The following is a 144,179-nucleotide window of genomic DNA, read 5'->3' as shown; positions in this document are numbered from 1 at the left end:
ATATCTAGAAAACCCCATTGTCTCAGCCCAAAATCTCCTTAGGCTGATAAGCAACTTCAGCAAAGTCTCAGGATACAAAATCAATGTGCAAAAATCACAAGCATTCTTATACATCAATAACAGACAAACAGAGAGCCAAATCATGAGTGAACTCCCATTCACAATTGCTTCAAAGAGAATAAAATACCTAGGAATCCAACTTACAAGGGATGTGAAAGACCTCTTCAAGGAGAACTACAAACCACTGCTCAAGGAAATAAAAGAGGATACAAACAAATGGAAGAACATTCCATGCTCATGGGTAGGAAGAATCAATATCATGAAAATGGTCATCCTTCCCAAGGTAATTTACAGATTCAATGCCATCCCCATCAAGCTACCAATGACTTTCTTCACAGAATTGGAAAAAACTACTTTAAAGTTCATATGGAACCAAAAAAGAGCCCGCATCGCCAAGTCAATCCTAAGCCAAAAGAACAAAGCTGGAGGCATCACACTACCTGACTTCAAACTATACTACAAGGCTACAGTAACCAAAACAGCATGGTACTGGTACCAAAACAGAGATATAGATCAATGGAACAGGACAGAGCCGTCAGAAATAATGCCACATATCTACAAGTATCTGATCTTTGACAAACCTGACAAAAACAAGAAATGGGGAAAGGATTCCCTATTTAATAAATGGTGCTGGGAAAACTGGCTAGCCATATGTAGAAAGCTGAAACTGGATCCCTTCCTTACACCTTATACAAAAATCAATTCAAGATGGATTAAAGACTTAAATGTTAGACCTAAAACCATAAAAACCCTAGAAGAAAACCTAGGCATTACCATTCAGGACATAGGCATGGGCAAGGACTTCATGTCTAAAACACCAAAAGCAATGGCAACAAAAGCCAAAATTGACAAATGGGATCTAATTAAACTCAAGAGCTTCTGCACAGCAAAGGAAACTACCATCAGAGTGAACAGGCAACCTACAAAATGGGAGAACATTTTCGCAACCTGCTCATCTGACAAAGGGCTAATATCCAGAATCTACAATGAACTCCAACAAATTTACAAGAAAAAAAGAAACAACCCCATCAAAAAGTGGGTGAAGGACATGAACAGACACTTCTCAAAAGAAGACATTTATGCAGCCAAAAAACACATGAAAAAATGCTCACCATCACTGGCCATCAGAGAAATGCAAATCAAAACCACAATGAGATACCATCTCACACCAGTTAGAATGGCAATCATTAAAAAGTCAGGAAACAACAGGTGCTGGAGAGGATGTGGAGAAATAGGAACACTTTTACACTGTTGGTGGGACTGTAAACTAGTTCAACCCTTGTGGAAGTCGGTGTGGCGATTCCTCAGGGATCTAGAACTAGAAATTCCATTCGACCCAGCCATCCCATTACTGGGTATATACCCAAAGGACTATAAATCATGCTGCTATAAAGACACATGCACACGTATGTTTATTGCCGCATTATTCACAATAGCAAAGACTTGGAACCAACCCAAATGTCCAACAATGATAGACTGGATTAAGAAAATGTGGCACATATACACCATGGAATACTATGCAGCCATAAAAAATGATGAGTTCACGTCCTTTGTAGGGACATGGATGAAACTGGAAATCATCATTCTCAGTAAACTATCGCAAGAACAAAAAACCAAACACCGCATATTCTCACTCATAGGTGGGAATTGAACAATGAGAACACATGGACACAGGAAGGGGAACATCACACTTTGGGGACTGTTGTGGGGTGTGGGGAGGGGGGAGGGATAGCATTGGGAGATATACCTAATGCTAGATGACAAGTTGGTGGGTGCAGCGCACCAGCATGGCACATGTATACATATGTAACTTACCTGCACATTGCGCACATGTACCATAAAACCTAAAGTATAATAATGATAATAATAATAATAATAATAAAAAAGAAAAAAAAAGAAAAAAAAAAAGTAGACAGAAGCATTCTCAGAAACATGTTTCTGATGTTTAAATTCAGCTCACAGAGTTGAAAATTTCTTTTGATTGAGCAGTTTGGAAACACAGTTTCTGTAGTATCTGCAAAAGGATACTTGGAGCACTTTGAAGCCCATAGCAGAAACGGAAATATCTTCACATAAATATTAGACAGAAACATTCTGAGAAACTTCTTTGTGAAGTGTGTATTCATCTCACAGAGTTGAACCTTTCTTTTGCTTGAGCAGTTTTGAAACACTCTTTTGGAGAATCTGCAAGTGCTTTGAGGCCGATGGTGGAAAAGAAAATGTCTTCACATAAAAACTAGACAGAAGCATTCTTAGAAACTTCTTTGTGAAGTGTGCATTCAACTCACAGCGTTGAACATTTCTTTCAATTGAGCAGTTTGGAAACACTCTTTTTGTAGTATCTTCAAATGGATTATTTTAGCACCTTTAGGGCTATAGTTGAAAAGGAAATATCTTCACATAAAAAGTAGACAGAAGAATTCTCAGAAACTTCTTTGTGATGTGGACATTCATGTCACAGGGTTGAACCTGTCTTTTGATTAAGCAGTTTTGAAACACTTGTTGAAACTTTATGCAAATGGATATTTGAGCTCTTTGAGGCCTACAGCTGAAAAGGAAATATCTTCACGTAAAAACTAGACAGAAGCATTATCAGAAACTTCTTTGTGATGTGTGCACTGATCTCACAGAGTTGAACCTGTCTTTTGATAGAGCAGTTTTGAAACACTCATTTTGTAGAATCTGCAAGTGGATATTTGGAGCGAATTGAAGAATATGGCGGAAAAGGAAATATCTTCACATAAATACTAGACAGAAGCATTCTCAGAAACGTCTGTGTAATGTGTGCATTCAACTCACCGAGATGAACTTTTCTTTTCATTCGGCAGTTTTAAACACTCTTTTTGTAGAATCTGCAAGTGGATATTTGGAGCGTGTTGAGGTCTATGGTGGAAAAGCAAATATCTTCACATAGAAACTAGATAGAAGCTTTCTCAGAAACTTCTTTGTGATGGGTATATTGAACTCACTGAATTGAACCGTTCTTTTCATTGAGCAGTTTGGAAAGACTCTTTTTGTAGTATCCACAAACTGATATTTGGAACGCTTTGAAACATGTATCTGTAAAGGAAATATCTTCACATAAAAACTAGACAGAAGCATTCTCAGAAACTTCTTTGTGTTGAGTGCATTCACCTCACAGAGTTGAACCTTCCTTTTGATAGAGCAGTTTTGAAACACTCTTTTTGTAGAAACTGCAACTGGATATTTGGGTGCTTTGAGACATAAGGTGGAAAACGAGATATCTTCACATAAAAACTATACAGAAGGATTCTCAGAATCTTCTTTATGTTGTGTGCATTTAAGTCACAGAGTATAACCTTTCTTTTAATTGAGCAGCTTGGAAACTCTTTTTGTGGTATCTACAAATGGATACTTGGAACCCTGTGGGGCCTATAGCTGAAAACCAAATATCTTCACATAAAACCCAGAAAGAAGCATCCTGAGAAAATTCTTTGTGATCTGTGCATTCATCTCACAGAGTTGAATCTTTCTTTATATTGAGCAGTTAGAAACACTCTTTTTGCAGAATCTGCAAGTGGATATTTGCAGCTCTTTAAGGCCTATGGTGGAAAATAAAATATCTTCACAGAAAAACTAGACAGAAGCATTCTCAGAAACTTCTTTGTGATGTGTGCATTCAACTCACGGATTTGCACTTTCCTTTTGATTGAACAGTTTGAAAACACTCTTTTTGTAGTCTCTGCAAATGGATATTTTGAGCGCGTGGAGGCTCATAGCTGAAAAGGAAATATCTTCACTTAAAAATAGGCAGAAGGACTCTGAGAAACTCCTTTGTGATGTGCGCATTCAACTCACAGAGTTTAACCTTTCTTTTCATTGAGCAGTTTGAAAACACTCTACTTCTAGAATTTGCAAGTGGATATATGGAGCCCTTTGAGGCCTGTGGTGGGAAATTAAATATCTTCACATAAAAACTAGACAGAAGCATTCTCAGAAACTTCTTTGTGATTTGTGCATTCAACTAACAAAGTTGAACATTTCTTTTGATTGAGGAGTGTGGAAACACTCTTTTTTTACTATCTGCAAATGGATATTTAGAGCGCTTTGAGGCCTATAGCTGAAAAGGAAATATCTTCACATAAAAACAAGACTGAAGCAATCTGAGAAAGTTCCTTGTGATGCGTGTATTCACATCAAAGAGTTGAAGTTTTCTTTTGATTGAGCAGTTTTGAAAAACTCTTTTTCTAGAATCTGCACGTAGATATTTGGCGCTCTTTGAGGTCTATGGTGGGAAAGGAAATATCTTCACATAAAAACTAGACAGAAATATTCTTAGAAACTTCTTTGTGATGCGTGCATTCAACTCAAAGAGTGGAACCTTTCTTTTGATTGAGCAGTGTGGAAACACTCTTTTGTAGTATCGGCAAAGGAGCGCTTTGAAGCCTACAGCTGAGAAGGAAATATCTTCACTTAAAAAGTAGACAAAAGAATTCTGAGAACCTTCTTTGTGATGTGTGAGTTCATGTCACAGAGTTGAACCATTCTTTTGAATGAGAAGTTTTGAAATACTCTTTTTGTAGAATGTGCAAGTGGATATTTGGACTGCATTGAGGCCTATGCTGAAAAAGGAAATGTCTTAACATAAAAATTAGACAGAAGCATTCTCAGAAACTACTTTGTCATATGTGCATTCAAATCACAGAGTTGAACTTTTCTTTTGATTGAGCAGTTTGGAAACACTCTTTTTGTAGAATCTGCAAGAAGATATTTGAAGCGCTTTGAGTCCTATGGTGGAAAAGAATATATCTTCACATAAAAAATAGACAGAAGCATTCACATAAATTTCTTTTGATGTGTGTATTCAACTAACAGAGTAGAACCTTTCTTTTCATTGAGCAGTTTTGAAACACTGTTTTTGTAGAATCTGCAAGTGGATATTTGGAGCGCTTTAAGGCCTATGGTGGAAAAGACAATAACTTCACAGAAAAAATAGAAAGAAGCATTCTCAGAAACATCTTTGAGATGTGTGCATTCAACTAAAAATGTTGAACCTTTCTTTTGATAGAGCAGTTTGGAAAAAATCTTTTTGTAGTATTTGTAAATGGATATTTGGAGTGATTTGAGGCCTATTGCTGAAAAGGAAATATCTTCACATAAAAACTAGATAGAAGCGTTATGAGAAACTTCTTTGTGATGTGAGCACTGAACTCAGAGATTTGAATCTTTCTTTCATTGAGCAGATTGGAAACACTCTTTTTGTAGTATCTACAAATGGATATTGGAGCATTTTGAGGCCTATAGATAAAAGGGAAATATTTTCACATAAAAACTAGACAGAAACATTCTCAGAAACTTCTTTGTGATGTGTGCATTCAACTCACAGAGTTGAATCTTTCTTTTGATTGATCAGTTTGTAAACAAACTTTTTGTAGTATCTGCAAATGGATATTTGGAGGAATTTGGGGACTATATTTGAAAAGGAAATATCTTCATATAAAAATTAGACATAAGCATTCAGAGAAATATTTTGTGATGTGTGCATTCATATCAAAGAGTTGAACCTTTTTTTTCATTAAGCAGTTTTGAAACACTTTTTGTAGTATCTGCAAGTGGATATTTGGAGCGCTTCGAGGTCTATGGGGGAAAAGGAAATATAATCACAGAAAAACTAGACAGAAGCATTCTCAGAAGCTTCTTTATGATGTGTGCATTCAACTCACCAAGTTGAACCTTTCTTTTGATAGAGAAGTTTGGAAACACTCTTTTTGTGGTATCTGTAAATATATATTTGGAGCGCTTTGAGGCCTATAGCTGAAAAGGAAATATCTTAACATAAAAACTAGACAGAAGCATTCTGAGAAACTTCTTTGTGAGGTGAGCACTGCTGTCACAGAATTAAACCTTTCTTTTGATTGAGCAGTTTGGAAACACTCTTTTTCTAGTATCTGCAAATGGATATTTGGAGCACTTTGGGCCTATAGCTGAAAATGAAATGTCTTCACATAAAAGCTAGACAGAAGCATTCTTAGAAACTACTTTGTGATGTGTGCATTCAACTCACAGAGTTGAACCTTTCTTTTGATTGAACAGTTTGGAAACACACTTTTTGTACTATCTGCAAACGGATATTTGGAGAGATTTGAGGCCTATGTTTGAAAAAGAAATGTCTTCACATAAAAACTAGACAGAAGCATTCTGAAAAAATTCTTTGTGATGTGTGCATTCATTTCACAGAGTTGAAACATTGTTTTGATTGAGGAGTTTGGAAACTCTCTTTTGTAGAATCTGCGAATGTATATTTGGAGCCCTTTGAGGCATATAGCTGAAGAGGAAATAACTTCACATAAAAAGTAGACAGAAGCATTCTGAGAAAATTCTTTCTCATGTGTGCATTCATCTCACGGAGTTGAACCTTATTTTTTTTTTTTAATTTATAAATGACAGACATTTATTTCTCATACTTCTGGAGTCTGGAAAGTCCAAGATCAAGGTGTCAGCAAGTTTGGTGTCTGATGAGTATCGGTCAGTTTTGAAATTCTCTTTTTGTAGATTCTGCAAGTGGATATTTGCAGATGTTTAAGGCCTATGGTGGATAAGGAAATAACTTCACAGAAAAACCAGTCAGAAGCATTCTGAGAAACTTCTTGGTGATGTTTCCGTTAAACTCACTGAATTGAACTTTCTTTTGTTTGAGATGTTTGGAAAGACTCTTTTTGTAGTATCCGCAAACTGATATTTGGAGCGCTTTGAGGCCTGTATCTGTAACGAAAATATCTTCACATAAAAACTAGATAGGAGCATTCCGAGAATCCTCTTTGTGATGGATGCATTCACTTCACAGATTTGAACCTTCCTTTTGATAGAGCAGTTCTGAAACACTCTTTTTGTAGAAACTGCAAGTGGATATTTGGGCGCTTTGAGACCTACGGTGGAAAATGAAATATCTTCACATAAAAACTAGACAGAAGGATTCTCAGAAACTTCTTTATGTTGTGTGCATTAAAGTCACAGAGTTGAACCTTTCTTTCAATTGAGCAGTTTGGAAACACTCTTTTTGTAGTATCTGCAAATGGATATTTGGAGCCCTTTGAGGCCTATAGCTGAAAACCAAATATCTTCACATAAAATCTAGACAGAAGCATTCTGAGAAAATTCTTTGTGGTGTGTGCATTCATCTCACAGAGTTCTACCTTTCTTTTGGTAGAGCAGTTTTGAAACACACTTTTTGTGGAATCTGCAACTGGATATTTGTTGTGCTTTGAGGCCTATGGTGGAAAAGGAAATATCTTCACAAAACTAGACAGAAGCATTCTCAGAAACTACTTTGTGATGTGTGCATTGAACTCACAGAATTGAAACTTTCTTTTGATTGAACAGTTTGGAAACACTGTTTTTGTAGTATCTGCAAATGGATATTTGGAGCGCTTTGAGGCCTGTAGCTGAAAAGGAAATATGTTCACATAAAAACTAGACAGAAGAAATCTGAGAAACTTCGTCGTGTTGCCATTCACCTGACAGAGTTGAATCTTTCTTTATATTGAGCAGTTAGAAACACTCTTTTTGCAGAATCTGCAAGTGGATATTTGGAGCGCTTTGAGGCCTATGGTGGTAAATGAAATATCTCAACATAAAAACTACACATAAGACTTCTCAGCAACGTCTTTGTGATGTGCACATTCATCTCACAGTTTTGAAACTTTCTTTTGATTGAGCAGTTTTGAAACACCCTTTTCTTAAATTCTGCAATTGGATATTTGGAGCGCTTTGAGGCCTATGGTGTAAAAGGAAATATTTTCACCCAAAAACTGCACAGAAGCATTCTGAGAAATTTCTTTGTGATGTGTGCATTCATGTCACAGAGTTGAACATGTCTTTTGATAGAGCGGTTTTGAAACTTTCTTTTTGTAGATTCTGCAAATGGTTATTTGTATCCCGTTGTGGCCTATTGTGGAAAATGAAATATCTTCACGTAAAAACTACACAGAAGCATTCTGAGAAACTTCTTTGCTATGTTTGCATTCATCTCACAGAGTTGAACCTGTCTTTTGAGAAAGCAGATTTGAAACTCTCTTTTTGTAGAATCTGGAAGTGGATATTTGGAGCCTTTTGTGGCCTATGGTGAAAAAGGAACTATCTTCATATAAAAACTAGACAGAATCATTCTGAGAAACTTCTTTGTGATGTGTGCATTCATCTCACAGAGTTGAAACTTTCTTTTGATTGAGCAGTTTTGAAACACTCTTTTTATAGTATCTTCAAGTGGATATTTGGAGTGCTTTGAGGCCTCTGGTGGAAAAGGAAATTACTTCCCTTGAAAACTACCCAGAACCATTCTGAGAAAGTTCTTTGTGATGTGTGTATTCATCTCACAGAGTTGAACCTTTCTTTTGATTGAGTAGTTTTGAAACACTATTTTTGTAGAATCTGCATTTGGTTATTTGGAGCGCTCTGTGGCCTACTGAGGAAAAGGAAATATCTTGCCATAATATCTACACAGAAGCATTCTCAGAAACTTCTTTGTGATATGTGAATTCATCTCACATTTTTGAACCTTTCCTTTGATTGAGCTGTTTGGAAACACTCTTTCAGTAGTATCTGCAAGTGGATATTTGGAGAACTTTGAGACCTATGGTGGGAAAGGAAATATCTTTACATAAAAACTAGACAGAAGCACTCTCAGAAACTTCTTTGTGATGTGTGTATTCAACTCACTGAGTTGAACCTTTCTTTTGATTGATCAGTGTGGAAAAACTCATTTGTAGTATCAGCAAAGGAGTGCTTTGAAGCCTATAGCTGAGAAGGAGATGTCTTCGCAGAAAAACTGGACAAAAGAATTCTGAGAAACATCTTTGTGATGTGTGCATTCATCTCACAGAGTTGAACCATTGTTTATAATGAGCTCTTTTGAAACACTCATTTGTAGAATGTGCAAGTGGATATTTGGACCGCTTTGAGGCCTATGCTGAAAAAGGAAATGTCTTCACATAAAAACGAGACACAATTATTCTCAGAAACTTCTTTGTGATGTGTGCACTCAACCCACAGAGTTGAACCTTTCTTTTGATTGAGCAGTTTGGAAACACTGTTTTTGTAGAATCTTCAAGTGGATATTTGGAGCGTTTTGAGGCCTATGGTGGAAAATAATATATCTTCAAATAAAAGACAGAAGCATTCTCAGAAATTTCTTTTGATGTGTGTATTCAACTACCAGTGTTGAACTTTTCTATTGATTGAGCAGTTTGAAACACTCTTTTGTAGTATCTGCAAATGGATATTTGGAGTGCTTTGAGGCCTATAGCTGAAATGGAAATGTCTTCATATAAAACTAGAAAGAAGCATTCAGAGAAACTGCTTTGTGATATGTGCATTCATTTCACAGAGTTGAACGTTTCATTAGATTTAGCAGTATGGAAAAACTCTTTCTGTAGTATCTGCAAATGGGTATATGGAGCGCTTTGAAACCAATAACTGAAAAGGAAATTTCTTCACATAAAAACTAGACGGAAGAATTCTAGGAAACTTCTTTGTGATGTGTGCATTCACATCACATGCATATCACAGAGTTGAAGCTTTCTTTTGATTGAGTGGTTTTGAAACACACTTTTTGTGGAATCTGAACGTGGATATTTGGAGCACTTTGAGGCCTATGGTGGAAAAGGAACTATCTTCACATAAAAACTAGACAGAAGCATTCTCAGAAACTTCTTTGTGATGTGTGCATTCAAAACACAGAGTTTAACCTTTTCCATTGAGCCGTTTGGAATCATTCTTTTTGTAGTAACTGTAAATGGATATATGGAGCGCTTTTAAGCCTATAGCTGAAAAGGAAATCTCTTCACATAAAAACTAGACGGAAGGATTCTGAGAAACTTCTTTGTTATGGGTGCATTCATCTGACAGAGTTGAATCTGTCTTCTGATAGAGTAGTTTTGAAACACTCTTTTCGTAGAATCCGCAAGTGGATATTTGGAGCTCTTGGAGGCCTCTTGTGGAAAAGGAAATATCTTCACATAAAAACTACACAGAAGGATTCTGAGAAACTTTTTCTGTTGTGTGCATTCATCTCACAGAATTGAACCTTTCTTTTCATTGAGCTGTTTTGAAACCCTCTTTTTGTAGAATCTGCAAATGGATATTTGGAGTGCTTTGAAGACTACGGTGGAAAAGTAAATATCTTTGCATAAAAACTACACAGAATAATTCTGTGAAACTTCTTTGTGATGTGTTCATTCATCTCACACAGTTGAACTTTTCATTTAATTGAGCAGTTTTGAAACACTCTTTTTGTAGAATCTGCATGTGGATATTTGGAGCGCTACGAGACATATAGTGGAATAATAAATACCTTCACAAAAAAGGACACAGAATCATTCTGAGAAACTTCTGTGTGATGTGTGCATTCATCTCACAATGTTGAATCTTTCTTTTGATTGAGCAGTTTGGAAACACTGTTTTTTAGAATCTGCAATTGGATATTTATAGTCCTTGGAGGCCTATGGTGGAAAAGGTACTATCCTAACATAAAAACTACACAGAAGCATTCTGAGAAACTTCATTACGATGTGTGCATTCCTCTCACAATGTTGAAGAGTTCTTTTGATTGAGTGGTTTGGAAACACGCTTTTAGTGGAATCTGCATGTGGATATTTGGAACCCTTGGAAGCGTATTGTGGAAATGGTAATATCTTCACATAAAAACGACACAGAAGCATTCAGAGAAACTTCATTGTGATGTGCTCATTCATCTCACAGAGCTGAATCTTTCTTTTCATTGAGCAGTTTTGAAATACTGTTTTTGTAGAATCTTCAAGTGGGTATTTGGACTACTTTGAGGCCTACAGTGGAAAAGGAAATATCTTCACATAAAAAGTACAGAGAAGGATTCTGAGAAACGTCACTGTGATGTGTGCATTCAACTCACAGAGTTGAACCTGCCTTTTGATAAAGCAGTTTTGAAACTCTTTTTGTAGATTCTGCAAGTGGATATTTGAAGCCCTTTGTGGCCTATGGTGCAAAAGGAAATATTTTCACATACAAACTACACAGAAGCATTCTGAGAAACTTGTTCGTGATGTGTGCATTCATCTCACAGAGTTGGACCTTTCTTTTGATTGAGCAGTATTGAAACACTGTTTTTGTGGTATCTGCAAGTGGATATTTGGAGCGCTTTGATGCATATCGTGGAAAAGGAGATATCTTCACCTAAAAACTACCTAGAAGCATTCTGAGAAACTTCTTTGTGATGTGTGCACTCATCTCACAGAGTTGAAGCTTTCACTTGATTGAGCAGTTTTGAAACACTCTTTTTGTGGAATCTGCATTTGGATATTTGGAGCACTATGAGACATATTGTGGAAAAGGAAATATATTCACATAAAAACTATACAGAAGCATTCTGAGAAACTTCTTTGTGATGCATGTATTCATCTCACAGAGCTGAACTTTTCTACTGATTGAGAAGTTTTGAAACACTCTTTTCGTAGAATCTGCAAGTGGATATTTGGAGCGCTTTGAGGCCTATGGTGGAAAAGGCAATACCTTCACACAAAAACTACACAGAAACATTCTGAGAAACTTCTTTGTGACGTGTGCATTCATCTCACAGGTTGAACTTTTCATTTGATTGAGCTGTTTGGAAAGACTCTTTTTGTAGAATCTGCAAGTGGATATATGGTGCGCTTTGAGAACTGCTGTGGAAAAGGAAATATATTCACATAAAAACAACACAGAAGCATTCTCAGAAACTTCTTTGTGATGGGTGCATTCATCTCACACTGTTGAACCTTTCTTTTGGTTGAAAAGATTTGAAACACTCTTTTCGTAGAATCTGCAAGTGGATATTTGGAAAGCTTTGAGGCCTGTGGTTGAAAGGAAATATCTTCCCATAAAAACTACACAGAAGAATTCGGAGAAACTTCTTTGTGATGTGTGCATTCATCTCACAGAGCTGAACCTATGTTTTGATAGAGCAGCTTTGAAAATCTCTTTTTCTAGAATCTGCAAGTGGATATTTGTAGCCCTTTGCAGCCTATGGTGGAAAAGGGAATATCTTCAAATAAAAACTACACAGAAGCATTTGAGAAACTTCTTTGTGATGTGTGCATTCAACTCAGAGTGTTGAACCTTTCTTTTGATTGAGGAGTTTGGAAACACTCTTTTAGTAGAATCTGCAAGTGGATATTTGGGCTCTTGAAGGCCTATAGTGGAAAAGGAAACATCTTCACATAAAAATTACACAGAAGCATTCTGAGAAACTTCTTTGTGATGGGCGCATTCATTTCACAGGGTTGAACCTTTCTTTTCATTGAGCAGTTTTGAAACACGGCTTTTGTAAAATCTGTAAGTGGATATGTTGAGGGCTTTGAGGACTATGGTAGAAAAGGAAATGTCTTCACATAAAAACTACACAGAAGCATTCTGAGATAGTTCTTTGAGATGGGTACATTCATCCACAGAGTTGAAGTTTTCATTTTATTGAGTCGTTTTGAAACACTATTTTTGTGGGATCTGCAAGTGGATATTTGGAGAGCTTTGAGAACTATTGCGGAAAAGGAAATATCTTCACTTAAAAACTACACAGAAGCATTGTCAGAAACTTCTTTCTGATGTGTGCATTCACCTCTCAATGCTGAAACTTTCTGTTGATTGAGCAGTTTGGAAACACTCCCTTAGTAGAACCTGCAAGTGGATATTAGGAGCCCTTGGAGGCTTATTTTGGAAAAGGAAATATCTTCACATAAAAACTACACAGAATTATTCTGAGAAACTTCTTTGTGATGTGTGCATTCATCTCACAGAGCTGAACCTATCTTTTGATAGAGCAGTTTTGAAATGCTCTTTTGGTAGAATCTGCAACTGGATATTTGGAGCCCTTTGCGGCCTATGAGGAAAAGGAATTTTCTGTACCTAAAAACTTCACGGAATCATTCTGAGAAACTTCTTTGTTATGTTTTAATTCATCTCAGAGAGTTGTACCTTTCACTTGATTAAGCAGTTTTGAAATACTCTTTTGTAGTATCTGCAAATGGATATTTGGAATGCTTTAAGGCCGTTCTTGGAAAAGGAAATATCTTCACAGAAAAACTACACAGAAGCATTCAGAGAAACTTCTTTGTGATGTCTGAATTCATCCCACAGAGTTGAACTTTTCGTTTTATAGAGCAGTTTGGGAAAGATCTTTTTGTAGAATCTGCAATGGGATATTTGGAGGGCTATGAGGCACATCTTGGAAAAGGAAATATCTTCACATACAAACTGCACAGAAGGATTCTCAGAAACTTCTTTGTGATGTGTGCATTCATCTCAAAGATTTGAATGTTTCATTTGATTGAGTAGTTTTGAAACACTCTTTTTGTAGAATCTGCAGCTTGATATTTGGAGCACTTTGAGGCCTTTTGTGGGAAAGGAAATATCTTCACATAAAAACTACACAGAAGCATTCTCAGAAACTACTTTGTTTTGTGTGCATTCATCTCACAGAGTTGAATCTTTCTTTTGATTGAGCAGTTTGGAAACACTCTTTTAGTAAAATCTGCAAGTGGATATTGGGAGCCCTCGGAGGCATCTTGTGGAGTAGAAATATCTTCACATAAAAACTACACAGAAGCCTTCTGAGAAACTGCTTAGTGATGTGTGCATTTACCTCACCGTTTTGAACTTTTCTTCTGATTAAGCAGTTTTGGAACACTTTTTTTGTAGAATCTGCAAGTGGATATTTGGAGAAGTTTGAGGCATACTGTGGAAAAGTAAATATCTTCATATAAAAACTACATAGCAGCATTTTGATATACTTCTTTGTGATGTGTGCATTCATCTAACAGATTTGAACTTTTACTTTTTTTGAGAAATTTTGAAGCACCCGTTTTGTCGAATCTACAAATGAATATTCAGAGCCCTTTGAGGCCTATTGCGGAAAAGGAAATATCTTCACATAAAAACTACACAGAAGCATTCTCAGAAAGTCCTTTGTGATGTGTTCATTCATCTCACAAGGCTGAACTTTAATTTTGATTGAGCAGTTTGGAAACTCTCTTTTTGTAAGATCTGCAAGTGGACATTTGGGGTGCTTTGAGGCCTATGGTCGAAAAGGAAATATCTTCCCATAAAAACTAAAAAGATGCATTTTGAGAAACTACTTTGTGATGAGTTCATTCATCTCAGAGAGTTGAACCTTTCACTTGATTGAGCAGTTTCGAAATACTCTTTTTGTAGAATCTCAAGTGGATATTTGGAGCGCTTTGAGTCCTGTTGTGGAAAAGCAAATATCCTCACTTAAAAACTAAACAGAAGCATTCTCAGAAACTACTTTGTTTTGTGTGCAATCATATCACAGAATTGAAGCTCTCTTTTGATTGAACAGTTTTGAAACACTCTTTTTGTAGAATCTGCAAGTGGATATTTGGAGCCATTGGAGGCCTATTGTGGAAAAGGAAATATCTTCACAGAAAAAATACACAGAAACATTGTGAGGAGCTCCTTTGGACGCGTGCATTCATCTCATGGAGTTGAACCTTTCTTTTCATTGAACGGTTTTGAAACACTATTTTTGTAGAATCTGCAAGTGGATATTTGGAGCGCTTTGAGGCCTACGGTGGAAAAGTAAATATCTTCACATAAAAACTACACAGAAGCATTCTGTGAAACTTCTTTGTGATGTGTGCATTCATCTCACAGAGTTGAAACTTTCATTTGATTGAGCAGTTTTGAAACACTCTTTTTGTAGAATCCACAAGTAGATATTTGGAGCGCTTTGAGGCCTATTGTTGTAAAGGAAATATCTTCACATAAAAACTACACAGAAGCATTCTGAGAAACAACTTTGTGATGTGTGCGTTCATCTCACAGTGTTGAATGTTTTTTTGATTGAGCAGTTTGGAAACACTCTTTTAGTAGAATCTCCAAGTGGATATTTGAAGCCCTTGGTGGCCTATTGTGGAAAAGGAAATATCTTCACATAAAAACTAAACAGAAGCATTCTGAGAAACTTCCTTGTGATGTGTGCATTCATCTCACAGAGTTGTACCTTTCTTTTGGTGGATCAGTTTTGAAACACAGTTTTTGTAGAATCTGCAAGTGCATATTTGCATATCTTTGAGGCTTACGGTGGAAAAGGAAATATCTTCACATAAAAACCAGACAGATTTGTCAGAAACTTCTATGTGATGTGTACTTTCCACTCACAGAATTGAACCATTCTTTTGATTGAGCAGGTTGGAAACACTCTTTCTGTGGTATCTGCAAATGGATATTTGGAATGCTTTGAGGCCTATAGCTGAAAAGGAAATATCTTCTCATAAAAACTACTCAGAAGAATTCTGAGAAACTTCGTTGTGATGTGTGCATTCATCTCACAGAGTTGAATTTTTCACTTGATTGAGCCGTTTTGAAACACTCTTCTTGCAGAACCTGCAAGTGGATATTTGGGGCGCTTTGAGGCCTATTCAAGAAAAGGAAATATCTTCATATAAAAGCTACACAGAAGCATTCTCAGAAACTTCTTTGTGATGTGTGCGTTCATCTCCCAATGCTGAACATTTCTTTTGATTGAGCAGTTTGGAAACACTATTTTAGTAGAATCTGTAAGTGGATATTTGGAGCCCTTGGAGGCCTATTGTGGAAAAGGAAATATCTTCACATAAAAACTACACAGAAGCATTCTGACAAACTTCTTTGTGATGTGTGCATTCATCTCACATAGTTGAACCTATCTTTTGACAGAGAAGTTTTGGAGCTGTCTTTTTTTAGAATCTGCAAGTGGATATTTGGAGCCCCTTGCAGACTATGGTGGAAAAGGAAATATCTTCACATAAAAACTATACAGAAGCATTCTCAGAAACTTCCCTGTGATGTGTGCATTCATCTCACAGAGTTGAACACTTCTTTTGATTGAGCAGTTTTGAAACACTCTCTTAGTAGAATCTGTAAGTGAATATTTGGAGCCTTCAGGGGCCTATTGTGGAAAAGGAAATATCTTCACATAAAAACTACACAAAAGCCTTTTGAGAAACTTCTTTGTGATGTGTGCATTCATCTCACAGAGTTGAAACTTTCTTTTCATTGAGCAGCTTTGAAACATTCTTTTTGTAGAATCTGCAAGTTGATATTTGGAGCGCTTTGAGGCCTACAGTGGAAAAGTAAAATATTCACTTAAAAACCACACAGAAGCATTCTGAGAAACTCCTTTGTGATGTGTGTATTCATCTCACATAGTTGAACTTTCATTTGATTGTGCAGTTTTGAAACACTCTTTTTATAGAATCTGCAAGTGGATATTTTGAGCGCTTTGACGCCTGTTGTGGAAAAGGAAATATCTTCTCATAAAAACAACAAAGAAGCATTCTCAGAAACTTGATTGTGATATGTTCATTCACCACACTATGTGGAACCTTTCTTTTGATTGAGCAGTTTTTAAACAGTCTTTCAGTAGAATCTGCAAGTGGATATTTGGAGCCCTTGGAGGCCTATTGTTGAAAAGGAAATATCTTCACATAGAAACTACACGGAAGCATTCTGAGAAACTTCTTTTTGATGAGTGCATTCATCCTACAGAGTTGAACTTTTCTTTTGATAGAGGGGTTTTGAAACCCTACTTTTGTAGAATCTCCCAATTTGTATTTGTAGCCCTTTGTGGCCTATGGTGGAAAAGGAATTATCTTCGCATGAAAACTACACAGAAGCATTTCTATAAACTTCTTTGTGATGGGTGCATTCATCTCACAGATTTAAACCTTTCTTTTGATAGAGCGTTTTTGAAACACTCATTTTGTAGAATCTGCAGGTGGATATTAGGAGCCCTTTGCTGCCTATGTTATAAAAGGAAATATCTTCACATGAAAACTACACAGAGGCATTCTGAGAAACTTCTTTGTGATCTGTGCACTCAACTCACAGAATTGACTATGTCTTTTGATAGATCGGTTTTGAAACTCTCTTTTTGTAGAATCTGCCAGTGGATATTTGTAGCCCTTTGCACTCTGTGGTGGAAAAGGAAATATCCTCACATAAAAACTACACAGAAGCATTCTGAGAAACTTCTTTGTGATGTGTACATTCATCTCACAGAGTTGAAATTTCTTTTCATTGAGCAGCTTTGAATACTCTTTTTGTAGAATCTGCAAGTGGATATTTTGAAACTTTTGAGGCCTATTGTGGAAAAGGAAATATCTTCAATTAAAAACTACACAGAAGCATTCTCAGAAACCTCTTTGTGGTGTGTGCGTTCGTCTCACAGTGTTGAAACTTGCTTGGATTGAGCAGTTTGGAAACACTCTTTTAGTAGAATCTGTAAGTGGATATTTGGAGCCCTTCGAGGCCCAAAAGGAAATATCTTCACATGAAAACTACACTGAAGAATGCTGAGAAAGTTCCTTGTGATGTGCACATTCATCACAAAGAGTTGAACTTTTCATTTGATTGAGCAGTTTCAAAACACTCTTTTTGTAGAATATACGTTTGGATATTTGGGGCCCTTTGTGGCCTATTGTGTCCAAAGAAATATCTTCACCTAAAAACTACAAGAAGAATTATCAGGAACTAATTTGTGAAGTGTGCATTCATCTCAAAATGTTGAACTTTTCTTTGGATTGAGTAGTTTGGAAAAACTCTTTTAGTAGTATCTGCAAGTGGATATTTGGAACCCTTGGTGGCATATTGTGGAAAAGGAAATATCTTCACATAAAAACTACACAGAAGCATTCAGAGAAACTTCCTTGCGATGTGTTCATTCATCTCACAGGATAGAACTTTCCATTTCATTGAACACTGTTGAAATAATTTTTGTAGAATCTGCAAGTGGATATTTGGAGCGCTTTGAGGCCTATTGTGGAAAATGCAATATCTTCACATAAATACTACATAGAAGCATTCTCAGAAATTCTTTGTGATGTTTGCATTCATCTCACGATGTTGAACTTTTCTTTTGATTGAGCAGTTTGGAAACACTATTTTAGTAGAATCTGCAAGTGGATATATTTGGAGCCCTTGGAGGCCTATTGTGGAAAAGGAAATATCTTCACATAAAAACTACACAGAAGCATTCTGAGAAACTTCTTTGTGTTGTGTGCATTCATCTCACAGAGTTGAAACTTTCTTTTGATTGAGCAGTTTTGATACAGTCTTTTTGTAGAATCTGCAAGTGGAAATTTGGAGCGTTTCGGGGCCTACGGTGGAAAAGGAAATATCTTCACATAAAAACTACACAGAAGAATTCTGAGAGAATACTTGGTGATGCGAGCATTCATCTCACAGGGTTGAACTTATCTTTTGATAGAGCACTTTTTAAACTATCTTTCTGTGGATTCTGCAAGTGGATATTTGGAGCCCTTTGTGGCCTACTGTTGAAAAGGAAATATCTTAACATAAAACCACACAGAAGCATTCGGAGAAACTTATTTGTGATGTGTGTATTCATCTCACAGAGTTGAACATTTCTTTTGATTGAGCAGTTTTGAAACAATCTTTTTGTAGAATCTACAAGTGGAAATTGGGGTTGCTTTGGGGCCTACGGTGGAAAAGGAAGTATCTTCTCATAAAAACTACACAGAAGAATTCTGAGAAACTACTTGGTGATGTGAGCATTCATCTCACAGGGTTGAATCTGTCTTTTGATAGAGCACTTTTTAAACTATCTTTCTGTGGAATCTGCAAGTGGATATTTGGAGCCCTTTGTGGCCTACTGTTGAAAAGGAAATATCTTAACATAAAACTACACAGAAGCATTCTGAGAAACTTCTTTGTGATGTGTGCATTCATCTCACAGAGTTGAACATTTCTTTTGATTGAACAGTTTAGAAACTCTCTTTTCGTAGAATCTGCAATTGGATATTTGGAGCGCTTTGAGGCCTATGGTGGAGAAGGAAATATCCTCACATAAAAACTACACAGAAGCATTCTGAGAAACTTCTTTGTGATGTTTGCATTCATCTGACAGAGTTGAACCTGTCTTTTGAGAGAGCGGTTTTGAAACTCTATTTTGTAGATTCTGCAAGTGGATATTTGGATCACATTGTGACCTTTGGATGAAAAGGGTTATCTTCACATAAAAACTACACAGAATCATTCTGAGAAACTTCTTTGTGATGTGTGCATTCATCTGACAGAGATGAAACTTTGTTTTGATTGAGCGGTTTGGAAACACTGTTTTTGTAGTATCTGCAAGTGGATATTTGGAATGCTTTAACGACTATCTTGGAAAAGGAAATATCTTCACATAAAAACTTCACAGAAGCATTCTGAGAAACTTCTTTGTGATGTGTGCATTTATCTCACAGGGTTGACCATTCATTTCATTGAGCACTATTTTTGTAGAATCTGCAATTGGATATGTGGAGCGCTTTGAGGCCTATGGTGGAAAAGGAAATATCTTCACATAAAACTACACAGAAGAATTCTGAGAAACACCTTCGTGATGTGTGCATTCATCTCACAGAGTTGAAACTTTCTTTTGATTGAGCAGTTTTGAAAAAATCTTTTTGTAGAGTCTGCTAGTGGATATTTGGAATGATTGAGACCTATGTTGGAAAAGGAAATATCTTCCCATATAATCTAGACAGAAGCATTCTGAGAAACTTCTTTGTGATGTCTGCATTCAACTCAGAGAGTTGAACCTTTCTTTTGTTTGAGCAGTTTGTAAAGACTATTTTTGTAGTATCTGCCAATGAATATTTGGAGCACTTTGAAGCCTATAGCAGAAAAGGAAATATCTTCATATAAAAACTAGACAGAAGAAAAGTAGGAAACTACTTTGTGATGTGTGCATTCATCGCACTGAGTTGAAATTTTCTGTTGATTGCGCAGTTTTGAATTACTCTTTTTGCAGTATCTGTAAGTGGATATTTGGAGCTCTTTGAGGCCTATGGTGGAAAAAGAAATATCTTCACATAAAAACTAGACAAGCATTCTCAGAAACTTTTCTGAAATATGTGCACTCAACTCACTGAGTTGAATATTTCTTTTGATTGAGCAGTTTGGAGACACTCTTGTATTTGTAAATTCCTATTTGGAGCGCTCTGAGGCCTATAGCTGAAAAGGAAATACCTTCACCTAGAAACTGGACAGAAGCATTCTCAGAAACTTCGTTGTGATGTGTGCATTCATCTCACAGAGTTGAACCTTTCTTTAGATTGAGCAGTTTTTAAACACTGTTTTTGTAGAATCTGCAATTGGATATTTGGAGGACTTCGAAGCCAATGGTTGTCAAGGAAATGTCTTCACATAAAAACTAGATAGAAACATTCTCAGAAATTTATTTTTAATGTGTGCACTCAACTCACTGAGTTGAACGTTCCTTTTGACTGAGCAGATTGGAAACGCTGTTTTTGTAGTATCTGCAAGTGGATATTTGGAGCTCTGTGAGGCCTATAGCTGAAAAGGTAATATTTTCACATAAAAGCTATACAGAAGAACTATGAGAAACTTCTTTGTGATTTGTTTATTCATCGCACTCAGTTGAATATTTCTTTTGATTCCTCAGTTTTGAAACATTCTTTTTGTAATATCTGCAAGTGTATGTTGGGAGCGCTTTGAGGCCTATGGTGGAAAAGGAAATATCTTCACAGAAAAACTAGACAGAATCATTCTCAGAAACTTCTTTGTGATGTGTGCATTCACCACACAGAGTTGAATCTTTCTTATGATTGAGCAGTTTTGAAATACTCTTTTTGTAGAACCTGCCAGTGGATACTTGGAGCGTTTTGAGGACTATTGAGGGAAAGGAAATATCTTCACATAAAAACTAGACAGAAGCATTCCCAGAAACTTCTTTCTGACGTGTGCATTCATCTCATAATTGAAAGTTTCTTTTGACTGAGCAGTTAGCAAACACTCTTTTTGTAGTATCTGCAAATGGATATTCGGAGGGCTTCGATGCCTGCAGCTGAAAAGGAAATATCTTCACATAAAATCCAGACAAACGAAATCTGAGAAACATCTTTGTGATGTGCGCATTCATCTCACAGATTTGAGCAGATTTGAAACACTTTTTTTGTAGAACCTGCAAGTGGATACTTGGAGACCTTTGAGACCTATTGTGGGAAAGGAAATATCTTCACATAGAAACTAGACAGAAGCATTCTGAGAAACTTCTTTTTGATGTGTGCATTCAACTCACAGAGTTGAACTTTTCTTTTGATTCAGCAGTTTGTAAACACTATTTTTGTAGCATCTACCAATGGATATTTGGAGCGCTTTGAGGCCTAGAGCTGAAAAAGAAATATCTTCACATAAAAACTAGACAGAAGAATTCTGAGAAAATACTCTGTGATGTGTGCATTCATCTCACAGAGTTGAACCTTTCCTTTGAATGAGTAGGTTTGAAACACTCTTTTTGTACAATCTGCAAGTGGATATTTTTAGCGCTTTGAAGCCTATGGAGGACTAGGACATACCCTCACATAAAAACTAGACAGAAGCATTCTCAGAAACTTCTATGTGACCTGTGCATGCAACTCACAGAATTGAACCTTTCTTTTGTTTGAGAAATTTGCAAACACTCTTTCTGTAGCATCTGCAAATGGATATTTGGAGCCCTTTGAGGCCTACAGTGGAAAACGAAATATCTTCACATAAAAACTAGAAAGAAGCATTCTGAGAAAATTCTTTGTGATGTTTGCATTCATGCCACAGAGTCGAACCATTGTTTTGATTGAGCAGTTTTGAAACACTCTTTTTGTAGAATCTGCAAGTAGATATTTGGAGTGCTTTGAGGCCTATATTGGAAAAAGATATGTCTTCACTTAAAAACTAGACAGAAGCATTGTCTGAACCTTCTTTGTGATGTGTGCATTCCACTCACAGAGTTCAACCTTTGTTTTGATTGAGCTGTTTGGGAACACTCTTTTTGCAGTATCTCCAAATGGTTATTTGGAGTGCTTTGAGGCCTATAGCTGTAAAGGAAATATCTTCAGATAAAAACTACTCGGAAGCATTCTGAGAAACTTCTTTGTGATGTGTGCATTCATCTCACAGAGTTGAACCATTCTTTTGATTGCGCAGTTTTGAAACTCTTTTTGTAGAATCTGCAAGAGGATATTTGGAGCACTTTGAGGCCGATGGTGGAAAAGGAAATATCTTCACATAAAAACTTGATGGAAGTATTCTCAGAAACTTCTTAGAGATGTGTGCATTGAACTCACAGAGTTGAACCCTTCTTTTGATTGAGCAGTTTGGAAACACTCTTTTTGTAGTATCTGCAAATGAACATTTGGATATCTTTGAAGCCTATAGCTGAAAAGGATATATCTTCACATAAAAACTACACAGAAGCATTCTGAGAAACTTCTTTCTGATGTGTGCATTCATCTCACAGAGTTGAACCATTCTTTTGATTGAGCAGTTTTGAAGCACTTTTCTTTGTAGAATCTGAAAGTGGATATTTGGAGTGCTTTGAGGACTATGGTGGAATGGGAAATATCTTCACATAAAAACGAGAAAGAAGCAATCTCAGAAACCTCTCTGTGATGTGTGCATTCAACTCACAGTGTTGAAAGTTTGATTGAGCAGTTTGGAAACACTTTTTTTGTAATATCTGCAAATGGATATCTGGAGCGCTTTGAGGCCTATGGCTGAAAAGGAAATATCTTCACATAAAAACTACACAGAAGTATTCTGAGAAGCTTCTTTGTGATGTGTGCATTCGTCCCACAGAGTTGAATCTTTCTTTTGATTGAGCAGTTTGAAACAATCTTTTTGTAGAATCTGCAAGTGGATATTTGGAGTACTTTGAGTCCTATGGTGGAAAAGGATGTATCTTCACATAAAAAGTAGACAGAAGCATTCTCCGAAATCTTCTTTGTAATATGTGCCTTCAACTCACAGACTTCAATCTGTCTTTTGATTGAGGAATTTGGAAACACTCTTTCTGTAGTATCTTCAAAGGGATATTTGGAGCGCTTTGTGGCCGATAGCTGAAAAGGAAATATCTTCATAAAAAAAAATACAGAATCATTCTGAGAAACTTCTTCATGATGTGTCCATTCACCTCACAGAGTTGAATCATTCTTTTGATTTAGCAGTTTTGAAACACTCTTTTTGTAGAATCTGCAAGTGGATATTTGGAGCACTTTGAGTCCTATGTTGGAAAAGGATATTTCTTCACATAAAAACTAGACAGAAGAATTATCGGAGATTTCTTTGTGATGCGTGCATTCAACTCACACAGATGAACGTTTCTTCTTATTGAGCAGTTTGGAAACACTCTTTGTAGTATCTGCATATGGATATTTGGATCGCTTTGAGGCCCATAGCTGAGAAGGAAATATGTTCATATAAAAACTAGACAGAAGCGTTCTGAGAAACTTCTCTGTGATGTGTGCATTCATCTCACAGAGATGAACCTTTCTTTTGATTGAGCAATTGTGAAACACTCTTTTTGTAGAATCTGCAAGTGGATATTTGGAACGCTTTGAGGTCTATAGCTGAAAAGGAAATATCTTCACATAAATACTAAACAGAAAAATTCTCAGAAACTTCTTTATGATGTGGGCATTCAGCTCACAGAGCTGAAACTTTCTTTTGATTGAGCAGTTTGGAAACACTCTTTTTGTAGTATCTGCAAATGCATATTTCGAGCACTTTTGGGCCTATAGCTGAAAAGCAAATGTCTTCACATAAAAACTAGACAGAACAATTCTGAGAAACTCCTTTGTGACGTGTGATTTCATCTCGCAGAGCTGAACCATTCTTTTGATTGAACAGCTTTGAAACACTTTTTTTGTAGAATCTGCAAGTGGATATTTGGAACGCTTTGAGGCCTGCGGTAGAAAAGGAAATATCTTCACATAAAAACTAGACAGAAGCATTCTCAGAAATTTCTTTGTGATGTGTGCTTTGAACTCACAGAGTTGAACTTTTCCTTTGATTTAGCAGTTTGGAAACACTCTTTTTTTAGTATCTCCAAATGGATATTTGGAGCGCTTTGAGGCCTATAGCTGTAAAGGAAACATCTTCAGATAAAAACTCCACAGAAGCATTCTGAGGAACTTCTTTCTGATGTGTGCATTCATCTCACGGAGTTGAAACATTCTTTTGATTGAGCAGTTTTGAAACTCTCTTTTTTGTAGAATCTGCTAGTGCATATTTGGCGTGCTTTGAGGACTATGGTGGAATGGGAAATAATCTTCATATAAAAACTAGACAGATGCATTCTCAGAAACTTCTTTGTTATGTGTGCATTGAACTCACAGTGTTGAACGTCTGTTTGATTAAGTAGTTTGGAAACACTTTTTTTGTAGTGTCTGCAAACGAATATCTGCAGAGCTTTGAGGCCTATGGCTGAAAAGGAAATATCTTCACATAAAAACTACACAGAAGCATTCGGATAATCTTCTTCATGATGTGTGCATTCGTCTCAAAGAGTTGAATGTTTCTTTTGATTGAGCAGTCTGAAACACTCTTTTTGTAGAATATGCAAATGGATATTTGGAGCACTTTGAGGCCTATGACTGAAAAGGAAATCTCTTCACATAAAAACTAGACAGAAGCATTCTCAGAAACTCCTTTGTGTTGTGTGCATTCAACTCACAGAGATCAACCTTTCTTTTGATGGAGCAGTTTGGAAACACACTTTCTGTAGTATCTGCAATTGGATATTTGGAGCGTTTTGAGGCCTATAGCTGAAAACGAAATATCTTCACATAAAAGCTAGACAGAAGCATTGTCAGAAACTTCTTTGTAATGTGTGCATTCAACTCACAGATTTGAACCTTTCTTTTGATGGAGCAGTTTCCAAACACCCTTTATGTAGCATCTGTAAATGGATATTTGGAGCGCATTGTGGCCAATAACTGCGAAGGAAATATCTTCACAAAAAAATTAGACAGACGCATTCTGAGAAATTTGTTTGTGATGTGTGGATTAATCTCACAGAGTTGAACCGTTCTTTTGATTGAGGTGTTTTGAGACACTTTTTTTGTAGAATGTGCAGGTGGATATTTGGAACGCTTTGAGGTCTATGGGGGAAAAGGAAATATCTTCACATAAAAACTAGACAGAAGCATTCTGAGAAACTACTTTGTAATTTGTATATTGAAGTCACAGATTTGAACTTTGATTTAGCTGTTTCAAAACGCTGTTTTTGTAGTATCTGCATATGGACATTTGGAGCTCTTTGAAGCCTATAGCTGAAAACGAAATATTTTCACATTAAAAATAGACAGAAGAATTCTGAACAACTTCTTTGTGATGTCTGCATTCATCTCAGAGTTAAACCTTTCTTTAGATTAAGCATTTTTGAAACTCTTTTTGTAGAATCCGCAAGTGGATATTTGGAGCACTTTGAGGCCTACGGTGAAAAAGGAAATATCTTCACATAAAAACTTGACAGAAGCATTCTCAGAAACTATTTTGTGATGTTTGCATTCAACTAAAAAAGTTGAACCTTTATTTTGATGGAGCAGTTTGGAAACACTCTTTTAGTATTACCTGCAAATGGATATTTGGAGAGCTTTGAGGCCTATTGCTGAGAAGGAAATATGTTCACATAAAAACTAGACAGAAGAATTCTGAGAAACTTCTCTGTGACATGTGCATTCAACTCACAGTGTTGAAGCTTTCTTTTGATTGGGCAGTTTGGAAACTCTCTTTCTGTAGTATCTGCAGGTGGATATATTGAGGGCTTTGAGACCTATAGATGAAAAGGAAATACCTTTACATAAAAACTAGACAGAAGTATTCTGGGAAACTTCCTTGTGAGATGTGCATTCATCTCACAGATATGAACTTTTCTTTTGATAGAGCAGTTCTGAAACACTCTTTTTGTAGAATGTGCAAGTGGATATTTGGGGTGCTTTGAGGCCTATGGGGGAAAAGGATGTATGTTCACATAAAAACTGGAAAGAAGCATTCTCAGAAACTTCTTTGTGATGTGTGCATTCAACTAAGAGAGTTCAACCATCCTTTTGATTGAGCACTTTGGAAACACTCTTTCTGTAGTTTCTGCAAATGTATATTTGGAGTGCTTGGAAGCCTATAGCTGAAAAGGAAATACCTTCACATAAAAACTACACAGAAGCATTCTGAGAAACTTCTCAGTGATGTGTGCACTCATCTCACGGAGTTGAACAATTCTTTTCATTGAGTAGTTTTGAAACACTCTTTTTGTAGTATCTGTAGGTGGATATTTGGAGCACTTTGAGGCCTATATAGAAATAGGATATGTCTTCAGATAAAAACTAGACAGAAGCACTGTGAGAAACTTCTTTGTGATGTGTGCATTCCACTCACAGAGTTGAACCTTTCTTTCCATTGAGCTGTTTGGAAACACTCTTTTTGTAGTATATCCAAATGGATATTTGGAGTGCTTTGAGGTCTACAGCTGTAAAGGAAATATCTTCAGATAAAAACTGCACAGAAGCATTCTGAGAAACTTCTTTGTGATTTGACCCTTCATCTCACAGGGTTGAACATTTCTTTTCATTGAGCAGTTTTGAAACACTCTTTTTGTAGAATCTGGAAGTGGATATTTGGAACGCTTTGTGGCCTATAGCTGAAAAGGAAAGACCTTAACATAAAAACTAGACAGAAGCATTCTCAGAAACTTCTTTGTGATGTGTGCATTCAGCTCACAGAGTTGAAAATTTCTTTTGATTGAGCAGTTTGGAAACACTCTCTTTGTAGTATCTGCAAATGGATATTTTGAGCGATTTAGGGCCTATAGCTGAAAAGAAAATGTCTTCACATAAAAGCTAGAGAGAAGAATTCTGAGAAACTTTTTTGCGATGTGTGCTTTCATCTCACAGAGTTGAACCATTCTTTTGATTGAGCAGTTTTGAAACTATTTTTGTAGAATCTACAAGTGGATATTTGGAGCGCTTTGTGGCCTATGGTGGAATGGGAAATATCTTCACATAAAAACTAGACAGAAGCAATCTCAGAAACTTCTTGGTAATGTTTGCATTCAACTCACAGTGTTGAACGTTTGTTCGATTGTGCAGTTTGGAAACACTTTTTTTTGTAGTATTTGCAAACGGATATCTGGAGAGCTTTGAGTCCTATGGCTGAAAAGGAAATATCTTCACATAAAAACTACACAGAAGCATTCGAATAATCTTCTTCATGATGTGTGCATTCATCTCAAAGAGTTGAATGTTTCTTTTGATTGAGCAGTCTGAAACACTCTTTTTGTGGAATATGCAAATGGATATTTGGAGCACTTTGAGGCCTATGACTGAAAAGGAAATCTCTTCACATAAAAACTAGACAGAAGCATTCTCAGAAACTTCTTTGTGTTGTGTGCATTCAACTCACAGAGATCAAACTTTCTTTTGATTGAGCAGTTTGGAAACACACTTTCTGTAGTATCTGCAATTGGCTATTTGGAGCGCTTTGAGGCCTATAGCTGAAAACGAAATATCTTCAAATAAAAACTAGACAGAAGCATTGTCAGAAACTTCTTTGTAATGTGTGCATTCAACTCACAGATTTGAACCTTTCTTTTGATGGAGCAGTTTCCAAACACGCTTTTTGTAGCATCTGTGAATGGATATTTGGAGCGCATTGTGGCCTATAGCTGAGAAGGAAATATCTTCACAGAAGAATTAGACAGACGCATTCTGAGAAATTTCTTTGTGATGTCTGGATTTATCTCACAGAGTTGAACCTTTCTTTTGATTGAGATGTTTTGAAACACTTTTTTTGTAGAATGTGCAGGTAGATATTTGGAACGCATTGAGGACTATTGGGGAAAAGGAAATATCTTCACATAAAAACTAGACAGAAGCATTCTGAGAAACTTCTTTGTGATTTGTGTATTGAACTCACAGATTTGAGCTATCTTTTCATTTAGCTGTTTCAAAACACTCTTTTTGTAGTATCTGCATATGGACATTTGGAGTTCTTTGAAGCTTATAGCTGAAAATGAAATATTTTCACATTAAAAATGGACAGAAGAATTCTGAACAACTTCTTTGTGATTTCTGCATTTATCTCACAGAGTTAAACCTTTCTTTAGGTTAAGCATTTTTGAAACTCTTCTTGTGGAATCTGCAAGTGGATATTTGGAGCACTTTGAGGCCTGTGGTGAAAAAGGAAATATCTTCACATAAAAACTTGACAGAAGCATTCTCAGAATCTTCTTTGTAATGTGTGCATTGAACTCATAGAGTTGAACTTTTCTTTTGATTGAGCAGTTTGGAAACACTCTTTTTGTAGTATCTGTAAATGGACATTTGGATCTCATCGAAGCCTATAGCTGAAAAGGAAATGTCTTCACATAAAAACTACAGAGAAGCCTTCTGAGAAACTTCTTTCTGATGTGTGCATTCATCTCACAGAGTTGAACCATTCTTTTGATTCAGCAGTTTTGAAACACTCTTTCTTGCGGAATCTGTAAGTGGATATTTGGAGCCCTTTGAGGACTATGGTGGAATGGGAAATAATCTTCATATAAAAACTAGACAGAGGCATTCTCAGAAACTTCTTTGTGATGTGTGCATTGAATTCACAGTGTTGAACGATTGTGTTGAATGATTGTTTGATTAAGTAGTTTGAAAACACTTTTTTTGTAGTGTCTGCAAAAGGATATCTGGAGCGCTTTGTGGCCTATCGCTGAAAAGGAAATATCTTCACATAAAAACTGCACAGAAGCATTCTGAGAATCTTTTTCATGATGTGTGCATTCGTCTCCCAGAGTTGAATCTTTCTTTTGATTGAGCAGTTTTGAAACACTCTTTTTTGTAGAATCTGCAAGTGGATATTTGGAGCGCTTTGAAGACTATGGTGGAATGGGAAATATCTTCACATAAAAACCAGACAGAAGCAATCTCAGAAAACTCTTTGTGATGTGTGCATTCAACTCACAGTGTTGAACGTTTGTTTGATTGAGCAGTTTGGAAACACTTTTTTTGTAGTATCTGCAAACGGATATCTGGAGCGCTTTGAGGCATGTAGCTGAAAAGGAAATATCTTCACATAAAAACTGCACAGAAGCATTCTGAGAATCTTCTTCATGATGTGTGCATTCGTCTCACAGAGTTGAATCATTCTTTTGATTGAGCAGTTTGAAACAATCTTTTTGTAGAATCTGCAAGTGGATATTTGGAGTACTTTGAGTCCTATGGTGGAAAAGGATATATCTTCACATCTTCACATAAAAAGTAGACAGAAGCATTCTCCGAAACTTCTTTGCAATATGTGCATTCAACTCAGCGAGTTCAAACTGTCTTTTGATTGAGGAATTTGGAAACACTCTTTCTGTAGTATCTTCAAATGGATATTTCGATCGCTTTGTGGTCTATAGCTGAAAAGGAATTATCTTTATAAAAAAACAAGACAGAATCATTCTGAAAAACTTCTTCATGATGTGTCCATTTACCTCACAGAGGTGAACCATTCTTTTGATTTAGCAGTTTTGAAACACTCTTTTTGTAGAATCTGCAAGTGGATATTTGGAGCTCTATGAGTCCTATGTTGGAAAAGATTATTTCGTCACATAAAACCTAGACAGAAAATTGTCAGCAACTTCTTTGTGTTGTGCACATTCAACTCACAGAGATGACCGTTTCTTTATATGGAGCAATTTGGAAACACACTTTTTGTAGTATCTGCAAATGGATATTTGGAGCGCTTTGAGGTCTATAGCTGAGAAGGAAATATGTTCATATAAAAACTAGACAGAAGCGTTCTGAGAAACTTCTCTGTGATGTGTGCATTCATCTCACAGAGATGAACCTTTTTTTTGATTGAGCAGTTGTGAAACACTCTTTTTATAGAATCTTCAAGTGGATATTTGGAATTCTTTGAAGTCTATAGCTGAAAAGGAAATATCTTCACATAAATCCTAGATGGAAGAGTTCTCAGAATCTTCTTTATGATGTGCGCATTCAGCTCACAGAGTTGAACCTTTTTTTGATTGAGCAGATTGGAAACACTCTTTTTGTAGTATCTGCAAATGGATATTTGGAGCGCTTTTGGGCCTATAGCTGAAAAGCAAATGTCTTCACATAAAAACTGGACAGAACAATTCTGAGAAACTTCTTTGTGATGTGTGATTTCATCTCACAGAGCTGAACCATTCTTTTGATTGAACAGCTTTGAAACACTTTTTTTGTAGAATCTGCAAGTGGATATTTGGAACGCTTTGAGGCCTGTGGTGGAAAAGGAAATATCTTCACATAAAAACTAGACAGAAGCATTCTCAGAAACTTCTTTGTGATGTGTGCATTGAACTCACAGAGTTGAACTTTTCTTTTGATTCAGGAGTTTGGAAACCCTCTTTTTGTAGTATCTTCAAATGGATATTTGGAGCGCTTTGAGGCCTATAGCTGTAAAGGAAATATCTTCAGATAAAAACTCCACAGAAGCATTCTGAGGAACTTCTTTCTGATGTGTTCATTCGTCTCACAGAGTTGAACCATTCGTTTGATTGAGCAGTTTTGAAAGTCTTTTTTGTAGAATCTGTAAGTGCATATTTGGCATGCTTTGAGGACTATGGTGGAATGGGAAATAATCTTCACATAAAAACTAGACATATGCATTCTCAGAAACTTCTTTGTTATGTGTGCATTGAACTCACAGTGTTGAACGTCTGTTTGATTAAGTAGTTTGGAAACACTTTTTTTGTAGTGTCTGCAAACGGATATCTGGAGCGCTTTGAGGCCTATAGCTGAAAAGGAAATGTCTTCATGTAAAAACTAGAGAGATGAATTCTGAGAAACTTCTTAGTGATGTGTGCTTTCATCTCACAGAGTTGAATCTTTCTTTTGATTGAGCAGTTTTGAAACACTCTTTTTGTAGAATCTGCAAGTGGAAATTTGGAGTGCTTTGAGGCCTATGGTGGAAAAGGATATATCTTCACATCTTCAAAAAAAACTAGACAGAAGCATTCTCTGAAACTTCTTGGTAAAATGTGCATTCAACTCACACAGTTCAACCTGTCTTTTGATTGAGGAATTTGGAAACACTCTTTCTATAGTATCTTCAAATGGATATTGGGAGCACTTTGTGGCCTATAGCTGAAAGGAAATACCTTCAAATAAAAATAAGACAGAATCATTCTGAGAAACTTCTTTGTGATGTGTCTATTCACCTCAAAGAGTTGAACCATTCTTTTGATTGATCAGTTTTGAAAAACTCTTTTTGCAGCATCTGCAAGTGAATATGTGGAGCACTTTGACTCCTATCTTTGAAAAGGATGTGTCTTCACATAAAAGCTAGACAGAAGCATTGTCAGAAACTTCTTTGTGATGTGTTCATTCAACTCACAGAAGTGAAAGTTTCTTTTTATTGAGCAGTTTAGAAACACTCTTTTTGAATTATCTACAAATGGATATTTGGAGTGCTTTGAGGCCTATGGCTGAAAAGGAAACATCTTCACATAAATACTAGACAGAAGCATTCTCAGAAACTTCTTTGTGACGTGTGCATTCAACTCACAGAGTTCAACCTTGCTTTTGATTGAGCAGTTTGGAAACACTCTTTCTGTAGTATCTGCAATTGGCTATTTGGAGCACTTTGAGGCCTCTAGCTGAAAAGGAAATATCTTCACAAAAAAACTACACAGAAGCATTCTCAGCAACTTCTTTTTGATGTGTGCTATTATCTTATGGAGTTGAAAATTTCTTTTGATTGAGCTGTTTGAAACACTCTTTTTGTAGATTCTGCAAGTGGATATTTGGAGCATTTTGAGCCCTACAGGTGAAAACGAAATATCTTCACATAAAAACTAGACAGAAGCATTCTCAGAAACTGTTTGTGATGTGTGCATTCAACTGACATAGTTGAACATTTCTTTTGATTGAGCAGTTTGGAAGCACTCTTTTTGTATTATCTTCAAATGGATATTTGGAGCGATTTGTGATCTATACCTTTAAAGAAAATATCTTCACATAAAAACTAGTCAGAAGCATTCTGAGAAACATCTTTGTTATGTTTGCATTCATCTCAAAGAGTAGAAACTTTCTTTTGATTGAGCTGTTTGAGACCCTGTTTTTGGTAGAATCTGCATGTGCATACTTGGAGCGCTTTGAGGCCTATATTGGAAAAGGAAATAAGTTCACATAAAAACTAGACAGAAGAATTGTGAGAAACATCTTTGTGATGTGTGCATTTGTGTCACACAGTTGAACCTTTCTTTTGATTGAGGAGTTTTGTAACACTGTTTTGTAGAGTCTGCAACTGGATATTTCGAGCGCTTTGAGGCCTATGGTGGAAAAGGATACATCTTCACATAAAAACTAGACCCTAGCATTCCTAGAAACTTTTTTTGTGATTTGTCCATTCAACTGACAGAGTTCAACCTTTCTTTTGATTGAGCAGTTTAAAAACACTCTTTTTGTAGTATTTGCAAATGGATATTTGGAGCTCCTTGATGCCTATAGCTGAAAATGTAATATCTTCACATAAAAACTAGGCAGAAGCACTCTGAGAAACTTCTTGTGATGTTTGCATTCATCTCACACATTTGAACCTTTCTTTTTAATGAGCAGTTTGGAAACACTCTTTTTGTAGAATGTGCAAGTGTATATTGGAGCGCTTTAAGGTCTATGATGGAAAAGGAAATAACTTCACATAAAAAATAGAGAGAAGCATTCTCAGAAACTTCTTTGTAAAGTGTTCATTCACCTCACAGAGTTGAACCTTTCTTTTGATAGAGCAGTTTTGAAACACTCTTTTTGTAGTATCTGCAAATGGATATTTGGAGCCCTTTAAGGCCTACTGCTGAAAAGGATATATGTTCACATAAAAAGTAAACAGAAGAATTCTGAGAAACTTTCTTGTGTTGTGCACTTTTATCTCACATTGTTGAACTGTTCTTTGGATTGAGCAATTTTTGAAATACTCTTTTTGTAGAATCTGCAAGTGGATATTTGAAGCGGCTTGAGGCCTATGGTGGAACAGGAAATGTCTTCACATAAAAACTACAAAGAAGCATTCTCAGAGACTTCTTTCTGATGTTTGCATTCATCTCACAGATTTGAAACTTTCTTTTAGTTAAGCAGTTTTGAAACACTCTTTCTGTCATATCTATAATTAGATATTTGGAGCGCTTTGAGGCCTATGCTGAAAAAGGAAATATTTTCACATAAAAACTAGACAGAAGCATTCGCTGAAACTTCTTTATCATGTGTGCACTCAACTCAGAGAGTTAACTCTTTCTTTTAATTGAGCAGTTGGGAACACTGTTTTTGTAGTATCTGCAAGTGGATATTTGGAGCACTTTGTGGCCTATAGCTGAAAAGGAAATATCTTCACATAAAAAATACACAGAAGCATTCTGAGAAACTTCTTTGTGATGTGTGCCTTCATCTCACAGAGTTGAACCTTTCTTTTGATTGAGCTGTTTTTAAACACTCTTTTTGTAGAATCTGCAAGTGGCTATTTGGAGCGCTTTGAGGCCTATGTTGGAAAAGGAAACACATTCACATATAAACTAGACGGAAGCATTCTCAGAAACTTCCATGTGATGTGTGCATTCAGTTCAAAGAATTGAACTTTTCTTTTGATTGAGCAGTTTGGAGACTCTCTTTTTGTAGTATCTGCAAATGGATATTTGGATGGCTTTGAGGCATATACCTGCAAAGGAAATATCTTCAAATAGAAACTAGATAGAAGCATTCTGAGAAACTTCTTTGTGATGTGTGCTTTCATCTCACAGAGTTGAACTTTTGCTTTGATTCAGCAGTTTTGAAACACTCTTTTTGTAGAATCTGCAAGTGGATATTTGGAGCACTTTGAGAACTATGGTGGAAAAGGAAATATCTTCAAATAAAAACTAGACAGAAGCATTCTCAGAAACTTCTTTGTGTTGTGTGCATTCAACTCATAGAGTTGAACCTTTCTTCTGATTCAGCAGTTTACAAACACTCATTTTGAAGAAACTGGAAGTGGATATTTGGAGCACCTTGGGGCCTATGGTGGAAAGGGAAATATCTTCACATAAAAACTAGACAGAAGCATTCTCAGAAACTTCTTTGTGATGTGTGCATTCAATTCACGGAGTTGAACCATTCCTTTGATTGAGCAGTATGGAAACACTCATTTTGTAGAATCTAAAAGTGGATATTTGGAGCGTTCTGAGGACTATGGTGGAAAGGGAAATATCTTCACATAAAAACTAGACAGAAGCATTCTCAGAAACTTCTTGTTGATGTGTGTATTTATATCACATAGTTGAACATTTGTTTTGATTGGGCAGGTTGGAAACACTCTTTTTGTTGTATCTGCAAATGGATATTTGGAGCTCTTTGATGCCTATAGCTGAAAAGGAAATATCTTCCCATAAAAACTACACAGATGCATTCTGAGAAACTTCATTCTGATGTGACCATTCATCTCACAAAGTTGAACATTTCTTTTGATTGTGCAGTACTGAAAGACACTTTTTGTGCTATCTGCAAGTGGATATTTTGAGCGCTTTGAGGCCTATTTTGGAAAAGGAAATATCTTCATATAAAAACTAGACAGAAGCATTCTCAAAAGCTTCTTTGTGATGTGTGCATTCAGTTCACAGAAGTGAACGTTTCTTTTGATTGAGCAGTTTGGAAACGCTTTTTTTGTAGTACCTGCAAATGGACATTTGGAGTTCTTTGAAGCCTGTAGCTGAAAACGAAATATCTTCACATAAAAACTAGACAAAAGAATTCTGAGAAACTTCTTTGTCATGTGTGCATTCAATGCACAGAGTTGAATGTTTCTTTGGATTGAGCAGTTTGGAAACACTCTTTTTGCTGTATCTGCAAATGGACATTTTGAGAGCTTTGAAGCCAGTAGCTGAACAGGAAATATCTTCACATAAAAACTAGACAGAAGAATTCTGAGAAACTTCTTTGCTCTGTGTGCATTCAACTCACAGAGTTGAACCTTTCTTTTGGTTGAGCAGTTTGGAAACACTCTTTCTGAGTATCTGCAAATGGATATTTGGAGCGCTTTGAGGCATATAGCTGAAAAGGAAATACGTTCACAGAAAAACCAGAGAGAAGCATTCTGAAAAACTTCTTAGTTACATGTGCATTCATCTCACAGAGTTGAAACTTTCTTTTGATTGAGCAGTTTTGAAACAATCTTTTTGTAGAATCCTCAAGTGGATATTTGGAGCGCCTTGAAGCCTATGGTGGAAAAGGTTATATCTTCACATAAAAACTAGACAGATGCATTCTCAGAAACTTCTTTGTGATGTGTGCACTCAACTCACAGAGTTCAACTTTTCTTTTCATTGTGCAGTTTGGAAACACTTTTTTTATAGTATTAGCAAATGGATATCTGGAGCATTTTGAAGCCTATGGCTGAAAAGGAAATATCTTCACATAAAAACTACACAGAAGCATTCTGAGAAATTACTTCATGATGTCTGCATTCATCCCATAGAGTTGAACCATTCTTTTGATCGAGCAGTTTTGAAACTCTCTTTTTGTAGAATCTGCAAGTGGTTATTTGGAGCACTCTGTGGCCAATGGTGGAAAAGGGAATATCTTAACATAAAAACTACACAGAAGCATTCATGGGAAACTTCTTTATGATGTGTGCATTCATCTCCCATAGTTGAACCTCTATTTTGGTTGAGCAGTTTTGAAACACTATTTTTGTAGAATCTGCAAGTGAATATTTTGAATGCTTTGAGGCCTACGGTGGAAAAAAAATATCTTCACATAAAAACTACAGAGAATCATTTTTAGAAACTTCTTCATGATGAATGCCTTCATCTCACAGAGTTGAACCTATCTTTTGATAGAGCAGTTTTGAAACTCTCTTTTTGTAGATCCTGCAAGTGGATATTTGGAGCCCTTTGCGGCCTATGGTGGAAAAAAACAATATCTTCACATAAAAACTAAACAGAAGCATTCTGAGAAACTTCTTTGTGATGTGTGCCTTAATCTCACAGAGTTGAACCATTCTTTTGATTGATCAGCTTTGAATCACTCTTTTTGCAGGATCTGCAATTACATAATTGGAGCACTTTGAGGTCTATGGTGGAAAAGGAAGTATCTTCACATAAAAACTAGACAGAGACAGTCTCAGAAACTTCTTTGTGATGTGTGCATTCAACTCACAGAGTTGAACCTTTCTTTTGATTGAGCAGTTTGGAAACACTCTTTTTCTAGTTTCTGCAAATGGACATTTGGAGCTATTTGAAGCCTATAGCTGAAAAGGAAATATCTGCACGTAAAAACAGGACAGAAGAATTCTGAGAAACTTCTTTGATATGTGTGCAATCATCTCACAGATTTGAACCTTTCTTTTGATTGAGCAGTTTTGAAACACTCTTTTTGTAGAATCTGCAAGAGTATAATTGGTGCGCTTTGAGGCCTATGGTGGAAAAGGAAATATCTTCACATAAAATCTAGACCGGAGGATTCTCAGAAACTTCTTTATGATGTGTGCATTAAACTCATAGAGTTGAACCGTTTTTTTGATTTAGTAGTTTCGAAACATTCTTTTTGTAGAATCTGCAAGTGGATATTTGGAGTCCTTTGAGGCCTATGGGCGAAAATGAAATATCTTCACATAAAAATTCGACAGAAGCATCCTCGGAAAATTCTATGTGATGTGTGCATTCAACTCACAGAATTGAACCATACTTTTGTTAGAGTAGTTTGGAAACACTTTTTCTTTAGTATCTGCAAATGGATATTTTTATCACTTTGAGGCCTACAGCTGAAAAGGAAATATCTTCAAATAAAAACTAGACAGAAGAATTGTGAGAAACGTCTTTGGGATGTGTGCATTCATTTTACAGAGTTGGACCATTCTTCTGATTGAGCAGTTTTGAAACACTATTTTTGTAGAATCTGCAAGTGGATATTTAGAGCGTTTGAGGCCTATGGTGGAAAGGGATATATCTTCATATAAAAACTAGATTGAAGCATTCTCAGAAATGTCTTTGTGACGTGTACATTCTAATCACAGAGTTCAACCTTTCTCTTTATTCAGCAGTTTGGAAACACTCTTTCTGTAGTATGAGACAATAGATATTTGGTGGGCTTTGAGGCCTATAGCTGAAAAGGAAATATCTTCAAATAAAAACTAGACAGAAGCATTCTCAAAAACTTCTTTGACAAGTGGGTATTCATCTCACAGATTTGAACCATTCCTTTGATTCATCAGTTTTGAAAGACTCTTTTTGTAGAATCTGCAAGTGGATATTAGTAGTATTTGAGGCCTATGTTGGAAAAGGATATATCTTCATATAAAAACTAGACAGAAGCATTGTCAGAAACCACTTTGTGATGTGGGCATTTAGCTCACAGAGTTGAACCTTTCTTTTGATTGAGCAGTTTGGAAACACTCTTTTTGTAGTTTCTGCAAATGGACATTTGGAGTTATTTGAAGCCTATAGCTGAAAAGGAAATATCTTCACATAAAAACTAGACAAAAGAATTCTGAGAAACTTTTTGTGATGTGTGCATTCATCTCACAGATTTGAAGAATTCTTTTGTTTGAGCAGTTTTGAAACACTGTTTTTCTAGAATCTGCAAGTTGATATTTGGAGCACTTTGAGGCCTATTGTGGAAAAGGAAATATCTTCACATAAAAACTAGATAGAAGCATTCTCAGAAACTTCTTTGTGATGCGTGTATTCATGTCACAGATATCAACGTTTCTTTTGATTGGGTAGTTTGGAAACACTCTTTTTCTAGTATCTGCAAATGATTATTTGGAGAGCTTTGAGGACTATAACTGAAAAGGAAATATTTTCACATAAAAACTAGACACAAACATTCTGAGAAACTTCTTTGTGATGTGTGAATTCGTCTCTCAGAGTTAAAGCTTTGTTTTGATTGAGCAGTTTTGAAACACTCCTTTTGTAGAATCTGCAAGTGAATACATGGAGTGCTTTGAGGCCTATGGTGGAAAAAGTTATACCTTCACATTAAAACTAGATAGAAGCATTCTCAGAAACTACTTCATGATGTAAGTATTCAACTCACAGAGGTCAACCTTTCTTTTCATTGAGCACTTTGGAAACACTCTTTCAGTGTTATATGCAAATGCATATTTGGAGCGCATTGAGGCCTATAGCTTAAAAGGAAATATCTTCAAATAAAAACTAGACAGAAGCATTCTGAGAAACTTCTTTGTGATGTGTGTATTCATGTCACAGATTTGAACCATTCTTTTGATCGAGCAGTTTTGAAAGACTCTTTTTGTGGAATCTGCAAGTGGATATTTGGAGCACATTGAGGCCTATGTTGGAAAAGGGTATATCTTCATATAGAAACTAGATAGAAGCATTGTCAGCAACTACTTTGTGATGTGTACATTCAGCTCGCAGAGTTGAACCTTTCTTTTGATTGAGCAGTTTGGAAACACTCTTTTTGTAGCTTCTGCAAATGGATATTTGGAATGCTTTGAGGCGTACAGCTGAAAAGAAGATATCTTCACATAAAAATTTCATAGGAGCATTCTGAGAAACTTCTTTGTGATGCACGCATTCATCTCATTGATTAGAACATTTCTTTTGATTGAGGAGTTTTGAAACACTCTTTTTGTAGAATTTGCAAGTGTATAATAGGTGCACTTTGAGGCCTATGGTGGAAAAGGAGATATCATCACATAAAATCTAGACTGTAGCATTCTCAGAAACTTCTTTGTGATGTGTGCATTCAACTCACATAGTTGAAATTTTCTTTTCTTGAGAAGTCTTGAAACACTCTTTTTTGTAGAATCTGCAAGTGTATAATTGGTGCACTTTGAGGCCTATGGTGGAAAAGGAGATATCTTCACATAAAATCTAGACTGAAGCATTATCAGAAATTTCTTTCTGATGTGTGCATTCAACTCACATAGTTGAAACTTTCTTTTGATTGAGCAGTTTTGAAACACTCTTTTTTGTAGAATCTGCAAGTGTATAATTGGTGCACTTTGAGGCCTATGGTGGAAAAGGAGATATCTTCACATAAAATCTAGACTGAAGCATTCTGAGAAACTTCTTTGTGATGTGTGCATTCAACTCACATAGTTGAAACTTTCTTTTGATTGAGCAGTTTTGAAACACTCTTTTTTGTAGAATCTGCAATGGATATTTGGAGCGCTTTGAGGCCTATGGGCAAAAACGAAATATCTTCACATAAAAACTAGACAGAAGCATCCTCAGAAACTTCTATGTGATGTGTGCATTCAACTCACAGAATTGAACCATACTTTTGTTTGAGCACTTTACAAACACTCTTTCTTTAGTATCAGCAAATGGATATTTGGACCACTTTGAGGCCTACAGCTGAAAAGGAAATATCTTCACATAAAAACTAGATAAAAGAATTGTGAGAAACGTCTTTTGGGATGTGTGCATTCTCCTCACAAATTCGCACCATTCTTTTGATTGAGAAGTTTCAAAATACTCTTTTTGTAGAATCTGCAAGTGGATAATTAGAGCGTTTGAGGCCAATGGTGGAAAACGATATAACTTCACATAAAAACTAGACCAAAGCATTATCAGAAACGTCTTTGTGATGTGTGCATTCTACTCACAGAGTTCAACCTTTCTCTTTGTTCAGCAGTTTGGAAACATTCTTTCTATAGTATGTGCAAATAGATATTTGGTGCACGTTGAGGCCTATAGCTGAAAAGGAAATATCTTCAAATAAAAACTAGATAGAAGCATTCTGAGAAACTTTTTGTGATGTGTGTATTCATCTCACAGATTTGAACCATTCTTTTGATTCAGCAGTTTTGAAAGACTCTTTTGTAGAATCTTCAAGTGGATATTAGGAGTGCTTTGAGGCCTGTGCTGGAAAAGGATATATCTTCATATAAAAACTAGACAGAAGCATTGTCAGAAACTACTTTGTGATGTGCACATTCAGCTCACAGAGTTTAAAATTACTTTTGATTGAGCAGTTTGAAAACTTCCTTTTGCAGCATCTGCAAATGGATATTTGGAGCGCTATGAGGCCTATAGCTGAAAAGAAAATATCTTCACATAAAAATTTCGTAGAAGCATTCTGAGAAACTTCTTTGTGATGTGTGCATTCATCTCACAGATTGGAACATTTCTTTTGATTGAGCAGTTTTAAAACATACTTTTTGTAGAATCTGCACGTTTATAATTGGTACGCTTTGAGGCCTATGGTGGAAAAGGAAATATCTTCACATAAAATCTAGACCGAAGTAGTCTCAGAAACTTCTTCGTGAGGTATGCATTCAAAGTGCAGAGCTGAACATTTCCTTTGATTGAGCAGTTTTGAAACATTGTTTTTTTAGAATCCGCCAGTGGATATTTGGAGTACTTTGAGGCCTACGGTGGAAAAGGAAATATCTTCCCATAAAAAGTACACAGAATCATTCTCAGAAACTTCTCTAAGATGAATGCCTTCATCTCACAGAGTTGAACCTATCTTTTGATAGAACAGTTTTGGAACTCTCTTTTTGTAGATTCTGCAAGTGGATATTTGGAGCCCTTTGCAGCCTATGGTGGAAAAAACAATATCTTCACATAAAAACTAAACAGAAGCATTCTGAGAAACTTCTTTATGATGTGTGCCTCAATCTCACAGAATTGAACCTTTCTTTTGATTTATCAGCTTTGAATCACTCTTTTTGTAGGATCTGCAATTAGATAATTGGAGTGCTTTGAGTCCTATGGAGGAAAAGTAAGTATCTTCACATAAAAACTAGACAGATGCATTCTCAGAAATTGTTTTGTGATGTGTGAATTCAACTCACAGAGTTGAACCTTTCCTTTGATTGAGCAGTTTGGAAACGCTCTTTTTGTAGTATCTGCAAATAGACATTTGGAGCTGTTTTTAGCCTTTAGCTGAAAATGAAATATCTTCACTTAAAAACTAGACAGAAGAATTCTGAGAAACTTCTTTGTGATGTGTGCATTCGTCTCACAGATTTGAACCTTTCTTTTGTTTGAGCAGTTTTGAAACACTGTTTTTCTAGGATTTGTAAGTGAATATTTGGAGCACTTTGAGGCCTATAGTAGAAAATGAAATATCTTCACATAAAAACTAGAGAGAAGCATTCTCAGAAACTTATTTGTGATGTGTGCACTCAGATCACAGAGTTGAACGTTTCTTTTGATGGAGCAGTTTGGAAACACTTTTTCTAGTATCTGCAAATGATTATTGGGAGCGCTTTGAGGACTATAACTGAAAAGGAAATACTTTCACATAAAAACTAGACAGAAGGATTCTGAGAAACTTCTTTGAGTTGTGTGCATTCGGCTCTCAGAGTTGAAACTTTGTTTTGATTGAAAAGTTTTGAAACACTTTTTTGTGGCATCTGCAAGTGGATATATGGAGTGCTTTGAGGCCTATGGTGGAAAAAGTTATAACTGCACTTAAAAACTAGACAGAAGCATTCTCAGAATCTACTTTGTGATGTGAGTATTCAATTCACAGAGTTCAACCTTTCTTTTCATTGAGCAGTTGGGAAACACTCTTTCAGTAGTATATGCAAATGCATATTTTGAGCGCTTTGAGGCTTATAGCTTAAAAGGAAATATCTTCAAATAAAAACTAGACAGTAGCATTCTGAGAAATTCCTTTGTGATGTGTGTATTCATCTCACGAATTTTAACCATTTTTTTGATTGAGCAGTTTTGAAAGACTTTTTTTGTAGAATCTGCAATTGGATATTAGGAGCGCTTTGAGGCCTATGTTGGAAAAGGATATATCTTTATATAGAAACTAGACAGAAGCATTGTCAGAAACTGCTTTGTGATATGTACATTCAGCTCACAGAGTTGAACCTTTCTTTTGATTGAGCAGTTTGGAAACACTCTTTTTGTAGCATCTGCAAATGGATATTTGGGGTGCTTTGGGGCCCACAGCTGAAAAGAAAATATCTTCACGTAAAAATTTCATAGAAGCATTCTGAGCAAGTTCTTTGTGATATGAGCATTTATCCCACAGATTTGAACATTTATTTTGATTGAGCAGTTTTGAAACACTCTTTTTGGAGAATGTGCAAGAGTATAATTGGTGCTCTTTGAGGCCTATGGTGGAAAAGGAAATTTCATCACATAAAATCTAGACTGAAGCATTCTCAGAAACTTCTTTGTGTTGTGTGCATTCAACTCACAGAGTTGACCCTTTCTTTTGATTGAGCAGTTTGGAAACACTCTTTTTGTAGTATCTGCCAATGGACATTTGGATCTCATTGAAGCCTATAGCTGAAAAGGAAATGTCTTCACATAAAAACTAGACAGAAACATTCTCAGAAACTACTCTGTGATGTGTGCATTCAACTCACAGAGTTCAACGTTTCTTTTCATTGAGAAGTTTGGAAACATTCTTTCTGTAGTATCTGAAAATGGATATTTGGAGCGCGTTGAGGCCTACAGCTGAAATGGAAATATCTTCACATAAAACTAGACAGAAGGTTTCTGAGACCTTCTTTGTGATGTGTGCATTCATCTCACCAATTTGAACCTTTGTTTTGATTGAGCAGTTTTAAAACACTCTTTTTGAAGTATCTGTAAGTGGATATTTGGAGCACTTTGATGCCTATGGTGGAAAAGGAAATATTTTCACATAAAAACTAGACAGAAGTATTCTCAGAAACGTCTTTGTGATGTGTGTATTCTACTCACAGTTTTCAACCTTTCTCTTTATTCAGCAGTTTGGAAACACTCTTTCTGTAGTATGAGACAATAGATATTTGGTGGGCTTTGAGGCCTGTAGCTGAAAAGGAAATATCTTCAAATAAAAACTAGACAGAAGCATTCTCAGAAACTTCTTTGACGAGTGTGTATTCATCTCACAGATTTGAATCATTCTTTTGATTCATCAGTTTTGAAAGGCTCTTTTTGTAGCATCTGCAAGTGGATATTAGGAGTGCTTTGAGGCCTATGTTGGAAAAGGATATATCTTCATATAAAAACTAGGCAGAAGCATTGTCGCAAACAACTTTGTGATGTGCACATTCAGCTCACAGAGTTGAACCTATCTTTTGATTGAGCACTTTGGAAAAACTCTTTTTGCAGCATCTGCAAATGAATATTTGGAGTGCTATGAGGCCTATAGCTGAAAAGAAAATATCTTCACATAAAAATTTCATAGAAGCATTCTGAGAAACTTCTTTGTGATGTGTTCATTCATCTCACAGATTTGAACATTTCTTTTGATTGAGCAGTTTTGAAACACTGTTTTTGTAGAATCTGCAAGCGTATAATTGGTGCGCTTTGAGGCCTATGGTGGAAAAGGAAATATCGTCACATGAAATCTAGATTGAAGTATTCTCAGAAACTTCTTTGTGATGCGTGCATTCAACTCACAGAGTTGAACCTTTCTTTTCATTGAGCATTTTTGAAACACTCTTTTTGTAGACTCTGCAAGTGCATACTTGGATCGTTTTGAAGCCTATGGTGGAAAAGGATGTATCTTCACATAAAAACTAGACTGAAGCATTCTCAGAAACTTCTTTGTGATGTGTGCATTCAACTCACAGGGTTGAATCTTCCTTTTTATAGAGCAGTTTTTAATCACTCTTTTCGTAGAATCTGCAAGTGGATATTTGGAGGGCTTTGAGGCCTATGCTGGAAAAGGAAATATCCTCAAATATAAACTAGATGGAAGCATTCTCAGAAACTTCATTGTGATGTGTGCATTCAATTCACAGAGTTGAACCTTCCTTTTGATGGAGCGGTTTTGAAACACTCTTTTTGTAGAATCTGCAAGTGGATATTTGGAGCGCTTTGAGGTCTAGCTGGAAAAGGCAATATCTTCACATAAAAACCAGACAGAAGTATTCTCAGAAACGTCTTTGTGTTGTGTGTATTCTACTCACAGAGTTCAACCTTTCTCTGTATTCAGCAGTTTGGAAACACTTTTTCTGTAGTATGAGATAATAGACATTTGGTGGGCTTTGAGGCCTATAGCTGAAAGGGAAATATCTTCAAATAAAAACTAGACAGAAGCATTCTCAGAAACTTCTTTGACAAGTGTGTATTCATCTCACAGATTTGAATCATTCTTTTGATTCATCAGTTTTGAAAGACTCTTTTTGTAGGATCTGCAAGTGGATATTAGGAGTGCTTTGAGGCCTATGTTGGAAAAGGATATATCTTCATATAAAAACTAGGCAGAAGCATTGTCAGAAACAACTTTGTGATGTGTACATTAAGCTCACTGAGTTAAACCTTTCTTTTGATTGAGCACTTTGGAAAAACTCTTTTTGCAGCATCTGCAAATGAATATTTGGAGTGCTAAGAGGCCTATAGCTGAAAAGAAAATATCTTCACATAAAAATCTCATAGGAGCATTCTGAGAAACTTCTTTGTGATGTGTGCATTCATCTCACAGATTTGAACGTTTCTTTTGATTGAGCAGTTTTGAAACACTGTTTTTGTAGAATCTGCAAGTGTATAATTGGTTCGCTTTGAGGCCTATGGTGGAAAAGGAAATATCGTCACATGAAATCTAGACTGAAGCATTCTCAGAAACTTCTTTGTGATGTGTGCATTCAACTCACAGAGTTGAACCTTTCTTTTCATTGAGCATTTTTGAAACACTCTTTTTGTAGACTCTGCAAGTGCATACTTGGATCGTTTTGAAGCCTATGGTGGAAAAGGTTATATCTTCACATAAAAACTAGACTGAAGCATTCTCAGAAACGTCTTTGTGATGTGTGCATTCGACTCACAGAGTTGAATTTTCCTTTTTATATAGAACAGTTTTTAAACTCTCTTTTTGTAGAATCTGCAAGTGGGTATTTGGAGCGCTTTGAGGCCTAGGCTGGAAAAGGAAATATCTTCAAATAAAAACTAGACAGAAGCATTCTCAGAAACTTCATTTTGATGTATGCATTCAACTCACAGAGTTGAACCTTCCTTTTGATAGAGCGGTTTTGAAACACTCTTTTTGTAGAATCTGCAAGTGGATATTTGGAGCGCTTTGAAGTCTAGCTGGAAAAGGAAATATCTTCATATAAAAACTAGACAGAAGCATTGTCAGAAACTACTTCATGATGTGTACATTCAGCTCAAGGAGTTGAACCTTTCTTTTGATTGAGCACTTTGGAAAAACTCTTTTTGCAGCATCTGCAAATGAATATTTGGAGCGCTATGAGGCCTATAGCTGAAAAGAAAATATCTTCACATAAAAATTTCATAGGAGCATTCTGAGAAACTTCTTTGTGATGTGTGCATTCATCTCACAGATTTGAACATTTCTTTTGATTAAGCAGTTTTGTAACGGTCTTTTTGTAGAATCTGCAAGTGTATAATTGGTGCACTTTGAGGCCTATGGTGGAAAAGGAAATATCTTCACATAAAATCTAGATAGAAGCATTCTCAGAAACTCCTTTGTGATGTGTGCATTAAACTCACAGAGTTGAACCTTTCCTTTGATTGAGCAGTTTTGAAACACTGTTTTTGTAGAATCCGCAAGTGGATATTTGGAGTGCTTTGGGGCCTATGAAGGAAAAGGAAATATCTTCACATAAGAACTTGACAGAAGCATTTTGCGAAACTTCTTTGTGATGTGTGCCTTCAACTCACAGAGTTGAACTTTTCTTTTTATTGAGCAATTTGGAAACATTCTTTTTGTAGTATCTGCAAATGGATATTTGGATCGCTCTGAGGCCTGTAGCTGGAAAGGAAGCACATAAAAACTAGACAGAAGCATTCTCAGAAACCTCTTTGTGATGTGTGCATTCTTCTCACAGAGTAGAACCATTCTTTGGATTCAGCAGTTTTGAAGCACTCTTTTTGGAAAATCTGCAGATGGATATTTGGAGCGCTTTAAGGCCTATGGTGGAAAAGGAAATATCTTCACATAAAAACTAGACAGAAGCATTCTCAGAAACTTCTTTGAGATGTGTGCATTCAACTCACATAATTGAACCCTTCTTTTGATTGAGCAGTTTGGAAACAATCTTTTTGTAATATCTGCAAATGGATATTTGGAGCGTTTTGGGATCTATAGCTGAAAAGGGAATATCTTCACATCTAAAGTAGATAGAAGCAGTCTGAGAAACTTCTTTGTACTGTGTGCATTTGTCTCACATAGTGGAACCTTTCTTTTGATCGAGCATTTTTGAAACACTCTTTTTGTAGAATCTGAAAGTGGATACTTGGATCGTTTTGAAGCCTACAGTGGAAAGGTTATATCTTCACAGAAAAACTAGACAGAAGCATTCTCAGAAACTTCTCTGTGATGTGTGCATTCAACTCACAGAGTTCAACATTTCTTTTCATTGAGCAGTTTGGAAACACTCTTTCTGTAGTATCTGAAAATGGATATATGGAGTGCATTGAGGCCTACAGCTGAAATGGGAATATCTTCACATAAAAACTAGACAGAAGGATTCTGAGACCTTCTTTGTGAATTGTGCATTCTTCTCACCAACTTGAACCTTTGCTTTGATGGAGCAGTTTTAAAACACTCTTTTTGAAGTATCTGCAAGTGAATATTTGGAGGGCTTTGATGCCTGTGGTTGAAAAGGAAATATCTTCACATAAAAACTAGACAGAAGCATTCTCAGAAACTTCTCTGTGAATTGTGCATTCAACTAACAGAGTTGAAACTTCCTTTTGATTAAGCAGTTTGGAAATACTTTTTGTGTAGTGTCTGCAAATGAATATATGTTGCTCCTTGAGGCCTATAGCTGAAAGGGAAATATCTTCACATAAAAACCAGAAAGAAGAAATCTGAGAAAAATCATTGTGGTGTGTGCATTCATCACACAGAGTTGAACCTTTCTTTTGGTTGAGCCGTTTTAAAATACACTTTTTGTAGAATCTGCAAGTGCATACTTGGATGATTTTGAAGCCTACAGTGGAAAATGAAATATCATCACATAAAAAGTTGAAAGAAGCAGTCTCAGAAACTTCTTTGTGATGTGTGCATTCAATTCACAGAATTGAACATTGCTTTTGATTGAGCAGTTTGGAAACACTCTTTTTGTAGTATCTGCATATGGACATTTTGAGCTCTTTGAAGCCTATAGCTGAAAAGGAAATATTTTCACGTTAATAATAGAGGAATTCTGAACAACTTCTTTGTGATGTTTGCACTCATCTCACACAGTTGAAACTTCCTTTGATTGAGCAGTTTTGAAACACTCTTTTTGAATAATATGCAAGTATATATTTGTAGCTCTTTGAGGCCTATGGTGGAAAAGGAAATATCTTCACATAAAACTTGACAAAAGCATTCTCAGAAACTTCTTTGTGATGTGTGCATTCAACTCACAAAGTTCCACCTTTCTTTTGATGGAAAAATTTGGAAACACTCTTTTTGTAGTATCTGCAAATGGATATTTGGAGCGCTTTGAGACCTGTAGCTGAAAAGGAAATATGTTCACATAAAAACTAGATGGAAGCATTCTGAGAAACTTCTTTGTGATGTGTGCATTCGTCTCACAGAGTTGAACCTTTCTTTGTACTGAGCAATTTTGAAACCTCTTTTTGTAGAATCTGCAGGCGGATATTTGGAATGCTTTGAGGCCTATGGTGGAAAAGGATATATATTCCCATAAAAATTAAACAGCAGCATTCTCAGAAACTTCTTTGTGATATGTTCATTCAAATCCCAGAGTTCAACCTATCTTTTGATTGAGCAGTTTGGAAACACTCTTTCTGTAGTGTGTGTAATGTAATATTTGGAGCACTTTTAGGCGTACAGCTGAAAAGGAAATATCTTCATATAAAAACAAGACACAAGCATTTTGAGAAACTTCTTTTCAAAGTGTGCATTCATCTCACAGAGTTGAACCTTTCTTTTGATGGAGCAGTTTTAAAAACTCTTTTTATAGAATCTGCAAGTGGAATTTTGGAGCACTTTGAGGCCTATGGTGGAAAAGGGTATATCTTCACATAAAAAGCTGACAGAAGTATTGTGAGACACTTCTTTGTGATGTGTGCATTCAACTCACAGGACTGAATATTTCTTTTGATTGAGCAGTTTGGAAACACTCTTTTTGCAGAATCTGCAAGTGGATATTTTGAGCGCTTTGAGGCCTATAGCTGAGAAGGAAATATCTTCACATGAAAATTAGACAGATAAATTCTGACAGACTTCTTTGTGATGAGTGCGTCCATCTTACAGAGTTGAACCATTCTTTTTTTTTTTTTTGAGCAGTTTTGAAACGCTCTTTTTGTAGAATCTTCAAGTGGATATTTGAAGCACTTTGACACCTATGGTGGAAAAGGAAATATTTCACTTAATAACTACACAGAGGCATTCTGAGAAACATCTTTATGACGTGTGCATTCATCTCACCAAATTGAACCTTGCTTTTGATAGAGCCGTTTTGAAACTATCTTTTGGTAGAATCTCCAAATGGATGTATGGAACCCTTTGTGGCCTATGGTCGAAAAGGAAATATCTTCACATAAAAACTACACAGAATCATTCTGAGGAACATCCTTATGATGTGATCATTCATCTCACAAGGTTGAACCTCTCTTTTTATTGAGCACTTCTGAAACATTCTTTTTGTAGAATCAGCAAGTTGATCTTTGGAGCGCTTTGAGGACTATAGCTGAAAAGGTAATATCTTCACATAAAAATTACACAGAAGCATTCTGAGAAACTTCTTTGTGATGTATGCATTTAACTCAGAGAGTTGAACCTATCTATTCACAGAGCAGTTTTAAAATTCACTTTTTGTAGAATCTGCAAGTGAATATTTGTAGCCCTTAGAGACCTATGGTGGAAAAGGATTTATCTTCACATAAAAACTACACAGAAGCATTCTGAGAAACTTATTTGTGAAGTCTGCACTCATCTCACAGAGTTGAAACCTTTTATTGATAGAGCAATTTTGAAACCCTCTTTTTGTATAATCGGCAAGTGGATATTTGGAGCCCTTTGCGATCTATGGTGGAAAAGTAAATACGTTCACATAAAAACTACACAGAAGCATTTTGAGAAACTTCTTTGTGATGTGTGCATTCATCTCACAGAGTTGAATCTCTCTTTTGATTGAGCAGTTTGGAAACACTCTTTTTGCCGAATTTTCAAGTGGATACTTGGAGCGCTTTGAGGCTTATGGTGGCAAACAAAATATCTTCCCATAAAAATTACACAGAAGTATTCTGAGAAATTTCTTTGTGATGTGTGCCTTCATCTCACAGAGTTGAATATCTCCTTTGATTGAGCAGTTTGGAAACACTTTTTTTGTAGAATCTGCAAGTGAATATTTGGAGCGCTTTGAGGCCTATTGTAGAAAAGGAAATATCTTCACATAAAAACTACACAGAAGCATTCTAAGAAACTTCTTTTTGATGTGTGCATTCAACCGCAGAGTTGAAAGTATCTTTTGATAGAGCAGTTTGTTAACTCTCTTTTTGTAGAAACTGCAAGTGTTTATTTGGAGCCCTCTGTGGCTGATGGTGGAAAAGGAATATCTTCACATAAAAACTAAATAGAAGCATTCTGAGAAACTTCGTTGTGATGTGAGCTTTCATCTCACAGTGTTGAACCTCCCTTCTGATTGAGCAGTTTTGAAACACTCTTTTGTAGAATCTGCAAGTGGATATTTGGTGCGCTTTCAGGCCTACGGTGAAAAAGGAAATATCTTCACAGAAAAACTACAAAGAAGCATTCTGAGAAACTCTTTGTGATGTGTGCATTAATCTCACAGAGGTGAACCTTTCTTTTGATTGAGCAGTTTTGACACACTCTTTTTGTAGAATCTACAAGTGAATATTGGGAGCGCTTGAGGCCTATGGTGGAAAAAGAAATATCTTCACATAAAAACTATACGGAAGCATTCTGAGAAATGTCTTTGTGATGTATACATTCATCTCACAGAGTTGAACTTATCTTTTGATATAGTAGTTTTGAAACTCTCTTTTTGTAGAATCTGCAAGTGTATATTTGGAGCCCTTTGCAGCCTATTGTTTAAAAGGAAATATCTTCACAAAAAACTAGACAGAAGCCTTCTCAGAAACTGCTTTGTGATTTGTGTATTGAAGTCACAGAGTTGAACCTTTCTTTTGATTTAGCAGTTTGGAAACACTCTTTCTGTACTATCTACAAATGGATATTTGGAGCACTTTGAGGCCTACGGTGGAAAAGGTAATATCTTCACATAAAATCTAGACAGAAGCATTCTGTGAAACTTCTTTGTGAGGTATGCATTCATCTCACAGAGTTGAACCTTTCTTTTGATTGAGCAGTTTGGAAAAACTCTTTTAGCCCTTGGAGGCCTTCTGTGGAAAATGAAATATCTTCACATAAAAACTACACGGAAGCATTCTGAGAAACTTCTTGCGGTTTGTGCAATCATCTCACAGAGTTCACCCGTTCTTTTGATTGAGCAGTTTTGAAACACTCTTTCTGTAGAATCTGCAAGTGGATATTTTGAGAGCTTTGGGTCTATGGTGGAAAAGGAAATTTCTTCACATACAAACTAGAAGGAAGCATTCTGAGAAACTTCTTTGTGATGTGTGCATTCATCTCACATAGCTGAATCTATCTTTTGATAAAGCAGCTTGAAACTCTCTTTTTGTAGAATCTGCAAGTGGGTATTTGGAGCCCTTTGTGGCCAACGGTGGAAAAGGAAATGTCTTCACATGAAAAGAACACAGAAGCATTCTGAGAAACTTCTTTATGATGTGTGCATTAATCTCACAGAGTTGAACCTTTCTTTTGATTTAGCAGTTTTGAAACACTCTGTTTGTAGAATCTGCAAGTGAAGATTTGGAGTGCTTTGGGGCCTATGGTTGAAAAGGAAACATCTTAACATAAAAACTGCACAGAAGCATTCTGAGAAACTTGCTTGTGATGTTGGCATTTATCTCACAGAGCTGATCCTTTTTTTTGATAGAGCAGTTTTGAAACTCTCTTTTTGTAGAATGCACAAGTGGATATTTGGAGCCCTTTTTGAGTTATGGTGGAAAAGGAAATATCTTCATATAAAAACTATACAGAAGCATTCTTTGAAACTTCTTTGTGAACGTGTGCATTCATCTCACAGAATTCATCCTCTCTTTTGATTGAGCAGTGTGGAAACACACTTGTTGTAGAATCTGCAAGTGTATATTTGGAGCCCTTGGAGGCCTACTGTGGAAAACGAAATATCTTCACATAAAAGCTACAAAGAAGCATTATGAGAAACTTCTTTGTGATGTGTACATTCATCTCATAGAGTTCAAACTCTCTTTTCATAGAGCAGCTTTGAAACTCTCTTTTTCTAGAATCTGTAAGTGGATGTTTTGAGCCCTTTGTGCCCAATGGTGGAAAAAGAAATATCTTCAGACAAAAACTACAGAGAAGCATTCTGAGAAACTTCTTTGTGATGTGTGCATTCAACTGACAGAATTGAACCCATCTTTAGATACAGCATTTTTGAAACTCTCTTTTTGTAGAATCTGCAAGTGGATATTTGGAGCCTTCTGCGACCCATGGTGGAAAAGGAATTATCTTCCCATAAAAACTACACAGAAGCATTTGCAGAAAATTGTGTGAAGTGTGCATTTATCTCACTGAGTTGAAGCTTTCTTTTGATTCAGCAGTTTTGAAACACTCTTTTTGTAGAATCTGGAAGTGGATATTTGGAGCGTTTTGATGCCTATAGTGGAAGAGGAAATATCTTCACATAAAAACTACACAGAAGCATTCTTTGGAATTTCTTTCTGATGTGTGCATTCATCTCACAGAGTTGAACCTATCTTTTGATAGAACAGTTTTGAAACTCTCATTTTCTAGAATCTTCAAGTGGTTATTTGCAGCCCTTGGGCCTATGCTGGAAAAAGAAATATCTTCACATAAAAAATACACGGAAGCATTCTCAGAAACTATTTGTAATGTGTGCATTCATCTCACAGAGTTGAAACTTTCTTATAATTGAGCAGTTTTGAAACACTCTTTTTGTAGAATCTGCAAGTGGATTTTTGGAGCGCTTTGAGGCCTATTGCAGAAAAGGAAATATCTTCACATAAAAACTTCACAGATGGATTCTGAGAAATTTCTTTGTGATGTGTGCATTCATCTCATAGAGTTGATCCTATCTTTTGATAGAGCAGCTTTGAAACTCTCTTTTTGTAGAATGTGCAAGTGAATATTTGGAGCCATTTGCTGCCTATGGTAGAAAAGGAAATATCTTCACATAAAAACTACGCAGAAGCATTCTGAGAAACTTCTTTGTGATGTGTGCATTCAACTCGCAGTGTTGAACATATCTTTTGACAGAGCAGTTTTGAAATTCTCTGTTTGTAGAATCTGCAAGTGGATATTTGAAGCCCATTGCGGCCTAGGGTGTAAGAGGAAATATCTTCACAAAAAGTACACAGACACATTCTGAGAAACCTTGGTGATGTGTGCATTCATCTCACATATTTGAACCTCACTTTTGATTGAGCAGTTTGGAAACACTGTTTTTGCAGAATCTGCAAGTGGATATTTGGAGAGATTTGAGGCCAATTGTGCGAAAGGAAATATCTTCATATAAAAACTACACAGAACCATTCTGAGAAACTTCTTTGTGATGTGTGCATTCATCTCACAGAGGTGAACCTTTCTTTTGATTGAGCTGTTTGAAAACACTGTTTTTGTAGAATCTCAAAGTGGATATTTGGAGAGTTTGAGGCCTATTGTGGAAAAGGAAATATCTTCACATAAGAACTACAGAGAAGGATTCTGAGAAAATTGTTTGTGATGTGTGAATTCATCTCACACAGTTGATCCTTTCTTTTGATTGAGCAGTTTTGAAACAGTATTTTCGTAGAATCTGCAAGTGGATTTGGAGTGCTTTGAGGCCTATGGTAGAAAAAGGAATATCTTCCCATAAAAACTACACAGAAGCATTCTGAGAAACTTCTTTCTGATGTGTGCATTCAACTCACAGAGCTGAACCCATCTTTTTATCAACCAGTTTTTAAACTCTCTTTTTGTAGAATCCGCAAGAGGATATTTGGAGCCCTTTGTGGCCTAGGGTGGAAAAGTAAATATCTTCACATAAAAACTATACAGATGCATTCTGAGAAACTTGTTTGTTATGTGAGAATTCAACTCACAGAGTTGAACCTATCTTTTCATAGAGCAGTTTTGCAACTCTCTTTTTGAAGAACCTGTGAGTGTATATTTGGAGCCTTTGTGGCCTATGGTGGAAAATGAAATATCTTCACATAAAAAATACACAGAAGCATTCTCAGAAACTTGTTTGTGATGTGTGCATTCATCTCACAGAGTTGAACCTCTCTTTTGATTGAGCAGTTTGGAAACACTCTTTTTATAGTATCTGCGGGTGGATATTTGGAACGCTCTGTGTCCTATTGTGGAGAAGGTAATATCTTCACATAAAAACTACACAGAAGCATTCTGAAAAAATTCTTTGTGATGTGTGCATTCATCTCACTGAGTTGTACCTTTCTTTTGATTGAGCAGTTTTTAAATACTCTGTTCATAGAATCTGCCAGTGGAGATTTGAAGCGCTTTGAAGCCTATGTTGGAAAAGGAAATGTCTTCACATAAAAGCTACATAGAAGCATTCTGAGAATCTTCTTTGTTTTGTGTGCATTCAACTCACACAGTTGAACGTTTCTTTTGATTGAGCAGCTTTGAAACACTCTTTTTGTACAATCTGCAAGTGTGTATTTGTAGCGCTTTGAGGCCTATTGTGGAAAAGGAAATACCTTCATATAAAAACTAGACAGAATCATTCTCAGAAACTTCTTTGTGATGTGTGCATTCAACTCACAGGGTTGAAGCTATCTTTTGGTAGGGCTGTTTTGAAACTCTCTTTTTGTAGAATCTGCAAGTGGTTATTTGGAGCTCTTTGTGGCCGTTGGTGGAAAAGGAAATATTTTCCCATGAAAACTACACGGAAGCATTCTGAGAAACTACTTTGTGATGTGTGCATTCATCTCACAGAGTTGAAGCTTTCATTTAATTGAACAGTTTTGAAACACTCTTTTTCTAGAATCTGAAAGTGGATATTTGTATTGCTTTGAGGCCTATTGTGGAAAAGAAGATATCTTCACATGAAAACTACACAGAAGCATTCTCAGAAACTTCTTTGTGATGTGTGCATTCATCTCACAGTGTTGATCCTGTCTTTGAAGAGCGCAGTTTTGAAACTCCCTTTTTGTGGTGCCTGAAAGTGGATATTTGAACCCCTTTGCGGTTTATGGTGGAAAAAGAAATATCTTCATATAAAATCTACACAGAAACATTATGAGAAACAACTTTGTGATGTTTGCATTCAACTCACAGAGTTGAACCTAATTTTTGATAGCGCAGTTTTGAAACTCTCTTTTCGCAGAATCTGCAAGTTGATATTTGGAGTACTTTTCAGAGTGTGGTTGAAAAGGAAATATCTTCACATAAAAAATACACAGAAGCATTCTGAGAAACTACTTTGTGACGTGTGCATTCATCTCACAGAGTTGAACATTTCTTTTGATGGAGCAGTTTGGAAACACTGTTTCTGTTAATCTGTAAGTGGATATTTGGAGCCATTTTATCCCTACTGTTTAAGAGGAAACATCTTCACCTAAAAAGTACACAAAAGCATTCTGAGAAACTTCTTTGTGATGTGTGCATTCATCTCAGAGATTTGAAACTTTCTTCTGATTGAGCAGTTTTTATACAATCTTTTCATAGAATTTGCAAGTGGACATATGGAGCTCTTTGGGGCCTATGGTGGAAAACGGAATATCTTCAGATAAAAACTACACAGAAGCATTTTGAGAAACTTCTTTGTGATGTGGGCATTCAACTCGCAGAGTTTAACCTATATTTTGACAGAGCGGTTTTGAAACTCTCTTTTTATAGAATCTGCAAGTGGTTATTTAGAGCTCTTCGGGGCCGATGGTGGAAAAGGTAATATATTCCCATAAAAACTACACTGTAGCATTCTGAGAAACTTCTTTTTGATGTATGCATTCATCACACAGAGTTGAACATTTCTTTATTACTATTATTATTATACTTTAAGTTTTAGGGTAAATCTACACAATGTGCAGGATAGTTACATAGGTATACATGTGCCATGCTGGTGCGTTTCACCAACTTGTCATCTAGCATTAGGTATATCTCCTAATGCTCTCCGTCCTCCCTCCCCCCACCCCACGACAGTCCCCAGAGTGTGATGTTACCTTTCCTGTGTCCATGTGTTCTCACTGTTCAGTTCCCACCTACGAGTGAGACTATGCATTGTTTGGTTTTTCTGTCCTTGCAATGGTTTACTGAGAATGATGATTTTCAATTTCATCCATGTACCTACAAAGGACATGAAATCATCAATTTTTATGGCTGCAGAATATTCCATGTTGTATATGTGCCACATTTTCTTAATCCAGTCGATCATTGTTGGACATTTGGATTGGTTCCAAGTCTTTGCTACCGTGAATAGGGCCTCAATAAACATACGTGTGCATGTGTCTTTATAGCAGCATGATTTATAATCCTTTGGGTATATACCCAGTAATGGGATGGCTGGGTCAAATAGTATTTCTAGTTCTAGATCACTTAGGAATCACCACAGTGACTTACACAATGGCTGAACTAGTTTACAGTCCCACCAACAATGTAAAAGTGTTCCTATTTCTCCACATCCTCTCCAGCACCTGTTGTTTCCTGACTTTTTAATGATTGCCATTTTAACTGGTGTGAGATGGTACCTAATTGTGGTTTTGATTTTCATTTCTCTGACGGACAGTGTTGGTGAGCATTTTTTCATGTGTTTTTTGGCTGCATAAATGTCTTCTTTTGTGAAGTGTCTGTTCATGTCCTTCACCCACTTTTTGATGGGGTTGTTTTTTTTTTCTTGTAAATTTGTTTGAGTTCATTGTAGATTCTGGAAATTAGCCCTTTGTCAGATGAGTAGGTTGTGAAAATTTTCTCCCATTTTGTAGGTTGCCTGTTCACTCTGATGGTGGTTTCTTTTGCTGTGCAGAAGCTCTTTAGTTTAATTAGATCCCATTTGTCAATTTTGGCTTTTGTTGCCATTGCTTTTGGTGTTTTAGACATGAAGTCCTTGCCCATGCCTATGTCCTGAATGGTAATGCCTAGGTTTTCTTCTAGGGTTTTTATGGTTTTAGGTCTAACATTTAAGTCTTTAATTCATCTTGAATTGATTTTTGTATAAGGTGTAAGGAAGGGATCCAGTTTCAGCTTTCTACATATGGCTAGCCAGTTTTCCCAGCACCATTTATTAAATAGGTAATCCTTTCCCCATTGCTTGTTTTTGTCAGGTTTGTCAAAGATCTGATAATTGTTGATATGTGGCATTATTTCTGACGGCTCTGTTCTGTTCCATTGATCTATATCTCTGTTTTGGTACCCGTACCATGCTGTTTTGGTTACTGTAGCCTTGTAGTATTGTTTGAAGTCAGGTAGTGTGATACCTCCAGCTTTGTTCTTTTGGCTTAGAATTCACTTGGTGATGTGGGCTCATTTTGGTTCCATATGAACTTTGAAGTAGTTTTTTCCAATTCTGTGAAGAAAGTCATTGGTAGCTTGATGGGGATGGCATTGAATCTGTAAATTACCTTGGGCAGTATGACCATTTTCACAATATTGATTCTTTGTACCCATGAGCATGGAATGTTCTTCCATTTGTTTGTATCCTCTTTTATTTCATTGAGCAGTGGTTTGTAGTTCTTGAAGACACCTTCACGTCCCTTGTAAGTTGGATTTCTAGGTATTTTATTCTCTTTGAGGCAATTGTGAAAGGGAGTTCCCTCATGATTTGGCTCTCTGATTGTCTGTGATTGGTGTATAAGAATGCTTGTGATTTTTGTACATCGATTATGTATCCTGAGACTTTGCTGAAGTTGCTTATCCACTTAAGGAGATATTGGGCTGAGTCAATGGGGTTTTCTAGATATACAATCATGTCATCTGCAAAGAGGGACAATTTTACTTCCTCTTTTCCTAATTGAATACCCTTTATTTCCTTCTCTGGCCTAATTGCCCTGGCCAGAACTTCCAACACTATGTTGAATAGGAGTGCTGAGAGAAGGCATCCCTGTCTTGTGCCAGTTTTCAAAGGGAATGCTTCCAGTTTTTGCTCATTCAGTGTGATATTGTCTGTGGATTTGTCATAGATAGCTTTTATTATTTTGAGATATGTCCCATCAATACCTAATTTATTGAGAGTTTTTAGCATGAAGGGTTGTTGAATTTTGTCAAAGGCCTTTCCTGCATCTATTGAGAAAATCGTGTGGTTTTTGTCTTTGATTCTGTTTATATGCTGGATTACATTTATTGATTTGAGTATATTGAACCAGCCTTGCATCACAGGGATGAAGCCCACTTGATCATGGTGGATAAACTTTTTGATGTGCTGCTGGATTCGGTGTGCCAGTATTTTATTGAGGATTTTTGCATCAATGTTCTTCAAGGATATTGGTCTAAAATTCTCTTTTTTTGTTGTATTTCTGCCAGGCTTTGGTATCAGGATGATGCTGTCCTCATAAAATGAGTTAGGGAGAATTCCCCCTTTTTCTATTGATTGGAGTAATTTCAGAAGGAATAGTACGATTTCCTCTTTGTACCTCAGGTAGAATTCGGCTGTGAATCCATCTTGTCCTGGACTCTTTTTGGTTGTTAAGCTATTGAGTATTGCCACAATTTCAGCTCCTGTTATTGGTCTATTCAGAGATTCAACAGACAAGTAAATGCTGAGAGATTTTGACACCACCAGGTTTGCCCTAAAAGTGCTCCTGAAGGAAGCATTAAATATGGAAAGGAACAACTGGTACCAGCCACTGCAATATCATGCGAAAATATAAAGACAAGTGATGCTAGGAAGAAACTGCATCAACTAACGAGCAAAATAACCAGCTAACATCATAATGACAGGATCAAATTCACAAATAAAAATATTAACTTTAAATGCAAATGGACTAAATGCTCCAATTAAAAGACACAGACTGGCAAATGGGATAAAAAGTCAAGACCCATCAGTGTGCTGTATTCAGGAAACCCATCTCACGTGTAGAGACACACATAGGCTCAAAATAAAAAGATGGAGGAAGATCTGCCAAGCAAATGGAAAATGAAAAAAGGCAGATGTTGCCATCCTAGTCTCTGATAAAACAGACTTTTAACCAACAAATATCAAAAGAGACAAAGAAGGCCATTACATCATGGTAAATGGATCAATTCAATGAGAAGAGCTACCTATCCTAAATATATATGTACCCAATACAGGAGCACCCAGATTCATAAAGCAAGTCCTGAGTGACTTACAAAGAGACTTAGACTCCCAAACATTAATAATGGGAGACTTTAACACCCCCCTGTCAACATTAGACAGATCAACAAGATAGAAAGTCAAAAAGGATACCCAGGAATTGAACTCAGCTCTGCACCAAGAAGACCTAATAGATATCTACAGAAATCTATACCACAAATCAACAGAATATACATTTTTTTCAGCACCACACCACACCTATTCCAAAATTGACCACATAGTAGGAAATAAAGCTCTCCTCAGCAAATGTAAAAGAAGAGAAATTATAACAGACTATCTCTCAGACCACAGTGCAATCAAACTAGAACTCAGGATTAAGAAACTCACTCAAAACCACTCAACTCCATGGAAATTGAACAACCAGTTCCTGAATGACTACTGGGTACATAAAAAAATGAAGGCAGAAATAAAGATCTTCTTTGAAACCAATGAGAACAAAGACACAACATACCAGAATCTCTGGGATACATTCCAAGCAGTGTGTAGAGGGAAATTTAAAGCACTAAATGCCCACAAGAGAAAGGAGGAAAAATCCAAAACTGACACACTAACATCACAATTAAAAGAACTAGAAAAGGAAGAGCAAACACATTCAAAAGCTAGCAGAAGGCAAGAAATAACTAAAATCAGAGCAGAACTGAAGGAAATAGTGGTACAAAAAACCCTTCAAAGAATTAATGTATCCAGGAGATGGTTTTTGAAAGGATTAATAAAATTGATAGACCACTACCAAGACTAATAAAGAAAAAAAGAGAGAAGAATCAAATAGATGCAATAAAAAATGATAAAGGGGATATCATCACCATTCCCACAGAAATACAAACTACCATCAGAGAATACTACAAACACCTCTATGTAAATAAACTAGAAAATCTGGAAGTAATGGATAAATTCCTTGACACATACACTCTCCCAAGACAGAGTTGAACCTTTCTTTTGATGGAGCAGTTTTGAAACACTCTTTTTGTAGAATCGGCATGTGGACATTTGGGGCAATTTGAGACCTATTGTGGAAAAGGAAATATCTTCATATAAAAACAACACAGAAGCATTCTGAGAAACTTCTTTGTGATATATGCATTCATCAAACACAGTTGAACCTTTCTTTTGATAGAGCAGCTTGGAAACACTCTTTTAGTAGAATCTCCAACTGGATATTGGGAGCCCTTGGAGACCTATTGTGGAAAAGGAAATATATTCACATAAAAAATACACAGAAGCATTCTGAGAAACTTCCTTGTGATGTGTGCATTTATCTCACAGAGGTGAAACTTTCTTTTGATTGAGCAGATTTGAAACACTCTTTTTGAAGGATCTGCAAGTGTATATTTGGAGCGATTTGAGGCCTATAGTCGAAAAGGAAATATCTTCACATGAAAACTACACAGAAGCATTCTGAGGAACACCTTTGTGATATGTGCATTCATCTCACAGAGTTGATTCTATCTTTTGATAGAGCAGTTTTCAAACTCTCTTTTTGTAGAATTTGCAAGTGGATATTTGGAGCACCTTGTGGCCAATGTTGGAAAAGGAAATATCTTCACATAAAAACTACACAGAAGCATTATGAGAAACTTCTTTGTGATGTGTGCATTCAACTCACAGAGTTGAACCTATCTTTTCATAGAGCAGTTTTGAAAGTCTCTTTTTGTAGAATCTGCAAGTAGATATTTGGAGCCCTTCGCGGACTGTGGTGGAAAAGGAAATATCTTCATATAAATACTGCACAGAAGCATTTTGAGAAACTTCGTTGTGGTGTGTGCATTCATCTCACAGAATTGAACTTCTCTTTTGATTGAGCAGTTTGGAAACATTCTTTTTGTAAAATCTGAAGGTTGATATTTGGAGCGCATTGAGGCCTATTGTGGAAAAGGAAATATCTTCACATAAAAACTACCCAGAAGCATTCTGAAGAAACTTCTTTGTGATGTGTCCATTCATCTCACAGAGTTGAACCTTTCTCTTGATTTAGCAGTTTTGAAACACTCTTTTCGTAGAATCTGCCAGGGGGATTTGGAGAGCTTGGAGGCGTGTGGTGGAAAAGGAAATATCTTCCCATAAAAACTGCACAGAAGCATTTTCAGAAACTTCTTTGTGATGGGTGCATTCATCTCACAGAGTTGAAAGGTTCTTTTGATTGAGCAGTTCTGAAACACTCTTTTAGTAGAATCTGCAAGTGAAAATTTGGAGCCGTTGGAGTCCTATTGTGGAAATGGAAATATCTTCACATAAAAACTACACAGAAGCATTCTGAGAAAAGTCTTTGTGATGTATGCATTCAACTCTTAGAATTGAACCAATCTTTTGATAGAGCAGTTTTGAAACTCTCTTTTTGTAGAATCTGCAAGTTGATATTTGGAGCAATTTGCGGACTTTGGTGGAAAAGGAAATATCATCACATATTTAATACATAGAAGCATTCTGAGAAACTTCTTCGTGATGAGTGCATTCATCTCACAGAGGTGAACCTCTCTTTTGATTGAGCAGTTTGGAAACAATATTTTGTTGAATCTGCAAGTGGATATTTGGAGCGTTTTGAGGCTTATTGTTGAAAAGGAAATATCTTCACATAAAAAGCACACAGAAGCATACAGAGAAACTTCTGTGCGATGTTTGCATTCATCTCACAGAGTTGAAACTTTCTTGTGATTGAGCAGTTTTGAAACACTCTTTTCGTAGAATCTGCAAGTGGAGGTTTGGAGAGCTTTGAGGCCTACGGTGGGAAAGGAATCATTTTCGCATAAAAACTAAACAGAAGCATTCTGGGAAACTTCTTTGTGAGGTGTGCATTCAACTCGTAGAGTTGAATCTATCTTTTGATACAACAGTTTTGAAACTCTCTTTTTATAGTATCTGCAAGTTGTTATTTGGAGTCCTTTGTGGCCGATGCTGGAAAAGGAAAAATCTTCCCATAAAAAATAAACAGAAGCATTCTGAGAAACTTCTTTGTGATGTGTGCATTCATCTCACAGAGTTGAACATTTCATTTGATTGAGCCGTTTAAAAACTCTTTTTGTAGAATCTGCAAGTGGATATTTGGAGCGCTTTGAGGCCTATTGTGTGAAACGATATATCTTCACATAAAAACTACACAGAAGCATTCTCAGAAACTTGTTTGTTTTGTGTGCACTCGTCTCACAGAGTTGAACTTTTCTTTGAATTGAATAGATTTGAAACACTCTTTTAGTAGAATGTGCAAGTCGATATTTGGAGTGCTTTGAGGCCTGTGGTGGAAAAGGAAATATCTTCACATAAAAACTACACAGAAGCGTTGTGAGAAACTTCTTTGTGATGTTTGCATTCAACTTGTAGAGTTGAACAAATCTTTTCATAGAGCAGTTTTGAAACACTATTTTTGTAAAATCTGCAAGTGCTTATTTGGAGCTTTTTGTGGCCGATGGTGGAAAAGGAAATATCTTCCCATAAAAACTACAAAGAAGCATTCTGAGAAACTTCCTTGTGATGTGTGTCTTCATCTCACAGACTTGAACGTTTCATTTGATTGAGCAGTTTTGAAACACTCCTTTTGTACAATATGCAAGTGGATATTTGGAGCACTTTGAGGCCTTTTGTGGAAAAAGACATATCTTCAAATAAAAACTACACAGAAACATTCTCAGAAACTTCTTCGTTTTGAGTGCATTCATCTCACACAGTTGAACCTTTCTTTTGATTGAGCAGTTTTGATACAATCTTTTTGTAGAATCTGCAAGTGTATATTTGGAGCACCTTGAGGTCAGTGGTGGAAAAGAAATATCTTCTCATAAGTGCTACACAGAAGCATTCTGAGAAACTTGTTTGTGATGTTTGCATTCGTCTGACAGAGTTGAACCTGTCTTTTGAGACAGCGGTTTTGAAACTCTATTTTGTAGATTCTGCAAGTGGATATTTGGAGCACTTTGAGGCCTATGGTCTAAAAGGAAATATCTACACATAAAAAGTACACAGAAGCATTCTGCAAAACTTCTTTGTGATGTGTGCATTCTTCTCGAACAGTTGATCTTATCTTTTGATGGAGCAGTTTTGAAACTCTCTTTTTGTAGGGTTTGCAAGTGGATATTTGGAGGCCGAGGAGGCCTATGGTGGAAAAGGGAATATAATCATATTAAAACTACACAGAACCATTCTGAGAAATGTATTTGTGATGTGTGTATTCAACTCACAGAGTTAAACCTATATTTTCTTAGAGCAGTTTTGAAACTCTCTTTTTGTAGAATTTTCAAGTGGTTATTTGGAGCCCTTTGTAGCCGATTGTGGAAAAGGAAATATCTTCCCATAAAAACTACACAGAAGCATTCTGAGAAACTTCTTTGTGATGTGTGCATTCAGCTCACAGAGTTGTACCTTTCTTTTGATTCAGCAGTTCGGAAATACTCTTTTTGCAGAATCTGCAAGTGGATATTTGGAGCTCTTTGAGGCCTATTGTGGAAAAGAAAATATCTTCGCATAAAAACTACACAGTAGCATTCTCAGGAACTACTTTGTGTTGTGTGCATTCATCTAACAGAGTTCAACCTTTCTTTTGATTGAGCAGTGTGGAAACCATCTTTTTCTAGGAGCTGCAAGTGGATATTTGGAGCGTTTTGAGGCCTATGGTGGAAAAGGAAATATCTTCACATAATAACTACGCAGAAGCATTCTGAGAAACTTCTTTGTGATGTGTGCATTCAACTCGCAGAGTTGAACGTATCTTTTGATAGAGTAGTTTTGAAACTCTATTTTTGTAAAATCTACAAGTGGTTATTTGGAGCTCTTTGTGGCTAATGGTGGAAAAGGAAATATCTTCTCACAAAAACTACACAGAAGCATTCTGAGAAACTTCTTTGTGATGTGTGCCTTTATCTCACGGACTTGAACGTTTCATTTGATTGAGCAGTTTTGAAACCCTCATCCGCAGAAACTACTTCGTTTTGCGTGCATTCATCTCACAGAGTTGAAACTTCCTTTTGATTGAGCAGGTTTGAAATGCTCTTTTTTTATAATCTGCTAGTAGATATTTGGAGCTCTTTGAGGCATATGGTTGAAAAGGAAATCTCTTCACATAAAAAGTACACAGAAGCATTCTGAGAAAATTCCTTGTGATGTGTGCATTCATTTCACAGATTTGAACCTGTCTTTTGATTGAGCAGTTTTGAAACACTCTTTTTGTAGTATCTGCAAGTGGATATTTGGAGCCCTTTGAGGCCTATGGTGGAAAAGGAAATATCTTCACTTAAATGCTACACAGACGCATTCTGAGAAAGTTCTTTGTGATGTGTGCATTCATCAAACAGACTTGAAACTTTGTTTTGATAGAGCAGTTTGGAAACACTCTTTCAGTAGAATCTGCAAGTGGATATTTGGAGCCCTTGGAGGCCTACTATGGAAAAGGAAATATCTTCACATAAAAAGTACAAAGAAGCATTCTGAGAAACTTCCTTGTGATGTGTGCATTCATGTCACAGATATGAACCTGTCTTTTGATTGAGCAGTTTTGATACACTCTTTTTATATAATCTGCTAGTGGATATTTGGAGCGCTTTGAGGCCTATAGTCAAAAAGGAAATATCTTCAAATAAAAAGTACACACAAGCATTTTGAGAAACTTGTTTTTGACGTGTGCATTCATCTCACAGAGTTGATCCTATCTTTTGATAGTGCAGTTTTGAAACTCTCTTTTTGCAGGGTTTGCAAGTGGATATTTGGAGGCCGTGGAGGCCTATGGTGGAAAAGGGACTATAATCACATTAAAACTACAGGGAAGCATTCTGAGATACTTCTTTGTGTTGTGTGTATTCAACTCATAGAGTTGAACCTGTCTTTTCTTAGAGCAGTTGTGAAACTCTCTTTTTGTAGAATCTACAAGTTGTTATTTGGAGCCCTTTGTAGCCAATGGTGGAAAAGGAAACATCTTCCCATAAAAACTGCACAGAAGAATTCTGAGAAACCTCTTCGTGATGTGTGCATTCAGCTCACAGAGTTTTACCATTCCTTTTTTTTTTTTTGCTTTTTATATTCTTTGTTTATTTTATTTTATTTTACTTCTTTATTATTATTATTATTATTATTATACTTTAGGTTTTATGGTACATGTGCGCAATGTGCAGGTAAGTTACATATGTATACATGTACCATGCTGGTGCGCTGCACCCACTCACTCGTCATCTAGCATTACGTATATGTCCCAATGCTATCCCTCACCCCTCCCCTCACCCCAGAACAGTCCCCAAAGTGTGATGTTCCCCTTCCTGTGTCCATGTGTTCTCAGTGTTCAATTCCCACCTATGAGTGAGAATATGCAGTGTTTGGTTTTTTGTTCTTGCGATAGTTTACTGAGAAGGATGATTTCCAATTTCATCCATGTCCCTACAAAGGACGTGAACTCATCATTTTTTATGGCTGCATAGTATTCCATGGTGTATATGTGCCACATTTTCTTAATCCAGTCTACCATTGTTGGACATTTGGGTTGGTTCCAAGTCTTTGCTATTGTGAATAATGCCGCAATAAACATACGTGTGCATGTGTCTTTACAACAGCATGATTTATAGTCCTTTGGGTATACACCCAGTAATGGGATGGCTAGGTCAAATGGAATTTCTAGTTCTAGATCCCTGAGGAATCGCCACACTGACTTCCACAATGGTTGAACTAGTTTACAGTCCCACCAACAGTGTAAAAGTGTTCCTATTTCTCCACATCCTCTCCAGCACCTGTTGTTTCCTGACTTTTTAATGATGGCCATTCTAACTGGTGTGAGATGGTATCTCATTGTGGTTCTGATTTGCATTTCTCTGATGGCCAGTGATGGTTAGCATTTTTTCTGTGTTTTTTGGCTGCATAAATGTCTTCTTTTGAGAAGTGTCTGTTCATGTCCTTTGTCCACTTTTTGATGGGGTTGCTTGCTTTTTCTTGTAAATTTGTTTGAGTTTATTGTAGATTCTGGATATTAGCCCTTTGTCAGGTGAGTAGGTTGTGAAAATCTTCTTCCATTTTGTAGGTTGCCTGTTCACTCTGATAGTAGTTTATTTTGCTGTGCAGAAGCTCTTTAGTTTAATTAGATCCCATTTGTCAATTTTGGCTTTTGTTGCCATTGCTTTTGGTGTTTTAGACATGAAGTCCTTGCCCATGCCTATGTCCTGAATGGTATTGCCTAGGTTTTCTTCTAGGGTTTTTATGGTTTTCAGTCTAACGTTTAAGTCTCTAATCTATCTTGAACTAATTTTTGTATGAGGTGTAAGGAAGGGATCCAGTTTCAGCTTTCGACATATGGCTAGCCAGTTTTCCCAGCACATTTATTAAATAGGGAATCCTTTCCCCATTTCTTGTTTTTCTTAGGTTTGACAAAGATCAGATAGTTGTAGATATGCGGCACTATTTCTGATGGCTCTGTTCTGTTCCATTGATCTATATCTCTGTTTTGGTACCAGTACCATGCTGTTTTGGTTACTGTAGCCTTGTAGTATAGTTTGAAGTCAGGTAGCATGATGCCTCTAACTTTGTTCTTTTGGCATAGGCTTGACTTGGTGATGCGGGCTCTTTTTGGTTCCATATGAACTTTAAAGTAGATTTTTCCAATTCTGTGAAGAAAGTCATTGGTAGCTTGATGGGGATGGCATTGAATCTATAAATTATCTTGGGCAGTATGGCCATTTTCACAATATTGATTCTTCCTACCCATGGGCATGGAATATTCTTCCATTTGTTTGTATCCTCTTTTATTTCCTTGAGCAGTGGCTTGTAGTTCTCTTTGAAGAGGTCCTTCACATCCCTTGTAAGTTGGATTCCTAGGTATTTTATTCTCTTTGAAGCAATTGTGAATGGGAGTTCACTCATGATTTGGCTCTCTGTTTGTCTGTTATTGATGTATAAGAATGCTTGTGATTTTTGTACATTGATTTTGTATCCTGAGACTTTGCTGAAGTTGCTTATCAGCTTAAGGAGATTTTGGGCTGAGACAATGGGGTTTTCTAGATATACAATCATGTCGACTACAAACAGGGACAATTTGACTTCTTCTTTTCCTAACTGAGTTCCCTTTATTTCCTTCTCCTGCCTAATTGCCCTGGCCAGAACTTCCAACACTATGTTGAATAGAAGTGGTGAGAGAGGGCATCCCTGTCTTGTGCCAGTTTTCAAAGGGAATGCTTCCAGTTTTAGCCCATTCAGTATGATATTGGCTGTGGGTTTGTCATAGATAGCTCTTATTATTTTGAGATACGACCCATCAATACCTAATTTATTGAGAGTTTTTAGCATGAAGGGTTGTTGAATTTTGTCAAAGGCCTTTTCTGCATCTATTGAGATAATCCTGTGGTTTTTGTCTTTGTTTCTCTTTATATGCTGGATTACATTTATTGATTTGTGTATATTGAACCAGCCTTGCATCTCAGGGATGAAGCCCACTTGATCATGGTGGATAACCTATTTGATGTGCTGCTGGATTCTGTTTGCCAGTATTTTATTGAGGATTTTTGCATCAATGTTCATCAGGGATATTGGTCTAAAATTCTCTTTTTTTGTTGTGTCTCTACCAGGCTTTGGTATCAGGATGATGCTGGCCTCATAAAATGAGTTAGGGAGGATTCCCTCTTTTTCTATTGATTGGAATAGTTTCAGAAGGAATGGTACCAGTTCCTCCTTGTACCTCTGGTAGAATTCGGCTGTGAACCCATCTGGTCCTGGACTTTTTTTGGTTGGTAAGCTATTGATTATTGCCACAATTTCAGCTCCTGTTATTGGTCTATTCAGAGATTCAACTTCTTCCTGGTTTAGTCTTGGGAGGGTGCATGTGTTGAGGAATTTATCCATTTCTTCTAGATTTTCTAGTTTATTTGCATAGAGGTGTTTGTAGTATTCTCTGATGGTAGTTTGTATTTCTGTGGGATCGGTGGTGATATCCCCTTTATCATTTTTTATTGCATCTATTTGATTCTTCTCTCTTTTTTTCTTTATTAATCTTGCTAGCGGTCTATCAATTTTGATGATCCTTTCAAAAAACCAGCTCCTGGATTCATTAATTTTTTGAAGGGTTTTTTGTGTCTCTATTTCCTTCAGTTCTGCTCTGATTTTAGTTATTTCTTGCCTTCTGCTAGCTTTTGAATGTGTTTGCTCTTGCTTTTCTAGTTCTTTTAATTTTGATGCTAGTGTGTCAATTTTGGTTCTTTCCTGCTTTCTTTTCTGGGCATTTAGTGCTATAAATTTTCCTCTACACACGGCTTTGAATGCATCCCAGAGATTCTGGTGTGTTGTGTCTTGGTTCTCGTTGGTTTCAAAGAACATCTTCATTTCTGCCTTCATTTTGTTATGTACCCAGTAGTCATTCAGGATCAGGTTGTTCAGTTTCCATGTAGTAGAGTGGTTTTGAGTGAGATTCTTAATCCTGAGTTCTAGCTTGATTGCACTGTGATCTGAGAGATAGTTTGTTATAATTTCTGTTCTTTTACGTTTATTGAGGAGAGCTTTACTTCCAAGTAGGTGGTCAATTTTGGAATAAGTGTGGTGTGGTGCAGAAAAAAATGTATATTCTGTTGATTTGGGGTGGAGAGTTCTGTAGATGTCTATTAGGTCCACTTGGTGCAGAGCTGAGTTCAATTCCTGGATATCCTTGTTGACTCTCTGTCTCGTTGATCTGTCTAATGTTGACAGTGGGGTGTTAAAGTCTCCCATTATTAGTGTGAGGGAGTCTAAGTCTCTTTGTAGGTCACTCAGGACTTGCTTTATGAATCTGGGTGCTCCTGTATTGGGTGCATATATATTTAAGAGTTAGCTCTTCTTGTTGAATTAATCCCTTTACCATTATGTAATGACCTTCTTTGTCTCTTTTGATCTTTGTTGGTTTAAAGTCTGTTTTATCAGAGACTAAGATTGCAACCCCTGCCCTTTTTGTTTTCCATTTGCTTGGTAGATCTTCCTCCATCCTTTCATTTTGAGCCTATGTGTGTCTCTGCATGTGAGATGGGTTTCCTGAATATAGCACATTGGTGGGTCTTGAGTCTTTATCCAATTTGCCAGTCTGTGTCTTTTAATTGGAGCATTTAGTCCATTTACATTTAAAGTTAGTATTGTTATGTGTGAATTTGATCCTGTCATTTTGATGTTAGCTGGTTATTTTGCGGTTAGTTGATGCAGTCTCTTCCTAGTCTCGATGGTCTTTACATTTTGGCATGATTTTGCAGTGGCTGGTACCAGTTGTGCCTTTCCATGTTTAGTGCTTCCATCAGGAGCTCTTTTAGGGCATGCCTGGTGGTAACAAAATCTCTCAGCATTTGCTTGTCTGTAAAGTATTTTATTTCTCTTTCACTTATGAAGCTTAGTTTGGCTGGATATGAAATTCTGGGTTGAAAATTCTTTTCTTAAAGAATGTTGAATATTGGCCCCCACTCTCTTCTGGCTTGTAGGGTTTCTGCCGAGAGATCTGCTGTTAGTCTGATGGGCTGCCGTTTGATGGTAAGCCAACCTTTCTCTCTGGCTGCCCTTAACATTTTTTCCTTCATTTCAACTTTGGTGAATCTGACAATTATGTGTCTTGGAGTTGCTTTTCTCGAGGAGTATCTTTGTGGCGTTCTCTGTATTTCCTGAATCTGAATGTTGGCCTGCCTTGCTAGATTGGGGAAGTTCTCCTGGATAATATCCTGCAGAGTGTTTTCCAACTTGGTTCCATTCTCCTTGCCACTTTCAGATACACCAATCAGACGTAGATTTGGTCTTTTCACATTGTCCCACATTTCTTGGAGGCTTTGCTCATTTCTTTTTATTCTTTTTTCTCTAAACTTCCCTTCTTGCTTCGTTCCATTCATTTCATCTTCCAGGGCTGATACCCGTTCTTCCATTTGATCACATTGGCTCCTTAGGCTTCTGCATTCTTCAAGTAGTTCTCGAGCCTTGGTTTTCAGCTCCATCAGCTCCTTTAAGCACTTCTCTGTGTTGGTTATTCTAGTTATACATTCTTCTAAATTTTTTCAAAGTTTTCAAATTCTTTGCCTTTGGTTTGAATATCCTCCCGTAGCTCGGAGTAATTTGATCGTCTGAAGCCTTCTTCTCTCAGCTCGTCAAAGTCTTTCTCCGTCCAGCTTTGTTCCGTTGCTGGTGAGGAACTGCGTTCCTTTGGAGGAGGAGAGGTACTCTGCTTTTTAGAGTTTCCAGTTTTTCTGCTCTGTTTTTTCCCCATCTTTGTGGTTTTATCTACTTTTGGTCTTTGATGATGGTGATGTACAGATGGGTTTTTGGTGTGGATGTCCTTTCTGTTAGTTTTCCTTCTAACAGACAGGACCCTCAGCTGCAGGTCTGTTGGAGTACCTGGCCGGCCGTGTGAGGTGTCAGTCTGCCCCTGCTGGTGGGTGCCTCCCAGTTAGGCTGCTCAGGGGTCAGGGGTCAGGGACCCACTTGAGGAGGCAGTCAGCCCGTTCTCAGATCTCCAGTTGCGTGCTGGAGAACCACTGCTCTCCTCAATGCTGTCAGACAGGGACATTTAAGTCTGCAGAGGTTACTGCTGTCTTTTTGTTTGTCTGTGCCCTGCCCCGAGAAGTGGAGCCTACAGAGGCAGGCAGGCCTCCTTGAGTTGTGGTGGGCTCCACCCAGTTCAAGCTTCCCAGCACTTTGTTTACATTAGCGAGCCTGGGCAATGGCGGCTCCCCCTCCCCCAGTCTCACTGCGGACTTGCTGTTTGATCTCAGACTGCTGTGCTAGCAATCAGTGAGACTCCGTGGGCGTAGGACCCTCTGAGCCAGGTGTGGGCTATAATCTCCTGGGGAACCGTTTCCTAAGCCCATCGGAAAAGCACAGTATTCATGTCGGAGTGGCCCGATTTTCCAGGTGCCGTCTGTCACCCCTGGAATGGGAACTTCCTGACCCCTTTCACTTCCCAAGTGAGGCAATACCTTGCCCCTTCTTCAGCTGGTGCACGGTTCACTCACCCACTGACCTGCGCCCACTGTCTGGCACTCCCTTGTGAGATGAACAGGGTACCTCAGACGGAAATGCAGAAATCACTCGTTTTCTGCGTCACTCATTCTGGGAGCTGTAGACCTGAGCTCTTCCTATTTGGCCATCTTGGCTCCTCCTCCTGAAACTTTCTTTTGATTGAGCAGTTCTGAAACACTCTTTTGTAGAATCTGCAAGTGGATATTTGGAGAAATTTGAGGCCTATGGTGGAAAAGGAATAATCTTCACGTAAAAAGTACAGAGAAGCATTCTCAGAAACTTCCTTGTGATGTGTGCATTCATCTCACACAGTTGAAACTCTCTTTTGATTAAGCAGTTTGGAAACAATCTTTTTATAGAATCTGGAAGTGGATATTTGGAGCTCTTTGAGGCTAATAGTGGAATGGGAAACACCTTCACATAAAAACTACGCAGAAGCATTCTGAGAAACTTCTTTGTGATGTGTGCATGCATCTCACAGAGTTGAACCTATCTTTTGATACAGCAGTTCTGAAATTCTCCTTTCGTAGAATCTCCAAGTGGATATTTGGAAACATTTGCGGCCTAACCTGGAAAAGGAAATATCTTCATATAAAAGCTACAAAGAAGCATTCTGAGAAAATTCTTTGTGATGTGTGCATTCATCTCACAGTGTTGAACCTTTCATTTGATTTAGCAGTTTGGAAACACTCTTTTTGTAGAATCTGCAAATGGGTATTTGCAGTGCTTTGAGTCCTATGGTTGAAAAGGAAATATCTTCACATAAAAACTACACAGAAACATTCTCAGAAACTTCTGTGTGATGTGTTCATTCATCTCACGGAGTTGAACCTATCTTTTGATAGAGCAGTTTTGGAAATCTCTTTCAGTAGGATCTGCATGTGGATATTTTGAGCCCTTTTCGACCTATGGTGGAAAAGGGAATATCTTCCGATAAAAACTACACAGAATCATTCTGAGAAACTTCTTTGTGAGGTGTGCATTCATCTCACAGAGTTGAACATTTCAGTTGATTGAGCAGTTTTGAAACATTCTTTTTGTGGTATCTGTAAGTGGATATTTGTAGCATCTTGAGGCCTATTTTGGAAAGGGAAATATCTTCACATATAAATTACACAGAAGGATTTTGAGAAACTTCTTTGTGATATGTGCATTCACCTCGCAGATTTGAACCTATTTTTTGATAGAGCAGTTTGGAGACTCTCTGTTTCAAGAATTTGCATGTGGTTATTTGGAACCCTTTGTGGCGGATTGTGGAAAAGGAAATATCTTTACGTAAAAAGTACCGAGAGGCATTCTCAGAAACTTCATTGTGATATGTGCATTCATCTCACTGTTTTCAACGTTTCTTTTGATTGAGCAGTTTGGAAACACTATTTTGGTAGAATCTGGAAGTGGATATTTGGAGCCCTTGGAGGCCTATTTTGGAAAAGGAAATATCTTCACATAAAAACTCACCAGACGCATTCTGAGAAATTACGTTGTGATGTGTGCATTCATCTCACAGTGTTGAAACTTTCTTTTGATTGAGCAGTTTTGAAACATTCTTGTTGTAGAATCTGCAAGTGAATATTTGGAGCCTTTTGCACCCTATGGTGGAAAAAGAAATATCTTCAGATAAAAACTACACAGCAGCATTATGAGACAATTCTTTGTGATCTGTGCAATCAACTCACAGAGTTGAACCTATCTTTTGAGAGAGGAATTTTGAAACTCTCTTTTTGTAGAATCTGCAAGTGGATATTTGGAGCTCTTTGAGGCCTATGGTGGAAAAGGAAATATATTCACATAAAAACTACACAGCGGCATTCTCAGAAACTTCTTTGTGATGTGTGCATTCATCTCACAGAATTGAACATTACATTTGATTGAGGAGTTTTGAAACACTCTTTTTCTATAACCTGCAAGTGGATGTTTGGATCCCTTTGCATGCTAAGGTAGAAAAGGATATATCTTGAGAGAAAAACTACCCTGAATCATTCTTAGTATTATCTCTATGAGGTGTACATTCATCTCACAGTGTTGAACCTATCTTTTGATAGAGCAGTTTTGAAACTCTCTTTTTATACAATCTTCAAGTGGATATTTTGAGCTCTTTGCACCTATGGTGGAAAAGGAAATATCTTCACATAAAAACTACACATCAGCCTTCTCAGAAACTACTTTGTGATGTGTGCATTCATCTCACGGAATTTAACCTCTCTTTTGATTGAGCAGTTTGGAAAGAATATTTTTGTAGAATCTGCAAGTGAATATTTTTGGTGCTTTGAGACCTATTGTGGGAAAGGAAATATCTTCACATGAAAACTTCACAGAAGCTTTCTCAGAAACTACTTCATTTTGTGTGCGTTCATCTCATAGTGTTCAAACTTTCCTTTTATTGAACAGTTTTGAAAGAGTGTTTTTGTAGGATCTGCAAGCAGATATTTGGAGCACATTGAGATCTATTGTGGAAAAGGAAATATCTTCACAGAAAAATTAGACAGAAGCATTCTCAGAAACTTCTTTGTGATGTGTGCATTCAATGCAGAGTTGAACCTCTCTTTTGGAAAAACAGTTTTGAAACTCTCTTTTTGTAGAATCTGCAATTGGTTATTTGGGGCCTTTTGTGGCTGATGGCGGAATAGGAAATATCTTCACGTAAAAACCACAGAGAAAAATTCTGAGAAACTCCTTTGTGATGTGTGCATTCTTCTCACAGATTTGAATGTTTCATTTGATTGAGCAGTTTGAAACATTCTTTTCGTAGAATATGCATGTGGATATTTGTAGCGCTTAGAGGCCTATTGTGGAAAAGGAAACATCGTCACATAAAAACTACACAGAAGGATTCTGGAAACTTCTTTTTGATGTGTGCATTAATCTCACAGTGTGGAACATTTCATTTGATAGAGCAGTTTTGCAACTGTCTTTCTGTAGAATCTGAAAGTGGATATTTGGAACGCTTTGAGTCCTATGGTAGAAAAAGAAATATCTTCAAATAAAAAGTACACAGAAGCATTCTGAGAAACTTCTTTGTGATGTGTACATTCATCTCACAGAGTTGAAACTATCTTTTGATAGAGCAGTTTTGAAACTCTCTTTTTGTAGAATCTGCACGTGGATATTTGGAGCCCTTCGTGCTTTATGGTGGAAAAGGAAATATTTTCAGATGAAAACTACACGGAAGCATTCTGAAGAACTACTTTGTGATGTGTGCAATCAACTCACAGAGTTCAACCTATCTTTTGAAAGAGCAGTTGTGAAAGTCTCTTTTTGTAGAATCTGCAAGTGGATATTTGGAGCCCTTTGTGCCATATGGTTGAAAACAAAAAATCTTCAGATAAAAACTACACAGAAGAATTCTGAGAAACTTCTTTGGGATGCGTGCAATCAACTCACAGAGTTGAGTCAATCTTCTGATAGAGAATTTTGAAACTCTCTTTTTGAAGAAACTGCAAGTGGATATTTGGAGCCGTTTGCGGCCTATGGTGAAAAAGGAAATGTCTTCACATAAAAACTACACAGAAGCATTCTGAGAAACTTCTTTGTGATGTGTGCATTCATCTCACAGAGGTGAATATTTCATTTGATTGAGCAGTCTTGAAACACTCTTTTTGTAGAATCTTCAATTGGATATTTGGAGCGCTTTGAGTCCTATTGTGCAAAAGGAAATATCTTCACATAAAAACTACACAGCAGCATTCTCAGAAACTTCTTTGTGATTTGTGCATTCATCTCACGGAGTTGAACCTTTCTTTTGATTGAGCAGTATGGAAAAACTCTTTTACTAGGATCTACAAGTGGTTATTTGGAGCCCTTGGACGCCTATTGTTGAAAAGGAAATATCTTCACATGAAAACTACACAGAAGCATTCCGAGAAACTTCTTTGTGATGTGTGCATTCATCTCACAGAGTTTAACATATCTTTGGATAGAGCTGTTTTGAAACACTCTTTTTGTAGAATCTGCGAGTGGATATATGGAGTACTTTGCAGCCTATGTTGGTAAAGGAAATATGTTCACATAGAAACTACACAGAAGCATTCTGAGAACTTCTTTGTGATGTGTGCATTCATCTCACAGAGTTAAACTTTTACTTTCGCTGAGCAGTTTGGAAACATAATTTTAGTGGAACCTGCAAGTGGATATTTGGATCCCTTGGAGGTCTGTTGTGGAAAAGGAAATATCTTCACATAGAAACTACACAGAAGTATTCTGAGAAACTTCTTTATGATGTGTGCATTCATCTGTCAGTGTTGAACCTATCTTTTGAATGAGCAGTTTGGAAAGAGTCGTTTTGTAGAACCTGCAAGAGGATATTTGGAGGGCTTTGAAGCCTATGGTGGAAAAGGATGTATCTTCAAAGAAAAACTACACAGAAGCATACTGAGAAACTTCTTTGTGATGTGTGCATTCATCTCACAGAGTTGAACGTTTCATTTGATTGAGCAGTTTTGAAACTCACTTTTTGTAGAAATTGTAAGTGGATATTTGGAGCACTTTGAGGACTATTGTTGAAAAGGGAATATCTTCCAATAAAAACTACACAGAAGCATTCTGAGAAACTTCTTTGTGTTGTGTGCATTCATCTCAAAGAGTTGAACAGTTCCTTTGATTAAGCAGTTTTGAAACCCGCTTTTTGTAGTATCTGTAAGTGGGTATTTGGAGCGCTTTCAGGCCTATGGTGGAAATGGAAATATCTTCCCATAAAAACTGCACAGAGGCATTCTGAGAAACTTCTTTGTGATATCGGCATTCATCTCACAGAGTTGAAACTTTCTTTTAATTGAGAAGTTTTGAAACACTCTTTTTGTAGGATCTGCAAGTGGATATTTGGAGTGCTTTGTAGCCTATGGTGGAAAAGGAAATATCTTCACATAAAAACTACACAGAACCATTCTGAGAAACCTCTTTGGGATGTGAGCATTCATCTCACAGAGTAGAACTTATCTTTTGATAGAGCAGTTTTGAAACTCTCCTTTTGTAGAATCTGCAAGTGGATATTTGGAGCCCTTTGGAGCCTATGGTGTAAAAGGAAATATCTTCACATAAAACAACACAGAAGCATTCTGAGAAACTTCTTTGTGATGTTGCATTCATCTCATAGAGTTGAAAGTTTCTTTTCATTGACCAGTTTTGAAACACTGTTTTTGTCGTATTTGCAAGCAGATATTTGGAGCACTTTGATGCCTGTTGTGGAAAAGGAAATATGTTCACAGAAAAACTGCGGAGAAGCATTCTCAGGAACTTCCTTGTGAAGTGTGCATTCACCTCACCGAGTTGAAATTTTCTTTTGATTGAACAATTTTGAAACACCATTTCAGTAGAATCTGCAAGTGGATATTTGGAGCCCTTGCCGGCCTGTTATGGAAAAGGAATTATCTTCACGTAAAAACTACACAGAAGCATTCTGAGAAACTGTTTTGTGATGTTTGCATTCATCTCACAGGGTTGAAACTGTCTTTTGATAGAGCAGTTTTTAAACTCCTTTTTAGTAGAATCTGAAAGTGGATATTTGGAGAACTTTGCAGCCTACGGTGGAAAAGGAAATATCTTCCCACAAAAGCTACAGGGAAGAATTGTGAGAAACTTCTTTGTGATGTGTGCATTCATCTCACAGAGTTGAACATTTCATTTGACTAAACAGATTTGAAACACTCTTTTTGTAGAATCTGCAAGTGGATACTTGGAGGGCATTGAGGTCCATTGTGGAAAAGGAAATATCTTGAAATAAAAACTACACAGAATGATTCTGAGGAACTTCTTTGTGATGAGTGCATTCAACTTGCAAAGTTGTACCTATCTTTTGATACAGCAGTTTTTAAACTCTCTTTTTGTAGAATGTGCAAGTGGTTATTTTGAGCACTTTGTGGCCGATGGTGGAAAAGCAAATATCTTCACATAAAAACTACACAGAAGAATTCTGAGAAACTTTTTATGATTTGTGCATTCATCTCCCAGAGGTTAACAATTCATTTGACTGAGCAGTTTTGAAGCACTCTTTTTGTAGAAACTGCAAGTTGATATTTGTAGCGCTTTAAGGTCTGTGGTGGAAAAGGAAATATCTTCACATTAAAACTACCCAGAACCATTCTAAGAAAATTATTTGTGATGTGTGCATTCATCTTTCAGAGTTGAACCTTTCTTTTGATTAAGCAGTTTGGAAGCAGTCTTTTTGTAGAATCTGCAAGTCGATATTTGGAAAGCTTTGAGTCCAATAGTGGAAAAGGAAATATCTTAAAAAAAAAAAAAATACACAGAAGCATTCTGAGAAACTTCTTTGTGACGTGTGCATTCATCTGAAAGAGTTGAACATATCTTTTGATAGAGCAGTTTCGAAACTCTCTTTTTATAGAATCTGCAAGTGAATATTTGGAGCCACTTGCAGACTATTGTGGAAAAGGAAATATCTTCCCATAAAAACTATACAGCAGCATTCTCAGAAACTTCTTTGTGATGCTTGCATTCATCTCACAGAGTTGAAACATTCCTTTCATTGAGCAGTTTGGAAACACTCTTTTTGTAGAATCTGCAAGTGGATATTTGGAGCGCTTTGAAACCTATGGTGGAAAAGGAGATATCTTCAGATTAAAACTACACAGAAGCATTCTGAGAAACTTCTCTGTGATGTGGGCATTCATCTCACAGAGTTGAACCTATCTTTTGATAGAGCAGTTTTGAAACTCTTTGTAGAATCTGCATTGGATATTTGGAGCCCTTGGCGGCCTATGGTGGAAAAGCAAACATCTTCAAATAAAAACTACACAGCAGCATTGTCATAAACATCTTTGTGGAGTTGAACCTCTCTTTTGACTGAGCAGTTTGGAAACATTCTTTTTGTAGAATCTGCAAGTTAATATTTGGAGCTCTTTGGGGCCTCTTGTGGAAAATGAAGTATCTTCACACAAAAAATACACAGAAGCATCCTAGGAAACTTCTCTGTGATGTGTGCATTCATCTCAGAGGGATGAACTTTTCTTTTTCACTGAGTAGTTTTGAAACACTCTTTTTGTAGAATCTGCAAGTGGATATTTGGAGTGCTTTGTGGCCTATAGTGGAAAAGGAAAAATCTTCAGATGAAAACTACACAGAAGCATTCTGAAGAAATTCTCTGTGATGTGTGCAATAATCTCACAGAATTGAAGCTATCTTTTATAAATCAGTTTTGAAACTCTCTTTTAGTAGAATCTGCAAGTAGATATTTGGAGCCCTTTGCAGCCTATGGTGGAAAAGGAAATATCTTCCCATAAAAACTACATGGAAGCATTATGAGAAACTTAATTGTGATGTGAGAATTAATTTCACAGGGTTCAACCTTTCTTTTCATTGAGGAGATTGGATACACACTTTTCATAGAATCTGCAAGTGGATATTTGGAGCGCTGTGAGGCCGGTGGTGGAAAAGGAAATATCTTCACATAAAAACTAAACAGAAGCATTCTCAGAAACTTCCTTGTGATGTGTGCATTCATATCACATAGTTGAACCTTTCTTTTGATTGAGCAGTTTGGAAACACTTTTGTAGTAGTATCTGCAAGTGGATATTTGGAGCCCTAGGAGACCTATTCTGGAAAGGGAAATATCTTCACATAAAAACTACACAGAAGCATTCTGAGAAAATACTTTGTGATGTGTGCATTCACCTCACAGAGTTGAAATTTCTTTTGATTGGGAAGTTTTGAAAAACTCTTTTTGAAGGATCTGCAAGTGGATATTTGGAGCGCTTTGAGGCCTATGGTGGTAAAGGAATTATCTTCAAATAAAAACTACCCAGATCCATTCTGAGAAACATCTTGGTGATGTGTGCATTCATCTCCCAGAGGTGAAACTTTCTTTTGTTTGAGCAGTTTGCAAACAGTCTTTTTGTAGTATCTGCAAGTGGATATTTGGAGCGCTTTGAGGCCTATTGTGGAAAAGGATATATCTGCATATAAAAACTACACAGAAGCTTTCTGAAAAACTTTTTTGTGATGTTTGCAATCATCTCACAAAGTTGAAAGAATCTTTTGATTGAGCAATTTGGAATCATTCTTATTGTAGAATCGGCAAATGAATATTAGTAGTGCTTTGCGGCCTATTGTGGAAAAGGAAATATCTTCACATAAAAACCACACAGAAGCATTCTGAGAAACTTCTTTGTGATGTGTGCATTTATCTAACAGCGTTGAACGTATCTTTTGAGAGAGCACTTTTGAAACTCTCCTTTTGTAGAATCTGCAAGTGGATATTTGGAGCCCTTTGTGGCCTATGGAGGAAAAGGAAATATAGGAAATATCCTCACATAAAAACTACAAAGAAGCATTCTGAGAAACTTCTTTGTGATGTGTGTATTCATCTCATAGACTTGAACCCTTCTTTTGTTTGAGCAGTTTGGAAACACTCTTTTTGTAGAATCTGCAAGTGGATATTTGGAGTGCTTTGAGGGCTATGGTGGAAAAGGAAATATCTTCACATAAAAACTACACAGAAGCATTCTCAAAAATTTCTCTGTGATGTGTGCATTCATCTAACAGAGTTGAACCTATCTTTTGATAAAGCAGTTTTGAAACTCTCTTTTAGTAGATTCCGCAAGTGGATATTTGCAGCCCTTTGTGGCCTATGGTGGAAAAGGATATATCTTCCCATAAAAACTACACAGAAGCATTCTGAGAAACTCCTTTGAGATGTGTGCATTCGTCTCAGAGAGTTGAACATTTCATTTGATTGAGCAGTTTTGATACACACTTTTGGAACAATCTGCAATTGGATATTTGGAGCACTTTGAGGCCTATTGAGGAAAAGGAAATATCTTCAAATAAAAACTACACAGAAGCATTCTCAGAAACTCCTTTGTTTTGTGTGCATTCATCTCACAGAGTTGAACCTTTCCTCTGATTGACCAGTTTTGAAACACTCTTTTTGTGGAATCTGCAAGTGGATATTTGGAGCATTTTGAGGCCTATGGTGGAAAAGGAAGTATCTTCCCATAAAATTACCAGGAAGAATTCTGAGAAACTTCTTTGTGATCTGTGCATTCATCTCACAGAGTTAAACCTATTTTTTGATACAGCAGTTTTGAAATTCTCTTTTTGTAGAATCTGCAATTGGATATTTGGAGTCCTTTGCTCCCAATGGTAGAAAAAGAAACATCATCAGAGAAAAACTACACAGATGCTTTCTGAGAAACTTCTTTGTGATGTGTGCAATCAACTAACAAAGTTGAATCAATCTTTTGATTGAGCAGTTTGGAATCACTCTTTTTTTAGAATCGGGAAGTGAATATTTGTATCACTTTGAGGTCTATTGTGGAAAAGGAAATATCTTCACATAAAAACTACAAAGAAGCATTCTGAGAAACTTCTTTGTCATGTGTGCATTCATCTAACAGAGTTGAACATATCTTTTGAGAGAGCACTTTTGAAACTCTCCTTTTGTAGAATCTGAAAGTGGATATTAGGAGCACTTTGTGGCCTATGCTGGAAAAGGGAATATCTTCACATAAAAACTACACAGAAGCATTCTCAGAAACTTCTTTGTGATGTGTGTATTCATTTCACAGAGTTGAACCTTCCTTTTGATGGAGCAGTTTTGAACCACTCTTTTTGTAGTATCTGTAAGTGGATATTTGGAGGGATTTGAGGCCTACGGTGGAAAAGAAAATTTCTTCACATAAAAACTAGACTGAAGCATTCTCAGAAACTTCTTTGTGATAGGTGCATTAAACTCACAGATTTGAAGTATTCTTTTGATAGAGAAGTTTTGAAACATTCTTTTTGTAGAATCTGCAAGTGGATATTTGGAGGGATTTGATGCCTAGTTTAGAAAAGGAAATATCTTCACATAAAAACTAGAGAGAAGCATTCTCAGAAACTTCTTTCAACCCACAGAATTGAAAATTTCTTTTGATAGAGCAGCTTTGAAACACTCTTTTTGTAGAATCTGCGATTGGACATTTGGAGCACTTCGAGGCCTATGTTGGAAAAGGAAATATCTTTACATAAAAACTAAACAGAGGCATTCTCGAAAATTCTTTGTTATGTGTGCATTCAACTCACAGAGTTGAACCTTTCTTTTGATGCAGCAGTTTTGAATCACTCTTTTTGTAGAATCTGCAACTGAATATTTGGAACACTTTGAGGGCTATGGTGGAAAAGGAATTATCTTCACTTAAAAACTAGACAGAAGTATTCTCAGAAACTTCTTTGTGATATCCACATTTAACTAACGGATTTGAACCTTCCTTTTGATAGTGCAGTTGTGAAGCACTCTTTTGTAGAATCTGCAAGGGGCTATTTGTGTGCTTTGAGGCCTATGGATGAAATGAAATATCTTCACATAAAAATTACACAGAAGCATTCTCAAAAACTTTTTGTGATATGTGCATTCAATTCACTGATTTGGACCTTTTTTTTAATAGACCAGTTTTGAAGCACTCATTTTGTAGGATCTGCAAGTGCATATTTGGAGCGCTTTGAGGCCTGCAGTGGAAAGGGAAGTATCTTCAAATAAAAACTAGACAGAGTCATTCTCAGAAACGTCTCTGTGATGTGTGCATTCAAACCTCAGATTTTAAGCTTTCTTTTGATACAGCAGTTTTGAAAAACTCTTTTTGTAGAATATGTAAACGGATATTTAGTGCGGTTTGAAGCTTATAGTAGAAAAGGCAATATCTTCACATAAAAATTAGACAGAAGCATTCTCAGAAACTTCTTTGAGATGTGTGCATTCAACTCACAGAGGTGAACCTTTCTTTTGAAAGAGCAGTTTTGAAACCCTCTTTTTGTAGAATCTGAAAGTGGATATTTGAACCGCTATGAGGTATATGGTTAAATAGAAAGTATCTTCATCTAAAACATAGACACAAGCATTCTCAGAAACTTCTTTGTGATGTGTGCATTCAACTCTCAAAGTTGAACCCTCCTTTTCATAGAGCAGTTTTGAAAATTTCTTTTGTGGAAGGGGAAACATCACACTATGGGGACTGTTGAGTGCTGGGGGGAGGGGTGAGGAATAGCACTGGGAGATATAACTAATGCTAGATGAAGGGTTAGTGGGTGCAGCACACCAACATGGCACATGTATACATATGTAACTAACCTGCACATTGCGCACATGTACCATAAAACCTAAAGTATAATAATAACAAATGAATAAATAAAGAAAAATAAAGTCACTTTCCTTCTAGCAAAAACAAACTAACAAAAAAAAAGAAACACTCTTTTTGTAGAATCTGCAAGTGGATATTTGGAGCGCTTTGAGGCCTATGGTAGAATAGGAAATATCTTCACATAAAAACCAGACAGAAGCATTGTCATAAACTTCTTTGTGATGTGTGCATTCAACTCGCAGAGTTGAACTTCTCTTTTGATAGAGAAGTTTTCAAACACTCTTTTTGTAGAATCTGCAAGTGGATATTTGGAGCGATTTGAGGTCTACTTTAGAAAAGGAAATATCTTCACATGAAAACTAGACAGAAGTATTCTCAGAAACTTCTTTGTGATGTATGTATTCAACTCACAGAGTTAAACCTTTCTTTTGATAGAGCAGTTTTGAAACACTCTTTTTGTAGAATCTGTAAGTGGATATTTGGAGGGCTTTGAGGCCTATGGAGGAAAAGGAAATATCTTCACATAAAAATTAGACAGAAGCATTCTAAGAAACTTCTTTGAGATATGTGCATTCAAATCACAGATTTGAACCATTCTTTTGATAGAACATTTTTGAAAAAGTCTTTTGGTAAAATCTGCTAGTGGATATTTGGAGTTCTTCATGGGAGATGGTGGAAAAGGAAATATCTTCACATAAAAACTAGACAGAAGCATTCTCAGAAACTTCTGTGTGATGTGTGCATTCAACTCACAGAGTTGAACTTTTCTTTTGATAGAGCACTTTTGAAACACTCTTTTAGTAGAGTCTGTAAGTGGATATTTGGAGCACTTTGAGGCCTACTTTAGAAAAGGAAACATCTTCACATAAATACTAGACAGAAGCATTCTCTGAAACTTCCCTGTGATGTGTACATTCAACTCACAGAGTTGAAACTGTCATTTGATAGAGCAGTTTTGAAACACTCTTTTTGTAGAATCTGCAAGTGGCTATTTGGAGGAATTTGAGGCCTTCTGTGGAAAAGGAAATACACTCACATAAAAACTTGACAGAAGCTTTCTCTGAAACTTCTTTGTGACATGTGCATTCAACAAACAGATTTGAACTTTTCTTTTCATAGACCAGTTTTGAAACACATTTTTCGTAGAATCTGCAAGTGGATATTTGGAGTGCTTTAATGCCTACGTTGGAAAAGCAAATATCTTTACATAAAAAGTAGGCAGAAACATTCCCAGAAACTTCTTTGTGATGTGTGCATTCAATTCACATACCTGAACATCCTTTTGGTAGAGCAGTTTTGCAACACTCTTTTTGTAGAATCTGCAAGTGGATATTTGGAGTGCCTTGAGGCCTATGGTGGAAAAGGAAATATTCTCACATGAAAACTAGACAGAAGGATTCTCAGAAACTTCTTTGTGATGTGTGCATTCCACTGAGTTGAACCTTTCTTTTGATAGAGCAGTTATATATATACATATATATATTTAAATTATTATTTTACTTTAAGTTTTAGGGTACATGTGCACAATGTGCAGGTTAGTTACATATGTATATATGTGCCATGCTGGTGTGCTGCACCCATTAACTGATCATTTAGCATTAGGTATATCTGCTAATGCTATCCCTCCCCTCTCTCCCTACCCCACAACAATCCCCAGAGTGTGATGTTCCCCTTCCTATGTCCATGTGTTCTTATTGTTCAATTCCCATCTATGAGTGACAACATGCTGTGTTTGGTCTTTTGTCTTTGTGATAGTTTACTGAGAATGATGTTTTCCCATTTCATCCATATCCCTACAAAAGACATGAACTCATGAGTTTTTATGGCTGCTTAGTATTCCATGGTGTATATTGTGCCACATTTTCTTAATCCAGTCTATCATTGTTGGACATTTGTGTTGGTTACAAGTCTTTGCTATTGTGAATAGTGCTGCAATAAACATATGCTTGCATGTTTCTTCATAGCACCATGATTTATAGCCCTTTGAGTATATACTCAGTGATGGGATGCCTTGGTCAAATGGTATTTCTGGTTCTAGATCCCTGAGGAATCACCACACTGACTTCCACAATGGTTGAACTAGTTTACAGTCCAACCAACAGTGTAAAAGTGTTCCTATTTCTCCACATCCTCTGCAGCACCTGTTCTTTTCTGACTTTTTAATGATTGCCATTCTAACTGGTGTGAGACAGTATCTCATTGTGGTTTTGATTTGCATTTCTCTGATGGCCAGTGGTGATGAGCATTTTTTCATGTGTCTTTTGGTTGCATAAATGTCTTCTTTTGAGAAGTTTCTGTTCATATCCTTCGCCCACTTTTTGATGGGGTTCTTTTTTTTTTCTTCTAAATTTGTTGCTGTTCATTGTAGATTCTGGATATTAGCCCTTTGTCAGATGAGTAGGTTGTGAAAATTTTCTCCCACTTTGTAGGTTGCCTATTCACTCTGATGGTAGTTTCTTTTGCTGTGCAGAAACTCTTGAGTTTAATTAGATCCCATTTGTCAATTTTGGCATTTGCTGCCATTGCTTTTGGTGTTTTAGACATGAAGTCGTTGCCCATGCCTATGTCCTGAATGGTAATGCCTAGGTTTACTTGTAGGGTATTTATGGTTTTAGGTCTAACTGTTAAGTTTTGAAATGCTCTTTTTGGTGAATCTGCAAGTGGATACTTGGAGGGATTTAAGGCCTATGGTGGAAAAGGAAATATTCTCACATAAAAATTAGACAAAAGCATTCTCAGAAACTTCTTTGTGATGACAGCATTCAACTCATAGAGTTGAACATTCCTTTTGAAAGAGCCTTTTTGAAAGACTCTTCTTGTAGAAACTACAAGTGTGTATTTGGAGCGCTGTAAGTCCTATGGTGGAAAAGAAAATATCTTCAGATAAAAATTAGACAGAATCTTTCTCAGAAACTTCTTTGTGATGTACGCTTTCAACTCACAGAGTTGAAACTTTCCTTAGACAGAGCAGCTTTGAAAGCCCCTTTTCGTAGACTCTGCAGGTGGATATTGGGAGGACTTTAAACCTATGGTGGAAAAGGAAATATCTTCACATAAAAACTAGACAGAAGCTTTCTCAGAAAGTTTATTGTGATGTGTGCATTCAATTCACAGTGTTGAACCTCTCTTTTGATAGAGCAGTTTTGAAAACTATTTTGTAGAATCTGCAAGTGGATATTTGGAGTGCTTTGAGGACTATGATGGAAAATTAAATATCTTCACATAAAAACTAGCCAGAAGCATTCTCAGAAACTTTATGGGATGTGTGCATTCAACTCAAAGAATTGAAACTTTCTTTTGATAGGGCAGTTTTCAAACACAATTTTTGTAGAATCTGCAAGTGGATATTTGTACTGCTTTGAGGCCTATGCTGGAAAAGGAAATATCTTCACATAAAAACTAGACAGAAGCATTCTCAGAAACTGCTTTGTGCTATGTGCATTCAACTCACAGTGTTGAACCTTTCTTTTGATATTGCAGTTTTGAAATACAGTGTAGAATCTGAAAGTGGGTATTTAGAACGCTTTGAGGCCTATGGTGGAAAACTCAATATCTTCACATAAAAACTAGACAGCAGTATTCACAGAAATTTCTTTGTGATGTGTGCATTCAACTCACAGATTTGAACGTAGCTTTCGATAGAGCAGTTTTGAACTGCTCTTTTTGTAGAATCTGCAAGTGGATATTTGGAGCGCTTTAGGTCCCATGGTGGAAAAGGAAATATCTTCAGATAAAAACTAGATAGAAACATTCTCAGAAACTTCTTTGTCATGTGTGAATTCAACTCACAGAGCTGAACCATTCTTTTGATACAGCAGCTTTGAAATTCTCTTTTTGTTGAATCTGCCAGTGCATATTTGGAGTGCTTTGGGGCCTATGGTGGAAAATATCTGCACATAAAAACTAGTCAGAAGCATTCTCAGAAACGTCTTGGTGATGTGTGCATTCAACTCACAGAGTTGAACCTGCTTTTGATAGAGCACTTTTAAACCACGCTTCTTGTAGAATCTGCAAGTGGATATTTGGAGTGGTTTGAGGCCTATGGTGGAAAAGTAAATGTCTTAACATAAAAACTAGACACAAGCATTCTCCGAAAATTCTTTGTCATGTGTGCATTCAACTCACAGAGCTAAAGCTTTCTTTTGATAGAGCAACTTTGAAACTGTCTTTTTGTTGAATCTGCCAGTGGATATTTGTTGCACTTTGTGTCCTACGGTGGAAAATATCTTCACATAAAAACTAGAAAGAAGCATTCTCTGAGACGTTTCTGTGATGTATGCATTCAACTCACAGAATTGAACTTTTCTTTTGATAGAACAGTGTTGAAACACTCTTTTGTAGAATCTGCAAGTGGATATTTGGAGCACTTTGAGGCCTACGGTGGAAAAGGAAATAGCTTCAAATACAAAATATACAGAAGCATTCTCAGAAACTTCTTTGTGATGTGTGCATTCAACTCACAGAGTTGAAGCTTCCTTTTTATAGAGCAGTTTTGACTCACACTTTTTGTAGAATGTGCAAGTGGATATTTGAAGCGCTTTGAGGCCTACGGTGGAAAAGGAAATATATTCACATAAAAACTAGACAGAAGCATTCTCAGAAACTTCTTTGTGATGTGTGCATTCAACTCACAGTGAAGAATCTTCCTTTTGAGAGAGCAGTTTTGAAACACTCTTTTGTATAATCTGCAATAGGATATATGGAGCACTTTGAGGCCTATGGTGGTAAAGAAAATATCTTCCAATAAAAAGTACACTGAAGCATTTTGGGAAACGACTTTGTGATGTGTGCATTGGATTCACAGAGCTGAAACTTTCTTTCGATTGAGCACTTTTGGAACACTCTTTATGTAGTATCTGCAAGTGGATATTTGGAGCGGTTTGAGGCCTATGGTTGAAAAGTAAATACCTTAACATAAAAACTAGAAACAGGGATTCTCAAAAACTTCTTTGTCATGTGTGCATTTAACTCACAGAGCTGAAGCTTTCTTCTGATAGAGCAACTTTGAAACTCTTTTTGTTGAATCTGCCATTGAATATTTGGGGCACTTTGTGTCCTACGGTGGAAATATCTTCACATAAAAACTAGACAGAAGCATTCTCCGAAACGTTTTTGTGATGTATGCATTCAACACACAGAGTTGAACCTTTCTTTTGATAGAACAGTGTTGAAACACTCTTTTGTAGAATCTGCGAGTGGATATTTGGAGTACTTTGAGGACTACGGTGGAAAAGGAAATAGCTTCTAATAAACAATATACAGTAGCATTCTCAGAAACTTCTTTGTGAGGTGTGCATTCAACTCACAGAGTTGAACCTTCCTTTTTATAGAGCAGTTTTATATCACTCTTTTTGTAGAATGTGCAAGTGGATATTTGAAGTGCTTTGAGGACTATGGTGGAAAGGAAATATATTCACATAAAAACAAGACAAAGTATTCTCAGAAACTTCTTTGTGATGTGTGCATTCAACTCACAGAGATGAATCTTCCCTTTGAGAGCAGTTTGGAAACACTCTTTTTTACCATCTGCAGGTGGATATATAGAGCACTTTGAGGCCTATGGTGGAAAAGAAAATATCTTCACGTAAAAACTAGACAGAAGCATTTTGAGAAACTACTTCGTGAGGTGTGCATTCAATTTACAGAGCTGAAACTTTCTTTTGATTGAGCACTTTTGAAACACTCTTTATGTAGTATCTGCAAGTGGATATTTGGAGTGTTTTGAGGCCTATTGTGGAAAATATCCTCACATAAAAACTAGACAGAAGCATTCTCAGAAACGTTTTTGTGATGAATGCATTCAACTCACAGTGTTGAACTTTTCTTTTGATAGAACAGTGTTGAAACACACTTTTTGTAGTATCTGCAATTAGATATTTGGAGTGCTTTGAGGCCTATTGTAGGAAAGGATGTATCTTCATATAAAAACTAGACTGAAGCTTTTTCAGAAACTTCTTTGGATGTGTGCATACATCTCACAGTGTTGAACCTATATTTTGACAGAGGGGTTTTGCAACATTATTTTTGTAGAATCTGCAAGTGAATATTTGGTGCGTTTAGAGTTCTACAGTGGAAAAGGAAATATCTTCAAAGAAAAACTAGATAAAAATATTTTCAGAAAGATCTTTGGATATTTGCATTCAACTCACAGAGTTGAACTTTCCTTTTGATAGAATAGTTTTGAAACACTCTTCTTGTGGAATCTGCAAGTGGATATTTGGAGAGCTTTGAGGCCTACTTTGGAAAAGGAAATAGCTTCACGTAAAAACTAAACTGAAGCATTCTCAGAAACTATTTTGTGATGTGTGCGTTCAACTCAAAGAGTTGAACCTTCCTTTTGATAGAGCAGTTTTGCAACACTCATTTTGTACAATCTGCAAGTGAATATTTGGAGCGCTTTGAGGCCTATGGTGGAAAAAGAAATATCTTCACATAAAAACTAGACAGAAATATTCTCAGAATCTTCTTGTGATGTGTGCATTCAACTCACAGTTGATAGAGAAGTTTTGAAACACTCTTTCTATTATCTGCAAGTGGATATATGGAGCGCTTTGAGGTCTATGGTGGAAAAGGAAATATCTTCCCATAAAAACTAGACAGAAGCATTCTCAGAAACTTCTTTATGATGTGTGCATTCAACTCAAAGAGAGGAACATTTCTTTTGATAGAGCAGTTTTGAAACACTCTTTTTGTAGAATCTGCTAGTGGATATTTACAGCACTTTGAGTCCTACGGTGGAAAAGGAAATATCTTAACATAAAAACTAGACAGAAGCATTCTCAGGAACTTCTTTGTGATATGTACATTCAACTTTCAGATTTGAGCCTTTCTTTTGATAGAGCAGTGGTGAAACTCTCTTTTTTTAGAATCTGCAAGTGGATATTTGGAGCACTTTGAGGCCTACAATGGAAAAGGAAATAATTTCACATAAAACCTAGACTGAAGCATTCTCAGAATCATTTTTGCAATGTGTGCATTCAACTGTCAGTGCTGAGCCTTTCTTTTGATAGAGCAGTTTTGAAACACTCTGTCTGTAGAATCTGTAAGTGGATATTTGGAGAGGTTTGAAGCCTATGGTGGAACAGGAAATATATTCACATAAAAACTAGACAGAGCACTGTCAGAAAATTCTTTGTGATGTGTGCATTCAACTCGCAGAGTTTAATCTTCCTTTTGATAGAGCAGTTTTGAAACATTATTTTTGTAGAATGTACAAGTGGATTTTTGGAACGATTTGAGGTGTACAGTGGAAAAGGAAATATCTTCACATAAAAACTAGACAGAAACATTCTCAGAAACTTCTTTAAATGTGTGCATTCATCTCACGCATTTGAGCCTTTCTTTTGATAGTGCAGTTTTGAAACACTGTTTTTGTAGAATCTGCAAGTGCATATTTAGAGCGCTTTGAGGCCCATGGTGGAAAAGGAAATTCCTTCACATAAAAACCAGACAGAAGCATTCTCAGAAACTTATTTGTGATGTGTGTATTCAACTCACAGAGTAGAACCTTCCTTTTGATTGAGCAGTTTTTAACACTCTTCGTAGAATCTGTAAGTGGATATTTGCAGCGCTTTGAGACCTACAGTGGAAAAGGAAATATCTTCACATAGAAACTAGACAGAAGCGTTCTTAGAAACTTCCTTGTGATGTGTACGTTCTACTCAAAGAGTTAAAACTTTTTTTTTTTGATAGAGCAGTTTTGAAACAGTCTCTTTGCAGAATCTGCAATAGAATATTTCTAACACTTTGAGGCCTATGGTGGAAAAGGAAATATCTTCACATTAAAACCAGACAGAAGCATTCTCAGAGACTTCTTTGTGATGTGTGCATTCAACTCACAGAGTTGTACTTTCCTTTTCATAGAGCAGTTTTGAAACACATTTTTTGTAGAATCTGCAAGTGGATAATTGGAGTGTTTTTTGGCCTATGGTGGAAAAGGAAATATCTTCACATAAAAAATAGACAGAGACATTCTCAGAAACTTCTTTATAATCTGTACATTCAACTCACAGGTTTGAAATTTTCTTTTGATAGATTAGATTTGACACACTATTTATGTAGAATCTGCAATTGGATATTTGGAGCACTTTGAGGCCTAGGGTGGAAAAGGAAATATCTTCACGTAAAAACTAGATAGAAGCATCTTCAGAAACTTCTTTGTGATGTGTGCGATCAACTCACAGATTTGAACCTTCCTTTTGATAGAGCAGTTTTGAAACACTCTTTTTGTAGAATCTGCAAGTGGATATTTGCAGCGCTTTGTGGACTATGGTGGAAAAGGAAACATCACATAAAAACTAAACAGAAGCATTCTCAGAAACATGTTTGTGATGTGTGCATTCAACTTAGAGATTTGAACCTTTCTTTTGATAGAGCTGTTTTGAAACACTTCTTTTGTAGAATCTGCAAGTAGATATTTGCAGTGCTTTGTGGCCTATGGTGGAAAAGGAAATATCTTCACATGAAAACAAGAAAGAAGCATTCTCAGAAACTTCTTTGTGATGTGTGCATTCAACTCACAGAGTTAAATCTTTCTTTTGATATAGCAGTTTTGAAACACTTTGTAGAATCTGAAAGTGGATATTTGGAGTGCTTTGAGGCCTGTGGTGGAAAAGGAAATATTTTCACTCAAAAAATATACAGCAGCATTCGCAGAAACTTCTTTGCGACGTGTGCATTGAACTCATAGATTTGAACATTCCTTTTCATAGAGCTGTTTTGAACCCCTCTTTTTGTAGAATCTGCAAGTGGATATTTGCAGCGCTTTGAGTCCTATGGTGGAAAATGAAATACCATCACATAAAAACTAGACAGAAGCATTCTCAGAAACTTCTTTGTAATGTGTGCATTCAACTCACAGAGTTGAACCTGCTTTTGACAGAGTATTTTTGAACAACTCTTTTTGTAGAATTAGCAAGTGGATATTTGGAGTGGTTTGAGGCCTATTGTGGAAAAGTAAATATCTTAACATAGAAACTAGACACAAGCATTCTCAGAAACTCCTTTGTTATGTGTGCATTCAACTCAGAGATCTGAAGCTTTCTTTTGATATATCAGCTTTGAAACTCTCTTTTTGTTGAATCTGCCAGTGTATATTTGGCGTGCTTTGAGTCCTGCCGTGGAAAATATCTTCACATAAAGCTAGACGGAAGCATTCTCCGAAACGTTTTTGTAATGTATGCATTCAACTCACAGAGTTGAACCTTTCTTTTGATAGAAGAGTGTTGAAACACTCTTTTGCAGAATTTGCAATTGGATATTTGGAGTGCTTTGAAGCTTACGGTGTAAAAGGAAATAGTTTCAAATAAAAAATATACAGAAGCATTCTCAGAAACTTCTTTGTGATGTGTGCATTCAACTAACAGAGTTGAAGCTTCCCTTTTATAGAGCAGTTTTGAATCCCTCTTTTTGTAGAATCTACAAGTGGATATTTGAAGCGGTTTGAGGCCTACGGTGGAAAAGGAAATATATTCACATAAAAACAAGACAGACGCATTCTCAGAAACTTCTTTGTGATGTGTGCATTCAAATCACAGAGATGAAACTTCCTTTTGAGAGAGCAGTTTGGAAACACTCTATATGTAGCATCTACAAGTGGATATTTGGAGTTCTTTGAGACCTATTGTGGAAAAAATCCTCACATGTAAACTAGACAGAAGCATTCTCAGAAAAGTTTTTATGATGTATGCATTCAACTCAGAGAGTTGAACTTTTCTTTTGATAGAAAGGTGTTTAAACACACTTTTTGTAGTATCTGCAAGTAGATATTTGGAGCGCTTTGAGGCCTATGGTAGGAAAGGAAATATTTTCACATAAAAACTGGACTGAAGCTTTTTCAGAAAATTCTTTGGATGTGTGCATTCTTCTCACAGTGTTGAACCTTTAATTTGATAGAGCAGTGTTGCAACACTCTTCGTAGAATCTGCAAGTGAATATCTGGAGCACTTTAAGGTCTATGGTGGAAAAATAAATATCTTCACATAAAAACTTGACAAATCATTTTCAGAAATTTCTTTGGATATGTGCATTCAACTCACAGAGTTGAACCTTCCTTTTGATAGAACAGTTTTGCAACACTCTTTTTGTACAATCTGCAAGTGAATATTTCGAGCACTTTGAGGCCTATGGTGGAAAAGGAAATATCTTCACATAAAGACTAGACAGAAGCATTCCCAGAATCTTCTTGTGATGTGTGCATTCTACTCACAGATTGGAACCTTTCTTTTGATAGGGAAGTTTTGAAACACTCTTTCTAGAATCTGCAAGTGGATATATGGAGCGCTTTGAGGTCTATGGTGGAAAAGGAAATATCTTCCCATGAAAACTAGAAAGAAGCATTCTCAGAAACTTCTTTGTGATGTGTGCATTCAACTCACAGAGTTGAACATTCCTTTTGATAGAGCAGTTTTGAAACACTCTTTTTGCAGAATCTGCAAGTGAATATTTAGAGTGCTTTGAGTCCTACGGTGGAAAAGGAAATATTTTCACATAAAAACTAGACAAAAGCATTCTCACAAACTTCTTTGTGATATGTGCATTCAACTTTCAGATTTGAATCTTTCTTTTGATAGAGTAGTGGTGAAACTCTCTTTTTTTAGAATCTGCAAGTGGATATTTGGAGCGCCTTGAGGCCTACGGTGGAAAAGGAAATATCTTCCATAAAACTTACACAGAAGCATTCTTAGAAACAATTTTCCCATGCGTGCATTCTATTGACAGTGTTGAATCTTTCTTTCGATAGAGCAGTTGTGAAACACTCTGTCTGTAGATTCTGTAAGTGGATATTTGGAGCGGTTTGTAGCCTAAGGCGGAACAGGAAATATCTTCCCATAAAAACTAGACAAAAGCATTCCCAGAAACTTCTTTGTTATGTGTGCATTCAACTCACAGAGTTGAATCTTCCTTTTGATAGAGCAGTTTTGACACACTATTTTTGTAGAAACTACAAGTGGATATATGGAGCGATTTGAGGCCTACGGTGGAAAAGGAAATATCTTCACATAGAAACTAGACAGAAACATTCTCAGAAACTTCTTTGGATGTGTGCATTCAACTTACGGATTTGAACTTTTCTTTTGATAGTGCAGGTTTGAAACACTGTTTTTATAGAATCTGCAAGTGCATATTTAGAGCACTTTGAGACCTTTGGTGCAAAAGGAAATTCCTTCACATAAAAACCAGACAGAAGCATTCTTAGAAACTTATTTGTGATTTGTGCATTCAACTCACAGAGTTCAACCTGTCTTTTGATAGAGCAGTTTTGAAACACTCTTTTTATAATATTTGCAATTGGATATTTGGAAAGCTTTGAGGCATATGCCGGAAAAGAAAATATCTTCACATAAAAACTAGACAGAAGCATTCTCAGAAACTTCTATATGATGTGTGCATTCTACTCACAGAGTTGAACCTTCCTTTTGATAGAGCAGTTTTGAAACAGTCTTTTTGTAGAATCTGCAATAGGATATTTCTAGCACTTTGAGGCCTACGGTGGAAAAGGAAATATCTACACATAAAAACTAGACAGAAGCATTCTCAGAAACTTCTTTGTGATGTGCGCACTCAACTCACGGAGCTGAACCTGCCTTTTGATAGAGCAGTTTTGAAACAATCTTTTTGTAGAATCTGTTAGTGGATATTTGGAGAGCTTTGAGGCGTATGGTGGAAAGGGAAATATCTTCACATAAAAAGTAGACAGAAGCATCCTCAGAAACTTCTTTGTGATTTCTGGATTCAACTTACTGATTTGAACCATTCTTTTGATAGAGCAGTTGTGAATCTCTCTTTTTGTAGCTTCTGCAATTGGATATTTGGAGCGCTTTGAGGCCTACGGTGGAAAAGGAAATATCTTCCCATAAAAACTAGACAGAAGCAATCTCAGAATCTACTTAGTGATGTGTGCATTTGCCTCACAGAGCTGAAACTTTCTTTTGATTGAGCAGTTTTGCAACTATCTTTTTGTAGTATCTGCAAATAGATATTTGGAGTCCTTTGAGGCCATTAGCTGAAACGGAAATGTATTAACAAGAAAACTAGAAAGAAGAATTCTGAGAAACTTCTTTGTGGTATGTGCATTCATCTGACAGAGTTGAACCTTTCCTTTGATTGAGCAGTTTTGAAACACGCTTTTTGTAGAATTTGCAAGTGAATATTTGGAGCGCTTTGAGGCCTACGGTGGAGAAGGTTGTATCTTAAACCTGGACAGAATGTCATGAAACTATCATAAAAACTATCATAAAAGTATCACAAGAAACATCATGAAAACTACACAGAAACATACACAGAAACTTCTTTGTGATGTGTGCATTCAACTCACAGGGTTGAACTTTCTTTTGATTGAGCAGTTTGGAAACACTCTATTTCTAGTATCTACAAATGGATATTTGGAGCACTTTCAGGCCTATAGCTGAAAAGGAAATAGCTTCACATAAAAACTTGACGGAAGCATTCTGTGAAACTATACTTTGTGATGTGTCAATTCATCTCACAGAGTTGAACCTTTGTTTTGATTGAGCAGTTTTGAACACCTCCATTTGTAGAATCTGCAAGGTGATACTTGGGGCGCTTTGGGGCCTGTGGTGGAAAAGGATATATCTTCATATAAAAACTAGACTGAAACATCCTCAGAAACTTCCTTTTGATGTGTGTATTCAACTCACAGAGCTGAATCTTTCTTTTGATTGAGCAGTTTTGAAATACTCTTTTTGTATTATCTGCAAATAAATTTTGAAGCCCTTTGAGAACTATAGCTGAAAAGTAAATATATTAACATAAAAACTAGACAGAAGCATTCTTAGAAACTTCCTTGTGATGTGTGCACTGAACTCACACAGTTGAAGCTGTCTTTTGTTTGATCAGTTTTGAAATATTCTTTTTGTAAAATCTGCAAGTGGATATTTGGAGCGCTTTGTGGCCTATGGTGGAAAAGGAAATATCTTCGTATAAAAACTAGACAGAAGCATTCTCAACAACTTCTTTGTGATGTGTGCATTCAGCTCACAGAGTTGAACCTTTATTTTCATTGAGCAGTTTGGAAAAACTCTTTATAGCATCTGCAAATGGATATTTGGAGGGCTTTGAGGCCTGTAGCTGAAAAGGAAATATCTTCGTATGAAAACTAGACAGAAGCATTCCCAGAAACTTCTTTGTGATGTGTGTATTCAGCTCACAGAGTTGAACCTTTATTTTGATTGGGCAGTTTGGAAAAACTCTTTTTATAGCATCTGCAAATGCTATAAAACCTAAGAAAATGCTAAGAAACCTCTTTTTGATGCTGCATTCATGTCATAGAGTTGAAACTTTCTTTTTGTTGAGCAGTTTAGAAACACACTTTTTGGAGTATCTGCAAGAGGATTTTTGGAGCACTTTGAGGACTGTGGTGGAAAAGGAAATATCTTCACATAAAACATAGACAGAAGAGTTCTCTGAAACTTCTTTGTGATGTGTGCATTCAACTCACAGAGTTAAACCTTTCTTTTGATTGAGTATTTTGGAAACAGTCTTTTTGTGGTATCTGCAAATGGATATTCGGAGCACTTTGAGGCCTATTGTTGAAAAGGAAATATCTTCACATGAAAACTAGACAGAAGAATTCTGAGAAACTCCTTTATGATGTGTGCATTCATCTCACAGAGTTGAACCTTTCTTTTGATTGAGAAGTTTTGAAAGACTATTTTGGAGACTGCATTTGGAGATTTGAAGCACTTTGAGACCTATCGTCTAAAAGGAAATATCTTCAAAGAAAACTAGACAAAGCATTCTCAGAAACTTCTTTGTGATGTGTGCATTCAAAGCACAGACTTCAAACTTGCTTTTGATTAAGCAGTTTGGAAACACTATTTTTGTAGTATCTGCAAGTCTGCAAGTGGATATTTGGAGCGCTTTGAGGCCAGTTGTGGAAAAGGATATATCTTCACGTAAAAAGTAGACAGAAGAAGTCTCAGAAACATATTTGTGATGTGTGCATTCAAATCACAGAGTTGAAGCTTTTTTTGATTGAGCAGTTTGGAAATACTATTTTTGTAGTATCTGCAAATGGATATTTGGAACGTTTTAGACCTATAGCTTAAAAGGAAATATCTTCACTTAAAAACAAGACGGAAGAATTCGAGAAACTTCTTTGTGACGTGTTCTTTCATCTCACAGAATTGAACCATTCTTTTGATTGAGCATTATTGGAACACTCTTTTTGTAGAATCTGCAAGTGGATATTTGGAGTGCTTTCAGGCCTATGGTAGAAAAGGAAATATCTTCACATAAATACTAGACAGAACCATTATAAGAAACTTCCTGTGATGTATGCATTCAATTCACAGAGTTGAACCTTTTGACTGAGCAGTTTGGAAACACTCTTTTTGTAGTATCTGCAAATGAATATTTGGAGCGCTCTGAGGCCTATAGCTGAAAAGGAAATATCTTCACATAAAAACTAGGCAGAAGAAGTATTAGAAACTTCTTTGTGATGTGCGCATTCATCTCACAGACTTGAAACTTTCTTTTGTTGACCAGTTTTGAAACACTCTTTTTGTAGAATCTACAAGTGGATATTTGGAGCACTGTGAGGCCTACGGTGGAAAAAGAAATATCTTCATATAAAAACTAGACAGAAGCGTTCTCAGAAACTTCTTTGTGACCTGGGAATGCAACTCACAGATTTGAACCTTTCTTTTGATTGAGCAGTTTGTAAACTCTCTTTTTGTAATATCTGCAGATGGATACTTGGAGCGCTTTGAGGTCTATAGCTGAAAAGGAAATATCATCACGTAAAACTAGGCAGAAGAATTCTGAGAAACTTCTTTGTGATGTGTGCATTCATCTGACAGAGTAGAACCCTTCTTTTGATTGAGCAGTTTGGAAACAGTCTTTCTGTAGTACGTGCAAATGATATTCAGAGCGCTTTAGGCCTATTTCAAAAAAGGAAATATGTTCACATAAAAACTAGACAGAACCAATCTGAGAAACTACTTTGTGACGTGTGCATTCCTCTCACAGAGTTGAACCTTTCTTTTGATTTAGCAGTTTTGCAAGAAACTTTTTGAAGTATCTGCAAGTGTATATTTGGAGCACTTTGAGGCCTACGGTGGGAAAGGAAATATTTTCACATAAAAAGTAGACAGAAGCATTCACAGAAACTCCCTTTTGAAGTGTGCATTCAACTCATGGAGTTGAACCTTTCTTTTGCTTGAGCAGTTTGGAAACACTCTTTTTGTAGTATCTGAAAATGGATACTTGGAAAGCTGTGAGGCCTATAGCTGAAAAGGAAATATCTTAACAGTAAAACTAGACAGAAGTATTCTAAGAAACTTCTTTGTGATGTGTGCATTCATATCACAGAGTTGATCCTTTCTTTTGATGGAGCAGTTTTGAAACACTCTTTTTGTAGCATCTGAAAGTGGATATTTGGATCTTTTTGAGACCTATGGGCGAAAAGGTTATATCTTCAATTAAAAACTAGACAGATGCTTTCTGAGAAACTTCTTGTGATGTGTGCATTGAACTCACAGAGTTAAATCTTTTGATAGAGCAGTTTGAAAACAGTCTTTTTGTGGTATCTGCAAATGGATATTTGGAGCACTCTGAAGCCTATAGCTGAAAGGGAAATGTATTCTCATAAAAACTAGACAGAAGAATTCTGAGAAAATTCTTTGTGATGTGAGCATTCATTTCACAGAGTTGAACCTTTATTTGATTGAGCAGTTTTGAAGCACCCTTTTTTAAATTTATTTATTTATTTATTTATTTATTATTATTATACTTTAGGTTTTAGGGTATATGGGCGCAATGTGCAGGTTAGCTACATATGTATACATGTGCCATGCTGGTGCACTGCACCCACTAACTCGTCATCTAGGAAACACACTTTTTATATAATCTGCATGTGTACATTTGGAGCCCTTTGACGCCTATGGAGGAAAAAAAATTATCTTCACATAAAAACTAGACAGAAGCATTCTCAGAAACTTTTTTGTGATGTGTGCATTCCACTCACAGAGTTGAACCTTTCTTTTGATTGAGCAGTTTGGAAACACTCTTTTTGTAGTATCTGCAAGTGGATATTTGGAGCGCTTTGTGGCCTATGGTGGAAAAGGAAATATCTTCACATAAAAACTAGACAGAAGCATTCTCAGAAACTTCTTTGTGATCTGTGCATTCACCTCACAGAGTTGAACCTTTCTTTTGATTGAGGAGTTTGGAAACACTCCTTTTGCAGTATCTGTAAATGGATATTTGGAGTGCTTTGAAGCCTATAGTTGAAAATATCTTCACAAAAAACTAGACAGAAGAATTCTGAGAAACATCTTGGTGATGTGTGCTTTCACCTCACAGAATTGAACATTTCTTTTGATTAATCAGTTTGGAAACACTCTTTTTGTAGAATCTGCCGGTGGATATTTGGAGCAATTTTTGGTATATGGTGGAAAAGGAAATATCTTCACATGAAAACTAGACAGAACCATTCTCAGAAACTACTTTGCAATGTGTCCATTCAACTCACACAGTTGAAACTTTCTTTTGATTGACCAGTTTTGAAACAATCTTGTTGTAAAATCTGCAAGTGAATATTTGGAGTGATTTGAGGTATATGGCGGAAAAGGAAATATCTTCACATAAAAACGAGACAGAAGTATTCTCAGAAACTTCTTTGTGATCTGTGCATTCAACGCACATAGTTGAAACTTCATTTTGATTGAGCAGTTTAAAAACAATCATTTTGTAGTATATGCAAACGGATATTTGGAGCTATTTGAGGCCTATAGCTGATTAGGAAATATCTTCACATTAAAAACTAGACAAAAGCATTCTGAGAAACTTCTTTGTGATGTGTGCATTCATCTAACAGGGTTAAAAATTTCTTTTGGTTGAGCAGATTTGAAAAAGTCCTTTTGTAGAATTTGCAATTGGATATTTAGAGGGCTTTGTGGCTTATGCTGGAAAAGGAAATATCTTCAAATAAAAACTAGACAGAAGCATTCTCAGAAAGTTCTTTGTGATGTGTACATTCAACTCAAAGAGTTGAAACTTTGTTTAGATTGAGCCGTTTGGAAACACTCTTTATGGTAGTATCTGCAAATGGATATTTGGAGCCCTTTGAAGCATATAGCTGGAAAGGAAATATCTTCACATGAAAACTAGACAGAAGAATTCTGGGAATCTTTTTGTGATGTGTGCATTCAGCTCACAGAATTAAACCACTCTTTTGATTGGGCAGTTTTAAAGCATTCTTTTTGTAGAATCTGCAAGTGGATATTTGGAGCACTTTAAGGTCTATGGTGGAAAAGGTAACATCGTCACATAAAAACCAGACAGAAGCATTCTCAGGAACTTCTTTGAGATGTATGCATTCAACTCACAGTGATGAACTTTTCTTTTGATTGAACAGTTTGAAAGCACTCATTTTGTAGCATCTGCAAATGGATATTCGATCGCTTTGAACTCTAAAGCTGAAAAGGAAATATCTTCACAAAACACTAGACAGAAGCATTCTGAGGAACTTCTATGTGATGTGTGCATTCATCTCACGGAGTTGAAATTTTGTGTTGATTGAGCAGTTTTCAATCACTCTTTTTGCAGAATCTGTAAGTGGATATCTGGAGGGCTTTGAGGCCTATGGTAAAAAAGGAAATATCTTCACATAAAAACTAGACAGAAGCGTTTTCAGAACCTTCTCTGTGATATGTGCTTTCAACTCTCTGAGTTGAATTTTTCTTTTGATTGAGCAGTTCGGAAACACTCTTGCATCTGTAAATTCATATTTGGAGCGCTTTGAGGCCTATAGCTGAATAGGAAATACCTTCACATAGAAACTAGACAGAAGCATTCTCAGAAACTTCTTTGTGATGTGTGCATTCTGCTCACAGAGTTGAACCTTTCTTTTGATTGAGCAGTTCGGAAACACTCCTTTTGCAGTATCTGCAAATGGATATATGGAGCGTTTTGAAGCCTATAGATGAAAGGGATATATTTTCACATAAAATCTACACAAAAGGAATTCTGAGAAACTTCTTTGTGATACGAGCATTCACCTCACAGAGTTGAACCTTTCTTTTTATGGAGCAGTTTTGAACAATATTTTGTACCATCTGCAAGTGGATATTTGGGGTGTTTTGAGTCCTATGGTGGAGAAGGATATATCTTCACATAAAGCTTGACAAAAGTGTTCTCAGAAACTACTTTGTGATGTGTGCATTCAACTCACAGAGTTGAAAATTTCTTCTGATTGAGCAGTTTGGAAAAACTCTTTTTGGAGCATCTTTAATTGGATATTTGGAGCGCTTTGAAGCCTATAGCTGAAAAGGGTATATCTTCACATAAAAACTAGACCCAAGAATTCTGAGAAACTTCTTTGTGATGTGTGCATTAGTCTCACAGAGTTGAGATTTTCTTTGAAGAGTTTTGAAACACTCCTTTTGTAAAACCTGCAAGTGGATGTTTGGAGTCCTTTGAGGCCTATGGTAGAAAAGGAAATATTTTCACACAAAAACTACACAGAAGCACTCTCAGAAACATCTTTTTGATGTGTGCATTCAACTCACAGAGTTGAACCTTTCTTTTCATTGAGTAGTTTGGAAACACTCTTTTTGTAGTATCAGCAAATGGATATTTGGAGTGCTTTGAGGCCTACAGCTAAAAAGGAAATATCTTCACATAAAAACACGACAGGAGAATTCTGAGAAAGTTCTTTGTGATGTGTGCGTTCATCTCACGGAGTGGAACCTTTCTTTTTATTGAGCAGTTTTGAAATACTATTTTTGTAGAATTTACAAGTGGATATTTGGAGATCTTTGAGACCTATGGTGTAAAAGGAAATATCTTCACATAAAAACTAGACGGAAACATTCTCAGAAACTTCTTTGTGATGTGCGCATTCAACTCACAGAGTTCAATCTTTCTTTTGATTGAGCAATTTTGAAACACTTTTTTTTGCAGTATCTGGAAATGGATATTTGGAGGCCTTTGAGGCCTATAGCTTAAAAGGAAATATCTTCACATAAAAACTAGACAGAAGGAATCTGAGAAACTTCTTTGTGATATGTGCATTCAACTCGCAGAGCTGAGACTTTCTTTTGATTAAGCAGTTTTGAAACACCCATTTTGTAGAATCTGCAAGTGTATATTGGGAACACTTTGAGGCCTACGGTGGAAGGGGGAATATCTTCACATAAAATAGAGGGAAGCATTCTAAGAAACTTATTTTTGATATTTGCATTCAACTCACTGAAATGAACCTGTCTTTTGATTGAGCAGTTTGTAAAAACTCTTTTTGTAGTATCAGCAAATGGATACTTGGAGGGCTTTGAAGCCTATAGCTGAAAAGGCAATATTTTCACATGAAAACTCGACAAAAGAATTCTGACAAACTTCTTTGGGATGTGCGCATTCATCTCACAGGGTTGAACTTTTCTTTTGGTTAAGCAGTTTTAAAACCCTCTTTTTGTAGAATCTGCAAGTGGGTATTTGGAGCGCTGTGAGGCCTATGGTGGAAAACCAAATATCTTCAAATAAAAACTATACAGAAGGATTCTCAGAAACTTCTTTGTGATGGGCGCATTCATCTCACAGAGTTTAACCTTTCTTTTGATAGAGCAGTTTTGAAACACTCTTTTTGTAGATTCTGCAAGTGGATATTTGGAGCGCTTCGAGGCTAATGGTGGAAAAGGAAATATCTTCACGTAAAAAGTACACCGAAGCATTCTCAGAAACTTCTTTGTGATGTGTGCATTCAACTCCAAAAGTTGAACCATTGTTTTGATTGAGCAGTTTTGAAACAGACCTTTTGCAGAATCTGTATATGGATATTTGTATTGCTTTAAGGTCTATGGTGGAAAAGGAAATATCTTCACATAAAAACTAGACAGAAGCATTCTCAGAAACTTCTTTGTGCTGTGTGCATTCAAGTCACAGAATTGAAACTTTCCTTTGATTTAGCAGTTTGGAAAAACTCTTTTTATACTATCTGCAACTGGATATTTGGAGGGCATTGAAGCCTATAGCTGAATTTGAAATATCTTCACATAAAAACTAGACAGAAGCATTCTCAGAAACTTCTTTGTGGTGTGTGCATTCAACTCACAGAGTTGAAACTTTCTTTTGATTTAGTAGTTTAGCAAAACTCTTTTTTTTACTATCTGCAAGTGGATATTTAGAGTACATTGAAGCCTATAGCTGAATTGGAAATATCTTCACATAAAAACTAGACAGAAGCATTTAGAGAAATTTCTTTGTGATGTGTGCATTTATCTCATAGAGTTGAAACTTTCTTTAGATTGAGTAGTTTGAAACACTCTTTTTGTAGAATCTGAAAGTGGATAATTGGAGGACTTTGAGGCCTTTGGTAGAAAAGGAAATATCTTCACAAAAAAACTATACAAAAGCATTCTCAGCAACTTCTTTGTGATGTGTGCATTGAACTCACAGATTAGAACCTAACTTTTGATTGAGCAGTTTGGAAACACTCATTTTGTAGTATCTGCAAATGGATATTTGGATCGCTTTTAACCATATAGCTGAAATGGAAACATCTTCACATAAATACTAGTCAGAAGAGGTTTCTGAGGAAATTCTATGTGATGTGTTCATTCAACTCACAATTTAAACATTTGTTTTCATTGAGCAGTTTGGAAACACTCTTTTTGTAAAATCTGCAACTGGATATTTGGAGCGCTTTGAGGCTTATGGTGGAAAAGGAAATTTCTTCACATAAAAACTAGGCAGAATCATTCTCAGAAACTACTTTGTGATGTATGCATTCAACTCACAGAGTTGAAACTTTCTTTTGTTTGAGCAGTTTGTAAACACTCTTTTTGTAGAATCTGCAAATGGATATTTGGAGTGCTTTGAAGCCTATAGCAGAAAAGGAAATATCTTAACATAAAAACTAGACAGAAGAAGTCTAAGAAACTACTTTGTGATGTGTGCATTCTTCTCACGGAGTTTCTGTTGATTGAGCAGTTTGGAAACACTCTTTTTGTAGTATATGCAAATGGATATTGGATAGCTTTGAGGCCTATAGCTGAGAAGGAAATATCTTCCTATAAAAACAAGACAAAAGAATGCTGAGAAAATTCTTTGTGATGTGTGCATTCATCTGATAGAGTTGAATTTTTTCTTTGGTTGAGCAGTTTTGAAACACCCGTTTTGTAGAATCTGCAAATGGATATTTGGAGTGCTTTGAGACCTATAGCTGAAAAGTAAATATCCTCACATAAAAATTAGACAGAAAAATTCTGAAAAGCTTCTCTGTGATATGTGCATTCATCTCACAGAGTTGAAATTTTCTTTTGACCGAGCAGTTTTGAAACACTCCTTTTGTGGAATATTTAAGTGTGTATTTGGAGGGCCTTGAGGCCTATGGTGGTAAAGGAAATATCTTCACATAAGAAAAAGACAGATGCATTCTCAGAAACTACTTTGTGATCTGGGCATTCACCTCGGAGTTGAAGTTTTCTTTTCATAGAGCAGTTTGAAAACACTCTTTTTGTAGTATCTGAAAATGGATATTTGTAGTGCTTTGAAACCTATAGCTGAAAAGAAATTATCTTCACATAAAAAGTAGAGCGATTAATTCTGAGAAACTTCTTTGTGATGGGTGCATTCATCTCACACAGTTGGACATTTCTTTTCAATGTTCAAGTAGGAAACAAACTTTTTGTAGTATCTGAAAGTGGATATTTTGAGTGCATTGAAGCATATAGCTGAATTTTAAATATCTTCACATAAAAACTAGACAGAAATATTCTCGGAAACTTCTTTGTGATGCGTGCATTCAACTCACAGGGTTGAATCTTTCCTTTGATAAAGCACCTTGAAAACACTCTTTTTGTAGTGTCTGCAAATGGATATTTGGAGCAGTTTGAGGCTTATCTTGGAAAAGGAAATATCTTCTTATAAAAACTAGACAGAAGCATTCTCAGAAACTTCTTTTGAATGTGTGCATTCACCTTACGGAGTTGAACCTTTCTTTTGATTGATCAGTTTGGAAATACTCTTTTTCTAGTATCTGCAAATGGATATTTGGAGTGCTTTGAGGCCTATAGCTGTAAAGGAAATATCTTCATATAAAAACAAGATAGAATCCTTCTGAGAAACTCCTTTGTGTTGTGTCTATTCACCTCACAGAGTTGAACCATTCTTCTAATTGAGCAGTTTTGAAACACTCTTTTTGTATCATCTACAAGTGGATATTTGGAGTGCTTTGAGTCCTATGTTGGAAAAGGAGATGTCTTCACATAAAAACTAGACGGAAGCATTGTCAGAAACTTCTTTCTGATGTGTGCATTCAAATCACAGAAGTGAACGTTTCTCTTGTTTGAGCAGTTTGGAAACACTCCTTTTGTAGTATCTACAAGTGGATATTTGGAGCGCTTTGAGGCCTATGGCTGAAATGGAAATATCGTCACATAAAAACTAGACAGAAGAATTCTGAGAAACATCTTTGTGATGTATACATTCGTGTCGCAGTGTTGAACCTTTCTTTTGATTGAGGAGTTTTGTAACACTCTTTTGTAGAATCTGCAAGTGGAAATTTCGAGCGCTTTGAGGCCTATGGTGGAAAAGCATATATCTTCACATAAAAAAATAGACCGAAGCATTCCTAGAAACTTCTTCGTGATGTGTGCATTCAACTCACAGAGTTCAACCTTCCTTTTGCTAGAGCAGTTTTGAAACACTCTTTCTGTAGTAATTGCAAATGGATATTTGGAGCTCTTTGAGTCCTATACCTGAAAAGGAAATATCTTCGCATAAAAACTAGGCAGCATCATTTGGAGAAACTTCTTGTGATGTTTGCACTCATCTCACAGAGTTGAACCTTTCTTTTTATTGAGCAGTTTGAAAACACTCTTTTTGTGGAATGTGCAACTGGATATTGTAGCGCTTTGAGGTCTATGGCGGAAAAGGAAATATCTTCACGTAAAAACTAGAAAGAAGCATTCTCAGAAACTTCTTTGTGATTTATGCATTCAACTCGCAGAGTTGAACCTTTCTTCTGATAGAGCAGTTTCAAAACACTCTTTTTGTAGTATCTGCAAAAGGATATTTGGAGCATTTTGAGCCCTACTGCTGAAAAGGAAATATGTTCACATAAAAACTAGACAGAAGAATTCTGAGAAACTTTCTTGTGTTGTGCACTTTTATCTCACATTGGTGAAGTTTTCTTTGGATTGAGCAATGTTGAAACACTCTTTTTGTAGAATCTGCAAGGTGATATTTGGAGTGCCTTGAGGACTATGGTGGAAAAGAAATGTCTTCACATAAACACTAGACAGAAACTTTCTCCGAAACTTCTTTCTGGTGTTTGCGTTCACCTCACAGAGTTGAAACTTTCTTTTGGTTGAACAGTTTTGAAAAACTCTTTCTGTAAAATCTGTAATTGGATATTTCGAGCGCTTTGAGGCATATGGTGAAAAAGGAAATATCTTCTCATAAACACTAGACAGAAGCATTTTGAGAAACTTCTTTATGATGTGTGCATTCAACTCACAGAGTTGAAACTTTCTTTGATTGTGCAGTTGGAAAAACTCTTTTTGTAGTATCTGCATGCAGATATGTGGAGCGCTTTGAGGCCTATAACTGAAAACGAAATATCTTCACATAAAAATTAGTCAAAAGAATTCTGAGAAACTTCTTTGTGATGTGTGCCTTCATCTCACAGAGTTGAACCTTTCTTTTGATTGAGCTGTTTTGAAACACTGTTTTTGTAATATCGGCAAGTGGATATTTGGAGTGCTTTGAGGCTTATGGTGGAAAAGGAAATATCTTCACATAAAAACTAGACGGAAGCATTCTCAGAAACTTCTTTGTGATGTGTGCATTCAACTCACAGAGTTGAACCATTCGTCTGATTGAGCAGTATGGAAACACTCATTTTTTAGAATCTACAAGTGGATATTTGGAGCGTTTTGAGGACTGTGGTGGAAAGGGAAATATCTTCCCATAAAAACGAGACAAAAGCATTCTCAGAAACTTCTTTGTGATGTGTGCATTCAACCCACAGAGTTGAACGTTTGTTTTGATTGAGCAGGTTGGAAACATACTTTTTGTTGTATCTGCAAATGGATATTTGGAGCTCTTTGAGGCCTATAGCTGAAAAGGAAATATCTTCCCATAAAAACTACACAGATGCATTCTGAGAAACTTCATTCTGATGTGGCCATTCATCTCACAGAGTTGAGCATTTCTTTTGATTGTACAGTTTTGAAACATACTTTTTGTAGGATCTGCAAGTGGATATTTGGAGTGCTTTGAGGCCTATTTTGGAAAAGGAAATATCTTCATATAAAAACTAGACAGAAGCATTCTCAGAAACTTCTTTATGATGTCTGCATTCAGTTCACAGTGTTGAGTTGAACCTTTCTTTTAAAATGAGCAGTTTGGAAAGAGTCTTTTTGTACTATCTGCAAATGGACATTTGGTGTGCTTTGAAACCTGTAGCTGAAAAGGAAATATCTTCACGTAAAAACGAGACAGAAGAATTCTCAGAAACTTCTTTCTGATGTGTGCATTCATCCCACAGAGTTGAACCTTTCTTTTGATGGAGCAGTTTGGAAACACTCGTCTTGTTCTATCTGCAAATGGACATTTTGAGTACTTAGAAGCCAGTAGCTGAACAGGAAATATCTTCACATAAAAACTAGACAGAAGAATTCTGTTAAATTTCTTTGTGATGTGCACATTCAACTCACAGAGTTGAACATTTCTTTTGATTGAGCAGTTTGGAAACACTCTTTCTGTAGTATGTGCAAATGGATATTTGCAGAGCTTTGATGCATATAGTTGAAAAGGAAATATATTCACAAAAAAAATGACAGAAGCGTTCTGAAAAACTTCTTAGTTACGTGTGCATTCATCTCACAGAGTTGAAACTTTCTTTTGATTGAGAAGTTTTGAAACAATCTTTTTGTAGAATCTGCAAGTGGATATTTGGAGCACCTTGAAGCCTATGGTGGAAAATGATATATCCTCACATAAAAACTGGACACAAGCATTCTCAGAAAGTTATTTGTGATGTGTGCACTCAAATCACAGAGTTCAACCTTTCTTTTTGGTGTGCAGTTTGGAAACACTCTTTTTGTAGTATTAGCAAATGGATATTTGGAGCACTTTGAGGCCTGTTGCTGAAAAGCATGTATCTTCACATAAAAACTACACAGATGCATTCTGAGAAGCTTCTTCATGATGCCCACATTCATCTAACAGAGTTGAACCGTTCTTTTGACTTAGCAATTTTGAAACTCTCTTTTTGTAGAATCTACAAGAAGAATTTTGGAGCACTTTGAGGCCTACGGTTGAAAAGGAAATATCTTCACATAAAAACTAGAGAGAAGCATCAGAGAAAGTTCTTTGCTATGTGTGCATTCATTTCACAGAGGTGAACCTTTTTTTTTGATTGAGCAGTGTTGAAACACTCTTTTTGCAGAATCTACAAATGGATGAATGGAGCGCTTTGAGTCCTATGGTGGAAAAGGATGTATCTTTACATAAAAACTAGACAAAAGCATTCTCAGAAACTTATTTGTGATGCGTGCATTCATCGCACAGAGTTGAACCTTTCTTTTGATTGAGCAGTCTTGAAACACACTTTTTGTAGAATCTGCAAGTGGATATTTGGTGCTCTTTGAGGCCTGTGGTAGAAAGGGAAATATCTTCACATAAAAACCAGACCGAAGCATTCTAAGAAGCTTCCTAGTGATGTGTGCATTCTTCTCACAGAGTTGAACCTTTCTCTTGATAGAGCAGTTTTGAAACACTCTTTTTGTAGAATCTGCAAGTGGATACTTAGATCGCTTTGAGGACTACGGTGGAAAAGAAAATATCTTCATATAAAAACTAGACAGAAGCATTCTCAGAAACTTCTTTGTGATGTGTGTATTCAACTCAGAGGGTTGAACGTTTCTTTTGATTGAGCAGTTTGGAAACACACTTTCGGTAGTATCTGCAAATGGATATGTGGAGCGGTTTGAGGCTTATAGCTGAAAAGGAAATATCTCCACATGAAAGCTAGATAGAAAAATTGTGACAAAATTCCTTGTGATGTGTACATTCATCTCACGGAGTTAAACCATTATTTTGAGGGAGCAGATTTGAAACTCTCTTTTTGTAGAATCCGCAAGTGGATATTTGGAGCGCTTTGAGGCCTATGGTGGAAAAGGAAACACCTTCACATTTAAACTAGATGGAAGCATTCTCAGAAACTTCTATGTGATGTGTGCATTCAACTCACATAATTGAACGTTTCTTTTGATTGGGCAGTTTGGAAATTCTCCTTTTGCAGTGTCTGCAAATGGATATTTGAAGAGCTGTGAGGCTTATACCTGAAAAGGAAATATATTCACATAGAAACTAGAAAGAAGCATACTGAGAAACTTCTTTGTAATGAGTGCTTTCATCTCACAGAGTTGAACCTTTCTTTTGATTGAGCAGTTTAAAACACTCGTTTTGAAGAAACTGTAAGTGGATATTTGGAACGCTTTGAGGACTATGGTGGAAAGGGAAATATCTTCACATAAAAACTAGACAGAAGCATTCTCTGAAACTTCTTTGTGATGTGTGCATTCAACTCAAAGAGTTAAACGTTTCTTTTGATTGAGCAATTTGGAAATAGGCTTTTTGCAGTATCTGTAAATGCGTATTTGGAGCGCTTTGAGGCGTATAGCTGAAAAGGAAATATCTTCACTTAAAAAGTAGACTGAAAAATTCTGAGAAACTTCTTTGTGATGTGTTCATTCATCTTACTGGGTTGAACCATTCTTTTGAATGAATAGTTTTGAAACACTCTTTTTGTAGAATCTGCAAGAGGATATTGGGATCGCTTTGAGGCCAATGGTGGAAAAGAAATATCTTCCCATAAAAACTAGAGAGAAGCATTCTGAGAAACTTCTATTTGATGTCGTTTCACAAAGGTGAACCTTTCTTTTAATTGAGCAGTTTGGAAACACTCCTGTTGCAGAATCTGCAAATTGATATATAGAGCGTTTTGAGGCCTATGGTGGAAAAGGATATATCTTTACATAAAAACTAGACAAAACATTCTCAGAAACTTCTTTGTAATGCGTGCATTCATCTCACAGCGTGGAACCTTTCTTTTGATTGAGTAGTTTTGAAACACTCTTTTTGTGGAATCTGCAAGTGGATATTTGGAGCGCATTGAGGCCTGTGGTGTAAAGGGAAATATCTTCAAAGAAAAACCAGATAGAAGCATTCTGAAAAACTTCTTTGTGATGTGTGCATTCATCTAACATTTTTGAAACTTTCTTTTGATTGAGCAGTTTTGAAACATCCTTTTTGTCCAATCTGCAAGTGGATACTTGGAGCACTTTGAGGACAATGGTGGAAAAGGAAATATCTTCATATAAAAACTAGACAGAAGCATTCTCAGAAACTTCTTTGTGATGTGTGCATTCAACTCACAGACTTCAACTTTTCTTTTGATTGAGTTGTTTGGAAACAATCTTTCTGTAGTATCTGCAAATGAATATTTGCAGCACTTTGAGGCCTATAGCTGAAAAGGGAATATCTTCACTTAAAACCTAGACAGAAGATTTATGAGAAAGTTCTCTGTGATGTGTGCATTCATCTCACAGAGTTGAATGTTACTTTTGATTGAGCAGTTTTTTAAACTCTCTTTTAGTAGTATCTGCAAATGGATATTTGGAGTGCTTTGAGGCAGATAATTGAAAAGGAAATATCTTCACATAGAAACTAAACAAAAGCATTTTGAGAAACTTCTTTGTGATGTGTGTATTCAACTCAAAGAGGTGAAACTTTCTTTTGATTGAGCAGTTTTGAAACACTCTTTACGTAGAATCTGCAAGTGCATATTTGGAATGCTTCGAGACCTCTGTGGGAAAGGAAATATCTGCACACAAAAACTAGACAGAGGCTTTCTGCAAAACTTCTTTGTGATGTGTACATTCATCTCACAGTGTTGATCCATTCCTTTCATTGAGCAGTTTTGAACCACTCTTTTTGTAGAATCTGCAAGTGGATATTTGGAGTGCTATGAGGCCTATGGTGGAAAAGGAAACATTCTCACATAAAAACTAGACAGAAGCATTCTCAGAAACATCTTTGTGATGTGTGCATTCAACTCACAGAGTTGAACGTTTCTTTTTATTGAGCAGTTTGGAACCACTCTTTTTGAAGTATCTGCAAATGGATATTTGGATCACTTTGAGGTCTATAGTGGGAAAGGAAATATCTTCACATAGAAACTACACAGAAGCATTCTGAGAAATTTCTTTGTCATTTGTACATTCATCTCACAGAGCTGAATATTTCCTTTGACTGAGACGTTTTGAAACACTCTTTTTGTTGAATCTGTAAGTTGATATTTCAGCACTTTGAGGCCTATGGTAGAAACGGAAATATCCTCACATAAAATAGGCAGAAGCATTATCAGAAACTTTTTTGTGTTGTGTGCCTTCATCTCATAGGCTTGAACCCTTCTTTTGTTTGAGCAGATTGGAAACACTCTTTTTCTGCTACCTGCAATTGGATATTTTGAGCACTTTGAGACCTATTGCTGAAAACGAAATATTATCACATAAAAATCTCAAAGAAGCATCCTGAGAAACTTCTTTGTGATGTGTGGATTGATCTCACAGAGTTGAACCTATTTTTGATATAGCAGATTTGAAACTCTCTTTTTGTAGAATCTGCAAGTGGATATTTGTAGCCCATTATGATCTATGGTGGAAAAGGAAATATCGTCACATAAAAACTGCACAGAATTCTGAGAAACTTCTTTGTGATGTGTGCATTCATCTCACACAGTTGAAGCTTTCTTTGATTGAGCAGTTTTGAAACACTCTTTTTGTATAATCTAAAAGTGGATATTTGGAGTGCTTTGAGGCCTATTGTGGAAAAGGAAATATCTTCACATAAAAAATACAGAAGAATTCTCAGAAACTCCTTTGTGTTTTCTGCATTCATTGCACTGAGTTGAAACTCTCTTGTGATTGAGCAGTTTGGAAGCACTCTTTTTGTAGAATCTGCAAGTGGATATTTGGAGCTCTTTTAGGCCTATTGTGGAAAAGGAAATTTCTTCACATAAAAACTACACAGAAGCATTCTGAGAAACTGCTTTGTGATGTGTGCATTCATCATTAAATGTTGAACATTTCATTTAGTTGTGCAGTTTTGAAACACTCCTTTTGGGGAAAATGCAAGTGGATAATAGGAGGGCTTTGGGGCCTATTGTGGAAAAGGAATTGTCTTCACATAGAAACTACAAAGAAGCATTCTCAGAAACATATTTGTGATGTGTGCATTCATCTCACAGAGTTGAACATACTTTTGATAGAGCAGTTTTGAAACTCTATTTTTGTAGAAACTGCAAGTGGATATTTGGACCCCTTTGTGTCCTCTGGTGGAATAGGAAATATCTTCACATAAAAAATACACGGAAGCATTCTGAGAAACAACTTTGTGATGTGTGCATTCATCTAACGCAATTGAACCTTTCTATTGATTGAGCAGTTTTTAGACAATCTTTTTGTAGAATCTGCAAGAGAATATTTGGAGCGCTTTCAGGCCTTTGGTGGAAAACGAAATATCTTCACATAAAAGCTATGCAGAAGCATTCTGAGAAACTTCTTTGGGATGTGTGCATTCAGCTCACAGAGTTGTACCTATCTTTGCATAGAGCAGTTTTGAATCTCCCTTTTTGTAGAATCTGCAAGAGGTTATTTGGAGCCCTTTGTGGCCGATGGTAGAAAAGGAAATATCTTCCCATGAATACTACACAGAAGCATTCTGAGAATCTTCTTTGTAATATGTGCATTCATCTCACACATTTGAACATTTCGTTTGATGCAGCAGTTTTGAACCACTCCTTTTGTAGAATCTGCAAGTGGATATTTGCAGGGCTTTGGGGCCTATTGTGGAAAAAGAAATGTCCTCACATGAAAACTATGCAGAAGCATTGTGAGAAAATTCTTTGTGTTGTGTGCATTTATCTCAAATAGTTCAACTTTCTTTTGATTGAGTGGTGTTGAAACATTCTTCTTGTAGTATCTGCATGTGGATACTTGGAACGCCTTGAGGCCGATGGTGGAAAAGAGAGTATCTTCATATAAAAACTACACAGAAGCATTCTGAGATACTTCTTTGTGATGTGTGCTTTCAACTCGCAGAGTTGAACCTATCTTTTGATAGAGAAGTTTTTAACCTCTCTTTTTGTAGAATCTGCAAGTGGTTATTTGGAGTCCTTTGTGGCCAATGGTGGAAAAGGATATATCTTCCCATAAAAACTACACAGAAGCGTTCTGAGTAACATCTTTGTGTTATGTGCATTCATCTCACAGAATTGAGCATTTCATATGATTGAGCAGCTTTGGAACACTCTTTTCATAGAATCTGCAAGTCGATACTTCGAGAGCTTTCAGGCCAATGGTGGAAAAGGAAATATCTTCACATAAAAACTACACAGAAGCATTCTGAGAAACTACTTTGTGATGTGTGCATTCAAGTCGCAGAGCTGAGCCTATCTTTTGATAGAGAAGTTTTTAAACTCTTTTTCGTAGATTCTGCAAGTTGTTATTTGGAGCCCTTTGTGACCGATGGTGGAAAAGGAAATATCTTCACATAAAAACTACACAGAAGCACTGAGAAACTTCGTTGTGATGTGTGCATTCATCTCACAGAGTTGAACCTATCTTTTGATTGAGCAGTTTTGAAACACTCTTTTTGTAGGGTCTGCAAGCGGATATTTGGAGCATTTTGAGGCCTATTATAGAAAAGAAAATATCTTCACATAAAAACTACACACAAACATTCTCAGAAACATGTTTCTTTTGTGTGCATTCATCTCAGAGAGTTCATATTTCTTTTGATTGAGCAGTGTTGAAACACTCATTTTGTAGTATGTACCTGTGCATATTTAGAGTGCTTTGAGACTTATTGTGGAAACCGAACTATCTTCACATAAAAACTACACAGAAGCATTCTCAGAAACTTCTTTGTGATGTGTGCATTCAACTCGCAGTGTTGAACCTAGCTTTTGACAGAGCAACTTTGAAACTCTCTGTTGATAGAATCTGCGGGTGGTTATTTGGAGCCCTTTGTGGGCGATGGTGGAAAAGGGAATATCTTCACATAAAAAGTACACAGAAGCATTCTTAGAAACTTCTTTGTAATGTGTGCATTCATCTCCCAGAGTTGAAAGTTTCTTATGATTGAGCAGTTTTGAAACACTCTTTTCGTAGAATCTGCAAGTGGATATTTGGAGGGCTTTGAGGCCTATGGTGGAAAAGGAAATATATTCACATAAAAATGACACAGAATCATTCTCAGAAACTTCTTTAAGATGAATGCCTTCATCTCACAGAGTTGAAACTATCTTTTGATAGAGCAATTTTGAAACTCTCTTTCTGTAGATTCTGCAAGTGGATATTTGGAGTCCTTTGTGGCTTACGGTGGAAAAAACAATATCTTCACATAAAAAATTACAGAAGCATTCTGAGAAACTACTTTGTGATGTGTGCCTTAATCTCACAAAGTTGAACCATTCTTTTGATTGATAAGCTTTGAATCACTCTTTTTGTAGAATCTGCAATTAGATAATTGGAGCACTTTGAAGCCTATGGTGGAAAAGGAAGTATCTTCACTTAAAAACTAGACAGAAGAATTCTGAGATACTTCTTTGTTATTTGTGCATTCATCTCACAGAGTTGAACCTTTCTATTGATTGAGCCGTTTTGATACACTGTTTTTGTAGAATTTGCAAGTGGATATTTGGCGCAATTTGAGGCCTATGGGGGAAAAGAAAATATATTCACATAAAAACTAGATAGAAGCATTCTCAGAAAATTATTTGTGATGTGTGCACTCAAATCACAGAATTGAACCTTTCTTTTGATTGAGCAGTTTGGAAACACTCTTTTTGTAGTATCTGCAAATGATTATTTGGAGCGCCTTGAGGCCTATAACTGAAAAGGAAATATTTTCACAAAAAAACTAGACAGAAGCATTTTGAGAAACTTCTTTGTGATTTCTGCATTCGTCTCACACAGTTGAACCTTTGTTTTGATTGAGTGGTTTTGAAACACTCTTTTTGTAGAATCTGCAAGTGGATATTTGGAGTGCTTTGAGGCCTGTGGTGGAAAAAGATATATCTTCACATAAAAACTAGACAGACAGAAGCATTCTCAGACACTACTTTGTGATGTGAGTATTCAACTTACAGAGTTCAACCTTTCTTTTCATTGAGCAGTCTGGAAACACTCTTTCTGTATTACATGCAAATGCATATTTGGAGCGCTTGGAGGCCTATAGCTGGAAAGGAAATATCCTCAAATAAAAACTAGACAGAAGCATTCTGATAAACTTCTTTGTGATGTGTGTATTCATCTCAAAGATTTGCACCATTCTTTTGATTGAGCAGTTTTGAAAGACTCTTTTTGTAGAATCTGCAAGTGGATATTAGGAGCGCTTTGAATCCGATGTTGGAAAAGGTTGTATCTTCATATAAAAACTAGACAGAAGTATTGTCAGAAACTACTTTGTGATGTGGACATTCAGCTCACAGAGTTGAACCTTTCTTTTGATTGAGTAATTTGGAAACACTCTTTTTGTAGCACCTGCAAATGCATATTTAGAGCGCTTTGGGGCCAATAGCTGAAAAGAAAATATCTTCACATAAAAATTTCATAGAATCATTCTAATAAACTTCTTTGGGATGTGTGCATTCATCTCACAGATTTGAACATTTCTTTTGATTGAGCAGTTTTGAAACACTCTTTTTGTAGAAACTGCAAGTGTATAATTGTGCGCTTTGAGGCCTATGGTAGAAAAGGAAATATCTTCACATAAAATCTTAACAGAAGAATTCTCAGAAACTTCTTTGTGATGTATGCATTGAACTCAGAGAGTTGAACCTTTCTTTTGATTGAGCAATTTTGAAACACTTTTTATAGAATCTGCAAGTGGATACTTGGAGCGCTTTGAGGCCTATGGGCGAAAATGAAATATCTTCACTTAAAAACTAGACAGAAGCATCCTCGGAAGCTTCTATGTGATGTGTGCATTCAACTCATGGAATTTAACCATACTTTTGTTTGAGAAGTTTGGAAACACTCTTTCTATAGTATCTGCAAATCGATATTTGGACCACTTTGAGGCCTACAGCTGAAAAGGAAATATCTTCACAAAAAAACTAGGCAGAAGAATTGTGCGAAACGTCTTTGGGATGTGGGCATTCATCTCACAGAGTTGGACCATTCTTTTCATTGAGCAGTTTTGAAACACTCTTTTTGCAGAATCTGCAAGGGGATATTTGGAGTGCTTTGACGCCTACGGTGGAAAAGGATATATCTTCACATAAAAACTAGACAGAAGCATTCTCAGAAACTTCTTTGTGATGTGTACGTTCAACTCACAGAGTTGAAATTTTCTTTTGATTGAGCAGTTTGGAAACACTCTTTCTGTACTATCTTCAAATGGATATTTGAAGAGCTTTGTGGCCTATAGCTGAAAATCAAATATCTTCATATAAAAACAAGACAGAATCATTCTGAGAAACTTCTTTGTGATGTGTCCATTCATCTCACAGAGTTGAACATTTCTTTTCATTGAGCAGTTTTGAAACACTCTTTTTGAAGGATCTGCAAGTGGATATTTGGAGCATTTTCAGGCCTATGGTGGAAAAGGATATACCTTCACATAAAAACTAGACAGAAACATTGTCAGAAACTACTTTGTGATGTGTACATTCAACTCACAGAGTTGAATCTTTATTTTGATTTAGCAGTTTGGAAACACTCTTTTTGTAGTATCTGCAAATGGATATTTTGAGTGCTTTGGGGCCTACAGCTGTAAAGGAAATATCGTCACATAAAAACTACACGGAAGCATTTTGAGAAACGACTTTTTGATGTGTGCATTCATCTCCCTAGTTGAACATTTGCTTTGAATTAGAAGTTTTGAAACACTCTTTTTGTAGAATCTGCAAGTGCATATTTTGAGCGCTTTGACCCCTATAGTGGAAAAGGAAATATCTTCACATAAAAATTACACAGAAGTATTCTGAGAAACTTCTTTGTGATATATGCATTCATCTCACAGAGTTTAACCTACCTTTTGAAAGAGAAGTTTTGAAACTCTCTTTCTGTAGATTCTGCAAGGGGATATTTGGAGCCCTTTGCAGCGTACAGTGGAAAAGGATATATCTTCATATAAAAACTACACAGAAGCATTTTGAGAAACTTCTCTCTGATGTGTGCATTCATCTCACAGAGTTGAAGCTTTCTTTTCATTGAGCAGTTTTGAAATCCTCTTTTTGTAGAATCTGGAAGTCGATATTTGGAGCTCTTTGACACCTATGGTGAAAAGGAAATATTTCGTATAATAACTACCCAGAAGAATTTTAAGAAACTTCTTTGTGATGTTTCATTCATCTCATAGAGCTGCTCCTATCTTTTGGCAGAGCAGTTTTGAAACTCTCTTTTTGTAGAATGCAAGTGGATATTTGTAGCCCTTTGCGGGCTATGATGGACAAGGAAATATCTTCCCATAAAAACTACACAGAAGCATTCTGAGAAACATCGTTTTGTTGTGTGCATTCATCTCACAGAATTGAAACTTTGTTTGGATTGAGCAGTTTGGAAACACTCTTTTTGTAGAATCTGCAAGTGGATATTCAGAGCGCTTTGAGTCCTATTGTGGAAAAGGAAATATCTTCACATAAAAAGTACGTGGAAGAATTCTCAGAAACTTCTTTGTTTTATGTGCCTTCATCTCACGGAGTGGAACCTTTCTTTTGATTGAATAGTTTTGAAAAAGACTTTTTGTAGAATCTGCAAGTGGATATTTGGAGCTCCTTGAGGACTATGGCGGAAAATGAAATATCTTCACATAAAAACTACACAGAAACATTCTGAGAAACTTCTTTGTGATGTGTGCCTTCATCTCAGAGTTAAACCCTTCTTTTGATTGAGCAGTTTTGATACACTCTTTGTAGATTCTGCAACTGGATATTTGGAGTGCTTAGAGGCCTAAGGGGAAAAGGAAATATCTTTACATAAAAGCTACCAAGAAGTACTCTCAGAAAATTCTTTGTTATGTTGCATTCAACTCAGAGAGTTCAACATTTCTTTTGATACAGCAGTTTGGAAACACTCCTACTGTAGTATCTGCAAATGGATATTTGGAGCATTTTGAGGCATATAGCTGAAAAGGAAATATCTTCACATGAAAACTAGACAGATGAATACTGACAAACTTCTTTGTGATGAGTGCATTCATCTCACAGAGATGAACCTTTGTTTTGATTGAGCAGTTTTGAAACACTATTTTTGTAGAATCTGCAAGTGGATATTTAGAGCACTTTGAGGCCTATTGTGGAAAAGAAAATATCTTCACATAAAAACTACACAGAAACATTCTGAGAAACTTCTTTGTGATGTGTGCATTCATCTCACAGAGTTGAACCTTTCTTTTGATTGAACAGTTTTGAAACACTATTTATGTAGAATCTGCAAGTGGATATTTGGAGCAGTTTGAAGCCTGTGGTGGAAAGGGAAGTATCTTCACATCAAAACTACACAGAAGCATTCTGAGAAACTTATTTTTGATGTATGCATTCATCTCATGGAGTTCAACCAATCTTTTGGTAGAGCAGGTTTGAAACTCTCTCTTTATAGAATCTGTAAGTGGATATTTGGAGTGTTTTGAGGCCTATTGTGGGAAAGGAAACATCTTCACACAAAAACTACATAGAAGCATTTTGAGAAACTTCTTTGTGATGTGTGCATCCAACTCACAGAATTGAACCAACCTTTGATAGAGCAGTTTTGAAACTCTCTTTTTCTAGAATCTGCAAGTGGTTATTTGGAGCCTTTTTTGTCCGATGGTGGAAAAGGAAATATCTTAACATAAAAACAGCGCAGAAGCATTCTGAGAAACTTCTTTGTGATGTGTGCCTTCAACTCGAAGATTTGAACCTTTCTTCCTTTCTTTTCATTGAGCAGTTTTAAAACACTCTTTTCGTAGAACCTGTAAGTGGAGGTTAGGAGCAGTATGAGGTCTATGGTGGAAAAGGAAATATCTTCACATAAAAACCAGTCAGAATCATTCTGAGAAACTTCTTTGTAATTTGGGCATTCATCTCACAAGTTGAACCTTTCTTTTGATTGAGCAGTTTGGAAACACTATTTTAGTAGAATCTGCAAGTGGATATTTGGAGCCCTTGGAAGCCTATTGTGGAAAAGGAAATATCTTCACATAAAAACTACACAGAAGCATTCTGAGAAACTTCTTTGTGATGTGTGCATTCATCTCACACAGTTGAACATATCTTTTGATAGATCAGTTTGAAACACACTTTTGGTAGAATCTATAATGGATATTTGGAGCGCTTTGACACCTATGGTGGAAAAAGAAATATCTTCACATAAAAACTACAAAGAAGCATTCTGAGAAACTTCTTTGTGATCTGTGCATTCATCTCTTATAATTGACCCTAACTTTGGATAGATCAGTTTTGAAACTCTTTTTGTAGAATTTGCAAGTTGATATATGGAGTCTTTTGCCGCCTCTTGTGGAAAAGGATATATCTTCACATGATAAATACACAGAAGCATTTTGTGAAACTTCTTTGTGATGTATGCCTTTATCTCACAGAGATGAATCTCTCTTTTAGTTGAGCAGTTTGGAAACACTCTTTTAGCAGAATCTGCACGTGGATATTTGGAGCCCTTGGAGGCCTCTTGTGGAAAAGGATGTATCTTCACATAAAAACTTCACAGAAGCATTGTGAGAAACTTATTAGTGAGGTGTGTATTCATCTTAAAGAGATGAAACATTCTATTGATTGAGCAGTTTTGAAACTCTCTTTTTGTAGAATCTGCAAGTGGATATTTAGAGCTCTTGGCGGCCTATGGTGTAAAAGGAAATAACTTCACATAAAAATTACACAGAAGAATTCTGAGAATCTTCTTTGTGATGTGTGCATTCAAGACACAGAGCTGAACCTATCTTTTATAGAGCAGTTTAGAAACACTCTTTTTTAATAATCTTCAAGTAGATATTTGGAGCCCTTTGAGGCTTATGGTGGAAAAGTAAATACCTTCACATAAAAACCACACGGAAGCATTCTGGGAAACTTCTTTGTAATGTGTGCATCCATCTCACAGAGTTGAATCTCTCTTTTGATTGAGCAGTTTGGAAACACTCTTTTCACAGAATCTGCAAGTGGATATTTGGAGCACTTTGGGGCCTATAATGGCAAACGAAATATCTTCACATAAAATCTACACAGAAGCATTCTGAGAAACTACTTTGTGATGTGTGGATTCAAATCACAGAGGTGAATCTATCTTTTAATAGAGAGGTTTTGAATCACTCTTTTTGTAGAATCTGCAAGTGGATATTTGGAGGGTTTTGGGGCCTACAGTGGAAAAGGAAATATCCACACATAAAAACTACCCAGAAGCATTCTGATAAACTTCTTTGTGATGTGTGCATTCATCTCACAGTGTTGAAACTTTCTTTTGATTGAGTCATTTGGAAACACTCTTTTAGAAGAATCTGCAAGTGGATATTTTGAGCCCTTGGAGGCCAATTGTGGAAAATGAAGTAGCTTCACATAAAAACTACACAGAAGCATTAAGAGAAACTTCTTTGTGATGTGTGCTGTCATCTCACAAAGTTGAATCTTTTCTTTCATTGAGGAGTTTTGAAACACTTTTTTTTTTTTTTGTAGAATCTGCAACTGGATATTTGTAGACCTTTGAGACCTATGGTGGAAAAGGATATATCTTCAGATAAAGACTATACAGAAGCATTCTGAGAAACTTATTTGTGGAGCCTGCACTCATCTCACAGAGTTGAAACCTTCTTTTGATTGAGCAATTTTGAAACCCTCTTTTTGTATAATCAGCAAGTTGATATTTGGAGTCCTTTGCGACCTATGATGGAAAAGGAAATAACGTCATATAAAAACTACACAGAAGAATTGTGAGAATCTTCCTTCTGATGTGTGCATTCAACTCACAGAGTTGAACCTATCTTTTGATAGAGCAGTTTTGAAACACTCTTTTTGTATAATCGGCAAGTGGATATTTGAGCCCTTTGCAGCCTATGGTGGAAATGGAAATACCTTCACATAAAAACTACACAGAAGCATTCTGAAAAACTTATTTGTGATGTGCGCATTCATCTCACAGAGTTGAATCTCTCTTTTGATTGAGCAGTTTGGAAAAACTCTTTTCACAGAATCTGCAAGTGGATATTCGGAGCGCTTTGAGGCTTACGGTGGCAAATGAAATATCTTCCAATAAAAATACACAGAAGCATTCTGAGAAACTTCTTTGTGATTTGTGCCTTCATCTCACAGAGTTGAATATCTCTTTTCATTGAGCAGTTTGGAAACACTCCTTTTGTAGAATCTGCAAGTGGATATTTGGAGCGCTTTGTGGCCTATTGTATGAAAGGAAATATCTTCACATAAAAACTACACAGAAGCATTCTGTGAAACTTCTTTTTGACGTGTGCATTCAACTCGCAGAGTTGAACCTATCTTTTGATAGAGCAGTTTGTTAACTCTCTTTTAGTAGAAGCTGCAAGAGTTTATATAGAGCCCTTTGTGGCCAATTGTGGAAAAGGAAATATCTTCACATAAACACTAAACAGAAGAATTCTGAGAAACTTCGTTGTGATGTGTGCTTTCATCTCACAGAATTGAACATTTCTTTTCATAGAGCAGTTTTGATACACTCCTTTTGTAGAATCTGCAAGTGGACATTTAATGTGCTTTGAGGCCTACGGTGGAAAAGGAAATATCTTCACATAAAAACTACAAAGAAGCATTCTGTAAACTTCTTCGTGATGTGTGAATTAATCTAACAGAGGTGAACCTTTCTTTTGATTGACCAGTTTTGAAACCCACTTTTTGTACAATCTGCAAGTGGATATTTGGAGCCCTTAGAGTCCTATGCTGGAATAGGGAATATCTTCCAATAAAACTACACAGAAGCATTCTGAGAAACTTCTTTGTGATGTGTGCATTCAACTATCAGAGTTGAAACTATCTTTTGATAGAGCACTTTTCAAAATCACTTTTTGTAGAATACAAAAGTTATTTGGAGACTTTTGCGGCCTATGGTGGAGAAGGAAATATCTTCACATGAAAACTACACAGATGCATCTCAGAAACTCCTTCGTGATGTATGCATTCAATACAGAGTTGAACGTTTCTTTTGATTGAGCAGTTTTGTAACACAGTTTTTGAAGTATCTGCAAGTGGATATTTGGAGCGTTTTGAGGACTATTGTTGAAAAGGAAATATCTTCACATAAAAACTACACAGAAACATTCTGAGAAACTTCTTTGTGATGTGCGCCTTTATCTTGGAAAGTAGAACCTTTCTTTTGATTGCGTAGTTTTAAAACACACTTTTTGTTGAATCTGCAAGTGGATATTTGGAGTGCTTTGAAGCCTGTGGTGGAAAAGGGAATATCTTCACATCAAAACTACACAGAAGCATTCTGAGAAACTCGTTTGTGATGTGTGCATTCAGCTAGCAGAGTTGAACCTATCTTTTGATAAAGCTGTTTTGAAACTCTCTTTTTGTAGAAGATGCAATTGCTTATTTGGAGTCCTTTGTGGCCGATGGTGGAAAAAGAAATATCTTCACATAAAAACTAACCAGAAGCATTTTCGGAAACTTTGTTGTGATGTGTGCTTTCATCTCACAGAGTTGAAATTTCTTTAGATTGAGCAGTTTTGAAACACTCTTTTTTTAGGATCTGCAAGTGGATATTTGGAGCGCTTTGAGGCCTAAGGTGGAAAAGGAAATATCTTCACATAAAAACTACAAAGAAATATTCTGAGTAACGTCTTTGTGATTTGTGCATTAATCTCCCAGAGATGAACATTTGTTTTGATTGTGCAGTTTTGAAGCCCTCTTTTTTTAGAATCTGCAAATGCATATTTGGAGACCTTTGCAGACTATGGTGGAAAAGGAAATATCTTCACATAAAAACTACATAGAAGCATTCTGAGAAACTTCTTTGAGATGTGTGCATTCAACTCTCAGAGTTGAAACTATCTTTTGATAGATAAGTTTTGAAGCTCTCTTTTTGTAGAATCTGCAAGTGGTTATTTGGCACCTTTAGAGGCTTATTGTGGAAAAGGAAATATCTTCACATAAAAACTACACAGAAGCATTCTCAGAAACTTCTTTTTGATGTGTGCTTTCATCTCACAGTGTTGAACCTCCTTTTGATTGAGCAGTTTGGAAACTTTTTTTTTAATAGTAATAGTAAATATTTAATAAAGGTCACAATTTACAAAAGAGATTTAGGCTTGAATATCTACAACAAAAAGGAAGGAGCAATAAGCACCACAAAAAAGATTTGACTGAAGTCCTATTTGAGCTAAAAGAGATTTTTTAGATGATGTCTGTTTTTATCTTCTATTTATAAATTCATATAATGGAAACTTTCAAATATACACACAAAAAGACCAGCAGTACAATAAACCCTCATGCATCCACTATATACCTTCAATAATTATTAAAATATTTTCCTCTTAATTACTTTTAGTTTGTTTACATTATCATTTTCTTTTTCTTTTTCTTTTTTTTTTTCTGAGTTCGTTTTTGGTTTTTCCTTTTTTTTTTGACCCAGCCATCCCATTACTGGGTATATACCCAAAGGACTATAAATCATGATGCTATAAAGACACATGCACACGTATGTTTATTGTGGCTTTATTCACAATAACAAAGACTTGGAACCAACCCAAATGTCCAACAATGATAGAACGGATTAAGAAAATGTGGCACATATACACCATGGAATACTATGCAGCCATAAAAAATGATGAGTTCATGTCCTTTGTAGGGACATGGATGAAATTGGAAATCATCATTCTCAGTAAACTATCGCAAGAACAAAAAACCAAACACTGCATGTTCTGACTCATAGGTGTGAATTGAACAATGAGAACACATGGTCACAGGAAGGGGAACATCACACTTCGGGGATTGTTGTGGGGTGGGGGGAGGGGGGAGGGATAGCATTGGGAGATATACCTAATGCTAGATGATGAGTTAGTGGGTGCAGCGCACCAGCATGGCACATGTATACATAGGTAACTTACCTGCACATTGCGCACATGTACCATAAAACCTAAAGTATAATAGTAATAATAATAATAAACATTCTTTTAGTAGAAACTGCAATTGGATATTTCGAGCCCTTCTAGACCTATTGTGGAAAAGGAAATATCTTCATATATAAGGTACACAGAAGCATTCTCAGAAATTTCTTTCGGATGTTTGCATTCATCTCACAGAGTTCAACTTTTTTTTAATTGAGCACTTTTGAAACACTCATCTTGCAGAATCCGCAAGTGGATATTTGGAGTCTTTTGAGGCCTATGCTGGAAAAGGAAATATCTTCCAATAAAAACTACACAGAAGCATTCTGAGAAACTTCTTTGTGATGTGCGCATTCAACTCTCAGAGTTGAAACTATCTTTTGAGAGAGCAGTTTTGAAACTCTCTTTTTGTAGAATCTGCAAGTGGTTATTTGGAGCCTTTTGTGGCCTCTGGTGGAAAAGGAAATATCTTCACATAAAAACTATACAGAAGAATTCTCAGAAACTTCTTTATGATGTGTGCATTTATCTCAGAAAGTTGAACCTTTCTTTTGATTGAGCAGTATTGAAAGACCCTTTTTGTAGAATCTGCAAGTGGATATTTGGAACACTTTGAATCCTATGGTGGAAAAGGAAATATCTTCACATAAAAACCACACAGAAGCATTCTGGAAACTTTTTTGTGATGTGTGCATTCAAATCGCAGAGTTGAACCTATCTCTTGATAGAGCAGTTTTGAAACTCTCTTTTTGTAGAAGCTGCAAGTGGTTATTTGGAGTCTTTTGTTGCCGATGGTGGAAAAGGAAATATCTTCACATAAAAACTAAACAGACACATTCTGAGAAACTTCGTTGGGATGTGTGTTTTCATCTGGCAGAGTTGAACCTTTGTTCTTATTGAGCAGTTCTGAAAAACTCTTTTTGGAGAATCTCAAACAGGATATTTTTAGCGCTTTGTGGCCTACGGTGGAAAAGGAAATATCTTCACATAAAAACTACCCAGAAGCATTCTGAGAAGCCATTTTGTTATGTGTGCATTAATCTCACAGAGTTAAAACTTTCTTTTGATTGAGCAGTTTTGAAGCACTCTTTTTATAGAATCTGCAAGTGGATATGCGGAGTCATTTGAGGCCTATGGTGGAAAAAGGAATATCTTTACATAAAAACTACACAGAAGCATTCGGAGAAACTTCTTTTGGATGTGTGCATTCATCTCACAGAATGAAACTTATCTTTTGATAGAGCAGTTTTGAAACTGTCTTTTTGTTGAATCTGGAAGTGGATATTTGGAGCCCTTTGCGGCCTATGTGGAAAAGTAAGTATCTTCACATAAAAACTACACAGAAGCATTCCCAGAAACTTCTTCGTGATGTGTGCATTCAAGTCGCAGAGTTGCACCTATCTTTTGATAGAGCAGCTTTGAAAATCTCCTTTTGTAGAATTTGGAAATGGATGTTTGAAGCTCTTTGCAGCCTATGGTGGTAATGGAAATATCTTCACATAAAAACTGCACAAAAGTCTTCTGACAAACTTCTTTGTGATGTGTTCTTTCATCTCACTGAGTTGAATCTCTCTTTTGATTGAACAGTTTTGAAACACTCTTTTTGAATTATGTGCAAATGAATATTTGGAGTGCTTTGAGGCCTATTGTGGAAAAGGAAATATCTTCATCTAAAAACTACCTCGAAGCATTCTGAGAAACTTTTTTGTGATGTGTGCATTCAACTCGCACAGTTGAACCTATCTTTTGGTAGATCTGTTTTGAAACTCTCTTTTTATAGAATATGCAATTGGTTATTTGAAGCCCTTTGTGACCGATGGTGGAAAAGTTAATATCTTCCCATAAAAACTATACAAAAGTATTGTGAGAAACTACTTTGTGATGTGTGCATTCATCTCACAGAGTTGAACCTTTCATTTGATTAAGCAGTTTTGAAACGCCCTTTTTTAGAATCTGGTAGGTGATATTTGGAGAGCTTTGAAGACTATTGTTGAAAATGAAATATCTTCACATAAAAACCACACAGAAGCATTCTCAGAAACATCTTTTTTTGTGTGCACTCATCTCACAGAGTTGAACCTTTGTTTTGATTGAGCAGTTTTGAAACACTACTTTTGTAGAATCTGCAAGTGGATATTTGGAGTGCTTTGAGGCCGATGGGGGAAAAGGAAATAACTTTACATAGAAACTAGACAGAAGCTTTCTCAGAAACCTCTAAGTGATGTGTGCATTCAAGTCACATAATTTAACCTTTCCTTTCTTTGAGCTGTTTGAAAAATACTCTATCTGTAGTATCTGCAAATGGATATTTGGAGCTCTTTGAGGCCTATAACTGTAAAAGAAATATCTTCACATAAAAACTAGACAGAAGGATACTGAGAAACATCTTTGTGATGTGTACATTCATCTCACAGCGTTGAACAATACTTTTCATTGAGCAGTTTTGAAACAATATTTCCATAAAATCTGCAAGTGGATATTTGGAGCACTTTGAGGCCTATAGTGGAAAAGAAAATACCTTTACATAAAAACTTGACAAAAGCATTCTCATAAACATCTTTGTGATGTGTGCATTCAACTCACAGAGTTGCACCTTCCTTTTGGTAGAGAAGTTTGGAAACACGCTTTTTTTAGTATCTGCAAATGAATATTTGGTGCGCTTTGAGACCTACAGCTGAAAACGAAATATCTACACAGGAAAACGACACAGAAGCATTCTGAGAAACATGTTTGTGGTCTGTGCATTCATCTCACAGAGCTGATCAATTATTTTGATTGAGCAGTTTGGAAACACTCTTTATGTAGTATCTGCAAATGGATATTTCGAGTGCTTTGAAACCTATAGCTGAAAAGGAAATATCTTCACGTAAAAACTATACAGAAGAATTCTGTGAAATTTCTTTGTGATGTGTGCATTCATCTCACAGAGTTCAACCCTTCTTTTGATTGAGCAGTTTTGAAACACTCTTTTTGTAGTATCGCAAATGGATATTTAGAGCACTTTGAGGCCTAGGGTGGAAAGGGAAATATCTTCAGATAAAAACTAGAGAGAAGCATTCTCAGAAACTTCTTTGTGATGTGTGCATTCAAGTCACAGAGATGAACCTTTCTTTTGATTGAGCAGTTTGGAAACTTTTTTTTTGTAATAAGAGCAAATGGACATTTGGAGTGATTCTAGGCCTATAGCTAAAGAGGAAATATCTGAATATAAAAACTACACAGAAGCATTCTGAGAAACTTCTTCGTGATGTTTGCATTCATCTCACAGAGTTGAAACTTTATTTGGACTGTGCAGTTTTGAAACACTCTTTTTGTAGAATCTGCAAGTGGATATTTGGAGCGCTTTGAAGCCTATGGTGGAAAAGGATGTATCTTTACATAAAAACTAGACAGTGGCATTCTCAGAAACTTCTTTGTGATGTGTGCATTCAACTCACCGAGTTGAACCATTCCTTTGATTGAGCAGTTCGGAAACACTGTTTTTGCAATATCTGCAAATAGATATTTCGAGCACTTTCAGGCCTATGGTGGAAAAGGAAATTTCTTCACATAAAAACTAGACAGAAGCATTCTCAAAAACTTCTTTTTGATGACTGCATTCAACTCACAGACTTGAACATTTCTTTTGATAGAGCAGTTTTGAAACACTCTTTTTGTAGGATCTGCAAGTGGATATTTGGAGTGATTTGAGGCCTATGGTGTAAAAGGAAATATCTTCACGTAAAAACTAGACAGAAACAGTCTCAGAAACTACTTTGTGATGTGTGCATTCAACTCACAGAGGTGAACGTTTCTTTTGATTGAGCAGTTTGGATACATTCTTTTTGTAATATCAGCAAATGGATATTTGAAGCCCTTTGGGACCTCCAGATGAAAAGGAAATATCTTCACATAAAAACTGCACAGAAACATTTTGAGTAACTACTTCGTGACGTGTGCAGTTTTCTCATAGAGTTGAACCTGTCTTTTGATTGAGCTGTTTTGAAACATTATTTTTCTAGAACCTGCAAGTGGATATTTGGAGCGAATTGAGGCCTGTCATGGAAAAAAATATCTTCACATAAAAACTAAACAGAAGCATCCTCAGAAACTTCTTTGTGATGTGTGCATTTTCATTCAGCAGTTTGGAAACACTCTTTTTGTAGTATCTGCAAATAGAAATTTAGAGCGATTTGAGGCCTATAGCTTCACATAAAAACTAGACAGAAGATATCTGAGAAACTTCTTTGTGATGTGTGCATTCATCTCACAGACTTGAGTCTTTCTTTTGATTAAGCAGTTTTGAAACACTCTTTTTTCAAGAATCTGCAAGTGGATATTTGGTGCACTTTGAGGCCTGCAGTGGAAAACGAAGTATCTTCACATAAAAACTAGACAGAAGCATTCTCAGAAACTACTCTGGATGTGTGAATTCAGCTCGCTGAGTTCAACCTTTCTTTTCATTGAGCAGTTTGATAACTCTCTTTCTGTAGTATCTGAAAATGGATATTTGGAGCGCTTTGAGTCCTATAGCTGAAAAGGAAATATCTTCATATAAAAACTAAACAGAAGCATTCTGTGAAACTTCATTATGATGTGTGCATTCTTCTCACAGAGTTGAACCATTCTTTTGATTGAGCAGTTTTGAAACACTCTTTTTGTAGAATCTGCAAGTAGATATTTGGAGGGCTTTGAGGCCTATGGTTGAAAAAGATATATCTTCACATTAAAACTAGATGGAAGCTTACTCAGAAACTTCTTTGTAATGTGTGCATTCAACTCAGAGAGTTCAACCTTTCTTTTGATTGAGCAGTTTGGAAACACTCTTTCTGTAGTATCTGCAAATGAATATTTGGGGCCTTTTGAGGCCTGTAGCTGAAAAGGAAATATCTTCATATAAAAACTAGACAGAAGCATTCTGAGAAACTTCTTTGTGATGTCTGCATTCATCTCACAGAGTTGAACCATTCTTTTAATTGAGCAATTTTGAAACACAGTTTTTGTAGAATCTGCAATGGATATTTGCAGAGCTTTGAGGACTATGGTGGAAAAGGAAATATCTTCACATAAAAACTGGACAGAAGAATTCTCAGAAACTTCTTTGTGATGTGTGCATTCAACTCACAGGTTTGAAACTTTCTTTTGATTAAACTGTTTGGAAACATGCTTTTTTGTAGTATCTGCAGATGGATATTTGCAGCGCTTTGTGTCCTGTAACTGAAAAGGAAATATCTTCACATAAAAACTACACAGCAGCATTCTGAGAAACTTCTTTGGGATGTGTGCATTCATCTCACAGAGTTGAACCTTTCTTTTGATTGAGAAGTTTTGAAACACACTTTTTGTTGAATCCGCAAGAGGATATTTGGAGCTCTGTGAGGAATATGGTGGAAAAGGAAATATCTTCACATAAAATCTAGAGAGAAGCATTCTCAGAAACTTCTTTGTGATATCAGCATTCAACTCACAGAGTTGAACCTTTCTTTTGATTGAGCAGTTTGTAAACACCCTCTTTGTAGTATATGCAAATGGATCTTTGGAGCACTTTGGGGCATATAGTTGAAAAGAAAATATCTTTCCATAAAAAGTAGACAGAAGAAATTGGAGAAACTTCTTTGTGATGTGTGCATTCATCTCACAGAGTTGATACTTTCTTTTGATTGAACAGTTTTGAAACACTCTTTTTGAAGAATCTGCAAGTGGATATTTGCTGCACTTTCAAGCCTATGGTGGAAAAGCTGATATACTCAGATAGAAACAAGATAGAATCATTCTCAGACACTTCTTTGTGATGTGTGCATTCAATTCACAGAGTTGAACGTTTCTTTTGATTGAGCAGTTTGGAAACAATCTTTTTTGTAGTATCAGCAAATGGATATTTGGAACGCTTTGAGGCCTATAGCTGAAAAAGAAATATCTTCAAATAAAAACTAGGCAGAAACATACTGAGAAACTTATTTGTGATGTTTGTATTCATCTCACAGAGTTGAATATTTCTTTTCATTGAGCAGTTTTGAAACAGTCTTTTTGTGGAATCTGCAAGTGGAAATTTCGAGCGCTTTGTGGTCTATCGTGGGAAAGGAAATATCTTCACATGAAAACTAGACAGAAGCATTCTCAGGGACTAATTTGTGATGAGTGCATTCATCTCACAAAGTTGAACATTTCTTTTGATTGAGCAGTTTTGAAACTCTCTTTTTGTAGAATCTGCAAGTGGATATGTGGAGCGCTTTGAGGCCTATGGTGGGAAAGGAAATATTTTCAAGTAAAAACTAGACAGAAGCATTATCAGAAACCTTTTGTGATGTGTGCATTCAACACACAGAGTTGAAACTTTCTTTTTATTACCAGTTTTGAAGCACTCTTTTTGTAGAATCTGCAAGTGGATTCTTTGAGTGCTTTGAGGCCTATGGGGGAAAAGGATATATCTTCATAGAAAAACTAGATAGAAGAATTCTCAGAAACTCCTTTGTGATGTGTGCATTCAAGTCACAGAGTTGAACCTTTCTTTTGATTTAGCAGTTCGGAAACACTCTTCCTGTAGTATAGGCAAATGGATATTTGGAGCGCTTTTAGTCCTATGGTGGAAAAGGAAATATATTCAAATAAAATCTAGACAGAAGCATTCTGTGAAACCTCTTTGTGTTGTGTGCATTCATCTCACAGAGTTGGACCTTTCTTTTGGTTGAGCAGCTTAGAAACACTCTTCTAGTCCGTGGAGGCCTTCTGTGGAAAAAGAAATATCTTCACATAAAAACTACACGGAAGCATTCTGAGAAACTTCTTCTGATGTGTGCAATCATCTCACAGAGTTCAACCTTTCTTTTGATTGAGAAGTTTTGAAACACTCTTTTTGTAGATTCTGCAAGTGGATATTTTGAGAACTTTGGGGCCTATGGTGGAAAAGGAAATATCTTCACATAAAAGCTACACAGAAGGATTCTGAGAAACTTCTTTTTGATGTGTGCATACGTCTCACAGAGCTGAAACTCTCTTTTGGTGAAGCAGCTTTGAAACTCTCTTTTTGTAGAATCTGCAGGTGGATATTTGGAGCCCTTTGCAGCCTATGATGGAAAAAGAAATATCTTCACATGAAAACTACACAGAAGCGTTCTGAGATACGTCTTTATGATGTGTGCATTCAACTCACAGAGTTGAACCTATCTTTTGACAGAGCAGTTTTGAAATTCTCCTTTTGTAGAATCAGCAAGTGGATATTTGGAGCCCTTTGCGGCCTTTGTGTAAAGGAAATACCTTCACATAAAAACTACAGAGAAGGATTCTGAGAATCTTCTTTGTGATGTGTGCATTCATCTCACAGAGTTGAAGCTTTCTTTTGATTGAGCAGTTTTGAAACACTCTTTTTGTAGAATCTGCAAGTGGAGATTTGGAGCGCTTTGAGGCCTATGGTGGAAAAAGAAATAACATAAAAACTACACAGAAGCATTCTGAGAAACTTCTTTCTGATGTTGGCATTCATCTCACAGAGTTTATCCTTTTTTTTTTTTTGGTAGAGCAATTTTGAAACTCTCTTTTTGTAGAATGTGCAAGTGGATATTTGGAGCCTTTGCGGCCTATGGTGGAAAAGAAAATATCTTCATATAAAAAGTATACTGAAGCATTCTGAGAAACTTCTTTGTGATGTGTGCATTCATCTCACAGAATTCATCCTGTTTTTGATTGAGCAGTTTGGAAACACACTTTCTGTAGAATCTGCAAGTGGATAGTTGGATTCCTTGGAGATCTACTGTGGAAAACGAAATAGATTCACATAAAAACTACGAAGAAGGATTCTGAGCAACTTATTTGTGATGTGTGCATTCATCTCACAGAGTTCAACCTCTCTTTTCATAGAGCAGCTTTTAAACTCTGTTTTTCTAGAATCTGCAAGTGAATGTTTTGAGCCCTTTGTGCCCTATGGTGGAAAAGGAAATATCTTCACATAAAAACTACAGAGAACATTCTAAGAAACTTCTTTTTGATGTGTGCATTCAACTCACAGAATTAGACCTATCGTTAGATACAGCAGTTTTCAATCTCTCTTTTTGCAGAATCTGCATATGGATATTTGGATCCTGCTCCACCCTATGGTGGAAAAGGAAATATCATCCCATAAAAACTACATAGAAGCTTTCGTGGAAAATTTTGTGATGTATGCATTCATCTCACAGAGTTGAAACCTTCTTTTGATTCAGCAGTTTTGAAACACTTTTTTTGTAGAATCTGCAAGTGGATATTTGGGGCCCATCACAGCCTAAGGTGGAAGAGGAAATATCTTCACATAAAAACTACACAGAAACATTCTGAGAAACTTCTTTGTGATGTGTTCATTCATCTCACAGATTTGAACATCCCTTTGGATTGAGCAGTTTGGAAACACTGTTTTTGCAGAATCTGCAAGTTGATATTTGGAGAGCTTTGAGGCCTATTGTGGGAAAGGATATATCTTCATATAAAAACTACACAGAAGCATTCTGAGAAACTTCTTTGTGATGTGTGCATTCATCTCACACAGTTGAACCTCTCTTTTGACTGAGCAGTTTGGAAACACTCTTTTTGTTGTATCTGTAGGTGGATATTTGGAGCACTTTGAGGCCTATTGTGGAGAAAGTAATATCTTCACATAAAAACTACACAGAAGCATTCTGAGAAACTTCTTTGTGATGTGTGCATTCATCTCACAGAGTTGAATCTTTCTTTTGATGGAGCAGTTTTGAAACACTCTATTCATAGAATCTGCCAGTGGAGATTTGTTGCTCTTTGAGGGCTATGGTGAAAAAGGGAATATCTTCACAAAAAAACTATACAGAAGCCTTCTGAGAATCTTCTTTGTTTTGTGTGCATTCAACTCACAGAGTTGAACGTTTCTTTTGATTGAGCAGTTTTGAAACACTCTTTTTGTAAATCTGCAAGTGTTTATGTGGAGCGCTTTGAGACCTATTGTGGAAAAGGAAATACCTTCACATTAAAACTACACAGAAACATTCTGAGAAACTTCTTTGTGATGTGTGCATTCCACTCGCAGATTTGAACCTATCTTTTGTTAGAGCAGTTTTGAAACTCTCTTTTTGTAGAATCTGCAAGTGGTTATTTGGAGCTCTTTGTGGCCGATTGTGGAAAACGAAATATATTCCCATGAAAACTACACAGAAGTATTCTGAGAAACTACTTTGTGTTGTGTGCATTCATCTCACAGAGTTGAATCTTTCATTTGATTGAGAAGTCTTGAAACACTCTTTTTCTAGAATCTGCAAGTGGATATTTGTTTCACTTTGAGGCCTATTGTGGAAAAGGAAGTATCTTCACATGAAAACTAAACAGGAGCATTATCAGAAACTTCTTTGTGATGTGTGCATTCATCTCACAGCTTTGATCCTGTCTTTTAATAGCGCCATTTTGAAACTCCCTTTTTGTATTATCTGCAAGTGGATATTTGAAACTCTTTGTGGCCTGTGGTGGAAAAGGAAATAACTTCACATAAAAACTACACAGAAACATTCTGAGAAACTACTTTGTGATGTTAGCATTCAACTCACAGAGTTGAACCTATCTTTTGATAGAGCAGTTTTGAAACTCACTTTTTTTCACAATCTGCATGTGGATATTTGGAGTACTTTGTGGACTGTGGTGGAAAAGGAAATATCTTCACATAGAAAATACACAGAAGCATTCTGGGAAACTTCTTTGTTATGTGAGCATTCATCTCACAGAGTTGAACATTTCTTTTGATAGAGTAGTTTTGAAACACTGTTTCTCTTGAATCTGCAAGTGTATATTTGGAGCAATTTTAGCCCTATTGTGGAAGAGGAAATAACTTCACATAAAAAGTACACAGAAGCATTCTGAGAAACTTCTTTGTGATGTGTGCATTCATCTCAAAGAGTTGAAACTTTCCTGTGATTGACCAGTTTTCAAACAATCCTTTCATAGAATCTGCAAGTGGATATTTTGAGCTCTTTGAGGCCTATGGTGGAAAAGGAAATATCTTCACATAAAAACTACACAGAAGAATTTTTAGAAACTTCTTTGTGATGTGTTCATTCAACTTGCAGAGTTTAACCTATATTTTGACAGAGTAGTTTTGAATCTCTCTTTTTGTAGAATCTGCAAGTGGTATTTAGAGTTCTTTGGGGCCGATGGTGGAAAAGGTGATATCTTCCCATGAAAACTACACTGAAGCATTCTGAGAAACTTCTCTGTGATGTATGCATTCAACTCAGTGTTGAATCTTTCTTCTTCTTATTATTATTATTATACCTTAAGTTTTAGGGTACATCTGCACAATGTACAGGTTAGTTACATATGTATACATGTTCCATGCTGGTGCACTGCACGCACTAACTTGTCATCTAGCATTAGGTATGTCTCCTAATGCTATCTTTCCTCCCTCCCCCGACGTGATGACAGTCCCCAGAGTGTGATGTTCCCCCTCCTGTGTCCATGTGTTCTTATTATTCAATTCCCGCCTATGAGTGAGAGTATACGTTGTTCGGTTTTTTTGTCCTTGCAATACTTTACTGAGAATGATGATTTTCAATTTCATCCATGTTCCTACAAAGGACACGAACTCATCATTTTTTATGCCTGCATACTATTGCATTTGGTATATGTGCCACATTTTCTTAATAAAGTCTATCATTGTTGGACATTTGGGTTGGTTCCAAGTCTTTGCTACTGTGAATAGGACCTCAATAAACATACATGTGCATGTGTCTTTAGAGCAGCATTATTAATAATCCTTTTGGTATATACCCAGAAATGGGATGGGGTCAAATGTTATTTCTAGTTCTAGATCCCTGATGAATCGCCACACTGTCTTCCACAATGGTTGAACTAGTTTACAGTCCCACCAACAGTGTAAAAGTGTGCCTATTTCTCCACATCCTCTCCAGCACCTGTTGTTTCCTGACTTTTTAATGATAGCCATTCTAACTGGTGTGAGATGGTATCTCATTGTGGATTTGATTTGCATTTCTCTGATGGCCAGTGTTGGTGAGCATTTGTTCATGTGTTTTTTGGCTGCATAAATGTCTTCTTTTGTGAAGTGTCTGTTCATGTCCTTCGCCCACTTTTTGATAGGGTTGTTTGTTTTTTTCTTGTACATTTGTTTGAGTTCATTGTAAATTCTGGTTATTAATCCTTTGTCAGATCAGTAGGTTGCAAAAATTTTCTCCCATTCTGTAGGTTGCCTGTTCACTCTGATGTTAGTTTCTTTTTCTGTGCCGAAGCTCTTTAGTTTAATTAGATCCCATTTGTCAATTTTGCTTGTTTTGCTATTGCTTTTGGTGTTTTAGACACGAAGTCCTTGCCCACGCCTATGTCCTGAATGGTAATGCCTAGGTTTTCATCAAGGATTTTTATGGTTTTAGGTCTAACGTTTAAGTCTTTAATCCATCTTGAATTGATTTTTGTATAAGGTGTAAGGAAGGCATCCAGTTTCAGCTTTATACATATGGCTAGCCAGTTTTCCCTGCACCATTTATTAAATAGGGAATCCTTTCCCTATTGCTTGTTTTTCTCAGGTTTGTCAAAGATCAGATAGTTGTAGATATATGGCATTATTTCTGAGGACTCTGTTCTGTTCCATTGATCTATATCTCTGTTTTGGTACCAGTACCATGCTGTTTTGGTTACTGTAGCCTTGTAGTATAGTTTGAAGTCAGGTAGCATGACGCCTCCAGCTTTGTTCTTTTGGCTTAGGATTGATTTGGCGATGAGGGCTCTTTTTTGGTTCCATATGAAATTTGAAGTAGTTTTTTCCAATTCTGTGAAGAAAGTCATTGGTAGCTTGATGGGAATGGCATTGAATCTATAAATTATCTTGGGCAGTATGGCCATTTTCATGATATTGATTCTTCCTACCCATGAGCATGTAATGTTCTTCTATTTGTTTGTATCCTCTTTTATTTCCTTGAGAAGGGGTTTGTAGTTCTCCTTGAAGATGTCCTTCACATCCCTTGTAAGTTGGATTCCTAGGTATTTTATTCTCTTTGAAGCAATTGAGAATGGGAGTTCACTCATGATTTGGCTCTCTGTTTGTCTGTGATTGGTGTATAAGAATGCTTGTGATTTTTGAACATTGATTTTGTATCTTGAGACTTTGCTGAAGTTGCTTATCAGTTTAAGGAGATTTCGGGCTGAGATGATGGGGTTTTCTAGATATACAACCATGTTTTCTGCAAACAGTGACAATATGACTTCCTCTTTTCCTAATTGAATATCCTTTTTTTCCTTCTCCTGACTAATTGCCCTTGTCAGAACTTCCAACTGTATGTTGAATAGGAGTCGTGAGAGAGGGCATCCCTGTCTTGCAACATTGTTCAAAGGGAATGCTTCCAGTTTTTGCCTATTTAGTATGATATTGACTGTGGGTTTGTCATAGGTAGCTCTTATTATTTTGAAATATGTCCCATCAATACCTAATTTATTGAGAGCATTGAGAGCTTTTAGCATGAATAACCAGCTAGCATTATAATGACAGGATCAAATTCACAAATAAAAATATTAACTTTAAATGTAAATGGACTAAATACTCCAATTAAATGACACAGACTGGTAAATGGGATAAAGAGTCAAGACCCATCAGTGTGCTGTATTCAGGAAACCCATCTCATTTGCAGAGACACACATATGTTCAAAATAAAAGGATGGAGGAAGATCTGCCAAGCAAATGGAAAACAAAAAAAGGCAGGGGTTGTAATCCTCGTCTCTGATAAAGCAGATTTTAAACCAACAAAGATCAAAAGAGACAAAGAAGGCCATTACATAATGGTAAAGGGATCAATTCAACAAGAAGAGCTAACTATCCTAAATCTATATGCACCCAATATAGGAGCACCCAGATTCATAAAGCAAGTCCTGAGTGACCTACAAAGAGACTTAGACTCCCACACAATAATAATGGGAGACTTTAACACCCCACTGTCAACATTAGACAGATCAATGAGACAGAAAGTTAACAAGGATATCCAGGAATTGAACTCAGCTCTGCACCAAGTGGACTTAATAGACATCCACAGAACTCTCCACCCCAAATCAACAGAATATACATTCTTTTCAGCACCACACCACACCTATTCCAAAACTGACCACATAGTTGGAAGTAAAGCACTCCTCAGCAAATGTAAAAGAACAGAAATTATAACAAACTGTCTCTAAGACCACAGTGCAATCAAACTAGAACTCAGGATTAAGAGACTCACTCAAAACTGCTCAACTACATGGAAACTGAACAACCTGCTCCTGAATGACTACTGGGTACATAACAAAATGAAGGCAGAAATAAAGATGTTCTTTGAAACCAATGAGAACAAAGACACAACATAACAGAATCTCTGGGACACATTCAAAGCAGTGTGTAGAGGGAAATTTATAGCACTAAATGCCCACAAGAGAAAGCAGGAAAGATTCAGAATTGATATCCTAATATCACAATTAAAAGAACTGGAAAAGCAAGAGCAAACACATCCAAAAGCTAGCAGAAAGCAAGAAATAACTAAAATCAGAGCAGAACTGAAGGAAATAGAGACACAAAAAACCCTTCAAAAAATTAATGAATCCAGGAGCTGGTTTTTAAAAAGGATCAACAAAATTGATAGACCACTAGCAAGACTAATAAAGGAAAAACGACAGAAGAATCAAATAGAGGCAATAAAAAATGATAAAGTGGATAATGCCACCGATCCCACAGAAATACAAACTACCATCAGAGAATACTACAAACACCTCTATGCAAATAAACTAGAAAATCTAGAAGAAATGGATAAATTCCTCGACACATACACTCCCCCAAGACAGAGTTGAATCTTTCTTTTGATTGAGCAGTTCTGAAACACTCTTTTTGTAGAATCTGCAAGTGGATATTTAGGGCGATTTAAGGCCTATTTTGGAAAACGAAATATCTTCACATAATAAATATACAGAAGCATTCTGAGAAACTTCTTTGTGGTGTGTGCATTAATCAAACACAGTTGAACCTTTCTTTAGATAGAGCAGCTTAGAAACACTCTTCTAGTAGAATCTCCAACTGGATATTGGGAGCCCTTGGATGCCTATTGTGGAAAAGGAAATATATTCACATAAAAACTAAAGAGAAGTGTTCTGAGAAACTTCCTTGTGATGTGTGCATTTATCTCACAGAGTTGAACCTTTCTTTTGATTGAGCAGTTTTGAAACATTCTTTTTGAAGGATCTGCAAGTGGATATTTGGAGCAATTGGAGTCCTATGGTCGAAAAGGAAATATCTTCACATAAAAAATACACAGAAAGATTCTGAGAAACTTCTTTAGGATGTGTGCATTCCTCTCACAGAGCTGATTCTATTTTTGATAGAGCAATTTTGAAGCTCTCTTTTTGAAGAATTTGCAAGTGGATATTTGGAGCCCCTTGTGGCCAATGGTGGAAAAGGAAATGTCTTCACATAAAAACTACACAGAAGCATTATGAGAAACGTCTTTGGGTTGTGTGCGTTCAACTCACAGAGTTGAACCTATCTTTTCATAGAGCAGTTTTGCAACTCTCTTTTTTTAGAATCTGCAAGTGGATATTTGGAACCCTTTGTGGTCTACTGTGGAAAAGGAAATATCTTCATGTGAAAACTGCACAGAAGCATTCTGAGAAACCTCGTTGTGGTGTGTGCATTCCTCTCACAGAGTTGAACTTCTCTTTTGACTGAGCAGTTTGGAAACACCCTTTTTGTCAAATCTGCAGTTGGATAATTGGAGCGCCTTGAGGCCTATTGTGGAAAAGGAAATATCTTCACATAAAAATTACACAGAAGGATTCTGAGAAACTTCTTTATGATGTGTGCAGTCATCTCACAGAATTGAACTGTTCTATTGATTGAGCTGCTTTGAAACACTCTTTTCATAGAATCTGCCAGTGGAGATTAAGAGAGCTTTGAGGCCTATGGTGGAAAAGAAAATATCTTCCCATAAAAACTACACAGAAGTATTTTCAGAAACTTCTTTGTGATGTGTGCATTCATCTCACAGAGTTGAAATATTCTTTCGATTGAGCAGTTTTGAAACACTCTTTTAGTAGAATCTGCAAGTGGATATTTGGAGCGCTTTGAGGCCTATTGTGGAAAAGGAAATATCTTCACATAAAAACTACACAGAAGCATTCTGAGAAACTTCTTTATGATGTGTGCATTCAACTCTCAAAGTTGAACCTGTCTTTTGATAGAGCAGTTTGGAAACTATCTTTTTGTACAATCTGCAAGTTGATATTTGGAGCACTTTGCGGACTGTTGTTGAAAAGGAAATATCTTCACATAAAAAACACAGAGAAGCATTCTGAGAAACTTCTTTGTGATGTGTGTATTCATCTCACAGAGTTGAACCTGTCTTTTTATTGAGCAGTTTGGAAACATTCTTTTTGTTGAATCTGCAGGTGGATAATTGGAGCGAATTGAGGCCTATTTTGGAAAAGGAAATATCTTCACATAAAAAGCACACAGAAGCATACTGAGAAACTTCTTTGTGAAGTGTGCATTCATCTCACAGAGTTGAAACTTTCTTGTGATTGAGCAGTTTTGAAACACTCTTTTTGTAGAATCTGCAAGTGGATAGTTGGACTGCTTTGAGGCCTATGATGGAAAAGGAAATATTTTCACATAAAAACTAAACAGAAGCATTCTGAGAAACTTCTTTGTGATGTGTGAATTCAACTCGCAGAGTTGAACATATATTTCGATAGAGCAGTTTTGAAATGCTCTTTTTGTAGTATCTGCAAGTTGTTATTTGGAGCTCTTTGTGGCTGATGATGGAAAAGGAAAAATCTTCCCATAAAAGCTACACAGAAGCATTCTGAGAAACTTCTTTGTGATGTGTGCATTTATCTTACAGAGTTGAATGTTACATTTGATTGAGCAGTTTTGCAACACCCTTTTTATAGAATCTGCAAGTGGATATGTGGAGTGCTTTGTGGCCTATTGTGTGAAAGGAGATATCTTCACATAAAAACTACAGAGAAACATTCTCAGAAACTTGTTTGTTTTGTGTGCACTCATCTCACAGAGTTGAATTTTTCTTTGGATTGAATAGATTTGAAACACTCTTTTATTATAATCTGCAAGTGGATATTTGGAGTGCTTTGAGGCCTATGGTTGAAAAGGAAATATCTTCAAATAATAACTACACAGAAGCATTGTGAGAAACTTCTTTGTGATACTTGCATTCAACCCGGAGATTTGAACAAATCTTTTGATAGAGCAGTTCTGAAACTCTGTTTTTGTAAAATCTGCAAGTGCTTATTTGGAGCTCTTTGTGGCTGATGGTGGAAAAGGAAATATCTTCCCATAAAAACCACACAGGAGCATTTTGAGAAACTTCTTTGTGATGTGTGCCTTCATCTCACAGACTTGAACGTTTCATTTGACTGAGTAGTTTTGAAACACTCTTTTTCTACAATCTGGAAGTGGATATTTGGATTGCCTTGAGGCTTTTTGTGGAAAAGGGCATATCTTCACATAAAAACTACACAGAAACATTCTTAGAACCTTCTTTGTTTTGAGTGCATCATCTCACACCGTTGAACCTTTCTTTTGATTGAGCAGTTTTGATACACTCTTTTTGTAGAATCTGCAAGTGTGTATTTGGAGCGCTTTGAGGCCTATGATGGAAAAGGAAATATTTTCACATGAATGCTACACAGAAGCATTCTGAGAAACTTCTTTGTGATGTGTGCATTCATCAAACAGACTTGAACATTTCTTTTGATAGAGCAGTTTGGAAACACTTTTTCAGTAGAATCTGCCAGTGGATATTTGGAGCCCTTGGAGGCCTATTGTGGAAAAGGAAATATCTTCACAAAAAAAGTACACAGAAGCATTGTGAGAAACTTCTTTGTGATGTGTCACATTCATGTCACAGATTTGAACCTGTCTTTTGATTGAGCAGTTTTGAAACACACATTTTGTATAATCTGCTAGGGAAATTTTTAGCGCTTTGAGGCATATGGTCGAAAAGGAAATATCTTCACATAAAAAGTACACAGAAGCATTCTGAGAAACTTCTTTGTGTTGTGTGCATTCATCTCGCAGAGTTGATCCTATGTTTTGATAGAGCAGTTTTGAAACTCTCTTTTTGTACTGTTTGCAAATGGATATTTGGGGGCCTTGGAGGCCTATGTTGGAAAAGGGAATATAATCACATTAAAACTATACAGAAGCATTCTGAGATACTGCTTTGTGTTGTATGTATTCAACTCATAGAGTTGAACCTATCTTTTCTCACAGCAGTGGTGAAATTCACTTTTTGTAGAATCTGCAAATTGTTATTTGGAGCCCTTTGTAGTCGTTGGTGGAAAAGGAAATATCTTCCCATAAAAACTACACAGAAGCATTCTGAGAAACTTCTTTGTGATGTGTGCATTCAGCTCACAGAGGTGTATCTTTCTTTTGATTGAGCAGTTTGGAAACACTCTTTTTGTAGAATCTGCAAGTGGATATTTGGAGCTCTTTGAGGCCTATTGTGGAAAAAGAAATATCTTCACATAAAAACTACACAGAAGCATTCTGAGAAACCATTTTGTGATGCGTGCATTCATCTCACAGAGTTGAACCTTTCTTCTTACAGAGCAGTTTTGAAACACTCTTTTAGTAGAATCTGCAAGTGGATATTTCGAGCGCTTTGAGACCGATGGTGGAAGAGGAAATATCTTCCCACAAAAACTACACAGAAGTATTCTGAAAAACTTATTTGTGATGTGTGCCTTCATCTCAGAAAGTTGAACGTTTCATTTGATTGAACGGTTTTGAAACACTCTTTTTCTACCACCTGCAAGTGGATACTTGGAGTGCTTTGAGGCCTTTTGTGGAAAGGGACATATCTTCACATAAAAACTACGCAGAAACATCCTCAGAAACTTCTTTGTTTTGCGTGGATTCATCTCACAGAGTTGAAAATTTCTTTTGATTGAGCAGTTTTGAAACACTCTTTTTGTATAATCTGCTAGTGGATATTTGGATTGCTTTGAGGCCTATAGTCGAAAAGGAAATATCTTCACATAAAAAGTACACAGAGGCACTCTGAGAGACTTCTTTGTGATGGGTGCATTCATCTCGCAGAGTTGAACCTTTCTTTTGACAGAGCAGTTTTGAAACTCTCTTTCTGTAGAATCTGCAAGTGGTTATTTAGAGCCATTTGTGGCCTTTGATGGAAAAGGAAATATCTTCCTTTAAAAACTACATAGAAGCATTCTAAGAAACCAATTTGTGATGTGTGCAGTCATCTAACAGTGTTGAATCTTTCATTTGATTGAGCAGTTTTGAAACAGTCTTTTTGTAGTATCTGCAAGGGGATATTTGGAGCACTTTGAGGCCTATTGTGAAAAAGGAAATATCTTCACATAAAAACTACACAGAAACTTTCTCAGAAACTACTTTGTTTTGCGTGCATTTGTCTAAAATTGTTATGCCTTTCTTTTGATTGAGCAGTTTTGAAGCACTCTTTTTGTAGAATCTGCAAGTGTATGTTTCGAACGCTTTCAGGCCTATGGTGTAAAAGAAATATCTTCACATAAAAACTACACAGAAGAATTCAGGTACACTTCATTTTGATGTGTGCATTCATCTCACAGAGTTGACCATATCTTTTGATAGAGCAGCTTTGAAACACTTTTTTTGTAGAATTTGCAAGTGGATATTTGGCGCCCTTTGTGGCTTATGTTTGAAAAGGAAATATCTTCACATTAAAACTACACAGATACCTTATGAGAAACTTCTTTGTGATGTGAGCATTGAACTCACAGAGTTGAAACTATCTTTTCATACAGCAGATCTGAAACTCTCTTTTTGTAGAATATGCAAGTTGATATTTGTAGCTCTTTGCGGCCTGTGGTTGAAAAGGAAATATCTTCACATAAAAACTGCACAGAAGCATTCTGAGAAACTTCTTTGTGATTTGTGCATTCATCTCACAGTATTGAACCTCTCTTTTGATTGAGAAGTTTGGAAAAACACTTTTTGTAGAATCTGCAAATGGATATTTGGAGCCCTTGTAGGCCTATTGTGGAAAAGGAAATATCTTCATATAAAAACTACACAGAAGCATTCTGAGAAACTTGTTGTTAGTGATGTGTGCATTCATCTCACAGTGTTGAACATTTCTTTCCATTGAGTGGTTTTGAAACACTCTTTTTGTAGAAACTGCAAGTAGATATTTGGGGCCCTTTGCGGGCTATGGAGGAAAAGGAAATATCATCACATAAAAACTACAAAGAAGCATTCTGAGGAACTTCTTTGTGATGTGTGCATTCGTCTCACGGATTTGGAAATTTCTTGTGAAGGAGCAGTTTCAAAACACTCTTTTTGTATAATCTGGAAGTGGATATTTGGAACGCTTTGAGGTCTATGGTGGAAAAGGAAATATCTTCACATAAACACTACACAGAAGCATTCTGAGAAACTTCTTTGAGTTGTGTGCATTGAACTTGCAGATTTGAATCTTTCTTTAGATAGAGCAGTATAGAAACTCTCTTTTTGTAGAATCTGCAAGTGGTTATTTGGAGCCCATTGTGGCCGATGGTGGAAAAGGAAATAACTTCTCATAAAAACTATACAGAAGCATTCTGTCAAACTTCTTTGTGATGTGTGCATTCATCTCACAGAGTTGAAATTTCATTTGAGTAAGCAGTTTTGAAATGATCTTTTTTGTAGAATCTGCAAGTGGATATTTGGAGCTCTTTGAGGTCTATTGTGGAAAAGGAAATATCTTCACATAAAAACTACACAGAAACATTCTCAGAAACTACCTTATTTTGTGTGCATTCATCCCACAGAGTTAAAGCTTTCATTTGATTGAGGAGTTTTTAAACACTCTTTTCGTAGAATCTGCCAGTGGAGATTTGGAGTGCTTTTAGGTCTATGGTGAAAAAGGAAATATCTTCACATAAAAACTACACAGAAGCATTCTCAGAAACTTCTTTGTGAAGTGTGCAGTCATCTAACACAGTTGAACCTTTCTTTTGATTGACCAGTTTTGAAACACTCTTTTCGTAGAATCTGCAAGTGGATATTTGGAGCGCTTTGAGGTCTATGGTGAAAAAGGAAATATCTTCACATAAAAACTACACAGAAGCATTCTGAGAAACTTCTTTGTGATGTGTATATTCAACTCACAGAGTTGAACCTATCGTTTCATACAGCAGTTTTGAAACTCTCTTTTTGTAGTATCTGCAATGGTTATTTGGAGCCCTGCATGGCTGATGATGGAAAAGGAAATATCTTCCCATAAAAACTAAAGAGAAGCATTCTGAGAAACCAATTTGTGATGTGTGCAGTCATCTCACAGTGTTGAAACTTTCATTTGATGGAGCAGTTTTGAAACACTCTTTTTGTAGTATCTGCAAGTGGATATTTGGAGCACTTTGAGGCCTATTGTGGAAAAGGAAATTTCTTCAAATAAAAACCGCACAGAAAAATTCTCAGAAACTTCTCTGTTTTGCGTGTCTTTATCTCACAGTGTTGAACCTTTCTTTTTATTGAGCAATTTTGAAGCATTCTTTTTGTAGAATCTGCAAGTGTATATTTCGAGTGCTTTGAGGTTTATGGTGGAAAAGGAAATATCTTCACATAAAGACTACACAGAAGCATTCTGGGAAACTTCACTGTGATGTGTGCATTCATCTCACAGAGTTGACACTATCTTTTGATAGAGCAGTTTTGAAATTCTCTTTTTGTAGAATTTGCAAGTGGATATATGGAGTCCTTTGTGGCCTAGGGTGGAAAGGGAAATATCTTCACATGAAAACTACACAGAAGGCTTATGAGAAACTTGTTTGTGATGTGAGCATTGAAATCACAGTGTTGAACCTATCTTTTCATAGAGCATATCTGAAACTCTCTTTTTGTAGAATCTGCATGTGCATATGTGTAGCCCCTTGTGGCCTAAGGTTGAAAAGGAAATGTCTTCACATAAAAACTGCACAGAAGCATTCTGAGAAACTGCTTTGTGATGTGTGAATTCATCTCACAGAATTGAACATCTCTTTTGATTGAGCCGTTTGGAAAAACACTTTTTGTAGAATCTTCAAGGGGATATTTGAAGCCCTTGGAAGCCTATTGTGGAAAAGGAAATATCTTCATATAAAAACTAAACAGAAGCATTCTGAGAAACTTGTTAGTGATGTGTGCATTCATCTCACAGAGTTGAAACTTCCTTTTGATAGAGCAGTTTTGAAACAGTCATTTTGTAGAATCTGCAAGTGGATATTTGGAGCCTTTTGCAGCCTATGGTGGAAAAGGAAATATCTTCACATAAAAACCATGCAGAAGCATTCTTAGAAACTTCTTTGTGATGTGTGCATTCGTCTCATGGAGTTGAATATTTCTAATGATGGAGCAGTTTTGAAACACTCTTTTCATAGAATCTGCAAGTGGATATTTGGAGCGCTTTGAGGCCTATTGTGGAAAAGGAAATAACTTCACATGAAAACTACACAGAAACATTCTCAGAAACTACTTTATTTTGTGTGCATTCATCTCACACAGTTGAAGCCTTCATTTGATTGAGCAGTTTTGAAACACTCTTTTCGTAGAATCTGCCAGTGGAGATTTGGCATGCTTTTAGTCCTATGGTGGAAAAGGAAATATCTTCACATAAAAACTACACAAAAGCATTCTGAGAAACTTCTTTGTGATGTGTACATTCAACTCACAGAGTTGAACCTATCTTTTGATAGAGCAGTTTTGAAACTCTCTTTTTGTAGAGTCTGCAATGGTTATTTGGAGCCCTGCATGGCTGATGATGGAAAAGGAAATATCTTCCCATAAAAACTAAACAGAAGCATTCTGAGAAAGCAATTTGTGATGTCTGCAGTCATCTCACAGTGTTGAAACTTTCATTTGATTGAGCAGTTTTGAAATGCTCTTTTTGTAGAATCTGCAAGTGGATATTTGGAGCGCTTTGAGACATATTGTGGAAAAGGAAATTTCTTTAAATAAAAACTACACTGAAGCATTCTCAGAAACTACTTTGTTTTGCATGCCTTTATCTAACAGTGTTGAAACTTTCTTTGGATAGAGCAGCTTTGAAGCACTCTTTCTGGAGAATCTGCAAGTGTATATTTCGAGTGCTTTGAGG

Source organism: Pongo pygmaeus, chromosome 4 (genome assembly GCF_028885625.2).
Source record: "Pongo pygmaeus isolate AG05252 chromosome 4, NHGRI_mPonPyg2-v2.0_pri, whole genome shotgun sequence".
Lineage (NCBI taxonomy): Eukaryota > Metazoa > Chordata > Mammalia > Primates > Hominidae > Pongo > Pongo pygmaeus.
This window is presented reverse-complemented; position numbering follows the sequence as displayed.